Source organism: Triturus cristatus, chromosome 8 (assembly GCF_964204655.1).
Source record: "Triturus cristatus chromosome 8, aTriCri1.1, whole genome shotgun sequence".
In the NCBI taxonomy this organism is placed as follows: Eukaryota; Metazoa; Chordata; class Amphibia; order Caudata; family Salamandridae; genus Triturus; species Triturus cristatus.
This window is the reverse complement of record NC_140591.1, coordinates 1,436,071,014-1,436,215,192: the sequence shown is the minus strand read 5'-3', so window position 1 is coordinate 1,436,215,192 and position 144,179 is coordinate 1,436,071,014.

Below are 144,179 nucleotides of genomic sequence, written 5' to 3'. Positions count from 1 at the left end.
GCTCAGACGTGAGTCCCTTGCTCACTTTGCCACTGGATTCAAGCAAGCCTGGCTGAAGACGGCTGAAATGCCAGAAACCAGTCCTAGGAAGCTTGTTTCCGGTCCAGGGAAGGCATGGCTTGGCAGTTCGGGCTGGACTGTTCCCATGAGGCACAAGGTCAGACTGATTTGCATATCGCCATGTCTGAACTGGGGTGGCAGAGTGGGCTAAAGAACGGTGATGGATCAAACCCGGATCTGTTGACTGAGTGTGAGTGTTTGATTGGTTCTGATGCTCCGTCCATCACCACCCCCTTTTGTACCGCTTTGTTCGCCATAGGTTGGCAGGGTATGCTCAGACGTGAGTTCTTTGCTCACTTTGCCACTGGATTCAAGCAAGCCCGGCTGAAGACGGCTGAAATGCCAGAAACAGGTCCTAGGAAGCTTATTTCCGGTCCAGGGAAGGCATGGCTTGGCAGTTCGGGCTGGACTGTTCCCATGAGGCACAGGGTCAGACTGATTTGCATATGGCCATGTCTGAACTGGGGTGGCAGAGTGGGCTAAAGAACGGTGATGGATCAAACCCGGATCTGTTGACTGGGTGTGAGTGTTTGATTGGTTCTGATGCTCCGTCCATCACCACCCCCTTTTGTACCGCTTTGTTCGCCATAAGTTGACAGGGTATGCTCAGACGTGAGTCCCTTGCTCACTTTGCCACTGGATTCAAGCAAGCCTGGCTGAAGATGGCTGAAATGCCAGAAACCGGTCCTAGGAAGCTTGTTTCCGGTCCAGGGAAGGCATGGCTTGGCAGTTCGGGCTGGACTGTTCCCATGAGGCACAGGGTCAGACTGATTTGCATATGGCCATGTCTGAACTGGGGTGGCAGAGTGGGCTAAAGAACGGTGATGGATCAAACCCGGATATGTTGACTGGGTGTGAGTGTTGGATTGGTTCTGATGCTCCGTCCATCACAACCCCCTTTTGTACCGCTTTGTTCGCCATAAGTTGGCAGGGTATGCGCAGATGTGAGCCCCTTGCTCACGTTGCCACTGGATTCAAGCAAGCCTGGCTGAAGACGGCTGAAATGCCAGAAACCGGTCCTAGGAAGCTTGTTTCCGGTCCAGGGAAGGCATGGCTTGGCAATTCGGGCTGGACTGTTCCCATGAGGTACAGGGTCAGACTGATTTGCATATGGCCTTGTCTGAACTGGGGTGGCAGAGTGGGCTAAAGAATGGTGATGGATCAAACCCGGATCTGTTGACTGGGTGTGATTGTTTGATTGGTTCTGATGCTCCGTCCATCACCACCCCCTTTTGTACCGCTTTGTTCGCCATAAGTTGGCAGGGTATGCTCAGACGTGAGTCCCTTGCTCACTTTGCCACTGGATTCAAGCAAGCCTGGCTGAAGACGGCGGAAAATGCCAGAAACCGGTCCTAGGAAGCTTGTTTCCGGTCCAGGGAAGGCATGGCTTCGCAGTTCGGGCTGGACTGTTCCCATGAGGCACAGGGTCAGACTGATTTGCATATGGCCATGTCTGAACTGGGGTGGCAGAGTGGGCTAAAGAACGGTGATGGATCAAACCCGGGTCTGTTGACTGGGTGTGAGTGTTTGATTGGTTCTGATGCTCCGTCCATCACCACCCCCTTTTGAAGCTGAATAAAAGAGATGTAGTGCTGGGTGTTTGGTGTATGTGTACCGTTCAACAGGCAAGTACCGTATCAGTGCCACCCTGTGCAATCAACACATCGGAATCATCATGACTCGAGGATGCCAACTGAGGGAGCTATGATGTATGAGTAATTAATTAGCTAAGTATGTGTGCTCTTTACCTCAGTTGAGTTGCAATGTTGTGAACGTCTGAACAGGGTGAGGAGATGGGTAGATTCACAATTCGCACATGTTTGTATTGACAACTTCATTGAGGGGTAACGTAAGGAAGAGTGAGGTGTGCCAAACATGATATGGACTTTTCTATTTTATTTTTACATGTTTATTTGTATGGATGTAATGTGCAATAGAGGGTGCACAACTTGTTATTCAACTAACTTTTTATTCTAGTTTATTTTCTTTGACCTGGTAATGTTACTCCCTGCCTCTATTTGTTTTTGTGTAAATTCATTGCAATTTCTATGAGGACCCTTGTGTGATATGTAATTTGGAATGGATTACGTTAAACTTGGATGGCCTGTAGTCATTCCTGGGGAAGCTTCAAAGTAGCAGTGGCCGGTGCAGGTAAGCGCAGTGGGGTGATGGGGTGGGGTGGAAGGATGTAGACAGACGACAGAATAGGGCAAATTAAATAAAGAAGTAACTCAAATGAAGGATAAGCCAGTTCTTGGTTTTTTTCCTTGTTTAAACTGTGGGGTTAAGAATGCTCCATGACCTGCCTTTCACCCAGGCTCCTGTCTCCGATAGCAGTCATTGTGAAGTCGCAAGTTAATGGTACTAACTTTGTCACAAGTCTCATGTAATAAGGAAATTAGAGATAGGATTTAATAAAGGGATTACAGCCTCCCCTATATTATATACTTTGGGAGGTCTACCTGTCCAACGAGAAGGTTATATTTGCCTTGCTAATGATTTGATCACTATTTAACAAATCTGCACTAACCCTTTCCATCAAATACCAATAGAGTCATGTGAAGTTTAATGCAGATCCATCTTGAGGAAAAATTAATGGAGAGTCATAAATTAAAACATTTTCCATATAGATACCCAAAGGCTCTCAGCTACATCAAAAGATGCTGAACAGAATTGCATATGACTTTGCATGAAAGAAGAATGTTACTCTGAGGTGAGTGTTTGCCCATTGTTTAACCATTCAACAGTTTTTGAGATATTCTGCTACAAAAATGTATTAGGCAGGCTTTAGAGTATTATTACACACATTTATTTAAATAATAAGGAAGCACTATTGGATGAAGTCACTTTTTATCATGTAGCCCATTGTAGATCTAGAGAGGAAGCCATGCACTCTTATTTCTTGGGCAACACAGAAAAACTCTTTACACCCTCCATTGCAGAACTTGGGGTACCAAGTACCATGTTGGGAAAAGTAATGGAGAATATTGCATAAATGGAAAGGTTAAACATATCATATTTCCAAGGACTCTGGGTGCAGGGCCCTTAACAATAAAATAACCATAGAAATTGATTTTGCTGTGTTTTCCGATGCTATTTTAGCAAGATTTACATTACACTTTCAGTTTTGGAAATGTGATGTTGCAGCTGCACTCTGGGAATTGTATTATCTATTAAAAGTCATGTGATACTGTGGATTTAAGACATGGATGAGTATGATTCACTATCTGGCTCACCTGTGATCATGGCAGCAAACAGCAGGAGCATGTCAGGGAAAGTAAATGCTGTTACTTAGAAAATATTTTAAAACAGGTGCTTCATAGAGTTGGGCTACGATGCTTGTTTTTTTTTGTGCTGTGATATATACATCACCAGTAGGTAGTTATAGTTAGGAACTTATTTCCATAGGATGAGTGTTTTTTGTTTTGCCAATAACTTTGGCGCAGCTTGATGAATCTTCACAGAATTTTTAAAATGTATACTTTAGTGGGTCCTGTTGCTGTTGTGAAGGTTTCGGGATGATCCGTCAATCTGCGGTGGGTAAGAAAAAAGGGGGTCCCAAAATGCATTTTCCCCATGTTAATTGCCTTAGGACCTTTGAACACGACTGCAGCCTGAACCGCTGGACAAAATTACATGAAATTTGGCAGAAAGGTAGGTTTGGTTCAACAGATCACAATTAATGTGATTTGGTGTAAATCCATTTAGTGGTTTTAGAGCTATTAAAGGGCATAAAATAAAGATATCTAGGTCACGGTTTCTTGCAGAGAATTTGCGGATCCATGCTGAAATCTAATTGGCTGGCAGCACTTCAACAAGGAAGTGCTGGCAGCCATTTTGGGACTCGGAAAGGATTTAAAAAAAGAAAAGGTGCCAGGATAGGGACACTCTGAACCCCTGACCGTGATGCAGGGATTTTCCATGGCTAAACAGCATTTTTTTAAAAAAACAAATCTCTGGAGAATCCACTGCCAGATCTGTGAATTTTCCCAAGAATTAAATAAAAACATGGTCTCCCGCACTTTTACTTTATTTGGCCCCTGGGTGGGGCCCCCTCCTAGGGCTTATAGTAGCCCTGGGAACCACCACCTCCCCGGGGCTATAAAACAAATTAATATGGGGGGCCTCGTGGACCCCCTAGAGCCCCTTGGGCCACCACCAACCCGGGGCTTTAATCGAAAATTGAGCACCCACCTACCCCCAGGATATTGCAGTATTCTGTGGCTTGATGGGAGCTCCTGCTAAGCCACAGCAAACACTCTGCTTTCAGCAAGCAAGAGCTCACAAATGCCCTGGCTTGCTAAAAGCAGAGCATTTGTCTGTTTCCCTGCCCACTGTCAAGTGAGCAGGAAAACAGATAAATTGCAGGGAGCTACATGTTTAGCAGCTCCCTGTGTCTCAAATCAATGAGCCACTCACACACCCACTCACGTACTTGCACAGCCACTCAGGCAACCATTCACTTACCCATATAGCCACTCACACAGCCACTCATGTAGCCACTCACTCAGCCATACAGCTACTCACATATCTACTTATTCACCTACAAAGTCACTCACACACCAACTCACTCACCCATGCAACCTCTCAACACAGACACTCACTCACTCATACAAGCACTCAGGCACTCACTCAGACATTCACACAATCACTCACATACCCATTCATAAATCCATACAAGCACTCACACAGACACTCACTCTCCTATTTGCAAAGTGTTGGAGAAAGGGGCATGGCCTCCAAAGACGTCTCAGAAATTCCGCGTGGGACTTACTGGTGGTAACACGAGGGCTTGTTGGCCCCCAAGGGCACTCGAGAGCCAAAGGGACTTCATCCCCCAACCAGCAGTGCACCAGGAGGTGTGTTTGCAGAGTGGTGGAGAAAGGTGGCATGGACTCCGAAGTCCTCTCAGCAATCGTTGTATATGGGACTAAGTGGAGGTAATAGGAGGGCTTGTTGGCCCCCAAGGACCCTCAGCATCCAAGGTGACATCATCCCCCAACCAGCAGTGCACCAGGAGGTGCATTTCCAGAGTGCTGGAGAAAGGAGGCGCGACCCACAAAATCCTCTCAGCAATCACGCTGTGTGGGACTTACCGGAGGTCACAGGAATGCTACTAGGCCCCCAGCGACCCTTAGCATTTAAGGGGACTTCATCCTCCAACCAGCAGTGTGCCAGGAGGCATGTTTGCAGAGTGCTGGAGAAAGGGGGCATGGCCTCCAAAGACCTCTCAGCAATCCCACTGTGTGGGACTTACTGGAGGTAAGAGGAGGGCTTGTTGGTCCCCAAGGAGCCTCAGCAGCCAAGGGGACTTCATCCCCCAACCAGTAGTGAGCCAGAAGGCGCATTTTGCAGAGTGGTGGAGAAAGAGGGCGAGGCCTCCGGTGACTTGACAGTCCTTTTTTTTTTACTCCTAATTTATTTATCAGGGGAGGGGGCTGCATGGCCCACCTTACCTGGACCGGTTTCAGCCCTGGAGACCACACCCCCTGGGGCCCAATCTTTTTAAACAGAACTTATTTAAAACTTACAGAAATGTGAGCTGAGCGGTCCTCCTCCCTAGTCAATTATGACCCCGGAGACTCTGTCCCTTGGGGCCCGCTTTTATTTATATATTTTTTAAAAAGGGGAGTGGGGCCATATGGCCACCCTTCCTGGCCCAATTTTGACGATGGGGCCTGTTAGAACTGGCATCTTTGGTGTGGTTTCCCCTGACTTTTTGCCACTACCTCTTGTATTTTTTGACGCTGTGCTGGATTTAGTTTTTGCTGGTTTAGATGCTTTGGGCATTTTGCCACTGCTGATCAGTGTCAAAGTGCAAGTGCTCCCTAGGTAAATTGTAATATTTATTGGTTATCCATGATTGTTATATTTGTTTCACATGTTAGCCCCTAGTAAAGTGCACTGAGTGTGCCAGGGCTGGTGATTCAAATGCTACTAGTGGGCCTGCAGCACTGATTGTGCCAACCACAGGAGTAGCCCTAAAATGGTGTCACAGGCCTGCCACCACAGTGCCTGGGTGCAGTTGCTAACTGCCATGCTGACCTGACCAGTGTCCACACTGACCAGGCCTAACCCTTCCCTTTCTGTACATATTATACACCCCTATGGAAGGCCCTAGGTACCCCCCTGGGCAGGGTGCAGTGTATGTGAAAGTTAGAGCATGTATTGGTGTAGGTGACATGCTCTGGTAGTGAATTACAGCCATTTTCGTTTTTCACTATTGAAAGGCTATCTTGCCCATAGGCTATAATGGGGAATGCTGAGTATAATGTTTACCTGCATATCTTCCCATAGGAGCAAGATAGAAAATTAAAATCTGGTATCCCTGAACTCAGAATTTAATAACACATCTTTTAGGAAAGATGGTTTTTAAATCCTGTGTGTGGAAACAGCACTTTTAGAAAGTGGTTGTATCCTTTTCTGCCCTTTCTGTGTGCCTTGGCCTGTTTGTGAATTGACTGTCTGGTTTGTGAGTGACAGGGACAGATGTGGCTCCCAGAGGCTGAATGAGTCAGCCCAGGGCTGAATATGGAAATTCCCCTGTAGATGGGTGGGAGGAGTAGCACCTGGGCCTGAATAGGGCTGTGCCTGCCTTCCACAATGCTGGCTCCACCCCCTGCTGGGCGGCTGATGACCCTGCCCCTCTCTCGCAAAGGAAAGAAGAAACCAAGTAAACAGAGTGCTCCAGGACTGGCCAGAACTGGTTCTGACTAGGCCAAGGCCCCTCTGCCTTCAGAGGACAAAGGATTTTGGGGTATAGGTATTGGGACCCAGACTACAGAAAATTAGATCATCCTGGAATCAAGAAGGAACCTCTGCCAAGGAGAAAGCTGGAAGACTGAAGAAGAAGGACTGACCTGCTGTAAGGCTGACCTGCAGTTGCTTTGCTGTCAAGGAGAGGGGAAGGACTTTGCTGTGTGCTGTGTCCCCTGGCTTGAAGTAAGCTCCAAGGGCCTAAGTAGAGCTGGCCTCCTGTTAAGAAGTCCCAGGAACAAAAGGACTTCACCCCCAGCTTCCCCCTGAACTCTGCTGTGTGAGTTCTGCCCTTCCTAGAGTGCTTGATCCAATTGTGGGACCTCTGGAAGTGGTGCCTGCTGTTGGGAAGCTGACCAAGAGAAAAGAAGTAAAAGATCTGCAACTTTTTTACGCACCACCGGCTTAGCAAGAACATTTCCATCGCCGCGAAGATCGTCGCAGCGCGCATTACCGCTGCAGCGTCAACGCCGCGTTCTTCTTCGGAGCGCATCGCCCCCCGAGCGGGAAGATTCCCGTCGCAGCGAGTATCGTCGCAGAGCCTGCCGCCGCTGAGTGAGATCGTCGCACCGCTCGTTAGCGGGCCGCATTTCGTCGCTGCGAACATCGTCGCAGGGCCATCGAAGATCGTCACACCGCTCGTTAGCGGGTCGTATTTCATCGCTGCGAACATCGTCGCAGAAACATCGAAGATCATCGCATCGTGCCTTTGCGAGTAAATTTCTACCGGAGAAGCTACGCCTTGGAATCCATACAAGTATCACATCACTCCCCATACAGGCCGGATTCGTCGCACGCGCCCGCTGCGTGCAGCGGGGTTGTTGCATCGCCTCCCCAGGGTCTCAGGACTGACGCTGTTGCTTGTCTTTCGACGCCTGAGCGCCGCTATGAACTTTTATCGCATCACCAGGTACTGTTGGCTAAAATCGATGCTAATGTGGATTATTTTGTCGCTAAGATAAGAACTCTTTTGAAACCATATTCTTGAACTGTGTATGTTGGATTTTTGTCGTTTTGGTCTTGTGTAGTTTATATAAAAGTACTTTATTTATCTACACTGGTGTGGAGTCCATTTGTGTTGTTTTAACTGTGTTACTGTGAGTGTTGGTACAAATACTTTACACATTGCCTTTGATAAGCCTGTCTGCTCGTGCCAAGCTACCAAGGGGGTGAGCAGGGGTTATCTAAAGAGTGTATCCCCCTTACCCTGACTAGAAGTAAGGGTCCCTATTTGGACAGTGGTACCTACCTCTGCCACTAGAGACCCCCAGATCTAACAGGGCCCCATCCCCCGGGGCCTGGCCTCTCTGTTGGGGACTGCAGGGACAGCTTCAAGGCCCCCATGGTCCATGCCAGCTCCCAGCCTCCTGCAGGAGCCGGCATTGCTTTGAGACCCAGACCCAGTGTGCTGCTAAACATGCAGTCCCTGGATCTCATGAAAATGTGTTTGTTTACCTGATCTCTTGACAGTGGGCAGGGAAACAGACAAATGCTCCACTTTCAGCAGGCAAGAGCATTAGTGAGCGCTCGCTTGCTAAAAGAGGAGTGTTTGCTGTGGCTTGGTGAGAAGCTCCCGCCAAGCCATAGCAAACCGCAAGGGGCACCCCGGTAAATTGCAGGAGATGGTCCTGGTGGAGTAGCAGTCACTAGAGCCATGTATGGCTAGAGGAGGGGTAGGTGGTGGTCTCCGGGGTCTGCGACAGACCCTCCTTATTATTTTGTTATATGTGCCCCAGGGAGGTGGTGGTCCTCGGGGCTGCGGGGGCCTCATTGGCCACCAGTATTTAAAAAAAAATATTTGCCCCACTGTATTGAATTAAGACCCCTGGGAGTTGGCAGTCCACAGGGCTGCGGGGGGTCCGTGAGGCCCCCACAATCATTTGTATTAAAGCTCCAGGTAGGTGGTGGTCCCCAGTGCTACAATGAGCACTAGGGTGGTTGCCCCATGTGTCCCCCTCCTTTTCCATCCCCAATGCCCCCGGGACCTGGCCCACCCAAGAACCAAATAAAGTAAAAGTGCTGGAGACTGTGTTTTTAAAAAAAAGCTTTTTATGCATGACGGGTTCTCTGAGAGACCCCTGCACCACAGCCATGTCCCTAACAGGGCCCCTTTTCTTTTTTTAAATCTTTTTTTGTGGGACATGGGTTGTAGCTGATTCCCAAGATGGCTGCTAACACTTCCTGGTTGAAGTGTTGGCAGCCAATCAGATTTCAGCATGGATCCGCGAATTCTTAGCAAGAATCCACAGCCCTAGATATATATATATATTTGCCCCATAATAGCTCTAAAACTACTGAACCAAATTACACCAAATCTATCTAAAAACCTAAAAGAACTATTGATGGACAGAATGCAGAACAATGTCATACATTCACCTCATGACAGAGATTTGGGCCTAAATCCATTGTTTTTTTGCTCACCATGCCATTCCAGTTTGGACTCAGCCATATGCAAATCCGTCTTGACCCTGTGCCCAGATCTCTGTACTGGGGTGAATGTATGACATTGTTCTGCATTCTGTAAATCAACTGTTGTTTTTGCATTTGTCACCCCGAGTGGGACGGGTATGCTCAGACGTGAGTCCCGTGCTCTCCATGACACTGGAATCAAGCTATCCTGGCTGAAGAGGGGTGAAACCCCGAAAGCGGTCCTAGGATGCTTGGTTCCAGTCCAGGGAGGACCTGGCTTGGCAGTTCGGGCTGGACTGTTCCCATGAGGCACAGTGTCAAGACTGATTTGCATATGGCTGGGTTCAAACTGGAATGGCATGGTGAGCAAAAAAACGATGGATTTAGGCCCAGATCTCTGTACTGGGGTGAATGTATGACATTGTTCTGCATTCTGTCCATCAACTGTTGTTTTTGCATTTGTCACCCCGAGTGGGACGGGTATGCTCAGACGTGAGTCCCGTGCTCTCCATGCCACTGGAATCAAGCTATCCTGGCTGAAGAGGGGTGAAACCCCAAAACCGGTCCTAGGATGCTTGGTTCCAGTCCAGGGAGGACCTGGCTTGGCAGTTCGAGCTGGACTGTTCCCATGAGGCACAGGGTCAAGACCGATTTGCATATGGCTGGGTTCCAACTGGAATGGCATGGTGAGCAAAAAAACGATGGATTTAGGTCCAGATCACTGTACTGGGGTGAATGTATGACATTGTTCTGCATTCTGTCCATCAACTGTTGTTTTTGCATTTGTCACCCCGAGTGGGACGGGTATGCTCAGACGTGAGTCCCGTGCTCTCCATGACACTGGAATCAAGCTATCCTGGCTGAAGAGGGGTGAAACCCCGAAACCGGTCCTAGGATGCTTGGTTCCAGTCCAGGGAGGACCTGGCTTGGCAGTTCGGGCTGGACTGTTCCCATGAGGCACAGGGTCAAAACTGATTTGCATATGGCTGGGTTCAAACTGGAATGGCATGGTGAGCAAAAAAAGATGGATTTAGGCCCAGATCTCTGTACTGGGGTGAATGTATGACATTGTTCTGCATTCTGTCCATCAACTGTTGTTTTTGCATTTGTCACCCCGAGTGGGACGGGTATGCTCAGACGTGAGTCCTGTGTTCTCCATGCCACTGGAATCAAGCTATCCTGGCTGAAGAGGGGTGAAACCCCGAAACCGGTCCTAGGATGCTTGGTTCCAGTCCAGGGAGGACCTGGCTTGGCAGTTCGAGCTGGACTGTTCCCATGAGGCACAGGGTCAAGACTGATGTGCATATGGCTGGGTTCAAACTGGAATGGCATGGTGAGCAAAAAAACTATGGATTTAGGCCCAGATCTCTGTACTGGGGGGAATGTATGACATTGTTCTGCATTCTGTCCATCAACTGTTGTTTTTGCATTAAACATGCTACGCAGCCCCAACAATGAATGCGTCTAAACAATGCATTCCTTTACCATGTATGCCTTTACCACTCAATTTCATGGTAAAGACATGACTGGTAATGAGATGTGTGATAAAGATCACACCCCAACCCCCTGCCCTGAACCCTAAACCCTACCAAGACCCGAGCCCTAAACACAACCAAGACCCCCCAAGCGCTAAACACTACCCTGATCCCACTGAGCAATAAACACTACCCGAACCCCCTGATCCCTAAACACCACCCTGGCACCCCCTTGAGCCCTAAACACCACCCCGAACACCAGCCCTAAAATGGCCCCTAACCCTAAACTCGACCCTGACCCCCCAGAGCCCTAAACACTACCCGACCCCCTGAGCGCTAAACACTACCTGACCACCGGGCCCTAAAAACTACTCTGCCTGCCCAAGGCCTAAAAACTATCCGAACCCCACTTAGCCCTAAAAACTGCCAGACCCTTAAAAACTATCCCCAACCCTCTCCCCAGAACACAGCCCTACGTCCCTCACTGTGTCTACTCCTGATCCTTCCTGTTCCTGAGCCCACCCAACACAGCATCTAGACCGCGCACTGCCTTAACCATGCATATGCGTGGTTAAGGTATATGCGTGGTTATGGTATGCGTGGGTGAGCGTGTGGGGAAATGGCACGCATGGCTCTGCCCACGTTGTAAAGGCTGTTTCCCATTCAAACATATTCATATTTGAATAACCCTATTAATTTAGAAACATATAAAAATCTTAATATAAGCATTATATTTATTTTTTAAATAAAAACAATTATACCATTTATAGAAATAATAATCAATAATGAATTATCAGTGAAAATTGTTGTGTTAAATTCTTACCTAATAAACTTCCCACCCCATACCCCTACAAACCAAGCAGCCCACACCTAAAATAAAACTAAAATAAATAAGTATAGCACAATTTACATAATTGATAAGAGATTAAATAATGAATTAACAATTAATAATTAATTGTTAAATAATTATTGCTTAATTAGCTTCTCATTCTATAACCCTACAAACCCAGCCCCACACCTAAAATACAACTAAAATATATAAGTGCTAGACAATTTGAATAATAAACAATCAATTAAATAATTAATTAATAATTAGTCATTAATTGATAGTTAATTATTAATTAATTAACTTCCCACCCTCTACACCTACAGTCCTAGCAACCCATACCTACAAAATAACAATAATATAAAGGTATCACACAATTTACATATTTATTATCAATCATATAATTAATAAAAAACTATTTATTAATCAATTATTATTTGTTACTCAAGAAACTTCCCACTCTATCGGCCTACAAAGTCAAAAGCCAGCTATGCTACCATACATTAGTATTAATTAAATAAAAAATTCTAAATCACTTAAGATTGCAAACTATATTTAAAATTATTTATAACAATTACACAAACAATACTAGCACATAAAATTAATATATGAACTAAAACACATTAACATAATTAAAAACAATATTTTTTCAACTATATTACTGAAAACGATATCAAAATCAGGGATATTCTTAAAAATGATATTGCATACTTAAAAAATTCTTGACAACGATATTCTTGCATTGCAATATTTTTGTATCTCGATATATTTCCAATATTTCTGTCGCCCGATATTTATAACTTTATATTTTCTCCAAACATATCAACAGGGCCGTCCCTGGGGCAGTCCTCCTTCTGTAATGTCCTCCGGTCCAGGAGTGTACTGAAGGTGGCTGTTGAAGTCCAATATTCATACATGGCGCTAGCATTTTTGTGGGAGATACCCTATACTACCTCCCCATCTGGTCCTGGAAATTTCCTTCCTTTCCCTGTTAAGGCTCCAATAAGTCTGGGGTGAAAAATAGCTGGTGTTGGATTCCTTTGCATGAGCTGGAGGCAATCCCTTTGAAGTGCAAGTGGGGAAGGGCACACTTCCACACCCAGCCATTCTGGCAGGATGACCCTTACTGGCTACACCTAGCCTCCTCTGTGTCATTGTCTGGGAGGAATACCCAAACCCAACAACAGAGCATTCACAGTCAATTGACCCAAGGCACTGGCAGAAGGCGCATATGTTTAGGACAAGTAAATGCCTACCTTCTAAAAGTGGCATTTTCAAAATTATGACTTAAAACCCAATGTTACCGTTAAAAAGGATTTCAAATTATAATTCATATAAGTCTAAACATGACATGTCTACCAGTTCCCAATCAAAGTTAGTACTTATTAAATGTAAATAGGTAACCCAATCTAAGTCTATGATAGAATTAGGCCTTACAATAGTTAAATATTAAGTTAGGAGTTTTTCACTGGCAGGACATATAAAACTTAAACCCACATCTCCTACTTTTTAAATACAATGCACCCTGCCCTGTGGGACTTAGGGGCCTGAATTAGGGGTTTCATATATTTATTAAAAAGGAAGATTTAGGGCTGGCAAAAGGTTTATTTTGTCAGGTTGAATCAGCAGTTTAAATCTGCACTACAGGCCGCAATAGCATGGATGAGATGTATTCTAAGTTGCTACTTTAGTAGGGAGCACAATGAGCCCTGCAGGCCCACTAGTAGCATTTAATTTACAGACCTTGGGTTCCATGTAGTACCATGTACTAAGGACTTACATATAAATTAAATGTGCCAATCAGGTGTCGGCCAGTTGTACCATGTTTAAGGGAGAGAGCACAAGCACTTTAGCATTGGTTAGCAGTGGCAAAGTGCACATAGTCCTAACATCAACAAAAGCGAATTCAAAAAAATGGAGGCAAAAAGCTCAGGGTTACCTTGCAGGGAGGGCCAAGTCCAAACCCCCCCCCCCCCGTTTGTTGGCCCCCAGTGGGCCGATCTGCCTAAAGCTTTCCAGGAAGGCACTGAGCTGGATGATTTTCTTTTTAAATTGGCCTGCAGATCTATATAAGAGCACCATGGTTATTGCCAAAACAAAAACGCTTTCCCTGTGTAAACTCTGACAAAACTATACTTACACATATTGTTAAGTTAAATATTAACATTAATTTTAAATGTAGGACAAAAGAAATAAATGCTACAGCACTGTCAACCTAATTTCAAATTAATCCTTAGTGAATTTAATACACAGTTTGCAAGTATCGGATATACCTATTACGAACATTACAAAAGTTGCATAAGGGAGATAGCAGCAATGATATGACAGTATTAACTCAATGTGCATTACGTGAGGAGAGTATCAATCTCTCAGGAATATCGGTGAGTTCATTCAAGCCTGCATCAACCTTTATGCCGATGACACCACGAGATGCGGTGGATATTTTCAGTGAGCGAGTAGTGGAGGAAATTAAAGAGCTCAATAGTAAGACATAAATATCAAGAGAGACACTACCACAATGTATTATGCAAATTACAAAAAGACTTTGAAGTTATAAATAACAAATCTGATAAAGGCGGAAATGTGGTTCTTTGGCCATAAACTGAATACCTCCAGGAGGCTTACAAACATCTCAATGACCCCATATGTTATAAAAGTTTGAGCATGCAAGAAGTGAGAAAAATCAAAGGTGAACTCAAAGAAGATCTAAATAGGTGGAAGCGTGAGAGTTTGATTTCCAAGGATGAACATCAATTTCTTAACAATGAATTTCCAGTAATGCCAGTGCTCTATTTTATTCTGAAAATCCATTAAGGTATATCTCCAGTACCCTGACGACCAATTATTTTGACATAATATGTAGACTATTTTCTCGAAGAGTATGTTGTTCAGTTGCCATCATATATTATGGACAGGGGTGACTTTTTGAGAAAACTTTATAATATACCTTTGTCTGTTTGTTATATAGTAATGACTATGGACATAACCTCCCTATACACTAGCATTGATCACAGGGATGGCAGGAGAGCGGTTGGACATGATTTTAAGGAAAGAACCATTCAATTTTACAATTATAACACAATGCTAGTGCAAATGATTGATTGGTATTTGAATAATTACTTACTGTTTGGCTATGAGGTGTTCCAACAATTAAGGAGGGTTGCTATTGGTGCCTGCTTCTCCCCCAGATACACATAGCTGGTGCTCATGGAGGACTTCATGACGGATTGGGATGAACATGTGGTAATCTGGATGCGATTCATTGACAACGTTTTGTAATCTGGAAAGGGAGTAAGGATACTGCAGGTAAATTTGTGGAAGGCATTAAAAACAATGTATGGAATTTGGAACGCATGATCCATAGAATTTTTAGATGTACAAACATGTGTAGAAGGTGACAAACTAGAATCAAGATTGCATCATAAAGAGACGGCGAGTAACGCCACTCTACACTCATCCAGCTTTCACCCCAGACATCTGATTAACAGCATCCCATACGGAGAAATGCTGAGATTGCGTAAAATTTGCAGCTCGGAAGGGGATTTGGCAATATGCCAACAGGAAGCGAAAAGACGGTTTATTGAGAAAGGCTATGCAGTGAATGTGATCAATCGAGCAATGTCAAAGGCCAATGAAAAACCTAGGCACTCTATTTTGTTTCCAACATCTTATGCTTCAGACTTAACTACACATTTGTGCCCTACCAATCAGGATGAAATGATAAACATCAGGCTTACCCAATACATATAGTCAGCAAGAAAGTTCTATCAGATCTATAATCAATAGCCAGTGGACGATAATACTCACTGATTCCACTCTGGGACAGTTTCTCCCAAATAAACCGAATTCAACATTCAGGCGGGCCCCATCAATTAGAAAGACACTAGTCAAAAGCAGTCCAGAATTAATCAGGAAAACCAATTGGCTATCCTCTAAAAAAGGCTTTTTTAAATGCACTTCCTGCGGGGCATGCCGCTTTGGTGTTAGTACTTCCAACTATATGTCAGCATTTAGTTTGAAACTAGTTGATCTGAAAGGTTTTTACAATGTAGGACAGATTTTGAGGTATATGTTTTAACATGCACCTGCGGGTTCCAATATGTGGGCAGCACTAAGCTACAGGTGCATGTGAGGATTTTGCCACATTTGAGGGCAATTGTAAACTCGGACCCGGCATACCCGGTGGCATGCCACTTTAAACAAGTACATGACAACAATTTGAACTAAGTATTTTGTTATAGGCACAGCACCAGTATTGAGAAGAGGGGGAATCGAGAAAAGATGTTACTTCATTTGGAGACTCGATTTATTTTAGAACTAGATTCAAAAGTACTGAATGGTCTTAATACCAATGAAGATCTGCACAATTTTCTATGAATTCTTTCATAAGGGATATAATAATAATAACAACAATTTTTTCATCAACGTTTTTTATTAATCTTTTATGTAAACAGTATTGATCTTATGAATTATTTATGAATTTACAATCATCTTAATATTTCACAACACGTGAATTGTCTGTGATTTGTCAGCAATAATGTACTTTAAATGATAACATTAAGGCTGCATGAGGCCTTCCTTCCATTAACACTTTTTTGCACTATGCACTTTATTTAGTCAGCACTTTCAATATTAATCACTTTAGTTAGCACTTGACATTAGCGGCAACTATAGATATGAATTGAAGAAGAGCTATTTATCACTATTGTATCATTGAGTTTTATCTATCCCGGGCAATGGCACCATTCATGGAGCAAGGACTCGTAGAAAAGATACTTGCTTGGATGAAATCCGCTTGTTTAACTCACTAATAAGTTAATAAGATTGTTTTGTGTTAAACTAATGCACACCACACAATCACGCTTGCTTATGTGTTTACTAATGCAAATAACACAGACAAAGGACTAAACAGCTTTAAACAGGGAATCTTTACTGCACATGCGTCAACTGCATCTACGTAGTATGACGAAATAACGCTTGGAGCGAAATTCTTGCGCATGAGCAGAAGACACTAACATGGCGGCTTAAAGGCTCACATGCATGGCATCTGCTTTGCTGAAAAGAAAACAAGCTATTAAACTAATGCTAATGCGTGGAGAGTATTAATAAATAAAAGGGAATAGAGTAGAGATGGGTGGTATACAGTGAAACCATTTATTTATGAAATTATTATTTGTCTTTCTGAGTTTATTATTAGTGCACATTTGTGCCTTTCGTGTGTAACTGAAGCAAGCTGAGCCATGTGACTGAAATGTACAACTGCGCATGCCTACTGAAAATGAGCCCGGAATGATGACACTGAATTTGGGGAGAAGCCAAGGTCACAGAGTGTCCCAGCCTGAGAAAGAACGGTGAAAAGTTCACCGGAATGAATGTACATGTTGAAGTTTTAACATATGTTACAAATGTAATGTGAATGCGGGTGGGAAATAAAATTTCTGAATAAACATTAAGGGGATGGATCTGTGAACAATGATTAGTCTGAATAAAGTGAAATGTAAGCATGGTGTGATGATCATCCCCCCCTTGCCGGACCAAATAGATTTTGAATTTTTACGATACTGAAACTTTGGTGGGTGGAACATCCACAACGAAAGGTATAATTGAGGTAACTTTAGTTAGTTAGTTAGCACAAGCACGAGATCAAGAGCCCGAATTGCTGAATGCTGGAGAGGGGAGATGCTGTCGGTGTAGCGGGTGATGCTGATGCTGAGAGAAATGCTGTGAGATGCTAATGAAAAAGCTGAATGCAGAACTTTCTATCCTAATTTAACTGGGTTTAGATAAGAAGATCGCGAAAGAATCTCGAGGAGGAAGAGAGTGTCAGAGAGGTGTGCGGCGCAATCGTCAGTATTAGAGAGGTCAACTATCCTGTCCTGATTCCTGTCCTGAAGTCTTTGTCGCCTGAACTATCCCAGGGGACCCTAACCAGCCCTTTGGCCAGGGGGTTGGTCTTCACACCATTCTTGGTAATTATTATTTCGTGTATTTTCAGATGTTCTTTTCTCTCTGTCCTCTCCCTTTCTGAGCATAAGTCATTGCAAGTGTTCGAAGTATGTGGGTGATGATTAATTAACTGAATTTTCTCTCCTAATGAGTGAAGGTGACTGTACTGTATTTTTGAAGTGGTTCACATGCTCTAAAATTTAAATAAAGTTTTAAACCTTAAAGGAGTCTGTGGTTATTTCATTTTAATTAAAGTGTAAGTAAGTTAAATTTTATGTCATTATCACCATCAGTTAGTTCAACTAATGGTCCATCGATCAGAGGCAAGTACTTTTTGATCTGTGACGGGTTAGTAAAGGTATTTTAGACTAATCCTGAACATTTGTGAAACATATAAAAACCCAGTCCAGCGGTTTACTTGACAGTGTGAGTGTGTTTATGGGCCCAAGGTGAGTAGCTGTTGTCTATTGATGGTACGCCGCTGGATCACCATCACTAACTGTGAGGAAGAGTATAGGGACAGAATAGATATGAGGGATCAATGTGAGGATGAATTGACAAAATACAATATCATATGGGTCCCTATCACACTAAGCTGTAAATTACTTCAGTTCTGAAGCTGTTAAGTCTAGGATAATGATGGCATTGATTTGGTAAAACCAAGTATGTGAGATCAATAACAAATTGCACTTTATGATTTCATATTAATATCCACTATAATGTAAGCGATATTGTGAGAAAAATCACACAAGAATATGTAGAGCTCAATTTGGTGATTTTATGTTGGTTGAAGATTGGTTTTCTTTCAATGTAAAATATCGTAGTCTTTTTTCAGTTGCCACTACCTATTTATCTGTTAGTAATAGTCACGTGAACAGAAATATAGAAGGTTGAAAAAAATGTTGCAGTGTATATGTGATGAAGGCCACTTGTAGTGGCCGAACATGTAATGGGCATACACTGATAAAAATAAAATTGCGCCTTAGCATCTTGGAGTCTGTGCCCGCTCCGTGGTGATGGTAATTGACAAAGTTCCAGGATTGTCTCTATGATAATTATATTTTTGTGAATAGCCCAAGTTATAATGTTATTCGAAAGTGTAAGAGTAAATTACACCTATAAATTACTCACAAAGTGTAATTTACATTTATGAATAGCCTCATGAGACTTCACACCCTTTTTCAACTTATTTCTGAGTTGTTTTCCTGAAACACAAAAGTTGATAGGTGGAAGCTTGTGGATGTCTCAGTCAATGTATATAGCTTGGTCCACATTCCAGTCTGCCATTTTTATTCCCACTGTGCCGCCTGACAAGATATATGCAAATCAGACTTTAGAAGTGATTTATAGTTAGTTAGATGTGCAGGTCACTCTGTCACAAATATGAAAAAAGGCTGCCCTATTAGAAGGGCATTTTATTGTATGCTACCTGTAATAATATGGATGAGATATCCATTAGATTTGGGTTGGAGTAACCTGTCCACCAAACTCTAAATCAGGCCCTTAGTCATGTCCTATTAGGAACAATCAAGCATGAACTGTCTAGCTAAGACCTCTCTCAACAGAAATACACATAACCCCAGACCAGTTTCAGCCTTGTTTAGGCTCATCAGTGAGGTGTCACCTAAGTCCTGTGGCACAGCGAGCTTGTTAACTACAGCTGGAAATACCTGTTTCACTTAGGGCATCACACAAGCACAAAAGGTGATGGAGTGAGTGGTCGCAAAAGCAGCAATCAGTCAAGCCAAATTCTAGTACATTTAGTTATTTGGCTAAATATGCCGTGCAAGACCAAGACCAGACATGTGCAAATCAGACTTGGTCCCGTTCAAAAAGTGACATTCCAGCATGGACTACCAGATAAGGTGCCATCTAGAAGGGAACACAAGCAATCACAGACTGGTGTAAGCCTCATCAATGAAGTGCAACTTGAATCCTGCCAGTAGGAGACACCAAATTTAGCTGTCACACTGCCAACTACGCATTGTGCAAATGAGAGCTGTCATGTGGCAGATTTGGCTGCCAACACGTCTTTGATATAACCACTGTGGACAGACATAGCTAGGTTTGGCATCCAGGTTCACACTATGAGTTCCAGAGGAATTGTGCACCCCAAAAGAGATCATATGGATGTGGATATGAATGAAACTTAATTTACCTCTCATTAACGAATTGTAGGTACCAGACTGCCAACTCCTCATGGCAAAGGTTTTGGAAAAATCAACTCTGTGGGTTGTCCATAGTTCGCACTTATTTGCACTTTAAGTCTCAGAATAGTATCAGTTGGAAAATTAAAATGTGTACAATTTAATTTTCATATCTTATCGGTTACTAACTAAAATGCATGGTCTAAGAGATTATCTAATTATTTGGAGCGAATTCAGCAAATAAATGTTTGCTAACATTCTAGGTAACTGTTAGAGTCGGGGATCTCTGGTTGGCGCAAGGTTGCCCTTGTGTCAAGCAGGAACCCTCTCCTCCACGTCAGGGCGCAGGATAACCCCTCGCGAATGACCCTTGCTCACCCTCTAGGTGCGTGGCGTGAGCAGCCAAGGCGATTCCTCAGGCGTTGTTGGTTAAGCACTCACAATCGTACACACAGTAAATACATCAATCCCCCCAGAAACGGACACCAGACTTGGATATATATAAAAATACGATTCTTTATGTAAAAATAAGGTATATATATCTCAACAGACTTATCACAAGACCAATAACGTTTTCGCTAGGCCACCAGGTTATACAGCAGGCAAATGTTCTTGGTTCGTAGTTTCAAATGGATACTTTGTAGTCTCTTTACTTGTAGTTCCAGTACTCACAGAGATCGGTTCCTGCGAACGGGGAAATAAGGCGTTGCGGGCCCCGAGCCCGATACTGGAGCTTCTCTCGTGATGTGGAGAGTCGGCACAGGTCGGTGCGACTCTCAGCTTGGGAAGTGTTCTTGGGTCCTCAATCAGCAGGTGTGGGCAAGTAGGCAGGCGCGGCCCGCGACCCTTTAGCACGGCGGTGCAGGAGGGTCTCCACAGCGGGGGCGGCGCGGCCTGAGATGTCCGAGGATAGCGAAGCGGAGTCACAGGGCACAGTCAGTGCAGCTGGATGACCCGGCGTAGATCACAGTCGTCGGACGGCTTCCGGCAGGAGGGGTGATAGCGCGTTCAGCGCGCTCCAGTGGCAGGCGGTGACAGGGATGCAGGCGGCCTGGCCCGGGGACAGAGAGCGGCTCGGGACGGAGCGGGGCTCTCACGGGTTTGAGGCAGGCGAGCTTCTGGGTGTCACGGCCCTAGGGGGGGCGATGGGGGGCGCAGTCTCTTTCCAGCGGGATGCACACACGGCTCGAATTGGAGGACGAGCAAGAAGCACAGAGAACCCACTGTTCCTGGGGTTCAGTTCAGGGGGGCAAGCTCAGATCAAGCCCTTGGAGAATGTTCAAGCACAAAGTAGCAAAGTCTTTTCAGTAAGTCTCTTCCTCTCCTCTCTCAGCAAGGCAAGCAGCAGGCCAGCTCCTCCGGCGTCTTCTTCTCCTTCTAGTCGGGCAGAGGTTCTTTGTGGTAAACAGGATTCTGATTTCTTAGGAGCCAGGCCCCTACTTTTATACCATGATTCTTTTGTTCTTTAGCGCCAGGGGGCCTAGGCCTGGCTCAGTCCAGTTCTGGAGCACTTTGTTATTGTGGCTCTGCTCTTTCCTTTCAGCAGCAGGGCAGAGACATCAGCCGCCCCACAGGGGGTGGCGCCGGCTTTGTGGTGGCAGGGCACAGGTCTATTCAAGAGTCAAGGTGTACTCCTCCCACCCATCCAGGGGTAATCTCTCTACCCACCACCTGGCAGCCAACCTGTCTCTGGGGATTCCCCCACCCTGCTCCTTACTGTTGCCAGGCAGAACACATACACACAGCAGAGGCGGACTGAGATGGTCAGGTCAGTAAATACTAACTTTCTAAAAGTAGTATTTACAAACCCAGGATATTAAAATAAACTTGACTACAAGAAGTATTTTATTATTCTGAGTTCAGGCATACCAAACTTGACACTCTACCATGCTCTCTGAGTCCACTGGGGTCACAGCGTTGGCGTGATCCCAGCAGCCCATTCTGGCCTATGGAGAGCAGGTAGCCTTCAATAGTGAAGAACGGAAAGGGCTGTAATTCACTACTAAGACATGCCACACACATCAGGGCATGTCCTACCTTATGCCTACAATGCACCCTGCCCTTGGGCCTACCAGAGGGGTGGCTAATATGTAGGTAAGGGAAGGTTTAGGGACTGGCAAGTGGGGGCACTTGCGCAGTCAGCGCGACGGTCCCGGACCGCGCACAGGGTCTGCGGTGGCAGGCCCTAGACACACTTTACAAGGCCGCTTCCGTGGGTGGCGCAACCAGCGCTGCAAGCCCACCAGCAGCATTGGCATTCACAAGCCCTGGCACCCCCGGTGCACTTTACTGGGGACTGACAGTGAATCCAATAACCCAATCATGGACACCAATTACAGGTATATTTTACCTAGGGAGCACTTGCACTGCGGCACGGATTAGCCGTGGCGCAGTGCCCTGAGCGGACAACACCAGCAAAACAGTCGAGGCACACCATCAAAAAAGTGGAAGGGAAACTCACGCCAAGGTGCCAGGTCTAACACGTGTCCCCTCCAGCTGAAATGTGGGGAGAACTACCCTTGCCCAGGGGGTTCCTCGTCACTAAGGCGGAAATACCTGGACAGACCGTCAGCGTTGGCGTGATCTGTACCAGGACGGTGTTCCACCGTAAAGTCCATACCCTGTAGGGAGATGGACCACCTCAACAGCTTCGGGTTTTCACCCCTCATTTGCATTAACCATCTGAGGGGCCTGTGGTCCGTCTGAACCCGGAAGTGAGACCCAAACAAGTAGGGTCTTAGCTTCTTCAGCGCCCAGACCACAGCAAATGCTTCTCGCTCAATTGCACTCCACCTACTTTCCCGTGGAAGTAACCTCCTACTGATGAAGGCTACGGGTTGGTCCCAGCCCTCCTCAGTCATCTGTGAGAGAACAGCCCCTACACCATGCTCTGAAGCGTCTGTCTGGACTAGGAATTCCTTGGAGAAGTCAGGGGCCAAGAGCACGGGCGCCGTGCACATGGCAGTCTTCAGGGTGTCGAAAGCTTTCTGACAGGTGTCAGTCCAAATCACGTTCCTGGGCTGCTTCTTCGAAGTCAGCTCTGTCAAGGGGGCAACGATCGTTCCATAGCCCTTGACAAACCTCCTGTAGTACCCAGTGAGCCCCAGGAAGGCCCTCACTGCGGTCTGCGTCTTGGGGGGTTCCCAAGCCAGGATGGTTTCAATTTTGGGTTGCAAGGGTGCCACCTTGCCACTCCCCACTTGGTGTCCCAAGTACACCACGGAACCCTGCCCGATCTGGCACTTGCTTGCCTTGATCGTGAGGCCTGCTCGGCGCAGCGCCATCAACACTTCCCAGAGGTGGCGCAGGTGTTCAGGCCAGGTGGCACTGAACACTGCGATGTCATCCAGGTAGGCGGCACTGAACGCATCCAGCCCAACCAGTACCTGGTTGACCAACCTCTGAAAGGTGGCAGGGGCATTCTTCATTCCAAATGGCATGACTCGGAACTGGAAGTGCCCATCTGGTGTAGAGAATGCTGACCTCTCTTTGGCCCCATCGGTCAAGGCGATCTGCCAGTACCCAGACGTTAAATCAAACGTGCTGAGGAACCGGGCAGCCCCTAGCCGATCAATGAGCTCATCAGCTCTGGGGATGGGGTGCGCGTCAGTCTTCGTGACTGAATTGAGTCCTCTGTAGTCCACACAGAACCGGAGTTCAGGTGTGGCTCCCGGCGCAGCAGCCTTTGGGACCAAGACCACGGGGCTGGACCAAGGACTGCTGGAGGACTCAACCACCCCTAGCGCAAGCATTTTGGAGACCTCCTCCTTAATGCAAGCTCTGACCCTGTCAGTTACCCTGTAAGCCTTGTGCTTCACAGGTAAGCTATCTCCTGTGTCCACATCATGGACGCACCAATCTGTGACACCAGGAACCAGGGAGAATCGGTCGGAAAACTGTCCCAGCAAGTGGCGGCAGTCTTCCTGTTGTTCGGGCGTCAGGGTGGGTGAGAGGTTAACTCCATCCACTGACCCATCTTTCTCAGAGGCCACTAAGAGGTCAGGAAGAGGCTCGGTCTCCTCTTCCATTCCATCATCAGTGGCCAGCAGCATGCCCACTTCGGTCCTCTCTAAGTGGGGCTTAAGGCGGTTAACATGTAGGACCCTCAAAGGGTTCCTGGGAGTCTGCATGTCCACCAAGTAGGTGATAGGACTTTTGCGCTCCACAACCTCAAATGGACCTGTCCACTTATCCTGAAGTGCACACGGCTCCACTGGGGCCAAGACCCACACCTTTTGTCCAGGTTGAAGCTCTACCAGAGTGGCATTCCGGTCGTACCACCGCTTCATCTCCTCCTGGCTGGCTTCCAGATTTGCCTCAGCAAGTTGCCTGAAACGCCGAGTCTGGTTTCGGAAGGCCAGCATGTAACTATATACATTCTGGGGAGGTTTCCTGGGAGATTGCTCCCAGCCTTCCTTTACCAAACTCAGAGGTCCTCTTACCGGGTGACCATACAGAAGCTCAAAGGGGCTGAATCCTAGAGACTTCTGTGGCACCTCTCGGTAAGCGAAGAGCAGGCATGGCAAGAGGACGTCCCACTTACGCCTCATTGGACCGTCCAGGCCCATGATCATGCCTTTGAGGGTTCGGTTGAATCTCTCAACCAACCCATTTCCTTGGGGATGGTAAGGAGTGGTGAACTTGTACGTTACCCCACACTCCTTCCACAGGGATTTCATATATGTGGATATGAAATTGGTCCCCCTGTCGCTCACCACCTCTAGAGGGAATCCCACTCGGGAGAAAATTCCCATCAGTGCCCGTCCCACCACGGGGGCCGTCACTGTCCTCAGAGGGATGGCTTCAGGGTACCGGGTGGCATGGTCCACCAAGACCAGGATGAACCTGTTGCCCAGGGCTGTCTTGGGGTCCAGAGGCCCCACAATATCAATACCCACTCGTTGGAATGGCGTACCGACCACAGGGAAAGGTTGCAGAGGAGCCTTGTGCTTCCCTCCGCTCTTACCACTTGCCTGGCAAGTCTGACAGGTTCTGCAGTAGGAATCGGAATTCTTGTGCATTTGGGGCCAGTAAAAGTGGGTGACAAGCCTGTCATAGGTCTTGTCCATCCCCAAATGTCCTGCTAAAGGCACATCATGAGCCAGCCCCAGTAGGAAGGTTCTGAACTTCTGGGGTACCACCAGCACACGGGCTGACCCAGGTTCAGCAGCCTTAGGCTCGGAATACAGGAGGTCACTCTCCCAGTACACGTAGTGTGTTTTGGCCTGAACACCATTGGCCTGGTCTGCAGCCTGTTGCCGCATACCCACGAGAGAAGGGCATTCTTTCTGCTCCCTGCAGAATTCCTCCCTGGAGGGACCTCCTTCTTGCTGCCAATGGGTCAGCTCAGGCAGATCTCCCAGTTCGGCAATCTGTTCCCCGGTAGGCTCCAGAGTATCCCCCTCAGGGTCTACTTCCTCCTGGGCCGTGGGAACTTCGGGGGCCGGTTTCCCGCGCCTCCTGCGCCTTCTCCCTAAGGCCGGTTCCTGGACCTCTCCCTCAGGCTCCAGGACCCTCTCAACACCCCTACTGGCTGCCATGGACCGGGTGGTCACGCACGCCCAGTCGGGTAGACCCACCATCCTCAGATGCGTGGTCTTCTCCACCTTTTCCCAAGGGGAACTCTCCAGGTCGTTCCCTAGCAGACAGTCTACAGGCATGTCAGTTCTCACAGCGACTTGTAGAGTACCAGAGACCTCCCCCCACTCAAAGGGAACTTGAGCCATTGGACAACGACTCTCTACGTTGTCAGCATTGACAACCCTACAGTAGGCATTGGGTACAATCTGCTCTTGAGACACCAGGTGTTGCCTCACCGAGGTCACGCTGGCTCCTGTATCTCTAAGAGCCTCAACCTTCTTTCCGTTTATGGTCACCACCTGCCCATATTTCTTAGTGTTAGAGGGCAGGTAGGTTACAGGGACCATCTCACTGTCTCCTAGCGAGACTAGGGTCATCTGCCCGGGACCCCCACCCTCCTGGACTGCTACTTCCTCCCCAAAGTTAACACTAGCTACTTGCCGGGGGGGAGCACCAGTGGGTGCGGTCTTACCAAACAGGCGACACTTAGGATCAGAGGCAATGTGACCCGGATCACCACACTTATAACAATTGAAGGGCCCCTTTGGAACAGGTCTACCTGTCGGGGCCCCGTTCTGCTGCGGGGTTGGGGGAGGCTGAGAACCCTTCTGCTGGTTCCCTTGGGAATTACTTTGGGGGCCTTTTTGGAACCCCTTCTGTTTACCCTTGTCCCCCCCACTCTTCTGCTGGGGACCCTGCCCACCTTTGGCGGAGTCTCCCACTTGACCCTTGTGGACCCTGGTGCTGAGCCAGCGGTCCGCCTCCTCAGCAAGCTTCCTCGGGTTGGACAGCTTGCTATCAATCAGGTGCTGGCGTAGCTCAGGAAAACATTGACTGGACAAGTGCTCCCATGCAATTAAGTCAAGCAGCCCTTGATAATCATTCACTTTGCTACCCTTCACCCAACCATCCAGCGCTCTGCAGAAAAAGGTCACATATTCCACATACGTACTCTCAGGGATTTTCTTGGTCTCCCTGAACCTCTGTCGATATAGCTCAGGAGTTAACCCATACCTGCTCATTAAAGCTTCCTTCATATGGGGGTATGAGGTCTGGACTTCTAAGGGTAAATCTAACAGTGTGTCACGCCCTTCAGCAAGGAACCTTCCCCACAACCCCGCTCCCCAGTCTTTCTCAGGGACCCGGTGTGAGGACATGGCCACCTCGTAGGCCCTAAACCACTGCCCTATGTCATCCTTTCTAAAATACTCCTTTACTACATCTTTGGGGATGTACACCTTGGACTCTACCTGCACTGGTGGAGTGCTGCCACCAGAAGGAGCGGTGTCCAAACTTTTCGCCTTCAGCTCCAACTCCTTCAATCTGATATCATGATCCATTTGGCGTTGTTGTGCCTCCAGGGCCAACTTCTGCTTTTCCATTTCCATTTGTCCTGCCAACTTTGCCATCTCCATTGCATGCGCCCTGTCGGCTGCCCTGTCTGCCAGCTCCTCTGGCGACCGGACTCTGCTGGGCTCCTCAAGGTTGTCGGGTGGAACGATGTCCCCCGTATTCCGTGGGTCTCGTGACTCCCTCCAGGCTCTCAGCGCCTTGGCGTACTGGGTTCTCCTCTTGAATCCAGCATGGGGGACTCGGAATTTTACACTGTAGCCTTTCAATTGCTCCATCGTGTAGCCTTCCAGTCTCTCCCAATCCACCTCATCGATTCCAGACATCACAGAGAGTGCTCTCCCAGCGGAGTGTGAGCCAGGCATGGTTGTAGTAATGGCAGATGTCTCAACAATTAAAAACCTGTGGCTGCGTTATTTGGTCTGCTCTCACTATCTGGTGATTAATAATTCACTGTATGCAAATCACAAGTGCAAATCCGAAATCCCAACCGCTGCCAACAATGTTAGAGTCGGGGATCTCTGGTTGGCGCAAGGTTGCCCTTGTGTCAAGCAGGAACCCTCTCCTCCACGTCAGGGCGCAGGATAACCCCTCGCGAATGACCCTTGCTCACCCTCTAGGTGCGTGGCGTGAGCAGCCAAGGCGATTCCTCAGGCGTTGTTGGTTAAGCACTCACAATCGTACACACAGTAAATACATCAATCCCCCCAGAAACGGACACCAGACTTGGATATATATAAAAATACGATTCTTTATGTAAAAATAAGGTATATATATCTCAACAGACTTATCACAAGACCAATAACGTTTTCGCTAGGCCACCAGGTTATACAGCAGGCAAATGTTCTTGGTTCGTAGTTTCAAATGGATACTTTGTAGTCTCTTTACTTGTAGTTCCAGTACTCACAGAGATCGGTTCCTGCGAACGGGGAAATAAGGCGTTGCGGGCCCCGAGCCCGATACTGGAGCTTCTCTCGTGATGTGGAGAGTCGGCACAGGTCGGTGCGACTCTCAGCTTGGGAAGTGTTCTTGGGTCCTCAATCAGCAGGTGTGGGCAAGTAGGCAGGCGCGGCCCGCGACCCTTTAGCACGGCGGTGCAGGAGGGTCTCCACAGCGGGGGCGGCGCGGCCTGAGATGTCCGAGGATAGCGAAGCGGAGTCACAGGGCACAGTCAGTGCAGCTGGATGACCCGGCGTAGATCACAGTCGTCGGACGGCTTCCGGCAGGAGGGGTGATAGCGCGTTCAGCGCGCTCCAGTGGCAGGCGGTGACAGGGATGCAGGCGGCCTGGCCCGGGGACAGAGAGCGGCTCGGGACGGAGCGGGGCTCTCACGGGTTTGAGGCAGGCGAGCTTCTGGGTGTCACGGCCCTAGGGGGGGCGATGGGGGGCGCAGTCTCTTTCCAGCGGGATGCACACACGGCTCGAATTGGAGGACGAGCAAGAAGCACAGAGAACCCACTGTTCCTGGGGTTCAGTTCAGGGGGGCAAGCTCAGATCAAGCCCTTGGAGAATGTTCAAGCACAAAGTAGCAAAGTCTTTTCAGTAAGTCTCTTCCTCTCCTCTCTCAGCAAGGCAAGCAGCAGGCCAGCTCCTCCGGCGTCTTCTTCTCCTTCTAGTCGGGCAGAGGTTCTTTGTGGTAAACAGGATTCTGATTTCTTAGGAGCCAGGCCCCTACTTTTATACCATGATTCTTTTGTTCTTTAGCGCCAGGGGGCCTAGGCCTGGCTCAGTCCAGTTCTGGAGCACTTTGTTATTGTGGCTCTGCTCTTTCCTTTCAGCAGCAGGGCAGAGACATCAGCCGCCCCACAGGGGGTGGCGCCGGCTTTGTGGTGGCAGGGCACAGGTCTATTCAAGAGTCAAGGTGTACTCCTCCCACCCATCCAGGGGTAATCTCTCTACCCACCACCTGGCAGCCAACCTGTCTCTGGGGATTCCCCCACCCTGCTCCTTACTGTTGCCAGGCAGAACACATACACACAGCAGAGGCGGACTGAGATGGTCAGGTCAGTAAATACTAACTTTCTAAAAGTAGTATTTACAAACCCAGGATATTAAAATAAACTTGACTACAAGAAGTATTTTATTATTCTGAGTTCAGGCATACCAAACTTGACACTCTACCATGCTCTCTGAGTCCACTGGGGTCACAGCGTTGGCGTGATCCCAGCAGCCCATTCTGGCCTATGGAGAGCAGGTAGCCTTCAATAGTGAAGAACGGAAAGGGCTGTAATTCACTACTAAGACATGCCACACACATCAGGGCATGTCCTACCTTATGCCTACAATGCACCCTGCCCTTGGGCCTACCAGAGGGGTGGCTAATATGTAGGTAAGGGAAGGTTTAGGGACTGGCAAGTGGGGGCACTTGCGCAGTCAGCGCGACGGTCCCGGACCGCGCACAGGGTCTGCGGTGGCAGGCCCTAGACACACTTTACAAGGCCGCTTCCGTGGGTGGCGCAACCAGCGCTGCAAGCCCACCAGCAGCATTGGCATTCACAAGCCCTGGCACCCCCGGTGCACTTTACTGGGGACTGACAGTGAATCCAATAACCCAATCATGGACACCAATTACAGGTATATTTTACCTAGGGAGCACTTGCACTGCGGCACGGATTAGCCGTGGCGCAGTGCCCTGAGCGGACAACACCAGCAAAACAGTCGAGGCACACCATCAAAAAAGTGGAAGGGAAACTCACGCCAAGGTGCCAGGTCTAACAGTAACACTGTGCTGTATCAGGAAATGGATTCATGCGCCCACTTTGTTGACAGATTATCATGAGACTGTGGCTGTGGTAACTTCCATCACCCTGCACCTGCCATTACCCAGGACAATGGTTCCTCGCTGTTCAATTAGCCGCTAGGTACATTGCGATCAAAGAAGAATGCATATTGTAGGAATTGTTTTGGTACTGTTCCTGATTGCAACTTTACATATTGTTTAGCATTGTGAGGTAGCCATTTGCAGTGATTATATGGCACCACTTAAGATATGTATTCATTTGGTCATTTAAGTCAGGGAGATTGTTGTCTTCTCACCTGGCTGCTGCCTACCAAGCCTAAAGGGATCTACTCCCTCTCTGAGTTGGCCATAGAACTCAAGAAGAATTGCTTACCTTCATGCATGCATACATGTGTACTATCTATTTATGTGTAATATCTATGTACATAAGTGTGCTATCTATGTATATGTGTAGATATAAAACACAAACCTAGTTGCAAAGCAACGCAGCACTGTACAAGGAAAGAGAAGGAGCACAATTATGAAGGCGGCAGGAGTAATTTGCTAGCAGGTAAAGGAAGCTCTTTGCGGATACTGCCTCTAGAGGGGAAGCAGCAGATTTACATTTTTTGGGCCATTCAGACACCCTAAAAGACGTGTATTTCCAGTTCCTTAATGAAGAGGATGAGGTATGGCGTGGTAAAGTGCTAGACCCATGATGCCTAGCAGCAGAAGGTCTGGGTCTGTGATTGTTTGTTCCTTCTTGCTCTTCTTCAGGTCTATCAGGTAAGGGTTTATTTGTAGGATGCGTCTTCCATGAAAATAATGATCCAGTCTTGAAGGTGATGCAGGCTGGTGAAAGAAGCCAATGAAGTTTCAAAAATAGGGGCTGGTGATGGTGGGGGCGATCCTTATTCAGTCCCTCGTGATTGGTGCAGATGCGTTGAGGACTTTCTTCATTGGTGCCAGAAGTCCAACGAACGGAACAAGTACTGGGAAGCATGCACAGGCAGTGGTTCCACGTAGTCTACCTTTAGGGGGCACTATCTGACTTCATCTGAACACTGAAGCACCCAATTCAATTTAGCAAAACTTGCCAATTTACCATTTCATGTCGGTGCTGCCAATTTTAAGATGGAAACTGTTTTAAACTTCTATTTTAAGGCTCGCCGAAGAACTAGAATTGGAAATGAATAATGGCATTTTGATGCAAATCCAACCAATGCAAATGCAATTATATAAAAAGTGTAATATTATTTATCATTAAAAGCCTATCTTTGCAGAGATGTCTTGCAGACATGTAAATTCACCCTTTGATGGACTAAAAATACCCTTCTATGAAAAGGCCAAAAAGGTCAGGCTTCCTTTCTGATATAGTTAGAAAAGTAATTATACAATGCTTCAAGTACTGCCCGTTGTATGAAAAAATGTAATCACATTTCTATAGTGATGTATTATTATCTCACTTAGTCCCATTCTATTTCCATAATTGTCACATGAATGTAATTACATGGCTGTGTGTCTTTAATTACGCTCCATCTTTTAATAATACAGAATATACTCTTTTTTTATCAAATGGATATGTCTCATCACGTATTCTAAAAGAAAGTTGCTAATGATCAGATAATAAGAAGAAACGAATAAATAATGGGAGGATTTAGTTATTTTTCCTCAAACTGAATTAGTTTCACCCTCCCCTCTAAATACCTGAGACTATGCATTGTTTTAAAAGCATTGATACAAAAGGAGAGTGGCCACACCCATTACTGTCTTACTATGTTCACCGAGATTGATTTGCACTGTTAAGCAACAAATCCTTCTGATTCACTAACACAGGTTTATGAGAAGGTGTGACTTACTAGTGTTCTACTCCTGTGTTATTCATGAAATATAGGAGTGCACTAGGCACTCTCCTGGCATACTCCAACGTTTGTAAACTGGTCTCAATTACTCTATGTTGGGAGCAAATGAGTAGGTATCCTCTTCATGCAGCCTGTATTATAAATTATTTATGAAAAGCTTAATTTAGCATTTGATAAATAATTACCATCCGTGTGACTGTTTAATAACAGTTTGAATCAAACAGCCAAGACTTCCTGTGATATTGCAGTAGAAAAGACATCTGGCCGTAAAGCAGTTAGGGCCAGATGTATGAAGCATTTTTGGGGGTCACAAACAGCCAGATTCATATAATTGGGCTGTTTTCGATTGCAAAAATGCCTTTTCTCATGTACAGACCTCAAATTGCGATTCGGTAACAGGTTATCAAATTGTCATTTGGACTTGTGAACCAACACTGATTCGATATTTGGAGGGGAGGGTTTAGGGCGTCCCTTCCAAAAAACGAAATCATGGTGGTATGTATTATCGGCAGTGGTAAGCCATTCGCAAGCATGAAGGGACCCCTTCCCATTCCTCCTTTGTGAGTTTTGACCAACACATTTTTTAAGAGTAGGCCTACTCTTAAAGAATGGAACTTACACTATTCAAGAAAAGGAAAAGGAATAAAAAAATGTTTGCACACTATATTTAAAAGAAACCACAGACATTGTGGTCTGCTGACCCCAGAAGGCCACCATCCCTGTAATAGCTTCAGTTCTAATGGGTCACAATTTGCGACCTACCTCATTAATATTCATGAAGTAGATCAAATTACAGCCCACTAGGAACTAGTAATTAGCAAACCAACCTATTAGTACATAGGTCGGATCGCAAATCACCACACTTGCTGCAAAAATACTGGCTGCAAATTGTGACCAGGGATTTGAGACCAGTGCTGCGTACATCTGGCATATGAACCCACCAACTTTGTGATAGCATTATACTCAGGTGGTTTAAGTAATTGTGTAGCCATTCAAATGCGTTAAGAAAATTAAATGTGGTCTATTATATGCAATGCGCTTATACTGTATTATAAAGCTATACAAACTGATCAATTAATAACTCGCCCAAAGCAGTGCAGTAGAGCTCTTTGAAAGAGTTTCTGGCGTGCTCTTGTGTGGTGCTCTGGCACTGTAGCGGCTTCACATGCATTGCACCAATCCAGTTGGAAAGCTCATAAAATTCACATTTGTCACTTGTATGTCTTCCAAAATGTTCTACAGCTGAGGCTTCAAGTTTTCAGGCAGTGGGTGTTTACAAGGATTAGATCGGTAGCGCCCTCCCCCCCCCCCCCCCCCCTTCATTCCTGTCCTATTCAATTACCTTGCAGACAAAGGGGTCATGATTTGAATGGTGCAGCAGGTGCAGCAGGTGCAGTAGCACTGGGCCTAAAAGTTGCCAGAACTCATCTAAACACATAGTTTTGCCATATTTGACTACTGAACAGGCAGTCACAATTGCAGTTACCTTGCAGTTAAAAGGGACTTGATTTGAATGGTGTAGCAGGTGCAGTAGCCAAAAGCTCTAGGGACCCTACTAAACGCAGATTATTTACTGCTAAACAAGACAGTCACAAGTGCATTTAACTAGCAGGCAATAGGGGCATGAATTGAATGGTGCAGAAGGTGCAGTAGCACCAGGACCAAAAGGTTTAGGCACGCCTCAAAACGCCTTATATTGCTATATTTTACTACTAAACAAGCAGTCACAAGTGCAGTTACCGTGCAGACAACAGAGTCATGTTTTGAATGGTGCATCTGGCCCAAAAGTTGTCAGAACTCCAGTAAACACCTAATATTGCTATATTTTAATACTATACAGGCAGACACAACTGCAGTTATCTTGTAGTTGAAAGGGGCTTGATTTGAATGGTGTAGCAGGTGTACTGGCCCCAGGGCCAAATGCTCTAGGCACTCCGCGAAACACAGAATATTGCTAAATTTTACTACTAAACAAGCAGTCACAAGTGCAGTTATCCAACAGGCACTAGGGTCATGATTTCAATGGTGCTGAAAGTGCAGTGGCACCAAGGACAAAAGTTGTCAGAACCCTTCTAAACACCAAATATTGCTATATTTAACTACTAAATAAGCTGTAACAAGTGCAGCTACCTTGCAGGCACTAGGGTCATGATTTCAATGGTACAGCAGCTGCAGTGACACCGGGGCTCAAAGCTCTAGGAACCCTCTAAACACCAAATATTGCAATGTTTTACTATTTAACAGGCCGTCACAAGTGCAGTTACTTTACAGGCAATAGTGTAAGGATTTGAATGGTGCAGCAGGTGCAGTGACACCGGGACCGACAGTTGTCATAACTCCTCTAAACACCAAATATTGCTAAATTGTACTACTAAACAGGCAGTCACAAATGCAGTTATCTTGCTGGTACTGTGGGCATGGTTTGAATGGTGCAGCAGGTGATGTGGCACCATGCCCAAAAGTTGACAGAACTCCTCTAAACATATAACATTTCTATTAAATCAATTAATTCTATATTTTCCCTCTTTTATTTCATTTTTCAAGATTTTTCAATTACTTACCCACACTATACCACTAGTAACATCACAATAGATTGCCTTTTTGTACATAAACAAGTCCTAACACTTTAACAGACTTTCTGTAACATATTGTACAACTATGCAGCAAGCTACAACTTACAACAAAAGACAGCTTATTAATAATCACGTAGGCGAAACCTAATGTATTTACCAAGTATCATAGGAAAATAAGACACAGTACTAACTGTAGTGAAATCTATGCCAGTGAACTGATAATGTTGCACACTGCACATTCTAGCGAAATGTTCTTGCTTTTATTGCAAAGATCTAACTATGTGATTTTAACTGGCGGATTTTAAATGCTCCTCCTTTTATTGAACGTTTCTTGTATGTAACATGATGGCATTGTAAAGCTTTTAACTAATCACACAATAAACATACTTACTATTAAGACATGATGCACTTCTGCTCTCTACTAGCACTGACACAGAGAATGCTGCATAGTGCCAACGAACGCAACCTTGCACCCATGGGACAGTCAGGATTGTTTGTTTTGAGGAAGTGGTACTTTTTCACATGTCTGCAGTCTCTCAACATTTGCCATTAGTACTATTTCTGTCATACATTGTTACATTAACCTAGTGTGGTTATTGGCCTTTATTTACCCCACATTATACATGGCCACATGATGGGGGAATTATTTCATTGATTATACATATTAAGCATCAGGTGTTGTTGTGTCCCATATCTCTCTTCATAAATATTATGATTGCTCCTTTTCTTTTCATTGGATTGGATATTGCTCATATGCTCTCTCCTGGCCCCTTATCTCCTTCACTATCATTCTTCTCTGATGGAGGTTTCCTGACATTTGTGTAATGATTATGATGCGTAAAAGTTGACACGATTGTTATATTTCCTTTTTTTCCCAGCGTAATTGCTATATTGAAAATTGATATAGCTTTTCATATGTTTTGTATCACCCTAATACATATCAAAAAGCAAAGCATACCTGCTCTTGATGAGTCTGTTACATATTCAGTGTAGATTTCATTTGCAGATCAAGGGGCGCATTTCAACTTGTGCTTAATCATAGTTTTTCAAGATTTCAAGATTTCTCATGACTCATATTTTCCTGGAGATATACTTATTCAATAGATACTAAAGGAAAGAAGGTACAAATCCCACATTGTGACAAAGATAGATCCTTGATGGCTGATCTGTTGCTGTGCTCTGTTTAATCTCTAACTATGGGCCTCATTACGATGCCGGTCAGACGAGTGGCCGACCAACATCATGTCAGAAACGGGACAGTCCAACAAGTAGTCGGCGGTCCCCATTCACTAATTATGATGTAACCGCCATCACGCCGGTCAGAAAAGTGCATTTTTCCTATTGTTGCTTGTGCTGCAGGCCGCAGCTAAACTGCAGTAGGCAAAAGACACTTTTTAAACAATCTATGCACCGTGAGGCGGGCACAATGCGGTGCCTGCCACACGATGCATGCCCACCGAAGAGCCCATAGCGGACGGCCATGTGGGAGAGGGGGCTTGCTAAGGGCCCCATAAGACCCTTCCCACTAGCCTTTTTATGGAGGAAGAACCAACATGAAAAGTCTGTAGGAAATGTGCATCGTAATCCCCACGGCGATGCCTGAGCAGGGCCCGCCTCCATTTTGGGGGATTAAAATCCACCTACCGCCCTGACAGGCTGGCTCCTTGAGCCTGTTGAAGGTGGAGCAGATCCCCCCCGCAGGCATCGGTCAGACCGTCTGTACCATGATATATCTCCATCAAACTGCCCATTATTGCCAAAATATTATTCATGTCATTTCCAGAAACCCCTGCAGTACAAAAATGCTACACTTATGTTCAACATCCAAAGTTTTCTTTTTCATTCTGTATCTTATCCATCTTTTCTTTTAAACTTAAATCATTCTGTTTCTTTCATGTGAGAGATACTGTCATATATGCTTTCATCACAGTTGTTCAAGGCAAGAATACACCCTACATAACTACAAGTCTACTACAAAATCACTTCTTTAGTTAGTCATTGGCCTACTTGTTTTGGGTGTAAAATGCTTAGGTTCAATGTGATGTATTATTTATTTAGTTTTAAGTTACTCTATAGCAAGCTGTCCTGCCTATTACTGAATTCTATCAATCAGTGGGTATCTCAAAGAATTAAAAGAATCGTTCTCAAAGTGTATAAAACGGCAATGAAAGTGTCCTTGTGACTGATTTACATGGGTAACGATTTCCAGCTCTATAGGCCCAACATATAAAATCTATCAGGTTTTTTCATTGTAGCATCGCCGTACAGAACTTGAAGAACATCTTGTTGTCTGACCACAGTGGATGCGTTTGGGTATTCCATTGCAATATTTTCTGTAGTTCGACCTGAGCAGTCCCTTTGAGGCATTTTAACGCCAGGCAGGCCACTTAGTAGTAGAGATGTTTTGCTACAGGTAGGAGTTAAGTGTGTCAAGGCCTTTCCTAATCCTATCAAATGTTCTAAGCTTCATCTCCAGCCTGATTGTCATGTTCTAAACAAACATGATTAATCCCACGTGGCCCGTGGATGCTTTGGGTGATCCCCATGGCACAGTAGCTGCATTTTTGGAAACTTAAAGTAATCCCACAATGTGTTTGGTATGTTTGAGATAGGATATAACTCGTTTTAATTTCTAAAGCCAGAAAAATGGGGAACGGACCACTGACCACTGACCACATACGAGATCGAATTTATGGGGAAAAGCCCACATCACTCTCGTATTTACGCTGGTTCATTGAAAGAGATTGGAAGGTTGGAGTGTTTTGGAGGACAGGGGAGATTACAGGGGTCTCAACGCTTATGAACATAAACAATAAGGAGCACATCCATTGTGACTGTAAAATCCACCCACTTTGCAAATTCCTTCAGTCCTTCTAAATTGAAGAAATGCTCAGCAAGACCTTGGACCAATTAATAAATCTGTACAGCATCACCATGGTAAAATACTTTAGACCTCTGTTCCTGGTGTTGGTAACACATAGTGACCTTATTCATTTGTCATACAGGTGGGCAATAATGAATAGTGCAGGTGCACCCCACATTCCACATTGACTTCGGCTAACAAAAATTGGTCTAGTTTGACCCTTAGGATGCAAACGAAATGACAACCACTAGGCTGCAACAGGCCAGCATAAGACTTTATAGATCAGTAGGTCAAATATTACTTTGTGAAATGTTGCTGACAAATCCAAGAGGATGAGGAGTTAGTGATCACTTTTATCACCCTCCCCTAACACTATCTCGACCTGATACCTGAACAGTCTCAGTTACCCGATTAGTTCTCAAACCTGAGTGGTGTGAGCATAATGTCAGCTGAGATTCTAGAAACCTCTAGAGCTAGGAGACAATGATCTATTCTTAAATATTCGACAGAGCAGCATCTGACTGCTGCAGTACCGGTATTTCTTAGGTTCCCTGGATTAAAAGATGTTTTCTTCATCAGTGAAGTCAAAACTTACTCCTTTACAGTAGCTAGAATTGCTCAGTATGGAGAGAGGAGTTTCCAATCGTTGTAATGCATGCAATTGTATTTGACACCATCTCATTCACTAGCTCCATATATCGTAATCATAACAGGTCTGCTTCAGTAGTTTTCAATTTGTATCTCTTCAGCTTTCATGAAGTTAACAAGGGGAGAAAGTGCTTCGACTGAGTATTTGCAGTTATGGTTTATTTTGCTTCTCTTTGGCATGTATAACCAGTAGCCACTCACCCCTGGATCTCTAAACATGCACCCAAAAACACCAATGAGCCAAGGGAGCACATAGGGGCTCTCAGAGGTGGAATTAGAATCCTTTCAACAGTCCAATAATGAGGTTTCCCTACCTGTCATGCAACCATCATGAAACTTAAAAGTCCTTGTTGACTGTAACACACATAGACCACGCACAAATACTTTTGGCCAGAATCCATGAAATCTCATCTCAATCCTGTTAATCTCAAATCACACAATTCCTTCCACTGCTTCAGAAATTGTCCTAAAATACTAGGGGTGGGCGGAATTTGCGAAATTAACTTTCGCAAACTATCGCGAAAATGCTGAAAATCTCCGCAAACACGCCGGAAATATCGCGAAGACGCAGAAGTTTTTTTCCCGCTTGTTCGCGGTATTTTTTGCGTGATCGCGGGTCGCCAACTTACCCATGCGGTTGCTCACGGGCGCGGCCATCTTGTTTTCACTTGTCCCGCCCTCTCGCGATGCTTACTTCCTGTTCCGGGTCGCGCAATGCATGTTCGCGCCCGTTCGCGGTCGATATTTGCTGTTCGCAATCGCTTTTACTTGATCGCGTTGCTTCTTGCTTGCTCGGGAGAAAATATCGCGCGAACTTGCGCACGTGGTCGCAATGGGCGCGGCCATCTTGTTTTTCACTCTATTGCATGGTTCTGGGGCCTGATTTTGAATCCTCCCAAAATCTTTTCAATCCTTTGTTTATAGCCACTTTTTTGGGATCTTTATTACTTATTATCTCTCTAACTATTTTCCTGCCTCTATATTTTTGTTTTTTGTCTACTTTTTTTTGTTTTTTAGCTACTTTTTCTCTTTCTATTGCCTGCTATTTATTTCCTTTACTCCTTTATTTATTTTACCTTTTCTTTCCCGGCCCGTCACCAGAACCATGACCATGACTTGCGGAAGGCGGCGCCCACAAGGGGTGCAGGCACGGGCCTTATTTGGGGAGGTGGAGTTGGCTGCACTCATTTTCTTTGTGCAGCGCCACCTCCCCTCAACCCTGGCAGCAGGTGGCAGGCCTGGGACCGGGTACGGCCTGCGGGAGCGCCGGCAGCGGTGGGGGAAGGTGCGCCGGGCAGTGTCACGCTTCTCTGGTGTTCGGCGCACCCAGGAGCAGCTGACGCACCGGTGGTCCGACATCTTGGACCGTGAGCAGGACCTGCTGGACCTGCTGGGAGTGGAGGTCCCGGGGCTTGGTGAGTACCTATTTAATTATTACTACTTTATGTCTGTTCTTCTGCTCTGTGTTATATATTGCGAATATCTTTTTTTTCTTCCAACCAGCTAGAATGTTGCTGCTTACATTCCAGGTTAATTACGTTTAAAAGTCTGTGATTTTTTTGACACAGGTGCTCTTCTGCGCTACTACTAATCTTACTTGTTTGCAGCTTTGCGTTTGCGCTTGCTTAGCGTGATTCTTTACGAGTTTATTTTAGAGAATGCGACAGTGACTCTAGTCCACTCCTTACTTTGTCCTGTCACTAATAGATAGGGGCGGATTGATACTTCGGTTTAGGTACTTTGTATGAGCTTCTAATTTGTTAGTGGTATGCGTGATGCCCCCTTACTCAGTTACATGACGTGCTGGTAGTACGGCTGTCTTTATTAGAACCTTTTCTAGTTTGTTCAATGAGTGGCGGTAGGCTTAGCAGTTACTTAGCACTAGCAGATCAGCATCAATCAATCAAACCCAAATTTGGTGTATACAAAACATGTAGTCATGTTCATGTGTCCTCCATGATTTGACCATATGCATTGTTGAGGAATACAGTGGAAATGCATACGTAATGTACAATTGGCATGCCTGGAATAGGTGGGCTAGGTTGGGTGGTACGTTGTACTTAGGCTTAGTTGTAACTTGGTATTCTGGAATCAGAATGGAAGACTGGATTACTGTTGATAAATAGTAACTTAAGTAGTCGAACTGCGAATCCCCCGATATTACTTGTTGACCAGATGAGATCGGTCAATTTAGTTATTGCAATTGTTGTTTACATAAGTGTTTTTTGACCGTTGTTGAAAAATATTGTATTTGTTTGACACCATCCATCAATGTTTGTCTCTTTCTTATATCTTTTCCTGTTCATCAGCACCCAGGGGCATACCGACAGGGACTGGGCAGTCGGCGGGACACACAGAACACCACCAGGAGGACACCGCTGAGGGCTCCTCTGCTGGCCCCAGTAAGTCTTCTTGTTTTTAATAATATTTCTTATTCCATAACTTGTACTGCCCCTTATTTATCCCGAACTATTGTTTGTTTCCAAATGCTATTTTTTTTACCACCAATTATCCTTCGATCTGTACGGTTTCAAAATTCTTATCCCTGCCTCCGCTATGATGACTCTGAGTACTACTACTACTACATACTATCAGTCTGTCTGTACTGTAGTAGCTAAGGTTGTAATATAAAACTCATATTCACCAGTAGCTCGAGCTACTGAGTCCAATCCGTTGGGTCGTTGTCTTGTACTACTTTTACTCTTATAGATCTTGAGGCTTTGAAAATTCACAGCAACAGCCCTACCAGATTTATTACTATTTTGATATGATACCCTATAGGACATACTACTGTTGTAGGGATCTTGCACATACACAGACATTTGCACCAGAAAATAGGATGTTGGTGATGGTAGGTTGGACCTTCCTTGCACACCTCAATCAGAAATTCCGCACCCACCACAATTCCACTGCTTGACTATAGTACCGTCTTGTCATAACTATTAGGTCTCGGAACCCTCCCCCCAAGATACCCAACAAGTAGACAACCCAGAACATAACACACCCGACCTCTCAGTCGTGGAAGCAATTCACATGCACACCCTTACTTTAATTTGCTCACTCGTGTAAGTTAGTCCACACCAAATACCACCAAGTCTATGTAAGTTCAAAATGTTTATTTCAATTTGAGAAGGTCTGTACACTGTTTTCTTATAAATGCAGCACCAACCGGAAAATCAATAAAATTAAAACAATATACATTGTTACACTTATACAGTTGGGAATTAAATCATGATAACCACCATCCCATAGCAATTTAGTTTATATAAATTCATAAATGAAGATGTGAGTGAAGGGACCCCTCACCTTAGAAGAACCTAGTACTGGTAGTTGTTGCATCATTCAGAAGCTCTGGTTCGTAGAAGGGAATCTCGCGTCTGTAATGCGAAAAATGAAATGGTGTGCGTTAGTATATTGCAACTTGCAGTTGGAAACATTTCTCAGCCGTGCCAAAAAGTGTAGCATTTATCGATAAGCAATATGGACTAACAGTAACAGTAGTACACCAGTACTTCCTAAAAAAGTGGCTTGTTAATGTTTGTTGACCGCTTGTACGCAGCGCGTAGACTAGACAGTAGCAGTGTGAGGCAGGTCATGTGGGCTCAAAGGTGTCTTAAGCTGCAAGGTAAAGGTAACGTCACATGTGCAAAAATAAAAGACACAAAGGTAAAATGGTAGCATGGCTATGGCTAATTAAGCAAAGGCTACAATGATCATATATAACTATTAGTGTCTACTCTACTACTACCTGATTTGTACTAGTGATGTATGTTAGTAATAACTCATTTTTCAACCTTGCTACTGATCAATAGGGGGGAGGTGTATATGACGCCAAATAAATGTGTAATGTTTTCTAGGCGCACTACCGACCACCATTGCCGGGGCCAGCGAACAAGGCGACGCGGAGGGCGAGGATGCGGCAGTTGCTGTCGATACCGACGACGGAGCTGTAGGGGGAGTGGCAGCACCAGTGGCAGGGGGTGGTAAGTTAGATTCATAATCCTTAACTATTGTTGAACTTGACAGTACACTCACTGCAAGGGTGTACTGTATGTATATGTATACTGTACAGTTGTGATGACTTAGGGCCCCATTAGGATGGTGGGCGTATTGCCCCCGCCGGGCCGGCTGGAATTCACTGCTGACACCGCAGGGGCAAACCTCCCGCCATCCCTGTAGAAAATATTCAGACCCCCCACATGTCGACCAGGCGGAAAAGGGTTCAATATGCCGGTGGTGTCGCTCTGAACACACCGCCAGCCATATAATCTGCATTTTGGAATGCCTTTGCGTGGCGGCATTGCCGTCCGCCACGGAAAGGCATGCAGACATTGCAGAGTATGCTTGGGTGCCCCCATGGAGGGTACCTACCTATGCTATGGTACCCCCCCGCCTTTCAAAGCAAAACGTGACAGGCTCCGTGCGGGGCCCGTCATGTTGTGCTTGGAAAAGCAGCACAACATTTTAGCATTGCTTTCAGCAAAGCCAACCAGAATGTAAAAAAAAAAGCAGGATGCGCCCGCCACTGTGCCGGGCGCATCATCCTAATTAATTGTCCCCACGGGACTCCCACCCTTTTTAGCATGAGGATGGCAGGCGGACAAAGTCCGCCCGCTATCCGATGTCGTAAGTAAGTATGAGTTGTTGGGGACGTTTGAAGGGTGAACTTGAAGACTAGAATTCCCTTTAATTGGCATAGGAGCCGGAGTATTGATTAACCAATGGCCTCATCTATCTGATTTCAACTCAGCTTTGAAAGTTTTATGGAGAAGAGCACCTGGTGCACTGTTCAACTAAAAAGTGAAAGACGGGTGGAAGGAAGAAGGACGGGCGACATTTAAAATGTTATGTACTACTGTGCTACTCTACCATGCCACTATGTGTATAAATAATTACCGTGTCCTACTGTTTTTCTAAGAGTATATTTTACAATTTTCTTGTTTTTTTCTTTTTGATACACAGCTACTCCGAAACAAAATCGGAAGGAGTTGGCCGCCAAGGCACGGTGCCGGAAGCTGGAGGCAATCCAGCGAGAATACCGGCGGCTAGTGGTCTTAGCCGAGGAGGAGGAGGAGACTGCGGCTGCAATTGTTGAAGCCTCCTCCCGTGGCCCGGGCCCCAGCCACCGCCCTCCAGTGGTACGGCGCCACCGTCTGGCGGCTGCCCGCCGCCACCGTTCCATCTCCGGTGCCCCCCCCCACTGTGGCTGCAACTGCCGCACCCTTAGACGCCGCATCGCCCGTTTAGAGGGCGAGATGCGCCAGATGCGTGTCCTCCTGGAGTCCCGCCCCACCACTTAGTCCCTGTCATCCTGTTCTGCCCCTTTTTTAATTCTTGTTTGGGTGGGTGGGTGGGAACTTGTTTGGACGTTACGGACTTCTATGGACATTGGTTGGGGTTAGGGAGGGGGGTGGGTCAGCTTTTGTGGGTTTAGTTTATTTGTTAGGGTAAATTAAATATATTTTTCTATGTTACATGCAATGTTGTTAATGTTTTGTAGGTGGGGTAACTGTTTTACATCACACTGTTTCCTTGCTGGTGCATGGCCGCCCATAGCCTGTGTTTGATTTCAATAATTGGCTGACTGTATAAGACACAGATAGATGCGACACACCTCACTCATTGACTGGTCCTTCTAGTACTTTCAGTCTGTCCTCTAGTCTATGCATTCTTTGTACTGGTGTGTGAAAATGAAATCATTGACAACATGTCCATTATTAATTCTGCCTCCCCCAAACTAGTCTCTTACCAGTGCTTGATGTTTATGTCCAACTGTGGCACAACACTGGCTGCATGGTGAAGATGGTTTCCTTTTTCATACATGCCATGATTGGGGTGGTGGTGGTGGTAGCAGCATAGTAGTAGTAGTAGACACTGGCAGGGCGGCAGCATTTGCAAAAAAAGAGAAGGAGACAGTCAATCGCCTTTGAGAGACTGTTAGGAGTAGTTGAATGAAGTACAGTACAGAACTTACCGAGCAACAATAATATGCTCAAATATTTGACAAAAAAACAGAATGGTGGTTAGGAGGATAGCCTACTAGACAGAGTTACAAACTATAGTTGTGTCGAGTCACTTGACTAGGCCTACAGCCTAACAGTTAGTTCTGTATATGAGGAATGACAAGAAACAAATCCAATCAATGCCGGCAATTCATGCGGAGGTATATGTTCCTTTGTTAAAAAAAATAACCTCTGAAATATCCTACTCATGGGTGGCCAAGCAGAAGAAGATCATCGCTCTGCCTTGAAATTGAAGTAGTGTTGCTTTCACCACATCCGCCCCAGCAAGTGTGTGATTAAGTATTGGTGTACATTTAATTTAGTTACACCTCGACAATAAGTCACACAGCCCGGGGGAAGAGGGTTAGGGTTTGTTGAATGGATGGGAAGGGGGTTTTTGGGAAAGGTTTGACATAGAAAAACAGTATGCATACATAGACAAACAAACGACAATCATTGAAGACTACCATATCCATATGTTAAGGGAGAAAAAGGCAATGCATGCATGATGATGAGAGACTCGTATTACATACACTTCTAGTTCTTGTTCTGTTGTTCCGGCCTTAATACTTTAACAGATAGCAAATAGAAATTTTAAATATTGGTAGGGAAGAATCTTAACCTCTTAGGGTGCCCATGACGAGATGGTCTCGTCATGGGCCGCGGTTGCGCTGTGCCCATGGCGAGACTATCTCGTCATGAGTCCTGCCCGCTAATGAAACGCCCGGCACAGGGCGTGGAAAGGGCGGGGCACTCAAGGGGTTAAACACAGAGCAAACCTAATGATGATTGATAATAACAACTCCAAGAACACACTGTTGTAAAGATTGTATACAAGATATTAATCAAATTATTTAAAAGAAGATAAAAGTGGATACTGTTACTGTCTTATACTGGTCAAAAATGTGGACTGGATTTTTGCATCTCGGCATTCCTCTTCCTCCTCTCGTCCATCAATCTTGGGTGTGTCGCCTCGCCACTCGCCACTGCCCGGCTAGAAAAAAAAGGTGATTGATTGGTAAGGTAATTAATATGCATTGTAATGTTTTACAAAGTTTCGGGCAAGGCCCGGCCTGTAATTGTAGTTTGAAAACCAAAGGGGATATTGAGAAAGAAAGTTAAAACAAATGCACAAGTGATGGTGTAGTGCAACAAGAACACTTTCCGAGGTGGCATCTATGCATCATCTCTACTCTAGTCTGTTTCCAGCATTGACCTTCAACAGTAACAGGAGAGAGCAGGCCCACAGTGCTTAGCATTAACACATCCTACGTTAACACTGAAAATTCTTTTTTTTTCTCTCAAAGAGTTGGACAAACGCAAAGCACATTATCCATTCCAAACATAGCATTTTACAGTTTAAGTTAGTAAAATCAATGCACTGCAGTCATCCCACCGCTACACTCTATTCAACTTCTACACAGACATTTGGGTCTGCTGTGGTTGTTGTTGTTGACGTGTTTACCTTTTGGCTTTTCCGTTTTATGCCACTCATGAAACGTCCTCCTGAGTCCTGACTTAATCATCATCATCTCTGATACTTTTACTGACTGACTGTGAAGATCGGCCTGCAGTATAAGTAAACTTTTTATGACACAACAAGAGTAGAAATATAAATATTACTGACTTGAGTCATTCTTTATTGTGTACAGAGAGTTAGATTACTAGTACACTTTGACATCACTCTGTGCACAACAAACAAACAACGTAAACACAAAGACCAATAGCTTAGAGTCAGGTGTCCAATGCATGCCATTAATTGTCATCATTACCTGTTCCTTCTCATCTTAAGTTAACGGGCCGTCTATTTCGCCATCATCATGATGGACGGTGCTGTTGTGTCAATCATACTCATTGCGCAGATTGAGTGAGTCCCCTTCCTGTATTGAATTGAAAGCAATGGGTCACCAAGCTGCAGGAGAAGTACCAATTTCTTCTTTGCAAGAAGGGGGAAATTAGTGTGTTCTGTAGAAAGTTGATTAGTGGCAGTGCACAATTACATAAATTCATGCACAACAAACACAACAAAATCTAAATCATTCAGTCTGCGACTCTGCGTCCAATGCATGGCATCAATCATTACCTGTTCCTTCTCATCTTAAGTTAACGGGCCGTCTTTTTCGCCATCATCATGATGGACGGTGCTGTTGTGTCAATCATACTCATTGCGCAGATTGAGTGAGTCCCCTTCCTGTATTGAATTAAAAGCAATGGGTCACCAAGCTGCAGGAGAAGTACCAATTTCTTATTTGCAAGAAGGGGGAAATTAGTGTGTTCTGTAGAAAGTTGATTAGTGGCAGTGCACAATTACATAAATTCATGCACAACAAACACAACAAAATCTAAATCATTCAGTCTACGACTCTGCGTCCAATGCATGGCATCAATCATTACCTGTTCCTTCTCATCTTAAGTTAACGGGCCATCTATTTTGCCATCAGCATGATGGACGGTGCTGTTGTGTCAATCATACTCATTGCGCAGATTGAGTGAGTCCCCTTCCTGTATTGAATTAAAAGCAATGGGTCACCAAGCTGCAGGAGAAGTACCAATTTCTTATTTGCAAGAACGGGGAAATTAGTGTGTTCTGTAGAAAGTTGATTAGTGGCAGTGCACAATTACATAAATTCATGCACAACAAACACAACAAAATCTAAATCATTCAGTCTGCGACTCTGCGTCCAATGCATGGCATCAATCATTACCTGTTCCTTCTCATCTTAAGTTAATGGGCTGTCTATTTCGCCATCATCATGATGGACGGTGCTGTTGTGTCAATCATACTCATTGCGCAGATTGAGTGAGTCCCCTTCCTGGATTGAATTAAAAACAATGGGTCACCAAGGTGCAGGAGAAGTACCAATTTCTTATTTGCAAGAAGGGGGAAATTAGTGTGTTCTGTAGAAAGTTGATTAGTGGCAGTGCACAATTACATAAATTCATGCACAACAAACACAACAAAATCGAAATCATTCAGTCTGCGACTCTGCGTCCAATGCATGGCATCAATCATTACCTGTTCCATCTTATTTTCAGTTAATGGCCAGTCTCTCTCGGCTCTGAAAGGAGGATAGCTATAGTAGTCATCTGATTCATGGTCCACTTCTTTTGGAAGGACTAGGAAAGTTTGAATTTGTTGTTACCATCATCCAATCATCATTCATGAGGGAAATGGAATTGAGCAGGAGATTCAGTATGATGGAGCGGAGGAGCTGGATTCGGAGGACTGTACTTTCAAATAGCAGACACCTGAAACTTGTATATTAAATTAGAAGAGTAGAAGACGGTGGTAATGGATTTGTTGTGATTCACAAGTTTATAACCGGAACGACAGACACATAAACAAAGGGGGAAAAAAGGGAGGAAGACAGTAAGTGCGAGCCTAATTGTCAGGGAAGTATAGCTCGTCCTCAAACTCTGGGGGGTCAGCCAGTAGTAGGTAATCATCTGACACAATACTTCCGTCACCTGAGCCGCTGTCCTCATCTTCCTCCGTTGATTCATGTATTGTGTAATTCGGTGGTATGAAGTGCTGATTCATTTTGATCATTGTTAACCTCTCCACGTTTTTTGGAGATAGACTGGTCCTTCTCAATGTTACAATGGAACGAGCAGCACTGAAAACACGTTCGGAAGAGACACTTGCGACAGGGCAAGCCAGATAGCTTATCGCTAGCCTGCTGAGCTGTGGCCATTCAGAACTTTTCCTATACCAATACTGCAATGGGTTTTGATCAACGTACACCTCTGTTGGGTCGTCCAGATAGGCCTGGACCATCCGCTCAATGTTCAGGGTCGCTGCTGGTAAGCTTTTGTGCTGTTTTTTCTGTGCATCAGCACTGTGCTTACAATAGCCCATCTTTACATACCAATCCTGTAATGATAATGATTGTACTCGGCCTAATGATCCAGTTATTGTTTCTGTAGTCGATAGTGATGGTGAGTGTTGTGATTGTGAGCCAACCGCACTGCCCTCAGCCGACGAAGTTGCACTTGATTCTGCATGGCCTGCCTCAGTATCATTACTTGTTGTGGGTTGGTCTTGCAGGCTTTTAATTAGCAGCCATTCGTTTTCCAACTTACTGGCTGCTTCAGCTATACAACTTTTGTACCGGGCAACATCATTGTCGGAAAAAGCAAGGAATGTCTTCAGTAGTCCCAATTTTGCACGTGGATCCAGAATTGTGGCACAAATGTAATGTTCTTGTGACAACATTTTATTTTGTAACCTTACATTTTCAGTTAAGCGCCGGGATAAGCTCTCCACCAAGTCATGGGCTTGCCTTCTGTCCTCTACACCTTTGTATGATTCAGACACATTATTCAGTTCATACTCTAGCATTTGCAATAATGGGATAGCTTGGCCCATTGTACAGTCCTCCTTGCTGACTTCACGTGTGAAGACCTCAAAAGGAGAAAGCATCTCAGTCAGGCATTTAATTAGGCTCCATTGCTCCATGTCAAGGTTCATGCCTTTAACAGTAGCACTAGCATCCCCTCTTCTTTTCCAGACATATTCATGGAGTGACATGTGCTGTTCGTACAGACGATCAAGCATGTAATACGTTGAGTCCCAACGTGTTGCCCCCTCCTGGATGAGTGCCTTGACTGGCATCCTAAATTCACGTTGGATGATCCTCAGCTGCTTCCGAGCTTTAAAAGAATGGCTGAAATCAGTGCATATTCTTCGGCAGATGGCCAGTAAATTTCTGACTATGGGTTCTTTTTTCAGAAAGTCTTGAACTATAATGTTTATGAAGTGCGCCAAACACGGAACCCTGAAATAGGAACCAAGTTCCATGGCCTTAAGTACATTACTGCCATTGTCTGTGGCAACAAAACCAATACGAAGCCCTCTGGGCCGCAGCCATTCCAAAACCTTGGTGCGAAACTCGTGTAAAATGTTTTCAGCCGTATGAGATTTCTCCACGGCGAACATGGCTACAGTTGCATGTTTCCGAGTACCTTCAAAAATCGCAGCTGTGTCAACAACACCTCGTGCAGATAGTTTATCTTTAACCCCCACAAAAGAGATCCAGTGTGCAGTGATGCACATGTAATCTGTGGCTTGGCAACTGCTCCACATGTCTGTTGTCAGGTGGATATTGTGCACAGCACTCTGCTGCAAAGCTTGTCCAACCAATTCCAGCACATCATGATGTAGTGCCGGAACAGCAATTCTTGCGAAATAGGACCGGCTGGGAACTTTCCATTTCGGGCAGATGGCAGACACAAATTCAAGGAAACCCACCCCTTCCACAAATGAAAAAGGAAGAAGGTCCAGCGCTAACATTTTAGCCAGCTTCGCATTGTACAATCGTGCCGTTGGGTGGTTGCGTTGGAACTGCCCCTCCAACCTAAACATGCTCTCAATGGTAGGCTGGCTTACTTTCCTTAGTGGTGCTGTTTTCATTAACCCACTACGGCTCCACGACACAGATTGTCTCATTGAGGTACTCGCCGGTCGCCTTGGTGTCTCACCCAGACTCTGAGTATGGCTCTTACTGCGGTGCCACTCTGATGTTACTGAGGAGGATGTGGGCGTTACCACTGCACGACTGGGGACAGGGCTAGAAATGCCTCCCTCTTCTTCACCTGCCACCCCAATAATATCGCTCCCTGATTCATCCTGACCAACTGCAATGGGTTGAGTTTTTCTACTTTCTTTTAACTTAAGTAGGTGATCCTCCCACACGATACTGTGGTGTATTTTTAGATGACTTGCTTGTCCTCCGGTACCATAGTTTGTACCAAGCTTACCACGCCGAACACCTTGCCGACAAATTGAGCATATAGCAACGTTCTCCTCCTTGGCGCTAACAGAAAAGAAGTCCCAAACTGGGGAGGAGAACTTTCTGGCACTGCTGGATGTGCCACTTTCAACACCAGATGAACTTGAGGGGGTGCTTGAAAATATGTGACCCTGTGCACCTACACTGTGACTTTTACTACCACTACCTACTGAGATGGTTGAGCTGGATGTAGGTCCCTGCCGGGCCTTGGAAAATATGGCAGCTGGAGGTAGTGGTGGTGTAACCTGTGTTGGTGAGATCCGTGCTACATCCCGCTCAGTAGCAGCCTTTCTGGATAGGGTGAGAATGTCGGTCTCCAATCCCTTTGGGGCGGGAGTAATGTGCGTGATGACTGGCTCGTCTTCATCAACATCATCACCCCCCTCTTCTACATCTACCTCCATAACTCAAAGTTTTTCTGGGACTTTCCTTTTCAGAAGCATTGTCTTGTGGCGTATATCACTCTCAGACCGAGCTGGTGGGACCCAAGTGTCATCACGATCATCAGAAGCGGGGCTTGAAGAAGAAGATGATGGACTAAGCCTCCTTTTCCTTGCTGGTGGTCTGGAAGACAATAGATCTTCTGAAACAGTGGTTTTACTTTGCTCCACTTTGTATGCAGGAAGCTCGATTTCCTGAAATGCCCCTACGTCAGGAGCAACAACTACTATGGTGGGCTGTTGCGGTGGCTGCTGCTGTTCTTGTTGCGGCGGCTGCTGCTGTTCTTGTTGCGGCGGCTGCTTCTGTTCTTGTTGCAGCGGCTGCTGCTGTTCTTGTTGCGGCGGCTGCTGCTGTTCTTGTTCCGGCGGCTGCTGCTGTTCTTGTTGCGGCGGCTGCTGCTGTTCTTGTTGCGACGGCTGCGCACTGATCTGCTGAGTTTGCGCCTGCGTTGAACTTGATTGTGTACTACTTTGCGGTAATGACATTTCTTCAACATCGCTGCTCGTTAGTAGACTGGCTACCTCTGCGACACTAAAGCCCTTGGGCCTAGGTTGGTGGGGTTGGATCACTGTGCTGCTCCCAGCTTGGTTCCCGGACAACGCTTTGGTGCCAAAAAAAACATTGGCCGGCACACCACCAGTCGTGGTTAATGGCACTTCCTTTTTCTGTTCCTTCTTCTCACCGTTAACTTTCTTGGTACTGGACCTGGTACCTTTCTTTGGGGCCATCTTCTTCAGATGTCAGGCAGGATGCAGATGCACAACAAGTTCTGGTCACACGTGGACGTGATGCGCCGCAGGACTTCTGTCTGGCTGGCAGTACAACAGGTAGCCGGTTGATGCTGATGACACCTCCTACTCTGTCTTTTGTGCACCTAAAAGCAAATAAGACAGGAAACGAACATCAGTGAAATGTTGCATTTGTTGTTGTGGTTCAGTTACTTAGTACTGTACGAGTGCAAATAAAAGATAGTCTAGCCATTTATGACTTTTTTTTTTAACTAGAGCTATGTTATACTACTGTGTACAGCCACACACTACAATCTCAGGAAGGATAGGAAAGTTAATAATAACCACCAAAATAAAAATGTAATGAAAGTGGGGTGGACCCTATTTGCCATTAAATTATTTGAGCATCTCAGCATCCATGGAGCTGCTGCTGGCAAAGGGGGTGGATGGATGGAAGCAGTAAGCCAAATAGCCAATAGGAAAACCATGCAGGCCTATGGCAAAAGCAAGACACTAATAACTCACAGTCTAAACACCAAAAAAGGCCACCACCCACATGGACACTCACAAATCAAAAACAAGCCGGGGGCCTGGGAAACACCAGGAGCTGACAAAAGGCCTATAAAAGCCAGGTAAAGGATGCATGCTAAAGCACACTGCTCTGCCTTTTTAATGAAACAAAATGTAAATACGAACATTCACAGGCCCCAAAAAGCTCTGCAGGGTGCATGCATTGCACACCAACACACCAGTGACCAGACACATACAAAAAAAGCATGTATTTAAGACAACCAACATCAGAAAGGCCACCCCCAAAAAGCACACTTCCCCAAATCAATCCAATGCCATCCATGCCCTAAATGATGTCTAAATTCAACAGATCACACATAAAACACTTGATTAATAAAGCTGTGGCTACCTGCTCTTATCCTAGTGGATGAAAAAGCAGGCCTGTTGGCAGACAAGGCCAGGCAAGCTTGCAGGCCTAGGCTTCAAAATGGCCCCCAGCCACATGGCCAGGCCCAACAACATCACAAAGGCCACCCCCAAAAAACACACTTCCCCAACTCAATCCAATGCCATCCATGCCCTAAATGATGTCTAAATTAGGGGTGGGCGGAATTTGCGTAATCGCGTTACGCAAATCTCCGCGAAACGGTAAAAAATCTCCGCGAACACGCAGAAATTCCGCGAACACGCGGAATTGCTTGTTCGCGATACTTTTTTCCTGTTCGCGATCGCTGTTTCCGTGCTCGGGGTGAAATATCTCGCGAACGCGCATATTGAGAACGCGAACAAGCAACAAATTTCGCAAAGTCGCGAAACGCAGATTTTTGGGCAATTTCGCGTTCTCTGCGGAACGCGAAATTACCAAAATTCCGCAAATTCCGCGAACGGAACGGAATTTACCGCCCAGGCCTAGTCTAAATTCAACAGATCACACAGAAAACACTTGATCAATAAAGCTGTGGCTACCTGCTCTGATCCTAGTGGATGAAAAAGCAGGCCTGTTGGCAGACAAGGCCAGGCAAGCTTGCAGGCCTAGGCTTCAAAATGGCCACCAGCCACATGGCCAGGCCCAACAACATCACAAAGGCCACCCCCAAAAAACACACTTCCCCAACTCAATCCAATGCCATCCATGCTCTAAATGTGCTTGAAAATGAAATACATTCAAAAAACAACAAAAGGAACAGTTGCTTCATCATGCACACACACATGAGGCCATGCCCATGGCTAGCTCGGGCCTACTACTACTACCCACAAAATAAAAAAATAAAAAAAGGAATGATGATAATTAATTATCAAAAATAAATTGTAGTTACAACAACTGCAATGCCCACAATCAAACAGACACAACAACCACTTACTTGTAAAATATCATATTCCAAAAATCCTCAAATCCAATTGCAATGATGCAGCAGACAAAAAGAGTGATCTTTCCAGCTCCAAATCCAAAGGCAGAATGAGCAGGAGATGGACAAAGCACTGGGAGGAGCCTGCAGGACAGGAACAGGAAGTTGGAGATTCTCTGTCACTTCCTCCCTCTCTCCACCTTTTAAAAAAAGGACTCCTTGCACAAAAAAGGACAGCCAAATTTCAATGTAAGGAGTTGTTTTCATCCAAAATCAGCATTTGCAGAAGGTTTCATGCTGCTAGAGCTGATATTCCTCTCCAAATTGAAAATTTTACATGTTCCAGTTCTCGAGCTTCACATTACTTCCGCCGGCGTGTCGAAAATGACATGATCGCGTTCTCTTTGTCCGTGTCGCGTTGGATATGACGTGTTCGGGGTCTCTTTCTCCTGTTCGCGTTCGATTAGACGTGTTCGCGTCCTCACCCTCTCGCTCGCGATGTAGAATGACGTGTTCGAGATCTCAATCTTCTCATACTCGCGCGGTGCATGATCGCGAGAAGAAAGACGTGATCGCGCGACAAATGACGTGATCGCGCGACAAATGACGTTAATGCGGCCGCGAACTGTCGCGAGACAGCTCAAAATGGCTACCAACAATCCAACATCTCGTGGAGAACGCGACCGGGTCGGGAAAACTTGTCGGCGAACGCGGGGATTCAGGTAAGGCGATCGCGCGCATGCGAGAATGTATTTTTTTACAGCGCGAGCAAGAAACAAATTATCGCTAAGCTGCGGAATGCGGAAATTTTGACATTTTCATGCTTTCCGCGGAACGCGAAAATGCCAAATTATCGCAATTTCCGTGAACGGAACGGAATTTTGGCCCAGGTCTATAAAATACATGCTTCACAATTGTCGATCAGCCTCCAAACACAGCAATAACAGTGCAGAGGCAATCATCTTGGATAATCTAGACATAGTATTTCTAACAAAAACTTAGCTCACCCCCTCCTCTGTCTCACGATTACAGGGGGATGCGCTGCAGGCAGTAGCATCATCCCCTCCCAGCTCTCTGGTCTCCCCTTTCCGGTTTATGCCCCACCCTTAAGTTGGCTTGGGCGGCCACTGAAGACTGTTTAATGCTTCCCTGTGCCCTCAGCGCTTCCAGTTGCTGTTTTTGAATTGCCCTCTCCCCCTTGTGGGTCTGACATTGGGAGCCATTACTGTGGCCATTTTTACTGTGTGCCTTGAACCTTGACCGGGACAGCGGCATTTGTGGATACTCTTTTTGCTGGAGGAAGAAGCGACACCCTCGGAGGTATTGGTATTCCAGCAGTTCTCGGTGATTCAACATCTGGGGCAAAACCACCATGATAGGGAGCTTGCTGGAGCCCTCTTATTAAATACAGATATAGAGGCATGAGATGCCCTATAGGGTATTGGGTACCTGCAAAAGGTAGAAAAGTACTATTTATTTCTTCTCATTTTGTGGGCTCTTTTTTTATTAAGTCTGGACTGCCATTTGCTGTTGCATTTTTGCTACTTTTTAGAGAATTACACCAATATGGCAAGAATCATGAGGATATTTCCCCTTTCTCTGAAGCTGGCAATTGTGACTTTAGTGTGACCTTACTTGTGATCTTAATTGACTTTAACTGACCTCTATGGTTAGGCAATAGAGCCTCTCTCTCCTCCTATGCAACCAGTATATCTGTGACTAGGGGTGGGCGGAATTTGCGAAATTCACTTTCGAAAACTATCGCGAAAATGTTGAAAATCTCCGCAAACACGCCGGAAATATCGCGAAGACGCAGACGTTTTTTTCCCGCCTGTTCATGGTATTTTTGCGTGAACGCGGCTCGCCAACTTACCCATGCGGTTGCTCACGGGCGTGGCCATCTTGTTTTCACTTGTCCTGCCCTCCCGCGATGCTTACCTCCTGTTCCGGTTCGTGCAATGCATGCTTGCACCCGTTCGAGGTACGTATTTCCTGTTCGCGAACGCTTTTACTTGTTCGCGTTGCTTTTTGCATGCTCAGGGAGAAAATATTGCGCGAACTTGCGCACGTGGTCGCATGGGCGCGGCCAATATGTTTTTCACTCTATTGCATGGTTCTGGGGCCTGATTTTCAATCCTCCCTGCATCTTTCCAATCGTTTGTTTGAAGCCACTTTTTTAAATCTTTTTTATTTATTATTTCTCTAACTATTTTCCTGCTTCTATATTTTTGGCTTTTGTCTACTTTTTTTTTGTTTTTTAGCTACTTTTTCACTCTTTCTATTGCCTGCTATTTATTTCCTTTACTTACTTTTTTAATTTTATTACCTTTTCTTTCCCGCCCCGTCTCTCATCCCCAGAACCATGTCAAAGGGTAGGGCTCGCCGCAGCCAGAACCGCGACCGCCTTCCTTGTGGAAGGTGGTGCCCACAAGGGGTGCAGGCGCGGGCCTTATTTGGGGAGTTGGAGTTGGCTGCACTCATTTTCTTTGTGCAGCGCCACCTCCCCTCAACCCTGGCAGCAGGTGGCAGGCCTGGGTCCGGGTACGGCCTCCGGGAGCGTCGACAGCGGTGGGGGAAGGTGCGCCGGGCAGTGTTACGCTGCTCTGGGGTCCGGCGCACCCAGGCACAGTTGATGCACCGGTGGTCCGACATCCAGGACCGTGAGCAGGACCTGCTGGACCTGCTAGGAGTGGAGGTCCCTGTTAGACCTGGCACCTTGGCGTGAGTTTCCCTTCCACTTTTTGATGGTGTGCCTCGACTGTTTTGCTGGTGTTGTCCGCTCAGGGCACTGCGCCACGGCTAATCCGTGCCGCAGTGCAAGTGCTCCCTAAGTAAAGTGTACCTGTAATTGATGTCCATGATTGGTTGATTGGATTCACTGTCAGTCCCCAGTAGAGTGCACCAGGGGTGCCAGGGCTTGTGAATGCCAATGCTGCTGGTGGGCTTGCAGCGCTGGTTGCGCCACCCACGGAAGCGGCCTTGTAAAGTGTGTCTAGGGTCTGCCACCGCAGACCCTGTGCGCGGTCCCGGACCGTCGCGCTGACTGCGCAAGTGCCCCCACTTGCCAGTCCCTAAACCTTCCCTTACCTACATATTAGCCACCCCTCTGGTAGGCCCAAGGGCAGGGTGCATTGTAGGCATAAGGTAAGACATGCCCTGGTGTGTGTGGCATGTCTTAGTAGTGAATTACAGCCCTTGTCATTTTTCACTATTGAAGGCTACCTGCTCTCCATAGGCCAGAATGGGCTGCCGGGGTCACGCCAACGCTGTGACCCCAGTGGACTCAGAGAGCATGGTAGAGTGTCAAGTTTGGTATGCCTGAACTCAGAATAATAAAATACCTCTTGTAGTCAAGTTTATTTTAGTATCCTGGGTTTGTAAATACTACTTTTAGAAAGTTAGTATTTACTGACCTGACCATCTCAGTCCGCCTCTGCTGTGTGTATGTGTTCTGCCTGGCAACAGTAAGGAGCAGGGTGGGGGGATCCCCAGAGACAGGTTGGCTGCCAGGTGGTGGGTAGAGAGATTACACCTGGATGGGTGGGAGGAGTACACCTTGACTCTTGAATAGACCTGTGCTCTGCCACCACAAAGCCGGCGCCACCCCCTGTGGGGCGGCTGATGTCTCTGCCCTGCTGCTGAAAGGAAAGAGCAGAGTCACCATAACAAAGTGCTCCAGAACTGGACTGAGCCAGGCCTAGGCCCCCTGGCGCTAAAGAACAAAAGAATTGGTGTATAAAAGTAGGAGCCTGGCTCCTAAGAAATCAGAATCCTGTTTACCACAAAGAACCTCTGCCCGACTAGAAGGAGAAGAAGACGCCGGAGGAGCTGGCCTGCTGCTTGCCTTGCTGAGAGAGGAGAGGAAGAGACTTACTGAAAAGACTTTGCTACTTTGTGCTTGAACATTCTCCAAGGGCTTGATCTGAGCTTGCCCCCTGAACTGAACCCCAGGAACAGTGGGTTCTCTGTGCTCCTTGCTCGTCCTCCAATTCGAGCCGTGTGTGCATCCCGCTGGAAAAGAGACTGCGCCCCTCATCGCCCCTCCTAGGGCCGTGACACTCAGAAGCTCGCCTGCCTCCAACCCGTGAGAGCCCCGCTCCGTCCCGAGCCGCTCTCTGTCCCCGGGCCAGGCCGCCTGCATCCCTGTCACCGCCTGCTACTGGAGCGCGCTGACCGCGCTATCACCCCTCCTGCCGGAAGCCGTCCGACGACTGTGATCTACGCCGGGTCATCCAGCTGCACTGACCGTGCCCTGCGACCCCGCTTCGCTATCCCCGGACATCTCAGGCCGCGCCGCCTCCGCTGTGGAGACCCTCCTGCACCGCCGTGCTAAAGGGTCGCTGGCCGCGCCTGCCTACGTGCCCACACCTGCTGATTGAGGACCCAAGAACACTTCCCAAGCCGAGAGTCGCACCGACCTGTGCCGACTCTCCACATCACTAAGGAAGTTCCAGTATCGGGCTCGGGGCCCGCAACGCCTTATTTCCCCGTTCGCAGGAACCGATCTCTGTGAGTACTGGAACTACAAGTAAAGAGACTACGAACCATCCATTTGAAGCTACAAACAAGATCATTTGCCTGCTGTATAACCTGGTGGCCTAGCGAAAACGTTATTGGTCTTGTGATAAGTCTGTTGAGATATATATACCTTATTTTGACATAAAGAATCGTATTTTTATATATATCCAAGTCTGGTGTCCGTTTCTGGGGGGATTGATGTATTTACTGTGTGTACGATTGTAAGTGCTTAACCAACAACGCCTGAGGAATCGCCTTGGCTGCTCACGCCACGCACCTAGAGGGTGAGCAAGGGTCATTCGCGAGGGGTTATCCTGCGCCCTGACGTGGAGGAGAGGGTTCCTGCTTGACACAAGGGCAACCTTGCGCCAACCAGAGATCCCCGACTCTAACATTGTTGGCAGCGGTTGGGATTTCGGATTTGCACTTGTAATTTGCATACAGTGAATTATTAATCACCAGATAGTGAGAGCAGACCAAGTAACGCAGCCACAGGTTTTCATTTTCTGAACTTTGTTGAGACATCTGCCATTACTGCAACCATGCCTGGCTCGCACTCCGCTGGAAGAGCACTCTCTGTGATTTCTGGAATAGATGAGGTAGATTGGGAGAGACTGGAAGGCTACACGATGGAGCAATTAAAAGGCTACAGTGTAAAATTCCGAGTTCCCCATGCTGGATTCAAGAGGAGAACCCAGTACGCCAAGGCGCTAAGAGCCTGGAGGGAGTCACGAGACCCACGGAATGCGGGGGACATCGTTCCACCCGACAACCTTGAGGAGCCCAGCAGAGTCCGGTCGCCAGAGGAGCTGGCAGACAGGGCAGCAGACAGGGCGCATGCAATGGAGATGGCAAAGTTGGCAGGACAAATGGAAATGGAAAAGCAGAAGTTGGCCCTGGAGGCACAACAACGCCAAATGGATCACGATATCAGATTGAAGGAGTTGGAGCTGAAGGCGAAAAGTTTGGACACCGCTCCTTCTGGTGGCAGCACTCCACCAGCGCAGGTAGAGTCCAAGGTGTACATCCCCAAAGATGTAGTAAAGGAGTATTTCAGAAAGGATGACATAGGGCAGTGGTTTAGGGCCTACGAGGTGGCCATGTCCTCACACCGGGTCCCTGAGAAAGACTGGGGAGCGGGGTTGTGGGGAAGGTTCCTTGCTGAAGGGCGGGACACACTGTTAGATTTGCCCTTAGAAGTCCAAACCTCATACCCCCATATGAAGGAAGCTTTAATGACCAGGTATGGGTTAACTCCTGAGCTATATAGACAGAGGTTCAGGGAGACCAAGAAGATCCCTGAGAGTACGTATGTGGAATATGTGACCTTTTTCTGCAGAGCGCTGGATGGTTGGGTGAAGGGTAGCAAAGTGAATGATTATCAAGGGCTGCTGGATTTAATTGCATGGGAGCACTTGTCCAGTCAATGTTTTCCTGAGCTACGCCAGCACCTGATCGATAGCAAGCTGTCCAACCCGAGGAAGCTTGCTGAGGAGGCGGACCGCTGGCTCAGCACCAGGGTCCACAAGGGTCAAGTGGGAGACTCCGCCAAAGGTGGGCAGGGTCCCCAGCAGAAGAGTGGGGGGGACAAGGGTAAACAGAAGGGGTTCCAAAAAGGCCCCCAAAGTAATTCCCAAGGGAACCAGCAGAAGGGTTCTCAGCCTCCCCCACCCCCGCAGCAGAACGGGGCCCCGACAGGTAGACCTGTTCCAAAGGGGCCCTTCAATTGTTACAAGTGTGGTGACCCGGGTCACATTGCCTCTGATCCGAAGTGTCGCCTGTTTGGTAAGACCGCACCCACTGGTGCTCCACCCCGGCAAGTAGCTAGTGTTAACTTTGGGGAGGAAGTAGCAGTCCAGGAGGGTGGGGGTCCCGGGCAGATGACCCTAGTCTCGCTAGGAGACAGTGAGATGGTCCCTGTAACCTACCTGCCCTCTAACACTAAGAAATATGGGCAGGTGGTGACCATCAATGGAAAGAAGGTGGAGGCTCTTAGAGATACAGGAGCCAGCGTGACCTCGGTGAGGCAACACCTGGTGTCTCAAGAGCAAATTGTACCCAATACCTACTGTAGGGTTGTCAATGCTGACAACGTAGAGAGTCGTTGTCCAATGGCTCAAGTTCCCTTTGAGTGGGGGGAGGTCTCTGGTACTCTACAAATCGCTGTGAGAACTGACATGCCTGTAGACTGTCTGCTAGGGAACGACCTGGAGAGTTCCCCTTGGGAAAAGGTGGAGAAGACCACGCATCTGAGGATGGTGGGTCTACCCGACTGGGCGTGCGTGACCACCCGGTCCATGGCAGCCAGTAGTGGTGTTGAGAGGGTCCGGGAGCCTGAGGGAGAGGTCCCGGAACCGGCCTTAGGGAGAAGGCGCAGGAGGCGCGGGAAACCGGCCCCCGAAGTTCCCACGGCCCAGGAGGAAGTAGACCCTGAGGGGGATACTCTGGAGCCTACCGGGGAACAGATTGCCGAACTGGGAGATCTGCCTGAGCTGACCCACTGGCAGCAAGAAGGAGGTCCCTCCAGGGAGGAATTCTGCAGGGAGCAGAAAGAATGCCCTTCTCTCGTAGGTATGCGGCAACAGGCTGCAGACCAGGCCAATGGTGTTCAGGCCAAAACACACTACGTGTACTGGGAGAGTGACCTCCTGTATTCCGAGCCTAAGGCTGCTGAACCTGGGTCAGCCCGTGTGCTGGTGGTACCCCAGAAGTTCAGAACCTTCCTACTGGGGCTGGCTCATGATGTGCCGTTAGCAGGACATTTGGGGATGGACAAGACCTATGACAGGCTTGTCACCCACTTTTACTGGCCCCAAATGCATAAGAATTCAGATTCCTACTGCAGAACCTGTCAGACTTGCCAGGCAAGTGGTAAGAGCGGAGGGAAGCACAAGGCTCCTCTGCAACCTTTCCCTGTGGTCGGTACGCCATTCCAACGAGTGGGTATTGACATTGTGGGGCCTCTGGACCCCAAGACAGCCCTGGGCAACAGGTTCATCCTGGTCTTGGTGGACCATGCCACCCGGTACCCTGAAGCCATCCCTCTGAGGACAGTGACGGCCCCCGTGGTGGGACGGGCACTGATGGGAATTTTCTCCCGAGTGGGATTCCCTCTAGAGGTGGTGAGCGACAGGGGGACCAATTTCATATCCACATATATGAAATCCCTGTGGAAGGAGTGTGGGGTAACGTACAAGTTCACCACTCCTTACCATCCCCAAGGAAATGGGTTGGTTGAGAGATTCAACCGAACCCTCAAAGGCATGATCATGGGCCTGGACGGTCCGATGAGGCGTAAGTGGGACGTCCTCTTGCCATGCCTGCTCTTCGCTTACCGAGAGGTGCCACAGAAGTCTCTAGGATTCAGCCCCTTTGAGCTTCTGTATGGTCACCCGGTAAGAGGACCTCTGAGTTTGGTAAAGGAAGGCTGGGAGCAATCTCCCAGGAAACCTCCCCAGAATGTATATAGTTACATGCTGGCCTTCCGAAACCAGACTCGGCGTTTCAGGCAACTTGCTGAGGCAAATCTGGAAGCCAGCCAGGAGGAGATGAAGCGGTGGTACGACCGGAATGCCACTCTGGTAGAGCTTCAACCTGGACAAAAGGTGTGGGTCTTGGCCCCAGTGGAGCCGTGTGCACTTCAGGATAAGTGGACAGGTCCATTTGAGGTTGTGGAGCGCAAAAGTCCTATCACCTACTTGGTGGACATGCAGACTCCCAGGAACCCTTTAAGGGTCCTACATGTTAACCGCCTTAAGCCCCACTTAGAGAGGACCGAAGTGGGCATGCTGCTGGCCACTGATGATGGAATGGAAGAGGAGACCGAGCCTCTTCCTGACCTCTTAGTGGCCTCGGAGAAAGATGGGTCAGTGGATGGAGTTAACCTCTCACCCACCCTGACGCCCGAACAACAGGAAGACTGCCGCCACTTGCTGGGACAATTTTCCGACCGATTCTCCCTGGTTCCTGGTGTCACAGATTGGTGCGTCCATGATGTGGACACAGGAGACAGCTTACCCGTGAAGCACAAGGCTTACAGGGTAACTGACAGGGTCAGAGCTTGCATTAAGGAGGAGGTCTCCAAAATGCTTGCGCTAGGGGTGGTTGAGTCCTCCAGCAGTCCTTGGTCCAGCCCCGTGGTCTTGGTCCCAAAGGCTGCTGCGCCGGGAGCCACACCTGAACTCCGGTTCTGTGTGGACTACAGAGGACTCAATTCAGTCACGAAGACTGACGCGCACCCCATCCCCAGAGCTGATGAGCTCATTGATCGGCTGGGGGCTGCCCGGTTCCTCAGTACGTTTGATTTAACGTCTGGGTACTGGCAGATCGCCTTGACCGATGGGGCCAAAGAGAGGTCCGCATTCTCTACACCAGATGGGCACTTCCAGTTCCGAGTCATGCCATTTGGAATGAAGAATGCCCCTGCCACCTTCCAGAGGTTGGTCAACCAGGTACTGGTTGGGCTGGATGCGTTCAGTGCCGCCTACCTAGATGACATCGCAGTGTTCAGTGCCACCTGGCCTGAACACCTGCGCCACCTCTGGGAAGTGTTGATGGCGCTGCGCCGAGCAGGCCTCACGATCAAGGCAAGCAAGTGCCAGATCGGGCAGGGTTCCGTGGTGTACTTGGGACACCAAGTGGGAAGTGGCAAGGTGGCACCCTTGCAACCCAAAATTGAGACCATCCTGGCTTGGGAACCCCCCAAGACGCAGACAGCAGTGAGGGCCTTCCTGGGGCTCACTGGGTACTACAGGAGGTTTGTCAAGGGCTATGGAACGATCGTTGCCCCCTTGACAGAGCTGACTTCGAAGAAGCAGCCCAGGAACGTGATTTGGACTGACACCTGTCAGAAAGCTTTCGACACCCTGAAGACTGCCATGTGCACGGCGCCCGTGCTCTTGGCCCCTGACTTCTCCAAGGAATTCCTAGTCCAGACAGACGCTTCAGAGCATGGTGTAGGGGCTGTTCTCTCACAGATGACTGAGGAGGGCTGGGACCAACCCGTAGCCTTCATCAGTAGGAGGTTACTTCCACGGGAAAGTAGGTGGAGTGCAATTGAGCGAGAAGCATTTGCTGTGGTCTGGGCGCTGAAGAAGCTAAGACCCTACTTGTTTGGGTCTCACTTCCGGGTTCAGACGGACCACAGGCCCCTCAGATGGTTGATGCAAATGAGGGGTGAAAACCCGAAGCTGTTGAGGTGGTCCATCTCCCTACAGGGTATGGACTTTACGGTGGAACACCGTCCTGGTACAGATCACGCCAACGCTGACGGTCTGTCCAGGTATTTCCGCCTTAGTGACGAGGAACCCCCTGGGCAAGGGTAGTTCTCCCCACATTTCAGCTGGAGGGGACACGTGTTAGACCTGGCACCTTGGCGTGAGTTTCCCTTCCACTTTTTGATGGTGTGCCTCGACTGTTTTGCTGGTGTTGTCCGCTCAGGGCACTGCGCCACGGCTAATCCGTGCCGCAGTGCAAGTGCTCCCTAAGTAAAGTGTACCTGTAATTGATGTCCATGATTGGTTGATTGGATTCACTGTCAGTCCCCAGTAGAGTGCACCAGGGGTGCCAGGGCTTGTGAATGCCAATGCTGCTGGTGGGCTTGCAGCGCTGGTTGCGCCACCCACGGAAGCGGCCTTGTAAAGTGTGTCTAGGGTCTGCCACCGCAGACCCTGTGCGCGGTCCCGGACCGTCGCGCTGACTGCGCAAGTGCCCCCACTTGCCAGTCCCTAAACCTTCCCTTACCTACATATTAGCCACCCCTCTGGTAGGCCCAAGGGCAGGGTGCATTGTAGGCATAAGGTAAGACATGCCCTGGTGTGTGTGGCATGTCTTAGTAGTGAATTACAGCCCTTGTCATTTTTCACTATTGAAGGCTACCTGCTCTCCATAGGCCAGAATGGGCTGCCGGGGTCACGCCAACGCTGTGACCCCAGTGGACTCAGAGAGCATGGTAGAGTGTCAAGTTTGGTATGCCTGAACTCAGAATAATAAAATACCTCTTGTAGTCAAGTTTATTTTAGTATCCTGGGTTTGTAAATACTACTTTTAGAAAGTTAGTATTTACTGACCTGACCATCTCAGTCCGCCTCTGCTGTGTGTATGTGTTCTGCCTGGCAACAGTAAGGAGCAGGGTGGGGGGATCCCCAGAGACAGGTTGGCTGCCAGGTGGTGGGTAGAGAGATTACACCTGGATGGGTGGGAGGAGTACACCTTGACTCTTGAATAGACCTGTGCTCTGCCACCACAAAGCCGGCGCCACCCCCTGTGGGGCGGCTGATGTCTCTGCCCTGCTGCTGAAAGGAAAGAGCAGAGTCACCATAACAAAGTGCTCCAGAACTGGACTGAGCCAGGCCTAGGCCCCCTGGCGCTAAAGAACAAAAGAATTGGTGTATAAAAGTAGGAGCCTGGCTCCTAAGAAATCAGAATCCTGTTTACCACAAAGAACCTCTGCCCGACTAGAAGGAGAAGAAGACGCCGGAGGAGCTGGCCTGCTGCTTGCCTTGCTGAGAGAGGAGAGGAAGAGACTTACTGAAAAGACTTTGCTACTTTGTGCTTGAACATTCTCCAAGGGCTTGATCTGAGCTTGCCCCCTGAACTGAACCCCAGGAACAGTGGGTTCTCTGTGCTCCTTGCTCGTCCTCCAATTCGAGCCGTGTGTGCATCCCGCTGGAAAAGAGACTGCGCCCCTCATCGCCCCTCCTAGGGCCGTGACACTCAGAAGCTCGCCTGCCTCCAACCCGTGAGAGCCCCGCTCCGTCCCGAGCCGCTCTCTGTCCCCGGGCCAGGCCGCCTGCATCCCTGTCACCGCCTGCTACTGGAGCGCGCTGACCGCGCTATCACCCCTCCTGCCGGAAGCCGTCCGACGACTGTGATCTACGCCGGGTCATCCAGCTGCACTGACCGTGCCCTGCGACCCCGCTTCGCTATCCCCGGACATCTCAGGCCGCGCCGCCTCCGCTGTGGAGACCCTCCTGCACCGCCGTGCTAAAGGGTCGCTGGCCGCGCCTGCCTACGTGCCCACACCTGCTGATTGAGGACCCAAGAACACTTCCCAAGCCGAGAGTCGCACCGACCTGTGCCGACTCTCCACATCACTAAGGAAGTTCCAGTATCGGGCTCGGGGCCCGCAACGCCTTATTTCCCCGTTCGCAGGAACCGATCTCTGTGAGTACTGGAACTACAAGTAAAGAGACTACGAACCATCCATTTGAAGCTACAAACAAGATCATTTGCCTGCTGTATAACCTGGTGGCCTAGCGAAAACGTTATTGGTCTTGTGATAAGTCTGTTGAGATATATATACCTTATTTTGACATAAAGAATCGTATTTTTATATATATCCAAGTCTGGTGTCCGTTTCTGGGGGGATTGATGTATTTACTGTGTGTACGATTGTAAGTGCTTAACCAACAACGCCTGAGGAATCGCCTTGGCTGCTCACGCCACGCACCTAGAGGGTGAGCAAGGGTCATTCGCGAGGGGTTATCCTGCGCCCTGACGTGGAGGAGAGGGTTCCTGCTTGACACAAGGGCAACCTTGCGCCAACCAGAGATCCCCGACTCTAACAGTCCCAGGTCTTGGTGAGTAACTATTTAATTATTACTACTTTGTGTCTGTTCTTCTGCTCTGTGGTATCTATTGCGAATATCTTTTTTTTTCTTCCAACCAGCTGGAATGTTGCTGCTTACATTCCAGGTTAATTACGTTTAAAAGTCTTCTGTGATTGTTATGACACAGGTGCTCCTCTGCGCTACTACGAATCTTACTTATTTGCAACTTTGCATTTGCGCTCACTTAGCGTGATTCTTTAAGAGTTTATTTTAGAGAAATTAAGTTATGTAATGCTATAGTGACTCTAGTCCTTACTTTGTCCTGTCACTAAGAGATAGGGGCGGATTGATACTTAAGTTTAGGTACTTTGTATGAGTTTGTAATTTTTTAGTGGTATGCGTGATGCCCCCTCAGTTACGTCACGTGCTGCTAGTATGCCAGTCTTTATTAGAACCTTTTCTAGTTTGTTCAATGAGTGGTGGTAATTGGCTTACCACTAGTAGAACATCAGCATCAATCAATCAACCCAAAATTTGGTGTATACAAAAAATGTAGTCATGTGTCCTCCATTTGACCATATGCATTGTTGAGGACTAAAAGAAGTGGAAATGCATACTTAATGTACTATTGGCACGCCTGGAATAGGTGGGCTAGGTCGGGTGGTACGTCGTACTTAGGCTTAGTTGTAACTTAGTATTCTGGAATCAGAATGGAAGACTGTATTACTGTTGATAAATAGTAACTTAAGTAGTCGATCCGCGAATCCCCCGATACTACTTGTTGACCAGATGAGATCGGTCAATTTAGTTATTGCAATTGTTGTTTACATAAGTGTTTTTTGACCATTCTTTAAATATATTGTATTTGTTTGACACCATCCATCAATGTTTGTCTCTTTCTTATATCTGTCCTGTTCATCAGCACCCAGGGGCAGGCAGACAGGAAGTGGGCAGTCGGCGGGAGAACACCACCACCAGGAGGACACCAACGACGGCTACTCTGCTGGCCCTAGTAAGTCTTCTTGTTTTTAATAATAATTCTTATTCCATAACTTTTACTGCACCATATTTTTCACGAACTATTGTTTCAGTTTCCCAATGCTATTTTTTACCAACAATTATCCTTCGATCTGTACGGTTTCAAAAATCTTGTTATCCCTACCTCTGCTATGATGACTCTCTGTACTACTACTACTATCAGTCTGTCTGTACTGTAGTAGCTAAGCTTGCGAGTTGGCCACTCTTTATTTGAAAGGTTGTAAATAAAACTGAGATTCACCAGTAGCTCTAGCCATTGAGTCCAGTCCTTTGGGTCGTCCTCTTGTACTACTTCTAGTCTTATTGATCTTGAGTCTTTGTTAATCTTGAGGCTTTGACAATTCACACCAACAAATGCCCAACCAGATTTATTACTATTTTGATATGATAGCCTATAGGACATGCTATAACTGTTGTAGGGATTTTGCACATAAAGACCTTTGCACAAGAAAATAGGATGTTGGTGATGGTAGGTTGGACCTTCCTCACACACCTCAATCAGAAATTCAGAACCCACCACAATCCCCTGCCCGACTATAGTAGTGTCTTGTCATAACTATTAGGTCTCCGAACCCTCCTCCCAAGATACCCAACAAGCAGACAACCCAGAACATAACACACCCAACCTCTCAGTCGTGGAAGCAATGCACATGCACACCCTTCCTATAATTTGCTCACTCGTGTAAGTCCACACCAAATACCACCAAGTCTATGTAAGTTCAAAATGTTTATTTTGAATTGAGAAGCTCTGTACATTGTTCTATTATATAATGCAGCACCAACAGGAAAATCAATAACATTAAAACAATAAACATTGTTACACTTACTTACAGTTGGGAATTAAATCATGATAACTGAACAGTGGTGGAAGGCAGCACCACCATCCCCTAGGAATTTAGTTTATATAAATGTATAAATGAATGTCTCTGAGTGAAGGGACCCCTCACCTTAGAAGAACCTCGTACTGGTAGTTGTTGCATCATAAGCTCTGCAAAGCTCTGGTTCGTAGAAGGGAATCTTCCGTCTGTAATGCGAAAAATGAAATGGTGCGCGTTAGTATATTGCAACTTGCAAGCATTTCTCAGCCGTGCCAAAAAGTGTAGCATTTATGGACAAGCAATATGGACTAACAGTACACCAGTACTTCATAAAAAAGTGGCTTGTTTATGTTTTTGTTGACCGCTTGTACGCAGCGCGTAGACAGCAGCAGTGTGAGGCAGGTCATGTGGGCTCAAAGGTGTCTTATACAACAAGCTGCAATGTAACGTCACATGTGCAAAAATAAAAGACACAAAGGTAAAATGGTTGCATGGCTCGGGCTAACTAAGCAAAGGCTAGAATGACCCTAGGGACCATATATAACTATTAGTGTCTACTCTACTACTACCTGATTTGTACTAGTGATGTATGTTATATACTATTAACTCATTTTTCAATCTTGCTACTGACCAATAGGTGGAGGTGTATATGACGCCTAATAAATGTGTAATGTTTTCTAGGCGCACTACCGACCACGACAACCATTGCCGGGGCCAGCGAAGGCGACGTGTAGGGAGAGGATGCGGCAGTTGCCGATACCAACGATGGAGCGATAGGGGGAGTGCCAGCACCAGTGGCGGGCGGTGGTAAGTTAGATTCATAATCCTTAACTATTGTTGACACTACACTCACTGCAAGGGTGTACTGTATGTATACTGTACTGTTGAGACTTAGGGCCCCATTACGATGGCGGGCGGATTGCCCCCGCCGGGCCGGCGGTAGTCACCGCCGACCCCACAGGGGCAAACCTCCCGGCATCCCTGTAGAAAAGAGTCAGACCCCCCCACATGTCGACGGGGCGGAAAATGGTTCAATATGGTGGCGGTGTGTTCAGACACCGCCAGCCATATAATCTGCATTTTGGAATGCCTTTACGTGGTGGCATTGCCGGCCGCCACAGAAAGGCATGTGGAGTATGCGTGGGGGCCCCCAAGGAGGGTACCTATGCTATGGTACGTCCCTGCCTTTCAAAGCACAACGTGGCAGGCTCCGCACGGGGTCTGTCACGTTGTGCTTGGAAAAGCACAACATGTATTTTTAGCATTGCTTCCGGCACCGCCCACCAGAATGTAAAAAAAACAGGATGCGCCCGCCACTGTGGCGGGCGCATCCTAATTTTCCCCACGGGACCCCCGCCCTTTTTAGCGTGAGGATGGGGGGTGGACAAAGTCCACCCGCCATCCGATGTCCTAAGTAAGTAAGAGTTGTTGTGAACGTTTAAAGAGTGAACTAGACACCCTTTAATTGGCATAGGGGCGGGAGTATTGAGTAACCAATGGCCTCATCTATCTGATTTCAACTCCGCTTTGAAAGTTTTATGGAGAAGACTAAAAGTCAGATCAGATCACCTGGTGTTCAACTAAAAAGTGAAAGACGGGTGGAAGGAAGAAGGACGGGCGAGATTTACAATGTTATGTACTGTGCTTTATAGTGCTACCATGCCACTATGTGTATAATTAACTTGTCTTACTGTTTTTCTAAGAGTATATTTTACAATTGTCTTGTTTTTTTCTTTTTGATACACAGCTACTCCTTCCAAAGTCAATCGGAAGGAGTTGGCCGCCAAGGCACGGCGCCGGAAGCTGGAGGCAATCCAGCAGGAATATCGGCGGCTGGTGGTCTTGGCAGAGGAGGAGGAGGAGACTGCAGCAGCACTTCAAGCCTCCTCCAGTGCCCTGTGCCCCAGCCACCGGCCTCCAGCGGTACTGCGCCACCATCTGGCGGCTGACCGCCGCCACCGCAATACCATTTCTGGTGCCCCCCACTGTGGCTGCAACTGCCATGCGCTCAGACGCCACATCGCCCGTCTAGAGGAGCAGATGCGTGTCCTCCTGCAATCCCGCCCCACACCTTAGTCCCTGTCTTCTGCCCCTTTTTTAATTCTTGTTTGGGTGGGTGGGAATTGGGCGTTGGGTTTTTGGACTATTTTCTGGACTTTCTTACGGACATTGGTTGGGGTTAGGGAGGGGGGTGGGTCAGCTTTTGTGGGTTTTTAGTTTATTTTTGTTAGGGTCAATTAAATCTATTTTTCTACGTTACATGGAATGTTGTTAATGTTTTGTAGGTGGGGTTACTGTTTTACATCACACTGTTTCCTTGCTGGTGCAGGCTCGCCCATAGCCAATGTTTGATTTAAATAATTGGCTGACTGTGTAAGACACAAACAGATAGATGCGACACCCCTCACTGATTGACTTGTCCTACTAGTACTTTCAGTCTCTCCTCTAGTCTATGCATTCTTTATCTGGACTCAAAGGGGTATGTGGCATTGAATTCATTGAAAACATGTCAATTATTAATTCTGCCTCCCCCAAACTTCTCTTACCTTTGCTTGATGTTTAACTTAGGCACAGCAATGGCTGCATGGTGAATATGGTTTCCTTTTTCTAACATGCCATGATTGGGGTGGTGGTGGTAGTATAGTAGTAGTAGTAGACACTGGCAGGGCAGCAACATTTGCAAAAAAAGAAAATGAGACAGTCAGTCACCTATGAGAGACTGTTCGAGGAGTAGTAGAATGAAGTACAGTACAGAACTTACCGATCAACAATAATATGCTAAAATATTTTACAACAAATCATAATGGTGATTGGGATAGCCTACTAGACAGAGTTACAAACTATAGTTGTGTCGAGTCACTTGACTAGGCCTACAGCGTAACAGTTAGTGCTGTGTATGAGGAATGACAACAAATCCAATCAATGCTGGCAATTAATGCTGAGGTATATGCTCCTTTGTTAAATAAAATCAACTCTAAAATGTACTACTTATGGGTGGGCAAGCAGAAGAAGATCATTACTCTGCCTTGAAATTGAAGTACTGTTGCTTTCGCCACATCTGCCCCAGCAAGAATGCGATTAAGTGTTGGTGTACATTTAATTTAGTCACACCTCGACAATAAGTCACACAGCCCGGGGGAAGAGGGTTAGGGTTTGTTGAATGGATGGGAAGGGTTTTGGGGAAATGTTTGACAGTTAAAAACAGTACGCATGGACAAACAAACGACAATCTTTGAAGACTACCATATCCATATGTTAAGGGAGAAAAAGGAAATGCATGCATGATGATGATTGATAAGGAGACACGGATTACATACACTTCTTGTTCTGTTGTTCTGGCCTTAATACTTTTACAGATAGCAAATAGAAATTGTAAATATTGGTAGGGATGAATTGTAAACAGAGAGCAAACCTAATGATGATAATAACAACAACAAGAACACACTGTTGTAAAGATTGTAGACAAAAAAATTAATCAAATTATTTAAAAGAAGATGAAAGTTTATACTCTTACTGTGTTACCCTGGTCAAAAATGTGGACTGGATTTGCATCTCGGCATTCCTCTTGGTCCTCTCGTCCATCAATCTTGGGTGTCGCCACTGCCCGGCTGGAAAAAAATGTCTATTTATTGGTAAGGTAAGTGTGCATTGTAATGTTTTCCCAAGTATAGGGATAGGACCAGCCTGTAATTGTAGATAGAAAAACAAAGAGGATATTGAGAAACAAAGTGAAACAAATGCACAAGTTATGGTGTAGTGCAACAAGAACACTTTCTGAGGCGGCATGTATGCATCATCTCTACTCTAGTCTGTTTCCAGCATTGACCTTCAACAACAACAGGAGAGAGCAGGCCCACAGTGACAGGCCTGACGGCATGTTGCTTAGCACATCCTACATTTAAAGTACTTTTTTTTTTTAAAGAGTTGGACAGAGGCAAAGCACATATCCATTCCAAACATAGAATTTTACAATTTAAGTTAGTAAATCAATGCACCGCAGTCATCCCACCGCTACACTCGACTCCACTTCTACACAGACATTTGGGTCTGCTGTGGTTGCTGTTGACGTGTTTACCTTTAGGCTTTTATGCCACTCATGAAACGTCCTCCTGACTTGTTATTATTCCATCAATCATCTCCGATACTTGTACTGACTGACGGTGAAGATCGGCCTGCAGTAGAAGTAACATTTTGTTATTACACAACAAGAGTAGAAATATTATTGACTTGAGTCACTCTTTAGTGTGTACAGTAAGACTACTAGTACACTTTGACTTCACTTCGTGCACAACAAACAAACAACAAAAACACAAACACCAAACGCTCAGAGTCAGGTGTCCCATGCATGCCATTAATTGTCATTACATATTCCTTCTCATCTTAAGTTAACTGGCCGTCTTTTCGCCATCATCATCATGGACGGTGCTGTTGTCAATCATACTCAGTGCGCAGATTGAGTCCCCTTCCTGTATTCAATTAAAAGCAATGTATCAAGCTGCAGGAGAAGTACAAATTTCTTATTTGCAAGAAGGGGAAAATTCGCCTTGAGTTACGTTTAGTCCAATGCATGGCATCAATCATTACCTGTTCGATCTCATTTTCAGTTAATGGGCAGTCTCTCTCGGCTCTGAAAGGAGGATAGCTATAGTAGTCATCTGATTCATGCTCCACTTCTTTTGGCGGGACTAGGAAAGTTTTTATTTTTTCTTCTATTTTCCATCATCATTCATGAGGGCAATGGATTTAGGCGGGAGATTCAGTATGATGGAGCGGAGGAGCTGGATTTGGAGGACTGTACTGTCAAATTGCAGACACCTGAAACTTGTATATTAAATAAGAAGAGTAGCAGACGGTGTTAATGGATTTGTAGTGATTCACAAGTTTGTAACCGGAACGACAGACACACAAATAAAGGGGAAAAAAAAGGAGGAAGACAGTAAGTGCAAGCCTAATTGTCAGGGAAGTATAGCTCGTCCTCAAACTCTGGGGGTTCAGCCAGTAGTAGGTAATCATGTGACACACTACTTCCGTCACCTGAGCCGCTGTCCTCATCTTCCTCCATTGCTTCATGTATTGTGTAATTCGGTGGTATGAAGTGCTGATTCATTTTGATCATTGTTAACCTCTCCACGTTTTTGGGCGAGAGATTGGTCCTTCTCACTGTTACAATGGAACCAGCAGCACTAAAAACACGTTCAGAAGAGACACTTGCGACAGGGCAAGCCAGATAGCTTATCGCCAGCCTGCTGAGCAGTGGCCATTCAGACCTTTTCCTATACCAATACTGCAATGGGTTTTGATCAATATACACCTCTGTTGGGTCGTCCAGATAGGCCTGGACCATCCGCTCAATGTTCAGGGGTGCTGCTGGTAAGCTTTCGGGCTCTTTTCTCTGTGCATCAGCACTGTGCTTATTAATGCCTAACTGTACATACCAATCGTCTAACGATTCTACTGGGCCTAATGATCCAGTTATTGTTGTTGTTGTCGATAGTGATGGTGAGTGTTGTGATCCAAACGCACTGCCCTCAGCCGACGAAGTTGCACTTGATGCTGCATGCCCTGCTGCAGTACTTCTTGTGGGTTGATCTTGCGGGCTTTTAATTAGCAGCCGTTCGTTTTCCAACTTACTCGCTGCCTCAGCTATACAAGTTTTGTAGCGGGCAACATTAATCTCTGAAAAAGCAAAGAATGTCTTCAGTCCAAATTTTACACGTGGATCCAGAATTGTGGCACAAATGTAATGTTCTTGTAACAAAATTTTATTTTCTATCCTTGTATTTTCAGCTAAGCGGCGGACTAAGCTCCTCCAAGTCATAGGCTTCCCCTTTGTCCTCTACACCTTTGTATGATTCAGACACCTTCTTCAGCTGATGCTCTAGCATTTGCAATAATGGGATAGCTTGGCCCATTGTACAGTCCTCCTTGCTGACTTCACGTGTGAAGACCTCAAAAGGATGACGCATCTCAGTCAGGCATTTAATTAGGCTCCATTGCTCCATCAGAAGGTTCATGCCTTTAACAGTAGCATCCCCTCTTTTCCAGACATATTCATTGAGTGGCCTGTACTGCTCAAACAGACGATCAAGCATGTAATACGTTGAGTTCCAACGTGTTGTCACCTCCTGGATGAGTGCTTTGACTGGCATCCTATATTCACGTTGAATGATCATCAGCTGCTTCCGAGCTTTAAAAGAATAGCTGAAATGAGTGCATATTCTTTGGCAGATGGCCAGTAAGTTGCTGACTATGGGTTCTTTTTTCAGAAAGTCTTGAACTATAATCTTTATGCAGTGCGCCAAACACGGGACCCTGAAATAGGAACCAAGATCCATGGCCTTAAGTACATTACTGACATTGTCTGTGGCAACAAAACCAATACTAAGCCCTCTTGGGCGCAGCCATTCAAAAACCTTGCTGCGAAACTCTTGCAAAATGTTTACAGCCGTATGAGATTTCTCCATGGCGAACATGGATACAGTTTCATGTTTCCGAGTACCTTTAAAAATCGCAGCTGTGTCAACAGCACCTCGTTCAGATAGCTTATCTCTAACCCCCACAAAAGAGACCCAGTGTGCAGTGATGCACATGTAATCTGTGACTTGGCAACTGGTCCACATGTCTGTTGTCAGGTGGATATTGTGAACAGCACCCTGCTGCAAAGCTTGTCCCACCAATTTCAGCACATCATGCTGTAGTGGCGGAACAGCAATTCTTGCGAAATTGGACCGGCGGGGAACCTTCCATTTAGGGCAGATGGCTGACACAAATTCAAGGAAACCCACCCCTTCCACAAATGAAAAAGGGAGAAGGTCCAGCGCTAACATTTTAGCCAGCTTCGCATTGTACAACCGTGCCGTTGGGTGGTTGCGTTGGAACTGCCCCTCCAACCTAAGCATGCTCTCAATGGTAGGCTGGATTACTTTCCTTTGTGGTGCTGTTGTTTTCATTAACCCACTTAGGCTCAATGATGCAGTTTGTCTCATTGCGGTACTCGGTCACCTTGGTGTCTCAGCCTGACTCTGAGTATGGCTCTTACTGCGGTGCCACTCAGATGTTACTGAGGAGGATGTGGGTGGTACCACTACACTACTGGGGACAGGGCTAGAAATGCCTCCCTCTTCTTCACCTTCCACCGCAATAATATCGCCCCCTGATTCTTCCTGACCAACTTCAATGGGTTGAGTTTTTCTACTTTCTTTTAACTGAAGTAGGTGATTCTCCCACACGATAGTGTGGTGTATTCTGAGATGACTTGCTTGGCCTCCGGTACCATAGTTTGGACCAAGCTTACCCCACTGAACACCTTGTCGACAAATTAAGCATATAGCAACGTTCTCCTCCTTGGTGCTAACAGAAAAGAAGTCCCAAACCGGGGAGGAGAACTTTCTGGCACTGCTGGATGTGCCACTTTCAATACCAGATGAACTGGAGGGTGTGCTTGGAATGTGACCCTGTGCAGCTACACTGTGACTTTTACTACCACTACCTACTGAGATGGTTGAGCTGGATGTAGGTCCCTGCCGGGCCTTGGAAAATATGGCAGCTGGAGGTAGTATTGGTGTAACCCGTGTTGGTGATATCCGTGCTACATCCCGCTCAGTAGCAGCCTTTCTGGATAGGGTGAGAATGTTGGTCTCCAATCCCTTTGGGGCGGGAGTCATGTGCGTGATGACTGGCTCGTCTTCATCAACATCAACCCCCTCTTCTACATCTACCTCCATAACTCTAAGTTTTTCTGGGACCTTCCTTTTCAGAAGCATTGTCGTGTGGCGTGCATCACTCTCAGACTGAGCTGGTGGAAGCCAAGTGGCATCACGATCATCAGAAGCGGGGGTTGAAGAAGAAGATGATGGACTAAGCCTCCTTTTCCTTGCTGGTGGTCTGGAAGACAATAGATCTTCCGAAACAATGGTTTGCTCCACTTTGTCTGCAGGAAGCTCGATTTCCTGAAATGCCCCTACGTCAGGAGCAACAACTACTATGGTGGGCTCTTATTGCGGCTGCTGCTGTTCTTGTTGCGGCTGCTGCTGTTCTTCTTGCGGCTGCTGCTGTTCTTGTTGCGGCTCCACACTTATCTGCTGAGTTTCCGCCTGCGTTGATTGTGTACTACTTTGCGATAATGACATTTCAACATCGCTGCTCGTTAGTAGACTGGCTACCTCTGCGACACTAAAGGCCTTGGTCCTAGGTTGGTGAGGTTGGACCACTGGTGCTGAGGTGCTGCTCCCAGCTTGGTTCCCGGACAACGCTGCTGCAGGCGTAACTTTTTTGGTGCCAAAAAAACATTGGCCGGCACACCAGTCGTGGTTAATGGCACTTCCTTTTTCTGTTCCTTCTTCTCACCGGCAACTTTCTTGGTACTGGACCTGGTACCTTTCTTTGGGGCCATCTTCTTCAGACGTCAGGCAGGATGCAGATGCACAACAAGTTCTGGTCACACGTGGACGTGATGCGCAGCAGGACTTCTGGCTGGCTGGCAGTACAATGGGTGATGATGATGACACCTCCTCCTCTGGCAAAATGTAATGGAAGTGGGGTGGACCCTATTTGCCATTAAATTATTTGAGCATCTCATCATCCATGGAGCTGCTGCTAGGAGGTGGATGGATGGAAGCAGTAAGCCAATAGGAAAACCATGCAGGCCTATATGGCAAAAGCAGGACACTAATAACTCACAACACAAAAAAAGGCCACCAGCCACATGGACACTCACAAATCACAAACAAGCAGGGGGCCTGGGAAACACCAGGAGCTGACAAAAGGCCTATAAAAGCCAGGTAGAGGATGCATGCTAAAGCACACTGCTCTGCCTTTTTAATGCAACAAAATGCAAATACAAACATTCACAGGCCCCAAAAAGGTCTGCAGGGTGCATGCATTGCACACCAACACACACCAGACACACACAATAAAAGCATGTCTTTAAGACAACCAACATCAGAAAGCCCACCCCAAAAAAACACACTTGCCAACTCAATCCAATGCCATCCATGCCCTAAATGATGTGTAAATTCAACAGACCACACAGAAACACTTGATTAATACAGCTGTGGCTACCTGCTCAGCCTCTGAGCCTACTAGATGAAAGCAGGCCTGTTGTTGGCAGACAAGGCCAGACAAGCTTGCAGGCCTACGCTTCAAAATGGCCACCAGCCACATGGCCAGGCCCAACAACATCAGAAAGCCCACCCCAAAAAAACACACTTCCCCAACTCAATCCAGTGCCATCCATGCCCTAAATGATGTCTAAATTCAACAGGTCACACAGAAACACTTGATTAATACAGCTGTGGCTACCTGCTCTGAGCCTAATGGATGAAAGCAGGCCTGTTGTTGGCAGACAAGGCCAGACAAGCTTGCAGGCCTAGGCTTCAAAATGGCCACCAGCCACATGGCCAGGCCCAACAACATCAGAAAGCCCACCCCCCAAAAAAACACTTTCCAACTCAATCCAATGCCATCCATGCCCTAAATGATGTCTAACTTCAACAGACCACACAGAAACACTTGATTAATAAAGCTACCTGCTCTGATCCTACAGGATGAAAGCAGGCCTGATGGCAGACAAGGCCAGACAAGCTTGCAGGCCTAGGCTTCTAAATGGCCACCAGTCACAAGGCCAGGCCCAACAACAGAAAGCCCACCCCAAAAAAACACATTTCCCAACTAAATCCAATGCCATCCAGGCCCTAAATGATGCTTGAAAATGAAATACATTAAAAAAACACCAAAGGAACAGTTGCTTCATCATGCACACACCCATGAGGCCATGACTAGCTTGGGCCTACTACTGACTACTACTACCCACAACATTTTTAAAACAAGCATTTGCAATGCAATAGGTCTCGCATTTGTGAGAGTTTGAGCTATTGGCATTGAAAATGACAATGCCTTTTATGTATGTGTTTTAAAACTTGCAAGCTGTGCGTAAACACGCACTTTTCTACATAGTCGTTGCTTAGGAGAAGCAAGGCTGGCAGTAACTGCGCCTCTTTTACTGCCAGACTTGCTTGTCATAAGCAAGGACTACAAGTACAAAGTGCTTATTTACGCACCGCTTTCAGGTTTTCAAAGCACATAAATAAAAGGTATTGTCATTTACAATGCCAGTAGCTCAAACTCTCGCAAAGGCGAGACCTATTGCATTGCAAATGTCCTTCTTTTAATTCATAACCAAGGCCTTCTACTAATGGGAATCGATGACAAGAAGCAGACACAGAAGCTGAGCTCCAAAATAGTTAATTGTGCAGCAGTTCAGTAGGCTAATGCACATGCTACACAGCCTGCACAATACCAGACACTAAAATAATGAAGTAACATAGGATACACAAAAACAATATGGAGCCTCTAAGATCATGATGATCTTGCCCAATCTACCTTGTTTGGAGACAAGATGACTTAGTTCTGAGAGTTTCTTGTCCTTAAAACCGGTGCTCCAGAGCTCTTGTTAGAAAGGAGTAGTCAAGACTCTAAGGCGATTGAGAGCATCCAGGTTGGACCATTTCTAAAAGATTTTGGAATTCAGGATTGGTAGAAGATTGCTGGCGTTGGCAGAACCTATCATGAGCATCTTAGTGCTGAAACGAGATCTCTTGGACGCAGAAAAGAACATTGCTCTTTGACTAGCCTCCCTTTTGATGGCAAATACAATAGATTTTGCAATCAGTTTAATTCAGCAGGAATGTCTTTTCTGTGCGCATCAGGAACAGACTAACAATATAGCTTCTGAGACTGTTTTGCAGACGCTCTTTCTCAGAGCTGAGGGCCTAGTTGTACGCACTTGTAGATCAGTGGTGTGACGCAAATTACCACCACACCCCCACCCTCCCAGCAGAATGGGAGGAGAGTGTCCTGAGTCTCCTAGATATTCATTGGCCTCCCGCTGCATAGGGGACTACCTGGAGGGCTAGGGGAACCAATGCTCCGCAGGGGCTGCAGGGGTGTGAGTTACGCCCCTGTCTTACATATGAAGTTGACATACTGAGAGCGTATAAACCTTCGCGTTGGCTTAAATTATTAAAGGGGAAATGGGTGGGTGTTATTAGGAATAAAAATGTATCCTGTCTACCAAAGAGATCTGCTATGCTAAAGTAATCGGCCAGGATCCCTGTGTCCAAATCCAACGTGTTATGCTATCCTGATGAGTTGCACACGGTTTGTTTCCAGTCATGGCACTGTTGAATATCTAATGCAGCATTCGTGCTTCACAGTATAAAAATATGGCATGTTTGTGTTTGAATTGTGAATTCCCTAGTTCAAAATAATTACACTGTTCCATTCCTAGATTACACAGTTGAGGCGCGTTCAACAGTCTCCATTCCCGCTTGAGAAATTGTGCATAGGGTGTATGCCCGACGAATATTTTACATTTTTTAGGTTCAAGTGAAAACAGTGAACGCAAATTGTAATGGGGGGGGGCACTGTCACTGAATAAATGCTCCTGCTGGGATGAGGCGCACCTCTTCCAAAACGTGCCTGGCACGAGTGCTGCACCCATCCACTCTCGTTGGCACGTTCGTGGTAAGTGTGAGTGAAGTGCAGAAGCCGTGAAAGCTACCAGCGTGCAGGTCTCTCGAAGCCTTCATGTTCGACGCCTCGCGCCCGTCCCCAAGCTTAGATCCGTTTATGATAAGCTTGCAACGATTTTCCAAGCATACAAGCAAGATAACAAACATAAAAACAACTACACCCGTCTTGTGGCGAATGTGGGAGAGGCAGGACGTGTGACTTTCTTGTGGCCGGTAGAGTGCTGATCGGCTATTCCCTTACATCCTGAGGGTGTTCGAGCCTCTCTCGAGGACAGCTCACCACAGATGTATGGTGCATGGTTTGAAAAAAGTCACTGCCCTTAGTGACGACTTTCTTCGCGTTGTTTTGCTCCAGTATTTAAAATTCACTCATAGGCTTTACTTCACTTCTCACTGCTTCACATTGGCATCGTTAACTTCTTTTCACAATGAGCGCATTGACGTGGCTGCACCGCCCGTGCTTCGGTTTCTCAGAATGTGAACTCTGTGCACCAAGGCAGGTTCTTTCCCCCCCTAATTAAAGTCCTGTCCCGGGCACCCGCTTGGTTCTTACCTTATACCTGGGAAGTACGAGCACGCGCCTGATACTTACATTATATCTGGTAAGTAAAGCCTGGGTCGGGCACACGATGTATTGTTACTTTATGCCTGAGAATAAAGTAGTGACTTTGGCATGCGCCGGGTCATTTTCTTATACCTGGGAAGCAAAGTCCAGGCTGGAGCACGAGCTGCATTCTTACATTATAGTAATGCTAGTAATGTAATGTCGTAGCTCGAGTACGCTCTGGAATCATGTTACTTTATAGGTGAGAAGTAAAGTACAGGCTCGCGCACGCGCTGGGTTCTTATCTTATACCTGGCAAGTCTCAGCTTGGGTACGCTCTCAATGCTCACAGTATCCCCGCGCGATATTTACATTCATTGAACGCCCACGCTGACACAGCAATGAACAAGTAAAGAAAACAAATGTTTAGCTGCTGCAGAAACGTTTTCTTTGCCTTTCTCGCTGAGCACGGTGGCTGGCAAAGCCAAACAGTGGCTGAATCATTCCTGTCTGACTTGAAATTCATTCAATGGAGTTGAAAGGTTGTGGAAGAGTCGAACGTTATGGAAAGTGAGGGAAAGCTGTTTAGGAGCTATGACGTTTCAGTTCTTCAAGGATCTACTATGGAATATCGAAAGTAACAACATCCCGGTAGACGAATATTGAATACAGGATATAACAAGAGGCACTGAAGCTGACGAGGAGGGAGTGGGAGGGGGGAGTGGGGGCGGGCGAAGTGGTGCGGGCCGCAGTTGTAAAAGGCAGGGAGAGGGTGAGATTGAGGAAGGGAAAGATAGGGATCAAAGGAAACAAGCATTTGCAATGCAATAGGTCTCGCATTTACGTGAGTTTGAGCTATTGACATTGCAAATGACAATGCCTTATATTTTTGTTTCCGTTTAAAAAAAAAAAAAGCATTGTTATTTACAATGCCAATAATTTAAACTCACGTAAATGCGAGACCTATTGCATTGCACATGCTTGTTTTTCCTTCTCCAGAAGAGTCCTTAAATATACGTTTTCGTTTGCGGGCCTGTTCCAATATATTCAGTCATTGTGTGAACTGTATTTCTTTGTTTGAAATTTGAGAAGCCGGGTTCGTGTTGAATTTCTGCTGACACGCTAAGTCTTTGATTAAAACAATTTGCAGGCTTACTTTGTGCTTTTCTAAAAGTATCTTTTATGTATTTAGTTTGTGCCCTGTTTTTGACAAAAATTTAACAGTTTTTGCTCAGTTTTTGGGGGTTTTAAGTTCAAGAGAGCGCAGCGCACTTTGTCATGAAACCACTGTGAACTCCCTAGCCAGTTTATATGTCTTTATTATGGTGTGTTTCTACTAAGTAAAAAAATCGAAATAAATGGTCTGACCTGTTGCATTGCAAATGCTGGTTGTTACTTTGTCCTGGCACTCCAAGAATGTTTCTTTTTGATACTAACGGCTTCCCTCACAATGCTTTGTGGGTGACTCGTGCTTCCCGCACTCTGCAGATAATTACTGTGCAAGTTTCGGGCTCTGCAGAAGGCACAGTGATTAGTGCTGCCTTGAAAGTATCCAGAGGCGCCAGAAGCAGACCTGCTGGCTGAAACCCTCTTGGTTACTTAAAGAGTCTGTTTAATGTTTGCATCATTTCGTCTTTCAGCCTGTTAATTCGTAAATGTATGAAGACAAGAAGGGAGGTAAAATTCTTCTTGTTTCTAATACTACGGCCGGCTCTACCCCTCCCCCTCCTGCAATGTACAGCCCATGGCTTACAAGAGAAACAGAAAGAATCTTACCTTCCCCCTCCCTGTCTTCATGCATTTACAAATTAACAGGCTGGCGGAAGAAATGTTTCAAAAATGAAACAGACTTGCTGAGTAACCAAGAGGGTCTTAGCCAGCAGGTCTGCTTCTGACACCTCTGGAAAAAATTAACAGGACGGGGCTACTTTCAGCTGCATGATATCTCACAGAACAAGCAGGAAGGGGGTGGCAAATGGTGTTCACGGGCGCTTTGATGTCCTCAGTGGGCGCGTGGCTCACTGAAAACATCAAAGCGCCCGCGAAATGTAAGTGATCGCAATCGCGATCACACTTCAAGCGCGGCCGTGTGGCAGGCGAAAGTGAAAGTAGTTTTGGAAGTGCAAACAGTGGCTTTTCAGGCCTCCAAATGGTGCGCGCGCCCGGCCGGCGCACATGCACTGTACTTGGAGGCCTGAAAAGCCACTGTTTGCACTTCCAAAACTCGCTTATTATAAGTCTCGCCAGAGCAGCGCTAAAGCGCTGTCTCAGGCGAGACCTAAAAACAAGGGGGTGGCAAATGGTGTGCACTTTGATGTCCTCAGTGGCCGCGTGGCTCACTGAGGACATCAAAGCAAGTGATCAGGCAGTGCTTTTCAGGCTGCCAAATGGTGCGCGCGCCCAGGGCACATGCACTGTATTTGGAGGCCTGAAAAGCCACTGTTTGCACTTCCAAAACTCGCTTACTATAAGTCTCGCCAGAGCAGCGCTAAAGCGCTGTCTCAGACGAGACCTAAAAAGGAATGATAGTTACCAAAAATAAATTGTAGTTAACAACAACTGCAATGCCCCCAATCAAACAGACACAACAACCACTTACTTGTAAAATATCCAATTAAAAAATCCTCAAATCCAATTGCAATGATGCAGCAGACAAAAAGAGTGATCTTTCCAGCTCAAAATCCAAAGGCAGAATGAGCAGGAGATGGACAAAGCACTGGGAGGAGCCTGCTGGACAGGAACAGGAAGTTGGAGATTCTGTGGCACTTCCTCCCTCTCCCCACCTTTTTAAAAAAGGACTCCTTGCACAAAAAAGGAGAGCCAAATGTCAATCTGAGGAGTTGTTTTCATCCAAATCATCAATTGCAGAAGGTTTCATGCTGCTAGAGCTGATATTCTTCTCCAAATTGAAAATTTTACATGTTTGAGTTCTCGAGCTTCACATTACTTCCGCCGGATGTCGATGGCTTGATTGCGTTCTCTCGCTCCCTGTCGCATTGGTTATGACGTGTTCGTGGTCTCTTTTTCCTTTTCGCGTTCGATATGACGTGCCCGCATCCTCAAGCTCTCGCTCGCGGTGGAGAAGGACGAGTTCGAGATCTCAATCTTCTCATACGCTTGCGGTGCATGATCGCGAGAAGAAAGACGTGATCGCGCGACAAATGACGTGATCGCGTGACAAATGATGTTAATGTGGGCGCAAACTGTCGCGAGAAAGCGCAAATGGCTACCAACAATCCAACATCTCGTGGAGAACGCGACCGGATCGGGAAAACTTGTCCGCGATCGCGGGGTTTCAGGTAAGGTGATCCACGCACGCGAGAATGTATTTTTTTACAACGCGAGCAAGAAAAAAATTACCGGTAAGATGCGGATTGCGGAAATTTTGACATTTTCGCGCTTTCCGCGTAACGCAAAAAAGCCAAATTATTGCAATTTCCATGAGCGGAACGGAATTTTGGCCCAGGCCTATCTGTGACCCCAGCGAATATGGTGTCCTAAGATAATGTCGGCCAAACTTACCAAAACGTTGAAGGCATCAAATACGCCAATGAAAAGAAAAGTGACCTAATGAGCCAAACAAAAGTGAGCTAATGAGCTTTCGGAGAACTTCAGATGGGAATAGCTGCTGCATTGGGGTGCGCATTTCTGTGGAAGAAGACAGGGGAATACCTGTCAATGTGTTGAGCAGTACAATCATCTTTGGCATTGGGGCAATTGGAGCATGTGACAATGTGGGAAATGAGTCAGGTACAGAGTTCCAGAGCACTTGCACTAAAGCTGACTAAATCCCCCAATAATGTGCTCTATAAGATTCTGCAGTGTTTTTCCTAAAAAAAAAATGGATCTCTATAGGTGTTATTCAGTTCCCTACATTAATGCTGCCACACGCCTGTCGGATTTAGGTTGGGGTCCCAGGGAAAAGATGGAGCAAAATATAGTTTTGAAATGAGGGGCAGTGGGTTTTATGAGGGAAAGATAGTCTTTCACCACCTAAAGACACCAGCCTTTTAAACATTGCCGATGAAGCCAGGGAGCTCTTGTTGAACCAGACCTATGGCTCAATAAAAGAACATCAAGCAGGGATGTGGGCTGAAAGCAGAAGGGCCCGGCTGGTGACAAATAAGCTACAAGGCATCTTAAAGAAAGCAGCAAAATCTTGTACTAAGATCAGAGAAAAGCTAAATGCCATTGAAGAGAGAACTACAACAGTTGATGTATTGTCATCATGTCTAACCTATGTATAGCTACTGTTAACATTTGTGGCCTGAAAGAAGGGGATAAAAGAAGGAGAGTAGCCTAAGATCTGAAACCCTGAAGTCTGATATTTATTGCCTTTAAGAAACTCATATCGACAGGGTTAGTACAAATCTCCTGGAAACCTTAGGCTTAAATTTAATAATGTGTACTACCCAGGAAATGAGGAATAGGGGTGTTTCTGTCCTCGCTAGAAGCAAGACTTGTGTTTTTGGTCATAGCTCTGCAGGCAAACATGGCAGGTGGGCAATTACAGAAACCGGTACCAAACTGGATCCTTCCCCTTCTGCTCATTATATGGCCCAATTTTGGATGACCCGGGTATTTTCGATTTTATTTCAGTAGAGTTGAAGCTGTGACCCACATCTTATGTGCTCTGTGATGATTTGAATTTCAACGCTTCCAGTAGGACTTCTGGAGATACAAGAGCATCTATGCCTGGCGTAAACTTTGGGTATTTAGAGCCCTCAAGAGTCTTGAGAGACAGGTAGGTCTTGTCGATATCCAGACCAAACTAAAAGCTTCAGATCCCTGCTATACTTACTATTCGGCTCCCCATGGCTCTCTAGCTTGGCTTGATTACTTTTATGTAACACAAGACTTAATAAAGGGATGCCAAATAGAGTTATTTCCTTGATTGATGTCTGATCATAACCCTTGAACCACTGAATTCACTCTGGAAGGGTTTACAAGGATTGCTCGGAGTTGATCGTTTGAGAGAGGTCTCCTACCCAACCCATATAGAACATATAAATGAATGGATTCCAGTGTTTCTTAACTTAAATAGAGGAAGCGCCTCAACTGAGGTAGTCTGGGATGCCTTTAAAGCAGGAGTTAGAGGAGAAACTCCCTGGTTTAGCCTGAATCACAAGAAGCAGAAGCAGAGTCAATCACTCATTTGAGAATTATACCAACAACTTATCAAAGCCGTAGATCAGCTGGTTGTGGCAGTAACCACTGGGATAGACCCCTCTTTTGCTAAACATCAGATAGCTATAGCCAAGTCAGGACTTAATGAAATAAAAGCCAAAAAGACGTCAGAAAAATGTCTTGCCAGGAGACAGGAATGTTATGAATATAATGAACAAGTGGGGCACATCCTTGCAATTCGGACCCTGCAAAAAGTGGTGGCAGCCAGTATTAGTGTAATAAAAACTGATCAGTGGGACGACTTAGTTTCGGATCCCCAAGATATACAGGAAGTCTTTCATGGGTATTATGGCAAGTTATATCAAGCCCAGTCCCCAACAGCGGAAGAAATCTTGGAGCAAATTATGAATCTGGTGGTTTCAGATTATGTTAAGCATGAAGACCGGGATTTTTGGGGTGCTGATTTTTCATCAGATGAAATACAGGTAGCACTCAAGGACTCCCCTCTGGGAAAGCTGTGGGGACCAACAAAATTCCAATGGAATTTTATAAATACATTGTTGTGTTACTATCATCTGATATGCATGAGCTCTTTCTCCAATTGGAGAAAGGTAAAAACCCATGTGACTCATGGTCTACTGCGAATGTTATCGTCTTTTTAAAGAAAGAAAAGATTCCATATGGTTCGGGCTCTTACAGGCCAATGACGCTAATAAATAGCTATGAAAAACTATAAATGCAAAAATACTGGCTATCCAGTTAGGCCGTATCATTTCTGAATTGGTATCTACAAAACAGCATGGTTTTATCCCTGGAAAGGGAGCCTCCAACCATATTTATCATGTGATTATGCCCCTTGATGCTACAGAGGTAGCGAACAAGCCTATGGAAGTGGCCTGTTGGATGCTGAAAAAGCATTTGACAGGTTTGCCTGGGACTATCTTTGGAAACACATGGGCGCATTCAGTCTGGGTGGGCCTTTTATCAAGGAAGTCTAGACAATATACCACAGACCTGTGGCCCGGCTGCAAATTATGGGGTAGGGCAATCTGGGACAGTCCATATTGAGAGGGGAACCAGGCAAGATTGTCTTTGTTCCCCACTTCTTTTTGCACTCGATATTGACCCTTTTGTCCGCATGCTTGAAGCTAATCCAGCCAATCCGCCAGTTAGGTGACAAGGATGGTAGACAAAGATCTTAGCCTACGCAGATAATTTAGCAGCGGTAAGGGCAAATCCGGATGCGGTGCTCCGCATAATTGAGGAGGAGGAGGCGGCTATGTTTGGCAAGCTAGCGGGCTACTCACTGAACGGTAACAAAACCCAACTGGTGGTGACCTGCCAAATTGTAAACCATGTTTGAGCATGCGGTTTAGTTAGGGGTCATAATTAACACAAAACTTGATCAGATAGTTGAGACGAATGTTGCGCCGATCATTGGCAAAGTTAAAAGAGATTTTTCAATTTGCAACTTTCGATTGTGGGTCAGTGTATCATTGTTTAAATGCTTTTCCTGCCAAATGTTCTGTAACTGTTACTCACAATACCACTGGAGTTTGAAAGCTCCTGGTTTAAACTAATGGATGCCATGATCTACAGATTTAGCTGATCTTATCGTACAAATAAGGAGGGCGAACAGGCATCTGTCCCTCCCCAGGGAGAGATGGGTGGGGCCCTTCCTAACCTCAAGCTGTATCAACAAGCCACCACCTTTCATTACATGCACTCACTGGTAGAAAGCAACTTTGAGGGCCAAGGATCCGGAGAGTATATAGCCTTTATTGGTATTTAGACAAAATATCAAGTAGAAAATGTCGACCTACACAAATATCGAGTTGTAAATATCATGACACAGAAATATCGACAGCAAGAACATTGTAGTCAAGAATACCAAATTTAAAGTAAGAAAGATCGTTCTCAAAAATATAGAAGTCATTAATATCATATGCGAAAATATAGTTGTTTAAAATAATGATTTTTTAATTGGTGTAATGTATTTTAGTATATATTTTAAATGTATGTGATGTATTGTTTTTGTATAAGTATTGATTATATTTTTTAATATATCTGTAATATTTTTAGTAGTTATCAATTTTATTTTAATTAACTTTTGCATTTTTTAGTTCTGTAGCAGGTTGTGTGTTTAGAGAGGAATAGAGTGGGAAGTAATTTAATTATAATAAATGAATGATTATTTTTAATTTATTTAATAGAGATTTTATAGTGTTAATTGTGTTTTGATTTTTTTTTTTACATTTTGGGGCCGATTCCAATCCTTGAAAAAGTCTGTATGAATCGTTGCACGGAGCGTTTTCTCCGTACGACTCTTACCCGGTAAACTTTCCGTACAACCTAGGAAGTACGATTCGTACAGAAAGCCTATTTCCGTACGAATCGTACAAAAGACGGTATGGGTAAAAAAAAACAATTAATCGGATCCGGAACAGCCTGTACGCGACGTCCGGACGTATTTAAGCAGCGGTTTCCGGCCCAGCAAGTACGATTCGTCCCTACGGCACTCCGTGTGGCTCTTTTCTTACGGGAGCCAAAAACAGCCGTAAAAGCAGAGTCCTACAAACGGAGCCCCGGTACGCGACGTACATGCCATGAACCCCATCGTACGTGTCATCCCGGTCCTCTTAGCCTACGACCTGGTGCACCGAAACCGATGCACACGCCGCAGAAGGTGAGAACAACACCCAGGGGCCAGGTTGGGGGTGAGGGGCAGGAAACATACCCCATCCCCAAAGCCAAACCTATAATATGGAGCCCATACATTACACCAGGGTCTGGTCACTTGGGGGTGCATGTCCAGCAACCCCTGCGTACCGCAACAATGGAAGTGGACGTGTACGGTGCGTTTCCCATGTACAGGTACTGCACCAGTACAATAGTGACACGGGGTGTACACACGCAATGAATGCGGGAGTACGGTGCGTTTCACACGTACCCCTACGGCACCAGTACAATAGTGATACAGGGCGTACACACGCAATGAATGCGGGGGTACGGTGCGTTTCACAGGTACCCCTACGGCACCAGTACAATAGTGATACAGGGCGTACACACGCAATGAATGCAGGGGTATGGTGCGTTTCACACGTACCCCTACAGCACCAGTACAATAGTGATACGGGGCGTACACACGCAATGAATGCGGGGGTACAGTGCGTTTCACACGTACCCCTACGGCACCAGTGCAATAGTGATACGGGGCGTACACACGCAATGAATGCGGGGGTACGGTGCGTTTCACACGTACCCCTACGGCACCAGTACAATAGTGATACAGGGCGTACACACGCTATGAATGTGTGGGTACGGTGCGTTTCACACGTACCCCTACAGCACCAGTACAATAATGATACAGGGCATACACACGCAATGAATGCGGGGGTATGGTGCGTTTCACACGTACCCGTACGGCACCAGTACAATAGTGATACGGGGCGTACACACGCAATGAATGCGGGGGTATGGTGCGTTTCACACGTACCCGTACGGCACCAGTACAATAGTGATACGGGGCGTACACACACAATGAATGCGGGGGTATGGTGCATTTCACACGTACCTGTACGGCACCAGTACAGTAGTGATACGGGGCGTACACACGCAATGAATGCGTGGGTACGGTGCGTATCACATGTACCCGTATGGCACCAGTACAATAGTGATATGGGGCGTACACACGCAATGAATATGTGGGTACGGTGCGTTTCACACGTACCCGTATGGCACCAGTACAATAGTGATATGGGGCGTACACACGCAATGAATGCAGGGGTACGGTGCGTTTCACACGCTTACAATGGTGATACGAGGTGTACACACGCCAGGAATGGAGGGCTATGAGTCGCACAAGGATGTCCATCAAGTACTTGTCATTGCAAAGTTTCATGTGCAGGCCCTAGGTGTGTCAGCCAGTGATATTGCACAGGTCATCTCATCTAGTTGCACAATTGATGTGTGATGACCTGTGTACACATGTCATGTGTGATGGGGCACTATGTGGCACACATCACCTTGACACGTGCCACATGTGTGTCCGTAGTCCAACTGTGTCATACACAGCAGCAGTGGGATGGCACAGTCATCACCACCCGCACCTGTCTCCTGATGCCAGGGACAGGGACACTCTATCGACTGACATGTCACGATCAGCGTGCCCCTATGTGACTATGTCAGGTGTGTGTCATGTGTTCCCATGAGCTTGCTGTTAGTGTTCCGTCAACTGCATCTGCTGTTGGTGCATCCAACATGGGTCTGTGTGGAGATGGGCATGGCACAAATCTACGCACACCATGCCACATGTGGATTCCCACGGCTGTAGGGTCTGTGTGCATCGGACATCATATTTTCCCAGGCATACATGTCTGTGTCATCTCAATGGCTGTGTTTTTTTGTTGTCACGTGTACCCCTTCATCCCAATGTGTTTGATATGTACATTTGACATTCCATGTGACCTGTGCGTGTGCCTTGCAGTCAGCTGTCTGGATGAGATGACATCCTTCCAATGCAGCTATGTGGATGTGTGTCACTCCGGTGATATCTCTGGCTGTTCACTCAGACTTGCCCCCAGCTCATTTCAGGGCATGTCATGTAGACTTGACAATCAACAGGTGTATCTGGCTTTTCGTAGGAGTGCCAGCAAGCTGGAATATGTGTCCTGGATGTATTGCACACACCAGAATCCATAGCTACCTGATGTTTAGCAGCAGTTTAGCATGTGCTATGTTCATTGACATTGATGTTGGCAGACTCTCAATCTTCATTATTCCTAACATAACAATGTCCTGCAGGGCACCGCCTGTCCCAAGACCAATTCCAGACTTGGCTGCCATGAGGGAACATGCCTGCAACCGACGTTACAGATTCACTCGTCAGTTGATTGAGGACTTGACTAACAAGCTGGCACCACACCTCCAACCGCGACACTGGTATCCTATTGCGCTGACCCCCAAGATGAAGGTGATGGCAGCCCTACATTTTTTTGCCACAGGTACGTTTCAATTGACCATAGCTGATGTTGGTGGGATGTCACAGACAATGTTCAGCCGTGTCCTGCGTGATGTTTTGGCAGCCATGTTGGAGCACCTTGATGAATTCATCAAATTTCCTACTCCTGAGGAGTTGACAGATGTCAAGGGTGATTTCTATGCCCTGGGAGGGAAGCCCCATGTCATTGGGTCCATTGATGGGACACATGTGGCTTTGGTGCCACCACAGGCACAGGAGCAAGCCTATCGCAGCCAAAAACATTACCACTCAATAAATGCCCTTGTGGTGTGTCTTGCTAACATGCTGATTTCCCATGTCTGTGCACGTTTTCCAGGATCAGCACACGATGCCTACATCATGAGGCATAGCAGGGTGCCACAAATGATGCTGCGGATGCACAACGAACAAGCATGTCTTGTTGGTGGGTATACTCTGTTTGTCCTGTGTGTTGCGGTATCTTTGGCTCTTACGGCATCTCCTGACCCACTTATTTACATAATGTTTCCATGTAGGGGACTCTGAATATCCCAACATGCCATGGCTACTGACACCTCTCCACAACCCAAGAACAGCTGCAGATCACCGGTACAACAATGCACACGGGCAGACCAGGCGAGTGATTGAGAGGACGTTTGGCCTCCTGAAGTGCCGATTCCGGTGCCTTGACAAGACAGGCGGGTCCCTCCCATATGCACCGGAGAAGGTCTGCAAAATCTTCATCGTGTGCTGCATGCTGCACAACATGGCAGTTGAGAAGGCAGTGCCACTCATCCTGGATCCGGATGAGCAGGAACATCAACCCGTGGAGGATCAAGGGCTTGGTCACGAGGCAAGTGATGAGGAGGAGGAGGATGATATCCCGAGTCAGCTCATACGCAACTTCTTCTCATAATGGTGAGTCACTGGGTATGAGTGTGCAAGCTTGTAGCATTGAGTGGCATGTGTTGCAATGTGTGTGTCCAGCTGACTGAATGCAAAGTGACTTTGATGTGTGTTCTGATGTGTCACTCGAGTGATGATGTCATGCCACACAGTTTTGCGGAGAGACTTTATTTGAAATTTGCATGTGTCCAACATTGTTCATGTTTCGTAACTGACCATGTGTGCGGCGAGAATTGTTTTAGGTGACTTCTTGTGTGTCTCTCATTCCCAGGTTTTTGTGCCTGTTGTCTGCTCGTGTCATCTTTGTCCTCCTGCTATTCCTCATGAGGATTGCAACGTGTGCTAAATCAGCGTTCCATGCGCAGACATGTGGAAATGTCAGTTTGGGCAAGGATTGCAGCAAGGCTTTTTGGTGGTGGTACGGGTTGGGAATGTGTGGGGACTGCTTCTGTGCATGTTGTGGTACCATGCATACATGTCTTCTCACCATGGAGCATATAACATGTAGCATCACTCCCATGACATGATAGTCACCCTTCTTGACAGTCATCTGTAGTGGAGTGTGGAGTCTGATGAAGGCATCAATGTGTGTAAACCTTGCCTCTGAAACATTGCGGATGCTACGGGTGGACATAGTGTGGTACATCACAACAACAAGCTCTATGGGGAATTGCAGCCTCTCCGTGTGCAGCAGGATGTGTTTGGCTCATCCCCTTAACTTGTGTGCCAATTCATTGGGATTTACAACATCTGTGTTGTGAAGGGGGGTCCAGCGTATGTCCCACATGTTATGTCAACTGACCTGTGAGTCTGTTCATATGGATGCATTTCCCTTTGTGTGAGTTTGTGTAATAAAGGTGTTCACCACAATCCAAAGTGACTCATCTCTGTTACTGCAGATCTCTTGCCAGTTTGCATGCGTCATCTATGGCATAATTGTCAAAGATTGAGCTTATGAGTGTATGTGTACTTTGGCAACATGCATGCAGTTCTTCATGGCTAATAATCTCTATTGTGCATGAAGTACCTGGTTGTGTATGTATTTGTGCAGGTTGCTCCCAACAACGGGACGTCAATGCCTGCTGACGGTGTGTCTCCTGTGAGCAGCTCTGCATTTTGTTGCCTGATCCTGTGGCCGTCATTTTTGGTGATTGTTCATCCATTTTCTCGGAGTGACCCATGAGTAACCTGACACTCCTTCCTTTACATACACCTGTTGCACTGTGCCTTTCTGACCTCCTTGTCTTTGTCTGCTACTTTTTGCCTAGTTTCTCACTTCTTCCGCCTGCTGCTGCCTCACCTGCGGCACCACCCAACCGAGTGCCCTGATTCAGCAACCCACACGCCTCCAAAATGCTCCTCCCATCCCCCTCCACCCATTCTTAATGCAGCCAGCAGCTTGTCTGTGCCACTGTTGTGCCAATGCCGTGCCAAAGGCAGGACCGTCAGCACCTGCAACGTGCACAGTGCACGACCCTCTGGTCCTTGCATGACCCACGTCACACAACAGGATCATGCTGCAGCCACCCTCCAAGCAATTTCCACCAGACAATCAACCGCCTGCTATCAGGCAACCCCTAAGCGCACACACGACACCTTCGCATGCTGAGTGTGCAACTCCAACTGCCTACACAGCGCTGCCCTGCCTACCAGACCCTGTCAGAACAACCAGGTCATGTGCCTCCTACTCCACACCCGCTCCGTCCACCAGCACGCCATTGGACTCTGTTACCTCCTCAACACAACAGCCCCACACATCACCTTCTTGACAGTAACCTGGATAAAAGCATCCTCAGCACATAACTTCTTCATTGCCATTTCAGACAGATACAAGATCACCCGCAGGGACGGCACCAACAATCCCGGAGAATGAATTGCAATTTATTCCCAAGTACACCCTCAGAGTCACAAATCCGGTTTCGCACCAACCCCCTGGCAACCCTCAGAGTAACACTCATCTACAGATCTCCAGGCCTACATCCACAATTCCGCTAAGCCATCAACACGTACATCTGCACGCATGCCCTCACCTCCACAGGCTACATGTGGCTGGGGGCCAGTAACTTCTTGCTGGAGGAGAACCACACCACCATCCATCATTGGTCCATCAACATTTGCATCCATGTCTCCAACAAGCAACACACTGCCCCACACCCCGCTACTGATCCCCCAAAGATGCTTGATGTAAGTCACCACAGACAATCTTTGTGAGACACTCGAACCAACACCACCACCACACCCTGCAACCTCACACACTGGATCAGCAACTGATCCAACAATCTTGCCACATTGACGGACTTTCCTGTGAAGCACATCAACAGTTAAGTCACCTGGGACAAGGCAGACCTACTGGACTCATACAGATCTAGCCGGACTCTTGTGCAAACCTTGCAACACAAAGAACCATCAGTTGCCTTACAGCCCTGGAAAACGCCACACACAGCCATCACAATATCATCAGCAAGGACAAGTGGAGATCCTTCAGATAGGGCCGAGGCAACAAAACACATGACATCAAGGAGCTCATCAGCATTGTGAGTGAACTGACAGCAGCTCTCCATCCAAAAGACACCCCACCCTTGAAAGCGGATCAAATCCCTTGCAACTTTCTACCACTGCAAGCTCATGGACATACACGACAGCCTTGGCACACAGAGGCAGACAGCACTATTATCCGCGGGACAAACCCCCCTCAGGTTCTGGACTTCCGTCAGCAGCAAATACACCACCTGGCTCATGTGCACCATCCACTCTGGCTCTCCATCAGGCCCCTTCCCACATAACATCTCAACCACATCATTCCCCATCCTTGAAGCCCACGTCCAGCACGTCATGAATGTCTCCTTTGAGTTTGCCACATTCCATGGGAGCTGGAGGCATGCAGAGACCCAGGCCCTTCTTAAACAATGGACGGCAGTACCGCAGGATCTCCGAGAACATCACCCTGCTTCCCTACCCAGCAAATGACATCAAGAAGACACTCAATGAGCAACTGACAAACTTCCTCCACGCAAACAGCTCCAGGCAACCGGCACCAGATCATCTTCCACAGTAATCACACCACTGCAACCGTCATCATTGCCACCACCAACAACAACTTTGCCCTACTCAACAATGGTGAGATCACCACCCTTGACCTCTCAACGGCATTCTACACCATGTGCTACCACACTGTCAGCTCACACATCTCCAACACTGGTATCCAGAGGAGGGCCCAGGATTAAATCAACAAGTAGCTCACCAGCAAGGCCCAGGGAGTCGGCCTCCACCCTTCAGCATGTAGTACACTGGGGTCATCTGGCCCATGCCCCAGGGCTCATCTCTCAGTGTGACGATCTTCAATGTCTCCATGACCCCCCTCTCCACCATCACATGCGCACACAACCTCATCATCATCTCGTATGCCATTGACACCCAGCTGCTCCTCACCCTCACCAAAGACCCAGCCATTGCCAGATCCAACCTTCAAGAAGGCATGAGATCCGTTGACAAATGGCTGAACATCAGCCACCTGAGGCTGGACTTGGACAGGACTGAGGTCATCATCTGAGGATTTTCCCCTTACGGCTGGGTCAACTCCTTGTGTCCCACCGGCCTGGGCACCGCACAAGCACCCAGTGGCCACGCACGCAAGCTGGTGTTCATCATGGACTCATCGCTCACAATTACCATGCAACTCAACACCATCTGTACCTCATGCTGCAACACCCTCCGCATGCTGCAAATGATACACAGATAGATCCACTCCAAGGCAAGACAGACCGTCCCCCAGGTCCACGACAACAGCCGGGTCAACTACAGCACCGCCCTCTACGGAGGAACAACAGCAAAAGTGCAGGAGAACTTGTCCACATCCAGCGTGCATCCGCACACCTCATCTTCAACATCCCCCGCCCCAGCCACATCACCGTCCACCTGAGATAGCTACAATGGCTCACTGTCTGCTGCAGGATCACCTTCATACTCCTCAACCACACTCAGGAGGCAGTCCACAACCCCAGACCCCAAACCGACCTTGGACGTCTGTCATCCAACACCCCGCTGACCCAACTCCGTGCAGCCAACCTTGCCCTGGCCACCATTCATCACATCCACAGAACAACTGCATGCAGGAGATAGTTCTCCCACCTCGCCAAACAGGCCTGGGACTCCCTCCCAGTGCACCTCCACATGACCCATGACCTCTACGCCTTCATGATACTCTTCCAAATTGGTCTGTCCGAGCAGTATTGCAAGCCCCCCCTCAGCAGCTTGAGGCCATCACGGGTGAGTATTGGGCTCCATGTCTGTATTTGATGATACATTGTGACCCATGTGTGTCCTCGACCGGACTCAGATCCCAGTGTATGGATGGCTGGAGTTAGTTCCACACTCAGGCATACTTTGACATATCCGCACACGTATGTTGTGGACTCATGCTAAATGACTGCAACATAAAATTTCAATTATTCTTTTTTGTATTATAGGTCTGGGGCGTGATTTGTGCAAAGAAAAAGGTGCAATACAGGGACCATAGAATCCAAAGTTCACAGGGGGAGATGTGATCCTTGGCATTTGAAGTCAGCAGAGTCCAGACCACAGTGTTTGGCATCATTGGTCAGACTGTGACCTGCAAGTCCATGTAGCAGATAATGTCAGTCAATGAGATGATGCTGTTGCACATGAAGGCCAGGTGCCAGGCCAGGTGACCTGGGAGATGTGGATAGGCCGCTGCCTCTCACGGTCTTTTTTGTGGGCGACCCACCTTCCTCGGGGGACCCTCAGAGGCAGGCTTTGATGATGCTTGGGACGCTCCGCCGGACGAATCCTCCTCCTCCTCCCTCCCTGTGGCTGGTGGTGGTCTTCGCCTGGTGGCACAGGGAGGGTTGGCCATGTTGTCGGCGATCCGACGGAGTGAATGGCTTATGTCCCTTTGCACCGCCAGGAGCTCAACCAGTCTTGCCTCCATCCGTCCTTGGTGTTCTTGTTGACTGGCTTGTTGCTCGGCCTGCTGGTTCTTCATCTCTGTGATGGTCCCCTTTATCTCTGTGAGGGTCACCACTACCTGGCTGAACTCCCTGGTGTCACGCCGGTATGCGTCCATGATGTTGTGTATGTGTGACATACCGGTCCCTTCAGCTGGCTGGTCAGGTTCTCGCCTCCGCCTGCCTACAGTCCCACCACCCCTGCCCACACGAGCCTGGGCTGCCTTTGTGGGCACATCGGGTCTACGGGACCCCTGAGGGATGGCAGTGGCGGTGTTGTCTGCCTCCTCCTGGGTGCCCGGCGCACCTTGTCCCTCCTGGTCAGACTGGCTCCATTGTTCACTGCGGGCAGAGCTCCTGGTTGTCTCCTGGGATGTGGCAGGAATGGGGGTGGTGGTTGGCACAGATGTTCCTGAACCAGGTGCTGCAGGGGCTTGGACACCAGAGGGTCCAGGTTGGTCGGGGTCATCTGTGGAGTGTTGAGAGGCTTCGCTGCTGGTGGGATCAGGTTCCTCCCCAGCCTGGTACTGTGATTATTCACCCCCATTGTTGGAGGGAGATTCCTCACGTTGCCCTGTGTGTGAGAGACAGACAATGTTAATGCTGTTTCATGCAACATCCATGTTTCATACACATTCTAGTTGGCACTGTTCCTCTAGGTAGTTGTATGTGCCTAGCATTCTCCTCAATGTTCACTTGTGGATGGGTATGTTGCAGGGGACAGATTGATATGTGCACCTGAGTCTTTGACATGTAGATTTTTGGCTTTGATGCTTCTTCGGCTATGTATTGGTCTTGTTGTGTTACATGTCCATTGTGACAGTGGGTAAATCCATTGCCTGTCCCAGGGGTGTCTGCTTGTGTAAGGGGTATGTGTGACAGGGCCTGCTGGTGGGTGTAGTGTGATTTGGCACTGGGGCTCCCAGGTGATGTAGCTGTCCCCCCATGGAGCATGCTGCCATGACAGTGAGTGTGAGTTCCTGTTCTAGATCTCTGACCTTGTTGTCTTGGTGTTTGTGTTTGCACTGGTCACAGGAGGGCCTTGTGCTGCCTACACCAGGGCCAAGTGTCAGCTATCTTGTCAGTACTTTCCTAGTCCCTGTGCATTGCGCATGGTGCATGGGTATGTACCTGGGCCATATGGGATTAGGTCAATTGTGTCTGATTTGGAGTTCAACAATGCGTTTTGTGACACTCACCCTCCCAGCATACCGGACATCCATTCTTGGGTTAGTGATTCGTGTAGCATAGGACATAGCATGGCCTTGCTTTCTCAATGGGACATACACATGTTAGTGGCATTAGCGTTGTTTTTGACTGTGGTTCTGGCCGGTGAGGGCTTGGGGGTAGTTGCGTGCATTTTGTGTAGTTTTGGTGTGGATGCCATTACCCCCATGTTACATAAGTTGTTTGTGTACTCGCCATGCTCTGGAAGTCCTTGAAGTCCATGTACTCCCAACGGCGGAAGCAGGGCCATCACCTTTTCCTCCCAGGGATGGAAATGTACTGGTCTGCGGGGCCCACCACCTCCAGTGATGTTGCTCTGGGCGTAGTCATCATTCATTTTTCGCTTGACTGACCTCCGCAGATCGTACCACCTGGCTTGGCATTCAGTCCTGGTCCTTCTGATGGGTGCTACAGCATTCACCCTATCGAAGATCCTCTGCCACAGGCGTGATTTTTCGCCTATGCTGGTCTGTCTGACCAATGTTCCAAACAGCTGTGGCTCGACTCTGATGACTTCATTGACAAGGATCTCCAGCTCCTCCCTTATGAACTTTGGGTTCTTGTCTGTGGGCATGTTGTGGGGTGAGGGTGTGTATGGTTGTGGGTGTGGGTGTGTGGGTCTGAATGTGAAGGTGTGGGTCGGAATGTGAAGAGGGGGTATGTGTGAAGGAGGTTGTGTGAAGGTGTATATGTTAAGGTGGATGGGTGCAGTTGTTGGTGTGTGCTCTCTAGCTGCAGTGAGTCTGTTGCAAAGGCTCATGGTTTGTGTGGGTGGGCCCTTTTTATTGGTCCATTTGTGGGTGGGCCTCAGTTTGAATTTTAGGTGGGTGTGTTATAAGGGGTGGTTGTGAGTTTGCCCCTCTGTTTGCCTGTTTGGATGTACCCAGGTCAGTCATTTCCATGTTTTGTGCACTGTAGACGTGTTGTGTGGTGTTGTGCAAGTCGAATAGACCCTCCTTGTGCTGTTTTACAGTGTCCGTGATTCAGTACGACTCGTTTAGTTGTATTTGCTTCTGTTTTTTTGTGAGTCCGACTCGGTCATACGCAACGTTCACCGCGGGGTATGAGTCGTACTCTGACACGTTCCCAGGGGTGCGAGTCGTACAGGGGTACGAGTCGTACAGGCATACAACCCCATGCGTTGTGTATGTACGGTGCGTACCCCAACATTGTGTATGTACGGTGCGTGCATACAATACGCGATGTTGTTGTAAGGTGTATATGTACGCGATGTTGAGGTACGCACCGTACATACACGATGTTGTAAATTGCATACATACGCGATGTTGGGGTACGCACCGTATATACGCGATGTTGTTGTAAGGTGCGTACATACGCGATGTTGGGGTACGCACCGTACATACGCGATGTTGTTGTAAGGTGCGTACATACGCGAGGTTGTTGTAAGGTGTGTACATATGCATGGGGGGGCTTGTACGACTCGTACCCCTGTACGACTCGCACCCCAGGAACAACTTTTCCCGGGATACGAGTCGTACAAAGTTCGCGCCGTAGCGGGTAAAGTCATTCCCCGTGTATGGGACGTTTTCCGTACAATTCGTAAATCGGAAAGCCGGTCCAGATCGTACTTGTACGGTCGGACTGTATTTTTACGATTCGTACGGAAAAGTGTCCGGGTCCATCTCGTACAACTTTTCCTGATCCGATTCATACGGATCGGGCCGATCCGTATGTATTTTTCCCATACGAAACGTACTTCACGGGTGGGACGATAATTGTACGATTCGTAAGGAAAAAATTACGGATACGAGTCGTACGGAAAAAAAAAATACAGGATCGGAATCGACCCCTTTATGTGTGGGTTGTGGAGTTTATTGGGGTATAAGGTGGGAAGTAATTTATTTTTAATTAATTATGAAATGGTTGTTAATCAATGTTAATTAATTAATTAGTAATCAAGTATGGTAAACCATTAAAAATAATTAGGCGCCTGATGTGGGGTTTATAGGGGTAAAGGGTGGAAAGTAATTATTTTTATTTAAGAAATAATTAGTTGATAATAATAAATAAATGATAATTAATTTTGTTAATTGTTTAATTATATTTTCAGGGTGTGGGTTTTGGCTTTATAAAGTTAAATGGGGGAAGTTATTTATTTTTAATTAATAATTAGTTGTTAATTAATATTAATTAATTAATTGAAAATTAAATATGGACATTTTGTAATTAATTTTAGGTGCTGTTTGTGGGGTTTATAGGGGTAAATGGTGAGAAGTAATTTATTTTTAGTTAATTAATAATTAGTTGATAATTAATATTAATTAATTGATAATTAATTAGGTTAATTGTTTAATTTGTTTTTGTGGGGATTTTTGTTTTATAGGGGTAAAGGGTGGGGAGTAAATGAATTTACTTACTTTATAATTAGTTGTTAAATACTATTAGTTTTGTAATTGACAAACAATTGTAATTGTGTAATACATTTTTTTTACTGTTTAATTTTGGGTGTGGGTTGTGGAGATTATAGGGGTTAAGGGTGGGAAGTTAATTAATTTTATGTGTTTCAATTGCTCTTTTTAAAAAAAATAGTTTTATTCATTGCATGATGTCAAATATACAAATATCAGTATTCATCATAGCATACCAAGTTTAACATTTTACAATGTAAAAAAATAAATAAACGGAATAAAAGAGAAGACGAGACGAAAACAAGAAAACAATAAGTTGCAGATTGAAATCATCATCATGCAACATATATATACATATATATATATACACACACGTGTATATATATACATATATATATATATATATATATATATATATTTATACATCTATATATATATATATATATATATATATATATATATATATATATATATATATATATACATACCCTTTTTCTTCCCACCCATTACCTCTCACTACCTCCCCCCACCCGCCATGCAGGGGTTGTGCAGCTTCCCTTATCGTCTAAGAAGAATCCTCTATCTTTCAAACCATTTTGTCATTGGCTCCCAGATTTTTTGCCCTTTCATCCAAGCCTGTGTTCCTCTTTTCTCGTAAATAGCTTTCTCAAAGTTGTAATTAGCCGTCATGCGAGACAGCCACAGATAAAAAGTTGGGGGGAGGGATTCAGCCAGGCTGAAGCCAGACATAATCGTAGTGTTGCCATTCCAATAAACAGCAATTTTTCACCTGGTTTCCCTTGTTGATCCGAATCCACCCCTAATCCAATCAAAGATGGGGAAAGGACTATATAATTCCCAAGCAGTTCCCTAAAAAAAGATGAAATCTCTTGCTTTAAATTATTTAAGCCACTGCATGTAGCAAACATATGGTTTAAGTCCGCTTGATAGAATGAGCATCTAGGGCATAGAGTCCCTCTCCCTGTCCCCCATTTTGCTATTTTCTTTGGGGTGTAGTAAAGTGAGAAGCAAGTTTTGTAGTACTGGGCCTGAAGTCGGGCCGGGATTAAAATGTTTTGCGCCAAATTTAATGAGTGATTAAATAATTCTTCTGAGATTCCTATTTCTTCTTTCCACTTTTTTGCACGATCTTCTAAGTCATCTGGCATTAGTTCATTGAAGAGTTTATACATAACTCTAATAGGTGGTGGTTCAATCTTTCTCATATTATCAATAATATAATTATTACCAAAACCAATTGAGACTCCGCATTTTTTACTTTAAAAATCCCGTATTTGTAGATATCTAAAAAAATGCCTCCTATCTAAATCATACTTTTCCCTCAAATTTTCAAACGAGACAATGCCTGTTATTGTATAGAAATCCCCAAATTTGGTTAGGCCTTTTTCCTGCCAATTTTTAATTTTAGTGTCTCTAAAAATTTCCGGCAAGTTATGATTATTACCAATTGGTGTATAGTAATCTAATTGGCCTAATCCAAGCTTTTTACGTATTGATTTCAAAACCTTACATCCACCAACCAATGTCTTAAAACTGACTTTCTTATAATGACAATCACGCCCATCCCCATGTCTTTTCGCCCATTAAAAGATAAATCGGTGTTGGTATATCCTCTAGTGTTTTTTCTCTTGGTTTTTCCCCAATAAGAGTTAAATTGCTCAAAAGAGTAATAACCCAATAATATAATCTTATGTTTGGAAGCGCAAGTCCTCCCCTTTCTTTTGGCAAAGTTAAATATTTATAGGCCCTTCTTGGTTTATCATATGCCCAGATAAAGTGTGAAAACGGATCCTCAATTTTCTTCAAACAATTATTGCTAAGTTCTAATGGAATTGTTCTTAAATAATATAAACATTTGGGGGGAAAAGCATTTTAATTATACTGCATCTTAATATAATTGACAAATGTAGATTATGCAACCTGTTTAATTCAACTTTAGTTTTAGTTATCAAAGGGTTAATATTCTCTTCAACAATATCTTCTATATTTGTCATAATATTCACTCCAAGATATGTGGCCTTATCAACCTGCCTATCGTCATTATTCATAGTTATGTTTTTACATAAAATTTGTGTTTTAGAGCTATTGAGTGAATATCCGGAATATTGACCAAATCTCGCCACCTCTGTCTCAATCTCGCTCATAGTTATTTCAGGGTTGGCAGTCAGTACAGCTATATCATCGGCATGAGCCAATATTTTAGTTTCCCAACCCTGAAAGATTATAGGGCTAATGTTTGGATTAGCCTCTAGTTGTTGTAAAAAAGGGTTTATATATAAGGCAAACATCTTAAATCTTAAATGAGTCTGTCAGCTCCCTATTTCTATAAACTTTTGCTGTAGGTTGGAAGTAAAGCATCTTGAATGCTTGTATAAGTTTTGGACCAATTTCTGCCTTTGCCAGGGTCTCCCATAAAAAAGGCCAAAAGACCCTGTCAAAGGCCTTTTCAGGATCCAGCAAAATTAGCGCAGTCGGATCCTTTGTAATGTTAGCGGCATCAAAGAGTGATATAGCCCTTCTAATGTGGTCTGTTGTACCACGGCCTGGGATAAAGCTATGTTGTTTTGGTGAAACAGTTTTATGAATCAAACGAGCAGCTAAGATTTTTGAGTAAATCTTACTATCAGCATTGATTAAGGTAATCAGGCGATACGAAGCAGGTTCTAGAGCTGGTTTGCTCTTTTTAAGAAAAACAATTATTTTTGCTTGTGTCAATGATTCGGGAGGCCTCCCCCCATTATATACATGCTCGATTAACTGTTGCATACCTCCCTTTAATTCAGTTGAAATTTCTTGTAAAATTCCATTGGGATTTTATCTAGGCCAGTGGCTTTGCCACATGGAAGACTATTGATGCATAATCAAATATCGATCCACTGGGGGCCTCTTCCATTTGCATCTGTTCATCCTGTGATAGTCGTGCAGGGGGAAATTGATCTAAATAAGCCTTGATATCTTTCAAGTTGTCAAGGTTAGTCTCGTAATACAATTCCTGATAATATCGATAGAATACCCTACGTATCCCTTCTGGGTCAGTGATTTTACCTTGTGGGGTATCATTTATACCTGCAATTGAGTTCTGTGTAGCTTTCTGTCTTGCCTTGATAGCTAAGTGATGGCCAACCTGTTCACTGCACTCGTAAGCTTTCTGTCTCCATGCGGTTAGAGTTTCTGCTGCGTTTTGCACTATTATCTCCATAAGGGATGATTTAGCTGCCATTATTTTTGCAAGTGAGTCTGAAAGGTCTCCCCCACTTTGAATTACTGTTATCAGTTCTTCTTCTGCCCTTGCCAGACATCTTTGTTTATCATTTAATAGTTGGCGTTTCTCATTATTCTTGGATAATGAGAACCTAAATGTTTCTCCTCGTATTGTAGCTTTGAGTGCGTCCCACACTATTTCTATCCCTGTGCTTTCCAGATTCTCTCTAAGGAATTGAGGGATCCACAATTTCATATGTGTGCAGTAATTGTTGCTCATAAGCAAGTATCCTTCAAAACTCCAGTTAGTCATTCTTCTACTTCCCGGCCCTTTCCCTTTAAATTCGACTACTAGAGGATTATTGTCTGATATTATACGAGGGATTTTTTCTATTGAGCAAAGTGTAGAATACAGTGTGATGCAAATATATAGTCTAACCTCACATGTTTATTATGTGGGCAGGAAAAGTGTGTATAGCTCGGGTCCTGGGGGTAATGTGTATGCCAAACATCCGTGAGTGCTTGTTCGTGACATAATAACTTCAAAGCTCTCAGTAACTTCGATTTTCTACCTTTATAAATCCATGTTTTATTAGTATTAACATTCATGCTAGCAGGTAGGTTTATATTGAAATCTCCACATATAAGCAGTGGTAGAGGCCAAGTAGCTAACTCATTATTCAATTGGTCAAAAATTACCGGGTCATCCATGATACTTCCATAAATTGTAGCTAAAGTGAATGAAGTAAATATATCTCCATTCCTTCTGCAACATTCTGTGATGACCCACCTCCCATTACAATCAGCAAGTGTATGTGGAAATTGTATCATATGATTAGCTGAGAGTATCGCTACCTCACGTGTCCGTGTATTTTCTGTCGTAGCCCCTGCTACTTTATATCCCAATTGGTCTAATAGATGAATCTGCGCCCTTTCAAAATGCGTTTCCTGCATACATACAATATCAGCTTTAAGTAGGGGAAGCGCTACCGCAGTATTTCGCCATTTCTTAACGTCATTAAGGCCACAAATATTAATTGTTGCTATTCTTAATTTACTCATTATATGGTTGTATGTTTGTTAGGCTTCTCTGGTTAAAATCATAAAAATGAGAAGAACACAGAAGAAAAACAAACAAAGAAAACAGACGCAAAAGAAAAGTTAACGCAGAATTTGCCAACCCCTGCCCCCACCCTATCTTCTCTCCTCTGAAACCACCATCCACCCTCCTCCCCCCACCTTTCCTTGAGGCAACCTGGTTCCGTAAGAGCCAGGGTGTAGACATCTGAGCAATCGGACCCTATACACCCCCCGCCACCCCAAGCACCACACCCAGTTCAATTTTAGTGATAAGCCAGCCTTGTTATAAATCCATTTCCTGATTAGAGTAAAAAAATAAAAAGTTTTCTTTACATCCTCTTAGCCGTTAGTTTGAAGTCCTTTAAACTTTAGCTTTACTTTTTGCCCCTTCAGTGTCAGTAATCTCTTGTAAGTACACTTGCGCCTGTATTTCAGACACAAAGCTTCGCGTGGCCCCTCTATATATAACCTTCAGCCGAGCAGGATTTTGAAGGTATACTGTTGCCCCTAGCTGTTGTAAGGGCACAAAAAGTTGTTTTAGTCTCCATCTACGCTCAACAGCAGTATGGGCAAAATCTGGCCTTGTAAAGAATGTGGTGCCATTAAAAGATCTCTTGTTGGTAGGTCTTGCAAGATCATAAAGTTGCTGGCGAAGAAGAAAGTTACCAAAATTTAGTAACATGGCACGTGGATATTGTGTTGTCGATACAGGGTGTTTAGACGGTGTCCATGGGTACCGGTGAGCACGTTGTACCTCTTTGTCCCAGTCCCACGATTGTAAATCTGGAAATGCACCTTTAAGGAGTGTGACCATGAAGGCCCTAGGATCATTTCCTTCTAATCCCTCTGGGATCCCCAAAAAGCGGAGGTTGTTCCGTCTGAGTCTATTTTCTTGCTCTTCGACCTTATTCATCAAATCCTTAACAATGCCTTCATGTTCTTCCCCCTGTGCTTTTAAGATCGAGACATCTTTCTCAAGGTTTTCAGTTCGAATTTCGGCTGAAGTCATTCTATCTACAATCTCAACACAAGTTTTGCCTACTTTTCTTATTGTTCCTTGCAACTTTTGTGTGGCAAGGCGTGATCTTCCATTATCCTGTTTGACTTCCACGTGAAAGTTCTTAATTGAGTTGAGCACTTCGTAGAGAGTAGGCTCGATCTTCTTGTCTGAACTTCCTGGTTGCTCATCATCCTTACTTGCGCTCTTGCCTCCCGTTGCTTCGTTGCCGTTGTCATTGCTGTAATCTTGAAGCCTCCTTGAGTTTCTACTGGATTTTTTCATCAATTTTTTTTGAGTCACAGTTTTTGGTCGAGTTCCTGAGTCCGATTTACTGCACTGGCTGCTCTCCCCATCACGCCTCAAATCTTCACTGGATAGGAAGGTGCCAGTATCAGAGATTTCTGAGACTTCTAGAATACCATTTGGCTCTACCATGTTAACCAAGTTATTTGATAGAGTATACCCAGGGACATTTAAGTTTTGGTGGGTCAATCACCAAGCATTCCGAATCTATTACTGATCCAGTAGTTGCTTCAGTTACTGGCTTATTCATAGGTGGTCTAAGATCAATATCGCCCATAGAGGGTACTAATACTGACGATTCTATATCTTCATTAGCGGTTTGATCAGTCAGATCCGTCAGAGTAGGGTCAGTGCCAGCACCATGTGATTGCGTGCCCCCATCTCTTGTACTAAATATATTCGAGATTAATGGTTGTGCATTCAGGGCTCTAGTGCTTTTAGATAGTGTCTTTTTACTCTGTTTGGCGGTGCGATCACTCCCCTCACCAAGCAAGTTAAGACCTTCCCCTTGTTCCCCTTCCTTGAGTTTAGCCCCTCATGTTTCAGGTCTTTTCTCAACTACGGAGTCAGGAATAATTTGTGTATCTTGATTTGTAGCAGTAAACTCCTCTTCTTGGCAGCAGCAGCGGCAGCTTTAGCAGCTTTAACAGCGCGTCCCGACATCCTTACTTGTTTGCTTCCATGAGCCTGGAAACAATGTATCTTTTGCCTGCCACGTCTCGTTTGGTTGAGTCTGTAAGTGAAAACCTAAATCAGCTTCCTCAGCTTCCCGGCTCCAGCGGCGGCGGTAGTGATTGACAGAAGATTGTTGATTGCCGATGCAGAACCCCTCGCTGGGACTAGGGCTGATGTACGCGAGTGCAGGGCAGCACCAGTTGCAGATGCTAGATCCAGCGCAGTCGATCCTTCGGAAGAATCACTCCTCCCGCTGTGAAGCCCACTGTAAAACCCGCTGTGAATCCCGCTCCGGCGGACAACTACTACCGCGATCAACAGGTACATTATTCGTCCCATCCAGACATTTATTTAGCGACAGTGCTTAATTCCATAGCCAGAATCGGTAGAGGCGGCAGAAGGCGGTGGTGGTGCTGAGTGATGCGGCCGCTACGCATACGCCATCTTGCTTCCCCAATTTGCTTTTTAATGAATAATATTTCTTTAATTGCTAGTTATATTAATTATGGAAGTACATTTTTTTTAAATTTAGATATGGGTTGTAAATTGTGTGGTGCTATAGGGTAGAAAGTAAATAAACTAAATTTATGAAATAATTAATGTTTTTGGTCATAAATAATTTCTAAATAAATATAATTTGTTTGAAATTTTTATTTTATTTTATTTAATATAATATTTGTTGGTATTTTTGATATGTATTTAACATTGTAATATGTTTTTATTTTTTAATATTAAATATATTTGTATTAAAATTTTTAACATATTTATTAATTTTATATTTATTTTGTTTAAAAAAAAAAGTTGTTGACAATTTGTTTGTTTTTAATTTTGAACTGACTGGAGTGGGAACAGTAAATTTTACCCGTCGGCAATCCAACACTTTGCCTACTGTTGAACTGACTGGACTGGAAATAAAAATTATATCGCTCCGATATCCAAAACTTTCCCTACTGTTGCACTCATTGGAGTGGGGATGGTACATTTTATCCCTCTGCTATCCAACACTTTCCCTACTGTTGCACTCACTAGAGTGGGAATAGCCGTTTTTACCCTTCTGCTATCCAACACTTTCCCTACTGTTGCAATGACTGGACTGGGAATAGTAAATTATATCCCTCCAATATCCAAACCTTTCCCTACTGTTGCACTCATTGGAATAGTCATTTTTACCCCTCCGCTTTCCAACACTTTACCTATTGTTGCACTGACTGGAGAGGGAATAGTACATTTTATCCGTCTGATATCCAACATTTTCCCTACTGTTGCACTCACTGGAGTGGAAATAGTAATTTTTCCCCTCCTCTATCCAACACTTTCCCTACTGTTGCACTCACTGGAGTTGGAATAGCAATTTCTACCCCTACGCTATCCACAGTTTCCCTACTCTTGTGCTTACTGTAGTGTGAAATTTAAGTTTAAAGATTTTTAAATAGTTTAATGTTTTCATTTATAATAGAATTGTTTTAAGAGATTTGTCGTTATTGGTATATGTATATATATATTTATTTGTTAAATTTTTATGTAATTTTAAAATTATAATTAATAGTTTATTGTTTTAAGATATATATATATATAAATTATTATATATATTTGTGTTTAACTTTTTGAAATTAATGGCCCAATTCCAATGTCGTTAGGAAGGCTTCCAGACAGGTTCGGGAACGAGCGAATCCGATTAGGAGCCTACGTTTCCGACTGAATCGCCCCCCGTTCCGAACGCCCAAGTACGATGCAAAGATTTGGTCTTCGTCGATCGAATCGTTTCCGAACCCGATCCTGTCCATCCGGCTCATTTGCAGCCGCATCGTGCAATAGAGTCGGATTCCGAACGAGAAAGTACGATGCACGATTTGGACAGCCGTATTGACTCGGTCTCAGCGAGACGAAACGGTTGTGGTAATCGGACTTCGGGGGGCCGTGGCAGGCCCTCCTTCACCCGGGACCCTCCGAATCGGTCGCGAGGGGTGCCCATGGGTCCTCCTGATCCAAGCATGCACAGTGTGGCTGTCACTATGGGGTGCCCGCCACAGGGTGTACACTTTTCCCCAACCACCCCTTTTTGTTATGGTAGCCTGTGTACGCCACCAGTATACAGGTTCCTAGATAGTTTAATGTGAGCCCGAGCGAACCGAGTCCTTCAGAATACGGATGCATTGTACTCGTTCGGTCAGACTCTCACAGCGCGATTCGCTAGGAAAGCCCCCCGGATCCGAGTCGTACAGAAGGCTTTCCTAGCGAGATCGGAATCGGGCCCTACATTTATTTGTTATATTTCTTAAAATGTATATTAAGTCTAATTTATTTTTTTTAAATTAATTTTATTATTTAATACATTTAATTTGTATTATTTTATTTTATACGTATATAAAAAACGATATTTTGCACAACTGTATTTATGACATTGATATTTTTTCTCGATATTTTTGTACTCACCATTATAAATATAGGATGTCGATATTTTTGACATCGATTTAGACAAGGTAAAACTTGAGCCCACCTCCCTGTTTGGCTTTCACTGAGGCACGTACACGACTTTGGTACTGATTCTGCTGCCATCATTAGCGTTTATACACCCTTGACCTACCTAATTTGGAAGCCCTGGGAATGGACTCACTCTGATCACCCATTCCAATGAATCCTTATCTGAACGGGTCTCAGTACATTTATTAGGAACACAGTAAACAAGACACGCTATGACCATGCACAGCACTTAAAGTTGGATGGGTGACTCTGATGTATCACCCTCATGCTCATCATATTTACGTTTGCCCTGAAGAAGTCCAATGTTTTGGACGAGACACGTTGCCTCTTTTCTGCTGTACAGAGTCCTTATGTGTGAATATGACTGAATAAAAAGAAGATTTGAACACATCTTTGAAAACTGCTCTGAATTGTTTGGTTACACTAATATTTTGAATAGATTTATTGTGTGGTGCACCTATTAACCATGTCTGAATTTGTATAGTCTTGTCAGGACCGCACCTTTGCAGTGGGTGCTTGAATTGTGGACACACTCTAAAGAAGGGTTTTTAGTGGTCAGGGAAATTTCTAGGCGCTCTGCTTAATAGACGCAGAAGTCTGAAAGGATATGAGATCAGTATGGTGCAACTTGGCGAGAGGAGAAGCCCTATAACCCCCCCAATTGAGTGTGGGTAAAACCCTCACAATACGACATTAATCACTGACCTAGGCACACATAAGGGCCGATTCGGGTCGGATGGGCACCGAACGTGATTCGGCTGGAAAAACTACAAGCCGTATGCATGTTTTCCGGCCGACTTGTACAGCTGTACGAGCGAGCAAGTACGATGCGAGCTACATGAAATCGTTTCCGGGTCTGAACCGCTCCGTACATCTCGGTCATAAGCTAAAACCGTGGCGTGCAATGGATACGATTCACGACCGAGCCAGTACAATGCACGCGTCGGACAGCCTGTGCGGGCCGGAGTGTCCGGCTCGCAAATTGTCCGGGTGGTTGCCTTTGGGGGTCCGCGTCGGACCCCCTGTCACCCACAGCCCTATGACTCGGACACAGGGGGAGACCCATGGGTCTCCCCAACACAGGCATGTATGGTGCGGATGGCACCAATGCGTACCCACTGTATGGGGCGCACTTGTCCGCGACGTACCCATTCAGTCAATGGGAGCCCATGTACGCATCTTACGGCCGGCTCCCATTCACTTCTATGGGAGTCCGATCGAACCGAGTCCGGCAGCATACGGCCGCATTGTACTCGCTCAGTCGGACTGCAGGACTTCGGCTCGGTCGGAAAACACTCCGGATCCGGCTCGGTCGGAGTGCTTTCCGACCCGGATCGGAATCGGCCCCATAATAGTAAGTAAGCAGTATGTCAGTATAAACATGAACTACAATATAAAAGCCAACAGATGAGAAAATTATCTTCTGAAGCGTCGAGAAATATTCAGTCCTTTAATTTTCATTTGAGAGCCAAAGACCAGAAGAAAACCAGCTGACACGTGTTTCGTCGCATGTGGAACAATATTTCCGCGACTTCCTCAGGTCTGTATGAAGAAGATTAATATTTTGGTCTTCGCTCAGCCGGTGATAATTCCAACCTGGCTGGGCAAAAAACAATCAGGTGAGCTTCGGTCGTCCTAGGGAGTCGGACGTGCGGTAAATGAGAACATCCGGCACATATTGACTTTAGATTCGAATGGTATACCAATATTATTGAGGTCACGAACATATATACTGTCAGTGTAGACGGGCGGGGTAAAAGTAGTCAGTGTTGCTTGGCGCCGTGGGGGATTTTTGAAAGGAGGAATGGATAATTCCTCGGACGTGGGTGATCTCAAGGCGAGTATGCCAGGGGACCCATAACCAGGAACACAGTGGTCCATCGGGAGCGTCCCCTGGCATACCCGCCTTGAGATCACCCACGTACAAGGAATTATCAGTTCCTCCTTTCAAAACCCCGCCACGGCGCCAGGCAACACTGACTACTTTTACCCCGCTCGTCTACACTGACAGTATATATGTTCGTGACCTCAATAATATCGGTATACCATTCAAATCTAAAGTCAATACGTGCCGGATGTTCTCATTTACCGCACGGAGCACCGTAGCTAGAGGCAGCACAAGCAGATTACGAAGTAGTAACGGAATGAACTTAACATTCTAGAGCCTGCCGGTGACTCCATGAGGCGTATTGACCAAGCGCTTAAGGTACAGATACTATTGATCTGACCTCTCATAATTGAGAGTGGTGAGTTCACCATTCTGTGCAGAACAAAATAGTTTCTACACACACAATCTGGTCCTGACGAAAGCCCCAAGACTGTACAGAGGGCTGAAACATGTTGACCAATGACCAATCAGAAGTGCGTACGATAAGTTACTCATTCTAAACGCACGACCTCACTTTTTAACTTCCCAATCACTGCCTCCGAATAAATTATTGAGGTTGAAAGTGACTTAGGGATTTTATCATTTCTTTCACTTCACCACGAGCACATATTCACTCTTATCTCTGACCACTACTGTTAGTACCAAAAAGGTCTTCCTCCAGGTGGAGGTCAGCATTTTACAAGAAAATGACCCTATGATGATGCTGAAACAGTACACTAATGGCGGAAAATGAAAATATACCGCCCTCGACCTGTGTAGATGTATGAGGGTCTTTTTATGACGGAAACAACCGACAAGACCTTGGTAACACAGGACAAGTGGTCCATTCTATTTTGATTCATAATCTAACGTTTGGAAGCCGGATGGACCTCAGCTTCTTTTTCCCTCTATCTGATTATAACTCATTTACCGCACGTCTGACTCCCTAGGACTCCCTATCTGTTGGCTTTTATATTGTAGTTCATGTTTATACTGACATACTGCTTACTTACTATTATGTGTGCTTAGGTCAGCGATTAGGGTGCTTGAATTGTGTTCACAATGCCAGGTACATGGTGCTTATTTTCTTTTTGACACATTGGGGATAACAGGATAGGTGCGATCTCTCCCTTGGGTTCCACTGTCGTGATTAGGTTTGAATTTTGACATCGTTATTTATACCTCGAAATTGTGGTATGGGGATATTTTAGGTGCCAATATTCTGTCAGTGAACCCCATTTATTTATGAGCTTTTAACTGGGGAGGAGGCTTAGAGTTCTTTGTTAAAAATGGTCAAACCCAGTTATTATTAAAAAAGTGCGGTTTGAGGTGCTAATTGCAGCTTTTAAGAACTGGGATGACTGACGGAGAAAGGCTAGGCTGGGCAGGCTCAACTAGTATACACACACACAGAGGAATAGGCATATTCCATGATCCCTGTTTGCTAAGGTGGGAGAGGCATGGGCTCTTGAAATTGGGGGATTTTTTCAAGGACCACATCTGTCTTCAGATTTGACATCAGTCCTAGGGATTTCTTCAAATACTTGCAAGTATGTGATTTTTTGCAAAGGAAAGCTGGCGGCATTGCTGGTTTTTCCATGACACCTATGCTAGATTTGTTATTAGGTAATGATGACTGCATGATTAGCCATCTCTATCCAAGCTTGGGCTCCGACATCCCAGACAATTTGGAGAAACACACTATTAACTGAGACTTGACTCTGAGGTTCTCAGTTTTTACGAGTCATTGGAACTAAGCCGCACTTTACTAACTCTTCGGGTCTGCAGGCTCAGCAATACAAAACAGTATTCGACTTATACTTTACTCCAACAAGGAGAGACAAATTGGAGGGGGAGGTACGGAGGCTATACACTGTCCTCAGTGTTAAGCTTTAGAAGCAGATTTGATGCACATGTTTTGTACATGCCCTCGACTAGATGTTTTCAGATCAGAGGTTTCCAAATTTCTGGGGAAAATCCTTGGCACCAGTCTCGGTCTGATCCCACAAACTGTGGGCCTCATTTACAATATTTTGACGCCCGGCATCGCAGCCAGCCTTCCTGCTGCACTGTGGTGCATCAAAATAAAAGGGCAGAAATGTGCCGTATCTGCAAGATATGGTGCATTCCTGTCCATCTCCCCACGGCTGGCGCACAAACAACAGATGTGTGCCAACGCAGGCACCCTTGCGCCATGGTGCAAGGGTGCCTACGTTGAGCGGATGATTGTTTTTGTGCAGGAAGGCAACCTTCCGGCACAAAAACAATCATTGATAGCATTTCTCTTGCCAGTCCTATGCCTCCCGTGGGAACCATAGGATTTTGACGCATTTCTATTTTTACAAGACATTGTAAATCTTGGAATGTGTCAGCTTCCATGGATGCTGCATGGGCACACCCACAGCAGCACCCATGGAATGCCTCTTTCTCGCAGATGCATGCGTGAAAGGGGCCCATATTCACAAGGCCAAGAAAAGTCATGCTGGGTGACTTTACGTGGCCTTGTAAAAATGGGCAAGACCTTTGCAACACATTGCATCTAAAAACGTGACACAGTGATGGTACAATTGACATGTAAATGAGGCCCTATGCTTCACAGGATACGGGAGGCAGGCATGGACAGAGTTGATGACTCTTTAATTAATGCGGCCATGGCAGTATGTCGCATGTGTATCGCTTCAGCTTGGCTGGACCCACAGTCCTCCTCATTTCAGCAATTGTAAGGGTGGTTTGTGTCTATCTTTAACTTGGTATCTGAACTTTATGAGCACAAAGGAAGAAAGGCCAGGCAGAAGGGGAAGAAAATCTGGGGGCTCCTGTCAGACTTGGTTCATGCTCGCCAGCTGGCCTCAGGTTCCTCTGTAGCATGATTTGCTATTGAGACTAAACGTATGCACGATTTATGCACTTTGTGGGTTTTGTGCATGCATGAGTTTAGCACTTTTTGGTAAGATGAACTGGTTATTGGCTATTTTACATAGGTGGGCTGCTTTCATCTTTTGAAGAGATATATATATTTTTTTCTTTGGGATCACAGTGATGCATTTACATGTTGTGGTATGCAGCCCCAAATTGTCAAGCTATGTATTAGTTATGTGGGCTCTTATTGCCTTTACATTTACTATGATGTGAATTCAGCTCATATGTTCTATGTCATTTTTGTTTATCTAATTTTTAGTCTTATGATGTACTTTTGATGAATTGTTGAGTATGATTCAATCCCTGCTGGGAGTGCACTCTCTCTCTCTGTTTGTTTTCTTTATTGAAGAAGTAAAATGCTAAAAGCTTTGATAAAAAAAAATTAAAAAAGAAATTAACAAGAGAGAATATTTTGCTGCAATGCTCTTACAACTTCCTAGTTTCAAAATGAAAGACAATTGATATTAGTCTAGTATCGAGGTGTCAACATTCGGTCAAAAACCTGATTGAGACCCGAGATCCAAAGTGACCAGGTGCATGGAAATGGTTGCTTGCATCATGCAGAGGGATAGGGATTGATACCTGTCAAAAAAGCTATTAGTAAGTGGGGAAAAAATGAAGGATTTACATTGGCAAGGAAGAGTGGTATGAAGTTAATTAATTCAACTTTACAGTTTTGAGAGGAGCCAATTTGTGTAGAATGCAGTTGTATGTGAAACGGCTGCTCTATAGAACCCACAATTTCTCTGCTATATTAATTCAACACTGTCAGTCTGTTGTTTTAGATGTGAATAGAGCGAAGTAGTAAACTGGCCCAAAGTCATTTGCCAATGTGCAGCTATACAAGACTTTTGGAAAGCAACATTTCTGTACTTGGAGCAAGTGTGGAAAATACAGCTGGTACCCAGTGATTAATTAGTGTTGATATGTTATGATCCCACCTTGACATTAACTCCCAGACATCAAATGCTGCTCTACGTCTTGATAATGGTGGCAAGACCATTGGGGTATATTTACAAGAATTGAGGCTAAGCAGTTTTGATGTTGGCTACCGGCACTTTTTTTACCGCTGTCATCGCCCAAATCAACGCCATTTTTGCAACGTATTTACAATACATCATTACATGGAGTTAGCATCAGCTAACGGCTAGGAAAATTGCTGCTAACTCTAACATCACAGCAATAAAAATCTTGACATTAGCATGAAAAAAGTGGCGTCCGGCCAATAAGCAGCACGAAAATGTACGTTAGTTAGCCATACGTCACATTTTTGCATCTCGCGGGAAAAAAACACAAAAATATGCCGCAAACTAAAGGAAAAAAAAAAAACCTGAATGCAGAATGGAACAGCATGGACCTAGTTCAGCATCAGAAAACAACCCCACCAACCCCAAAACAGCCAGGATGACCAGCTAGAGTCCCAACGGAAGAGGAAGAGGAAAACCAGATTCAGCCAGGAGAAAAATGAGATCCTGATTGCAGAGGTGATGGAGCATCAACACCAGCTCTTCGTCAGCTCCAAGGTGTCATTGGGGACCAATAATACCATTTGACAGTCCATTGTCAGCAAAGTGAACTCTGTAGCAGAAGTCAAGAGGACAGTGACAGACTGCAAAAAGTGCTGGCATGGTGCCAAGCACAATACTAAGCAGATACTGGCCATCAATCGACAGGCAGCACTGCACTGGGAGTCCAGCGCCACAGGAGGAGCTTGATGCCTTGGAGGAACAGGTGCCAGCAGTTATCAGTGAGGAGTCGGTGGTTGGAGTAGAGGGACAGGACAATGCTGACTAAGACCAATTACATGAGCAACAGGGTAAGAAACAACCAGGGACATGGAGGGATGTGTAATGTTTTGCCCATCCATGTACCTATGTCTCAGTGCCCAACCACACTGTGTGCTGATAAAATGCTAGCTACATAGGTACTCTGGGGTACATTCACATGTCTCTTGAGCTGCTGGTATCATTTACAAATACATTGAAAGTCACATAACAGTGATGTAAGGGCCTAGTAATTAAGCACACATGCATACATACAATGACAACTGGGCAGTAATGTATCTTCTAACTCTGGGACATATTTACAATTAAAGTGACAGAGCACGCCGTTAGCCTTCTTGGCTTAACGCAGTGCTCTGCCACTTTTGAAATGCAGGGCAGCACCATATGTACAACAATATGGCTCAGTCTTGTGTTTCAAACTGTGCTGGTGCCAAATTTAGCTGCCTAGTGCCAACGCAGGTCTGCTTGCACCATTGTGCAAGGGTGCCTGCATTGTGGTGAATGATAAATTTGTGTGCAGGAAGAGACACCTACCTGCACATAAATAATCATTCATGCTGTTTAGCTGTCTCAATATGCGCTACACAATGCAGCACACATACAAACAACAAAAACGAGGACAAGTTTAGCATTTTGCCTTGTTGCACAATGTCAATACCCTTTTATTACTGCACTTACTGTTGGCCTAGTCACATCTTTTTCCAATCCTTGGTAATACGGAGCAGCATTAAAATCATTGACTGTTGTGGTGGAAAGTCCACTGCAACACCCATTGCCTACCTCTCTCCCGCTAAGTATAGCGTGACAGTGTGGCTCATGCAAAAGGCAGTGAAAAGCCACATCAAGTGGGTCAACACTGCCTTGTAAATATGGCGAAGTACGTTTTGCCACAGTAAAGTAAAAGATTGTTATGTTCCTGTGGCGATAGGGGCTTCTAAATATGCCACAAACAATAGTAATTGCTTAACTGCTGCTTCAATGTGTGCAGCTAAATGCAGCACAATTAACAACATCAAAAATTGTTGGATATAACTTTTTGAAGTTGACTTCCCCTTGTAGTTTACATGAAATTCTGCCCATCTTTTTCAAGCACATACCATAATTATTAAAAATGACATACTGGAGGTGCACGTTGAATTCAAAATTTGCCCAAGTGTTCTGCAGTTTAAAGTATTGTGTTCTGCCCCAGCATTGTAGGAATGGGTTTATTAAAATATTAACATGCCTGTTCTAGATGCAATGCTCATTGAAACACACATTCACTGTTCCTTTCATGGTAAGTGAAGGGCGAGAAGGGGCCTCATTCACAATGTTGCACTAATGAACGTTATTCTGCTACACGCTGCCTTGCTATTTTTCCTCAAAATCCTTTTATCAACATGAAAGTTGCTTAAAGCGATGTTTTGTTGGCAGTATGAAATTGCCTTCATGGTCCTGGGTTTTGTGGTCAATGACACACATTGACATGCATGGATCATGGGCTTTAGGTAAAGTCAACTGTGGCAGGGCGAAAATGCATAGCTATTGATTTGTGTAAACATTCTTCCCAAAACAAATGCATGGAAGGACCATGTACACTAAAGTATGTATCATCCATGTGCGCAACACTGGGATGTTCAAAAAAGCTCTGCTGTGCAACAATGCACCCATCCCTGAAGCCTTCCTCAAAGTCCTCAGTCCTCATGGTTGCATTTTGTCATCATTGTTACTGCAGTGGAAAACTCAAGGGGAGGGCATGCACATTTTTACTCTGGCACAGTCCTTTGTATGTGGACACATGCTGGCTTGCACAGTTTAAGTTGTTGCTGCACCATGTCCATTCAAAAACTGGTCTGAGGAGTATATGTTGTGATATCACACCATCAACCCAAGAAACGATGATGACACTGTTGATGAAGAACTCACAACCATCGACCATGACACACTGCAAGAGCTGCCCTACTCCATAGGCAGCCCATCTGCAGACACAGGGAGATCCAGCAGCATTGTGGCATCTCCACATGCCCTGCCAAACATCCAGCAGGCACCACCTACCACCAGAGCCACAAACCTGGACTTTGAGTACCTGCAGATACAATTTCAACAAAGGATGCACTGGTTGTAATAGGGACATACTACTAAGCACCACATTGTTGCTCATATACAACAGTCACCCAACTCTCAATTCTTTCAAGCACTACATAGTCGAATGTGTCTCCACAGCTACACATCCAGGATTCATGCTGTATACGCATGTGAGTACTTGTATGTAACAAGGTAGCTAGTTGTGTAACACAATATTTCATATTTTTGCACATTGGAAGCAAGACCGGGAACAATGGTGGAAAGTGTTGTTGGGCACATCACAATGTACAAACCTTGTATTTTCCTAATCCAGCCAGTTGTAGGTCTGAGTTAGACCACTCATCCAACATTGTCAAGTACACTAGATCCCATCTTGAGTCTGAGACTGGCTCATTGTAAGAATAATTGTCACAGACAAGTTTAGCTGCAATGCTCTGATCCTCAGTGACTGCTACATCATGCCAATGTGTACACGGATTTCCTGTCTGGTCATACACATCACCAAAATCCCTTTAACATATTGTTGCTTGTATGTACACTGTGAAACACAGATGGAGAGGCTGAAGTAACATACACAATTTCCACATATGGACACGGTGAAAGTGATACAGGAACTTCACAAGATTCACATACACCCAGGGTCACAACAGCCAACACCATGTGTATTATTTTGTTTCTAGCCATACAGCATGTACTAATGCTGCTATGTACAAATGCTACGATACTAAGAAGGCATATTCCCTTACGAGATGAAAAAGAAATTGCAGTTGACTTCAAAGCACTACGCTCATTGCAGGTACTGCAACAAATACACACAGTATTAAGGTCTGTGGAAGCACCATCAGGTCACAGCATCAATTGCCAAGTTGAAGGATGGACACAATGGGTGCCATAGTATTGTACATTAGTATACAAAAATGTATGGGGACATCCTTTGAGAAGACTGGTGTAGGGCGGTGTCATGGAAATGTAGGTGACAATCAGCTCCAACATGTAGAAAATGCATAAAAGCAAGGAATCTGCTATATAAAGGGCCACCACTGCATTTTTCAAAGACAACAGTGCCATCTTCTGCCCAGCACCAACGCAGGCACCCTTGCACAATGGTGCAAGAGTGCCTGCATTGTCGCTAGGCAGCTAATTTTGCACCAGCGCAGGGCAAAACGCAGAGCTGAGCCGTATTTTTGTAAGTACAGTGCATGCCTGAATTTCAGAAGTAGCGAAGGGCCGTGTTAAGACAAGAAGGCTAACTCTGTGCTCCATCACTTCATTGTAAATGTGCCCCAACATCTTCTCATGGCAATGTATCATCGTGGGAGAGGAGATATCCATGTCATGCACACCCAGAGTGGGATCAACAACATACCGGTCCAGTCATCACAAACACTCATTTTTGGAAAGCAACATACATGGACTAAGGAACTCACCAGTGGCATGGGGGTCCCTAAAGGCATCAACGTCCCCTTGGGTGAATAATGGATGTCCAGCTGGAACACAAAAAATAGGAGTATTAATCAGTCATGAAGTGATACATGTGTTATGTTCAGTATTGAATTCATCTACATACAAAATGCTAAATATTTCAAAGATATGTCGGTCAATGTTGCCTAGATGAAGGGATGTGAATTGACTGACTGACACACAGCACATGTTCAATGCAGGATTGTGGCGTATGAGGCAATCTTACAACTATAGGTGGTTATCTTGTGACTACAAATTGAGAGCGGCACTCACATCAAACCATGCTTAACCACCTATTAACAGCTGAGTGTCAGAAAACACCAAGCCTACATCACTTGTATTTCAGAGACTGCAAGGTCTTATATTTTTTAATCTCACAAGCTCATCAGACTCTGAGGGGTTTATTTACAAGCCTCTTGGGCTGCCGGTGCATCACTTCTAACATGGAAAAATTTGATTTACCGGCGGCGCAAGGGGTTTGTAAATAAACTCCGAGTCTTCAATCTACCATTGAATTACCATACTTGGATTTCTGTTAACAATTTCAAAATACCAACGGTGAAAGTGGTTTGGTGTGTGCACTGCTGGTGATGCTTCATGTAATAATTTAAAAAGTGACGCAGTTAAAAATAGGGTGGCTTGTGCAACCTTGTTAATATGGTCCTTACCACTGCAGTGCACTACAGTAAAAGGGCAGGCAATACATTCTTTTGTGAGAATAGAAACACAATAGCCATATTTTGTGACCCAGAACCTGATGAACAAGTCAATGCCTAAACCAGTTCTAACAACTCCAAGTAGGAGGTGTTAGGATGAACCTGCAAGTTCAAACGTTCACTAATCAACAGTTCAAGTGCTCAACATATGCATATTCAAATCTGCAACATACAAATTAGCATGATCTTGCATTATGCTCGACTTTTTATGCAGGAAGGTGTACTTTACTGCACATTACAAGTCATCACTACACGATGAAGAGCAAAATCTATGTGTGTGACATGTAGCAGCACACATATAAGTTAAATGCAACTTTACATTTTGTTTATGTGCAGGAAAAGACACCTACCTGCTCATTAACAAACATTCTCTGCAACACAGCACAATGGGGCGAGAGTGCCAGCGTTGATGCTACTCAGGCTTATTTTGCACAAACGCTATGTGAGCATCGTGTTTCGTAGATTACATTTTGACAATGAATACAGTTGTTTCTATGGAACACAGTGTGAAAGCAGACAACATTTGTCATTTACTTACCACCTTGCGTGCCAACAATTATCCCCAGGTTCTCTAATAAGTCACCCTCTAGGCCAACGCAATCCTGCCATCTATGTTTCAGCTGATGGACAGTCCTGTCCTCTCCAAAGATACGCTGCATGTGGTGGATATGCGTTTCGACCTCAATTTCCTGTCCTTAACATCATACTCCACTGCAGAATCGGTTCCCCACTCTCAACCATTCTCGGGAGGTAAAATTTGATTAGCCACAGGAAAGCACCAAATGCTTCCTCTGACAGCCTCACATCCCTACGCTCACCCAACATCTTCCGCAACACAACTAAACCCACTAATAAAACTGAAACCCAATTAAATTAACAGGAACTATAAATATACAATTAATGTACCATGTAGACAAGCACCCAACAAAACAAGATAAAAAACTGAGAAAAACACAAAATAATAGCGACACAGGACTAGACAGGGACAGTAAGGGACAGCAGACTAGACACCAAAAGTACTCTTTCACAACACAGATTCACCAGAATCCTCAAAACACGTCCACACAGCTCAGAATACACTAACAGTGGGATTAAAAGTGAAAGTGAAAGTGTGCAGGAAACAGAATGCTTACTGACATCACTTCCTGTGTGTTTGTGGCCCGCTTTGTGAGTTTGCATGGAATATTTTCCCCGCGAAAGGTCCAGCAGGAATTTTCCATTGTCAACGTAGGTACTTTGCAAGTGTTTTGCATGGCGGGAATGGGAAAATTAATGCTTACGCGAATGGGGCAAAACATTTGCAGCTAAGTGGTAGTTGATCTGCAAATGTACTATATTTCATGCCTAGTTACACTCTATGGCTATTGCATGTAACCTGTTTTGTGAATGTGACTTGCTTTTATCTGATGTGTTTTGATGCAAGGAAATATAGACTGTTAACATGCACACCTTCTCACATTAATGCAGCGCCATATTTAACATTGTTTGATAAGCAATGCATACATTAGTCGGAGTCATACTGGTTTGCATTGGTTTTAGGTGTGTCTGTGTATGAGGCAGTTACATACCCTATTGCAGTAAGGTGTGTACCACTGTCACGGGATTGAGACACTATCTCGTACAACAAGCATTCACTTCTTGTGAAGAAGATTTTAATGAATGCTGTTAGGTTTTAAATTCCCCTTCCCAACATTATCATCCGTCTAAGCTATATTTGGTTAGCATTATGTGGGTAAAATATATTATGTGGCTAAATAGATGCTATATGTGTATACGTTTTGTAACCCACTGAGTTGTCCTGTGTAACATGCAAGCTTCCGTTAGCCTGTGGAACTCCATTTTGTATTTCGTAACCCATATTAGACTGCCGGGATGTACTCACACTAGGCCTCAGTTTTCAGAATTGCTTGCCTCAGCAGAGCGCCGTATTTCATTATTATTTCCTCCTGTGTTCAAGGTTGCTACCCGATTTACTAACGAACAATTATTTTTCTTTCGCATACCATTCTCAATGTGTAACTCTGCTTCCACATTAGGAGACGCTGAGACTCGGCACAGTGGCCTTGGATTGTTGATAAAATGTACCCATCTGACAGGTGTTAGCTCATCTCTGTGCCTCTTTGTTCATGTCCGGCTCAGGCCGGTAATTTTCCTCTAGAGACGTGGCCGAAATCTCCAAATGGTTTATCATGTGTTAGCAAATGTTGGGGGGTCAGTCCCCTCGCCATACATCTTAGGGTGAAGGTCTGACCGGGCTCCTCGGCAGAGTACATACCTGAATAAATGAAAGTTTTAATTCTCTACTGTCTGACCGACTCTTCAATTTGGAAGGCATAGCAGGTGGTCATAAGAATCCGCGTGACCCTAGAATGCCCCGTCCTTCAATGCATACAATGCAAATTTTGTCAACGGAATCTCATTGTAGTATTTGTTTATGTGGAGTAAATTGCATGACCACTTACACAGGTGTATGTAAAGGAACTCAACATGGCTTTATGCCAACATGTCCATTTTATCCTTGCCAAACCAGTCCACTACAATAACTGGGTGTGATATTGGTGTGGATTTGGACAGTTAGGCACAACTTGCAGAACCTTTGATGCTTGTCTAGAATGATACATCTGGGGCTCTGTCAACTTTGACTACTCTGTCAATGGAACATTAGACAGCCAAGAACAGTTGGCATGTAATGAATACCTGTGATTTACATATCATTCCATGATTGCTGCATTATGCAGCACACATGGATGAGGCAATTCTAATTTCAGAAAAATCATCTGCTGGAAGGTGTCCTTTCCTCCAAAAAGACATTCAAACATACAGCCCATTCACCCTTTGTAGGTGGCACACATGTGCCTGCACAGGGATTGCACTGATGGTTTGATACCACTACAAGGGCATGCACATGGAAGCCCACCATATCTTTTTTCACATATGCCTCATCCCTGTGTGTTAAGGCAAGACAAAGCGCTGTGTGATTGAATGTTGCACAACACCTGCCTGAGACCTCATAGTCTACCCCTAAGAAATATTAATTAAAAAATGATATATCAATGTGTGCAGCAACATGCATTAACCATTTTCTTAGCATACTGAAAGGTGAATGCTATGTATTTTTCGTTGAATCACCCTTCTTAAGCCTAATTTTCAGAGCAAGTACATATTTGGGCATAGTCTCAGATGACTACATCTGCTTCTGCATCATGAGGCAAAGATTGCTGCAGCGTAAGAGCCACTGCAACACCCTTGGCATCCCCCTTTCATGCTACATGGAGCATGTGCCTAACATTGATTGCAACATTCAGTCACGTTATGCTGCTTAACCCCACTTTGAAAATCTGGAGAGTGTGAGTTTGAGATCAAAACCTTACAAAAAATGACGTTCTGTTTGCGGGATGCACTGGTAAATGTGGTCCTAAGTGGTTTCAACACATGATATACCTGTCCATTTACATGTGCTAGGATTTAGATTTGTGTCTTGTACGCCGTAGCAATTTTTGCTTATGTCCCACTATTTCTTCAGAGGCAATATGTGCATGAATGTGTGAGTAGATGGTGGGATTTGATGATGTGACACACATGGTAAATGGGGGTGTGTGTTCATGAGTGTTGTGTACATTCCTGGAGACATATATTAGTATGTAACATGACCATTTCCTGCAAGATGGATGCTCTTATTTGTGTTCGACTATGCTTGCAAATAGAGTGACATGTTGACATGTGTCATGGTATCAAATACCTAGATTACATGCATTATCCGATCAACATTTAAAATGTTGGTGTGGTATTACATAGGTAGGTGATGCCACTTCATTGTGTTACCATATATTTTGTGGTAAATCTTGAACAAATTCATTAGACTTTGAGGCTGTGATTAGTTGTACGTTACTTGCATGTATTGGACATGCTTGTTGGTATCTCTGACGCACTTTACTCATTTGAATGGCATAATTTTGTTGCTGTTTGTAGACACACAGTAAGTGTGATGGGATGAGGATAGTGCCAGTTGTCAAAATTACTTGCCATGCCACACTCATTGTGGTGGACATAGGACAGCCACACATTGTTGTCATTGCATTGCCATTCATATTTGGCCTACGTACACAATAGTGAACGCTGATGCTTTCTCAGTTGTCCCATGGCAAACCTACGTGCCAGTGTTTGTGCTGCACATTTTATAGCAATGTAAGGTCAGTACAGTGTTGAAAGATAAGTCATACACAGTGTTTATAATGCAAAACAGTTACAAGTTTATCATTACAGTGGCACATGTGTGAGGTATAGTGGTAGTATCACCTGCAAGGCCAGACAATATGTGTGGGTCTTACCTGGTGTTTTCCGCAGAAGAGAGATGCAAGAACCGATGCTAGGACCCAACTTCCCACACCCACCAAAGCCAGCTCAATATGGTCAAAGCTAGCAATGGTGTGATGGGGGCAAAGGGGTAAAAAAAACAAGGAGAGTGAAAAGGAGATGTATCACAGGCGGACGTCTTTCTCAGTGTTTGGATGGAGCAGGTGATCTGTACTTCCTGAAAAGAGAATGAAACACAAGAATTAATCTATACTACTCTAGGGAAGTGTATCTATTCATACGTATTCCCCTGTAAGTATGTCTACCTGTTTGTAGTCCCTCTTCCTCTCGTCGTAAGGTATAGAAAGGCAGAAAACTGAAAGGACAGTCTTGTCGTAACTGGAAAAAGGTGAACAAAAGAAGAAGCATAGAGGTTTTAAACCAAATGGTCTAATTAAACATGTCTTTAGATATGTAATAATAAGTAGTGTAACCAATCTCAATATGTGTCTCGTCACTATTCAGTAAAGCCAAAAAAAGCTCAAAACCAGTATAAACCAGGAAAAAAACAAAAAACATATTCTCCCATACTGGATACAAAATCCACACGGAAAGGTGCTGGGCTGTATGATATAATTAATTAGCACCATCTACATCAGGATACTAATTCTATGTATTCTAGGATAAATTAGCACCTTGTAACATCAGGCTGCTAATAATATATACTTTGTTCTATTTTATTTTTACAGCCAGGAAGAAGTTCCAGAAAATATAGCAGAATGTTCAATTACCATGGAAGGTGTACTTCAGATACGTTTTTCATAAGTGCATCATCAAATAATACATAAACATTGTTACCATCACAGAACACTAAACAAGAGATTTTCCATGTAGAAAGGAGCAAGCACTGTCAAGGAGCAACTCGAGGAAACTGCAGCGCTGCCCAGGGAGCCGACAATGATCCGAAAAGGGAAAGGGTATCGAGATGAAGGACCGGAAGCAACAAACTTGAAAACCTGATGTGATATTATGCTGGCGCATCCGACATCAGAGCAGGATTCAGGTAAGTGCATACAAAAGGCGGAGAATGACAAACACTGAATGCGAAGCGCGTTTGTGAGTTCTCTGGGCCTTAATATACGGGCTTGGCTCTGCCCCTCGCACATGTGCAAGGGAGAGTGGAGCATGCCTGGCAGTACACCCCCCCAAAGAACCCCCCTACAGGCTTGGGTCTATCAGGGTAACGTCTGTGGAACAACCTGCACAACCGAGGGGCATGGACATGACCAGCAGGTTCCCAGGTACGATACTCTTGCCCATGCCCCTTCCAATGGATCAAATATTGTAGACTGCGTCTGACTCTGCGAGAGTCCACAGTAGCTTCCACCTTGTATTCAGGTTCCTCATCCACAATGATTGAGGGGTTCAGACAGCTATGTCCCGTTCCTGCCACTATTGGTTTCAATAAAGAGATGTTAAAGATTAAGGTGCCGATTCCGATCTGTTAAAAATATTCCCCGTACAAATCGTATCTGGATTTTTTACGTACGAATCGTACAAGTCCCGTACAAATTGGCAAGTACGATTCGTATGTAAAAAAATCCATACGAATCGCATTGGGAAAATTCCCCGACACGTCCTCGGGTCGGAAAAAGTGTCCGACACGTCCCCGGACAGTTTTACGTACGAATCGGTAAACTGAAGTCCGAGCGCGCAAGTACGATCCGTCCCGTCCGTCCGAATGCACAACCGTATGGGAAAAACACCGTACGGAGCGAACTCCCATAGCAACCATGGAGACGTCCAAACATGTGCCCGCATACGTGCCGAACAACCCCCCAGGCCCCCCCAAGTACGCACCGTACCCCCAGCCCCCCCATGTACGCACCGTACCCCAGCACCCATATGTGCACGCGCCGTACCCCACCTCCGTACCACAGCCCGTACCTGTACGCACTGCATGTACGGAGCGTACCCCCACCTTGTGTAGGTACGGAGCGTACCCCCACCCCTGTATGTACGGAGCGTACCCCCACCCCGTATGTACGGTGCGTACCCCCACCCCCGTATGTACGGTGCGTACCCCCACCCCCGTATGTACGGAGCATACCCTCACCCCCATATGTCAAAGCGTACCCCCAACCCCGTATGTACGGTGCGTACCCCCACCCCTGTATGTACGGTGCGTACACCCACCCCCGTATGTACGGTGCATACCCCCACCCCCGTATGTACGCGCTGGGGGTACGCACCGTAAATGCGGGGGTACGCTCCGTACATATGAGGTGGGGGTACGCACCGTACATGCGGTGCGTACAGGTATGGGGCTGTGGTACGGAGGTGGGGTACGGCGCCTACACGTATGAGTGCTGGGGTACGGTGCGTACATGGGGGTGCCGGGGGTATGGTGCGGACGTGTAGGGATGGGGGTACGGTGCGTACCGGGCCCCCTTTTCGTCGTGCATCGTGGCGTACTTAGCTTTTAAGGCACTTTTTGGGTCCCGTAAAAATATTGCAGTGCGAAGTGCTGTGGGTACGAATTGTACTTGCTGATCCGTAAAACGCTGCCTGACTCCGTGCGAATGTCGCGTCCGCGGTGTCCCGGATCCGAATTGTGGGTATTTTTATGCCGGTCGATGTTTTTTACGAATCGTACGGAAATGGTGTTTCCGTACGAATCGTACTTGCATGTTTGTAAGGTATTTTTTCCGGGTACGAGTCGGATGGAGAAAACGCTCCGTCCGACGATTCGTACCCGGTTTTTCCAGGATCGGAATCGGCCCCTACGTGTATTTTTAAGGTATCCGGCATGTTTAATTTCATAGCAACAGGGTTGACTACCTTAGAATTAGTGTAAGGTCCAATAAAACAAGGCTTATATTTTCTTGTTCCTTTTACTGCTATGTGTTATGTGGATAACCAAACCTTATCTCCTAGTGCATACTCAGGAGAGGGTCGGCGATTGGCATCTGCAGTATCTTTGTACCTGCTCTTAGCTTTGTCTAAGTTTTGTTGAGAATTTATGTGTGTTTCGTGAAGATGATTCATGCATTCTAATGCAGTAGGAGTAGAGGCTGAACTAGGAGAGGATGTGGGTAAAAAACAAGGGTGAAAACCAAAGTTACAGAAAAAAGGAGAATAACCTATTGAATAGTGTTCCCCATTATTGTATGCAATTTCAGCTGCCCAAAGAAATGTATACCATTCATCAGAAGAATGAAGCAATGGACATCTTAGGTATTGTTCCAAACACTACTCCTCTGTTCGCCCATCAGTTTGAGGATAATGTGCAGAAGAGAGCCTCATATCTATTTGAATAAAGAACCCAACCCTTTTCAGAACTTGGATATGAACTGGGGTCCCTGGTCTGATACAATAATGGCTAGGAGACCATGAGCTCTCAGTATGTGTTGAAGAACTACTGTAGCTAGTTCTTTAGAGGCAGGCAAATTCTTAAAGGGATGAAATGTGACATTTTTGTCAACATGTCCAAAACAACCAAAACGACAGTGTGTCCCTGAATGGTTTGTGGAAGTTCAAAAATGAAATCCATTGAAATGGAATGCCATGGTGCAGGAGGTGTGGGTGTAGGAGTCAACAAGACCACAGGGACTTGGTGGGAGCTTTTGCTTTGAGCTCATACATGACACTATTGAATATACAAGTGCGTATCTTGAACCATATTAGGCCACCAGAAGGATCTTCTGAGTAATTCAGTCATTTTTTTTTATAGCGTGAGTGTCCAGATGACAAGTGTGAATCACCCCAATCAACTGCTTGCAGTTGTAGGGTTTTGGTAGGAAGTACCAAACCTCCTTGAACATACAGAAGATCCCCCAGTTTTACACCCATGTGTGTTTTTCACTAAGTTCTCCATCTCTTGGTCGGTTTTTGCTTGTAGCACATCTTTCAAAAAGGTCTCCTCTGAATATATGGTTCCTATGATAAGGAGATGCTCTTGATTCGTAGAGGCTTCTGTTTCCTCATAGCCATAACGGGATAAGGCATACACCTTTCCATGTTTTCTGCCTGCCTGGAATTGAATTACTAAAGTACTGTGCCCAGCGCAACTGTCGCATAGAAGGGGCTCTAGCTGTTTTTATGAATTGCAGATTCCTATGGTCAGTGATCACTTTTAGTTTATGTAGGGCACCTAACAAGTAATGAAGCCATTCCTCAAAAGTGCTTTGATGGCCAGCAATTATGCAAATAGTAAGCTACAGGGTGTAACTGACCCATCTTATTTTCTCTTTGAGACAGTATTTCCCCAATGGTCACTTGTGACGCATCCGCTTCAATAGTAAACGGTTGAGAGGGATCAGGATGTTTTAGGATTGGTGCTAAAACAAATGCCTTTATAAGTTCTGTGAATGCTTGTTCAATAGCAGGAGTCCAAAAAAAGAAACCCCCATTTTTAATAGCCCTGTTATAGGAGATGCCAGAGTTGCAAAATAATTTATGAAACACCTGTAGAAGTTAGCGAATCCTATGAAATTCTGTACTCCTTTCACTGTGGTAGAGGAAGGCCTGTTTGTGATAGCTGAAATCTTTTCAGGATCCATTGTCACTCCATCAGGGGACAACACAAATCCTAGAGAGGTCACTTTAGTGGTGTGAAATTCACTTTTATCCAATTTGACATATAGGTTATTTTCTCGTAAGCATTTTAGTACAGCTGTAACATGGCCTATATGTTCTGTTGTAGTAGCAGAATATATTAGAATGTCATCTATGTATGCTATGGAACTAACATACAGTACATCTCTCGAGACTTCATTAATAAAAATAAATTACTGGAAGGCGGCAGGGGCATTACAAAGACCAAAGGGCATTACTAGGTACTCGTACAACCTGAACTCTGCACGAAAAGCCGTCTTCCATTCATTGCCCTCTTGTACTCTTACTAAATGGTAGGCTCCTCTTAACTCCAATTTGGTGAAGATGGTGGCATCTTTCACTTAATCTAATAGTGATTGAATGAGTGGGAATGGATATCTGTTATTGATTGTGATATAGTTAAGGGCACAATAGTCAATGCAATATCGAAGACCTCCCTTCGGTTTAGGGACGAAGAAAAGAGGTGAAGAAGCAGGGGATCTAGAGGGGCGAATAAACCCAATCTTTAGCATGTCCTCCAAATATTCTTTTAGATAAATATTCTCCTTTTCCGTGAGTACATAGATCCGACTGCATGGAATCTTAGCCCCTGTGATCAGATTGATATGACAGTTGTAGGGGAAATGAGGTGGAAGTACTAAGGCCTTTTCTTTGTCAAAAACCTCTCTCATGGCGCTATGGCATGAGGTCAATTTAGGTGAAATGGTTTCTGGTGTAAGCTTTATGTCCAGTGATTATGTTAATCTTTTATGGCAGTCGTCATTGCAATAATCAGAAGAGAAAACTAAGGAGTGATCTCTCCAATTAATATCTGGATCATGTTGCATTAACCAGGGAATTCCCAAAATTACCTGAAATTGAGGAGAATTAATCAAATCAAATTTGACTTCCTCTGTATGTTTATCAAATATGCAGAGCTCGGCAGTAGTGTGCATGACGGGACCTAGTTTTATGGTACTCCTGTCAATGGTTTTTACTTCTCCTGTTACGAGTTAGTTAATATGGGAATGGCATAGGCTTAACCCAATGAATGATTATAAAGACTCCTGTTGCCCCAGAATCTATCATGATCTGGATGTCTACAGATTGTTTTCCCCAGAGATACTGTGTTTGAACCATAAAATACAAAGAGGAGGGGAGGCTGTATTTGGGGCAACAAATGGGAGATTCTAAGACCTGAACTACCTGGGGAGCCTGTCTCCTTAGTCCTCTGGTTTACTAATTTCCGGACCCCGTCCTTTTCTTTGGCTTAACCAGGTAGTCCCGCAGGTAATATCCCAATTTGCCACAATATAGACAAAGGGGCACATGCATCAAGGTAGGCTTTTGTGATTCCGTAATTGCAATTATTAAGGAATCACAATTATAAAATCCCAAAAGCCTATTCATGGAGGAATCGCAAAAAAAATAGAGATTCCTACACATTCCTTAATTGCGAGTCGCAAGTTGCGAGTCGCAATTAAGGAATGGCTTCCCATTCAATCCTATGGACCTACAGGCCCATAGAAATGAATGGGAAGTGCATGCACAATTTGCAAGTACCCAATAGGGACTCGCAAATTGCGCATGCAATTTCAAGGGTGCAAGGGTGCCAAAAGGACACCCTGTTGCACCCCTGAAATTGTAATGTGAACACATGTTGCGCACACACATGCCCCAAGGGCATGTGTGTGCGTAACCAGGAACCAATTTTTTGCAAATTACCGTCAAGTTTCATTTGACGGTAATTTGCGTCCCCTAATAGCGAAATCACTATTTTCCATGGCATCATGCATTGCATTTGAGGAATCGCAATTTGCGATTCCTTAAATGCAATCGCAATTTAAGTAATCGCAAATTTTGCGATTCCTTAAATTGCGATTTTTGCATTTTGGATGATGCATCCCAAATGCAAAAATACCGGTCACAAAGGGGCAGATTCTGAGAATCTGCCTGTTTGAGACCGGTTTCTCTTTTGATGCATGTGGCCCATAGTTTTTTATCTCTACATCACTGTCTCTCTTTGTCAGTCAAAGGGCCTTGAATGCTATCTGTCTGCATAGGCTCAGAGTCTTCTGTAACTAATTCAGGTTTATTTTCTCAAATCACAAACAATTTGGGCTCAGCACGTCTCTTTTCCTGTTTTCTTTCATGTAATCTGTGGTCCAATTAGAGCACTAACTCAATGCGAGCACTTCATGACTCAGGAGGATCCACAACTTGAGCCAATACATCTTTTAATTAATCTCTCAGCCCTTTATAAAAAAGAGCACTGCGTTTACCTTCAGGGCATCCGGCTTCAGCCACAAACCAGAGATGTAGGTCATCAAATCTCTCATCCCTTGCTTTGAATTCAATAGTTCTGTATCTACGGATTGCATGAAGGAATGCCTGTAGAATAATCAACACAATTTCTCCTTGAACTCAGCGTAATTATATAACAGAAGATCAATGCGTTTAACTAAGGAATAGACCCAGTAGCCGTGTCCCCCCTAGATAGGACAATACAAAAGCTACCTTTGCCTGTTTAGTTAGGGAAACAGGATGCCTTACACATAAAATGCAATTTGCACTGATTAATGAAGGTAGTGAATGTCGCTGAATCACGTAGAAATATTTCAGGTGGAGCTAACGGTATAGAGGCAGGATTAGTTATATGATACACTGGAGGAACAGTACTAGAAGAGGAGAGAAGGGACGAAAATATATTACCATGAGCTCCTGTCTCAGCATCTGTAGAGGATGTTTGAACTGAAAAATGCTGTAAAGCATCTACCCTAAGTGAGAGGGCTTAGGTCTCTTTCTGCAAGTTGCCTATCATATGGGCTACAACGGTTAACGTGATTTGACGCTCTTCCATCTTGCCCGGCGGAAAGCAAACATGGGCTGTGCATTCTGTGGATCTCACCTAGTGTTTCCTTCAGAAGCGAGATGCAAGAACCGATGCTAAGACCAAACTTTCCACAGCAACCAAAGGCATCTCAATATGGTAAAAGCTAGCAATGGTCTAATGGGGGAAAGGGGTAAACAAAACCTGGAAAGTAAAAAAGGAGATGTATCACAGGCAGACGTCTCTCTCAGCGTTTGGATGGAGGAGGTGATCTGTACTTCCGGAGCAGAAAATGAAGCACAAGAATTATGGTATACTACTCTAGGGTAGTGTATCTAAACATATGCATGCCCCTGTAAGTATGTCTACCTGTTTGTAGTCCTCTTCCTCTCGTAGTGGAGTATAGGCAGAAAACAGAAAAGATAGTCTTGTCGTAACTGGAAAAAGGTAAACAAAAGAAGAAGCATAGAGGTGTTTAACCAAATGTTCTGATTAAACATGTAATTAGATTATGTAATAATAAGTAGTGTAACCAACCTCAATATGTGTTTCGGCACTATTCAGTAAAGCCCAAAAAAGCTCACATCCAATATAAATCAGCAAAAAAAAAAAAATATTCTCCCATACTGGATAAAAAATACACAAAAAAGATGCTGGGCTATACGATGTAATTAATTAGTACCTTGTACATTAATAATTTGCATTCTAGGATAAATTAGCGCCTCGTAACGTCAGGCTACTAGTAACATATACTTTGTTCTATTTTATTGTTACAGCCAGGAAGAAGTTCCAGAAAATTGAACAGAACGTCCAATCACTGTGGAAGGTGTACTCCAGATACGTTTTTCATAAGTGCATCATCAAATAATACATAAACATTGTTACCATCTTTCAAGTAATGTAGATTCTTTAGAAAATATCTGCTGTTTCTATCATTAGTCACAGGATGCTAAATGTGAGGTAATCCATGAAGAAAGGAGCAAGCACTGTCAAGAAACAACTCAAGGAAACTGCAGCGCCGCCCAGGGAGCCGACAATGGCCCAGAAAGGGAAGGGTACTGAGACGAAGGACCATAAGCAATGAACTTGGAAACCTGACGTGGGATTACGCCGGCACGTCCGACATCAGAGCAGGATTCAGGTAAGTGCAAACAAAAGGCAGGGAATAACAACCAGTGAATGCAAACACGTTCCTGAGTTCTCTGGCACTTAATATATGGGCTAGACTCCGCCCCTCGCACATGTGCGAAGAAGATCGGAGCACACCCGACAATATGTGTATGATTGTTGTAAGATGCAGTCCCTACACTGTATTAATTCATCAGCTACTCTGGCTTCCTTATCCTTTAAATCTTCAGCCTCCCCACCTTCAAGTTGATCCTGCTCACCATTGTCATGTATCTTTGTGACTTTAGTCAGCAAACATATTTCCAGTGTGACACAGTACACAAAGATTGTTCGAAAAAACTTTGGAATAGATTTGAGCAGTCTGGCCCCAGCTACATAGATGCACCATATGCAGATTGTCTTGACTCCTAAACTCTTCAGACGATGGACCTGATGGTGCCCAAGGCACAACAGAACAAGCACATTGTTTTTCACAATGATGGCCCATCTGCATTCTGCAGTTCCGATGCACGAAACCTTTTAGTATTCCAGGTCATGGTTTAGTTAGTGTCATATACTCTGCTAGGTGATCGCTCTGTGTGACACTATTAGTTGAACTACTTCAGTTTTTTTGATTGTTAACCTTCCAATTTCAAAAATCAAGCATACAAGATATTGGTCAAGTGATTGTTTATTATAATACATCATAAGGTGAAAGTATTGGTGCAAAGCTATCCGTGAAAACAAAATTTGAAGTGAGATAATGTGAAAAAATTGTTGATTTTTGCATAACTCCTCAAACGTGCTGTTGCAGAAGTAGAAGTTTGGCTCTGATCCATATCCTCCTCCACCTCATCATCAGGATTTTGCATCTCTTTTATGTCATCAGGCAGGTGTGTATTATTCCTGGCACTAATGTTGTGGAGTGTGCAACATACAAGCATTGTTTTGCATACCAAGGCCGGGGTATACAGGAGCCTTCCACCTGAAATTTCCAGGCATCGATACCTGGATTTTAGCACTCCAAATGTCCTTTCAACTATGGCCCCAGTGTGGCCCAGTGCCATGCTGTAGTCCCTCTGTGCCTGTGTGTGTGTTATTTTAACTGGTATCATCACCCATTGCATGAGTACACAGCCTTGGTCAGCTGAAACAGAAATTGGAGAAAAGGTACATAAGTCTCTTATCATTATGTGTTCGAGAACTACATTATTTGACTTTGTGTCCAGTGTACAACATTCTACATTCACCTTGCATACGATGTGGTACATGCAATTAAACTGTATCTATGCCATTATCTTGCCAATTGTTAACAGCATACACATTACTACACTGCTATTGTAATGTTTCTCTGTGATACCTTCATAGTGATATAGTCAGTCAAGTGCAAATTACTTTTAGGATGTGACTCTTCAAAAATGTTAATTTGTAGTTAATGATTTATGAGACACTTGTCTCACCTGGCTGACTTTTTTGGATGTATGGGTCCCTTTAAAAAAATGTGCCACTTATCATCCTTATTATCACATGACACATGGCAGTAGCTTTAGGATTCACTTCCATTTGGGACAAAATATAGTTACACTCTTGTTCTGGATGTACAAGTTTCAATGTGTCTAGCATGGACATGAAAGTGGATGTATTTGACCATGTGAGTTTTTATCTACACATGTTGGTGTGCACTGGCCATTTTTGGGACACCATACATTATTTACTATATGTGTATGGAGGCTACACAGAAAGATTGGACAAGTAGACTGAATACCCTGCAAGGCCACCCACCTTGGTGCCAGAATATGCAATATCGTTTACACTATTTGTTGTTCATTCATTCTGTGTTTGTGCTGGCACCGGTACTATTTTTTATGCGGTAAAATCTATCGAGAATAACTCAGTAAAATGAGAGGCAGAATCCGTGGTATTAGAGGGTTTAAAAAGGCTTTATTCCTATACAAAGGAACACAATTCGAATTATGGGCCTTCTATTCCATCACCACGAAAGTTCAGGAAGGAAGGAACATATATTATTGACAGATAAGCAGTTTTATAGAAAATACATTACAATAAAACAGATGCAAGAGGCGTAACAGCTGATAAGAGGTGCATACGTAGCTAATAGAGGGCGTAATTTAATAAACGTCATCATACATGATGTAATATGTGGGTGGATCCATAAGAGAATCCTGCAATGTCAGCAGAAATAGTTGGCAGAGATGCGCGCGCAGCCGCATGACGTGTGATTGACGTGCAACTAGAGGGTGAAAGGGACTTGACATTTAGCTCTACATGTGGAGACAGAAGTCTGGGGTTATGTCAACCTAATCCCAAATCATATCTAATATCCTATGTTTAAAGAACAGTGTTATCCAAAAAGAGAGGTCTCTTAGGATAGAATCTTATTCTATACTGACTATACTGACTGTTAGTGCGTGTACAAGCGTCTAAGTGTCTACACTAGATGCGAGGGAGTAGGAATATTCCATGGTAACGGGGCTATGAATTACTTGCATGAGGGCAGCGAGGCCTGGCCCTTTGCACGGTAGCTGGGGGAATGTTTACCTAAACTACTAGACAGGAATGCATCGGATGAGGAGCGAAGGAGATAATCTCGAAGGTGAAATACAGTTTTTGGCAGGCGACAGGCTGGATCAGGCTCCGTTAGCCGCGCAGGGAGTAAGACAAAGTTCATGGTCACAGATGCGGGCTCAGACTGGAGCTTTCAGAGGCAGAAGGCAGAAAAGGCTTGAAGACAGAATTCGGGCCTACTCGCCTGAATCTGTAAAATGTGGAAAGTGAACCATATAAAGTCGGTGGCCTTTCATACTTAGGAATGGAATATCTGACCCATTCATGGCGGATCTGAAAGAGGACATGTTGACGGTGGACGCACATATATTTGCGTCTTCAAAAAGTGGAATAGGAGGGAACATACATGTACTTATAGCATGTACATGGAGCCGTTGGGGTCTACGATAGGGGACATAACTGATCACAAAATTCATATTTCCTCACCAGCAGTGCTGATTACCATTGTGACACACACGATATGCCCTTGGAGACGTTGTTTTTAGTTTTGTTAGGAGATGTGTTGTGTGTATGAGGGAGCACCTTGCTGTACAGTCTGGTCCCTTGGATGAGAGCTAGGGTGAATATGTTTCTCACAATTATTTGCTTGTTGCGTACATGGTATGTGAAATGTTTCTTTGATTTGTAATGCTAAGCAGCATTGTTGACCTCGACTATTGAAGTACTATAGTTTGTGATTCATTTGCTTACTCATAGAAGTGTGTAATGTCATCTCTTCTCTTACCTATGGGTAAGACTTATGGGACACAGAGTTCACAACGGGAATGGTTTGCTTTCTCATTGTCTAGTTGTAGCTGATCAATATGAAGTGTGGTTACATGAATGTCCTGGACAATATCTGGATGTGCACATGGTTCTTCATGTTGTTTGGTCTGCCACTGTACATTGGTGATTGTGTAGAAGGCTGAGCTAACCTGAATGCTGAGCAACGTGTTGGTATGTGCTTTACTTTGACATACACAACATCCATGTTGTTCTGGGTCAAAATAATTAATAAACAATGTATTTGCCTGACTTAGCAGCGACCATTGCTCCATTGTGGACGTGTAATCTTGTTGTCTGGATCTGACATTAGGTTATGTAGTACATATGTCACAAACCTTGCAAAGTAAGTAGAGTTACTCCCTCTTACAATATGTGAGACAGGTTACAGGTACTAATCATGAGGTAGATGAGGATGACCCCTATGTTTCTGTATCCTCAGTTGAGATTCTATAGGGTGGCACACCACTTGCACACATTGAATGTTTACGGTGAGGTTGTGTTTTCCAATTATTTTGAGTGTTGAGGGGTATCAAATTGTCCATGGAAGACAATGCTGCCATTTGCAAATTGTGTAAAGTCTTTTGTAGTGGGCTGCCCTGATGCTTACCTATTGGTATTTGCAATGTTCTGTATAATTTCTTGATATAACCAGGTAGTAGAAAAATGGCCATGTCCTCCACCGTAGCATCAAGAAAGATAACAGTTCCTCATTCCATGAGACTGGTTCCTGTGGCCCACAATGTCTTATTGCATGTCAACATGTCTAACAGCAGGGCATGGAGTAGCACACACTATACGGGATTGTGCATGAGAGATTGGGACAGATGTGTTTTACATCCCATTATTAAGTGTCATCTGTGTTTTGAATGTCATTGTAAGGCAAACATAGAAAATTAACGACAGTGGAAGCATTTAGTATTAGGCTACGATTGTGCAACAAAGGGAATTGCATATGTGACCCAAAAACTGAAATTATGAACATTTGATGTATCAATGTTTGCTAGTTACAAAAACATACTGACATCAGGGCAGAATGATAGCAGACTGAATGAGTGGAGAAGGAAAGGCAATTGAAGCAGGATAGGACTTAAGTACTCATGCATCATATGCCATGGTTTACTAAAAGGAGTCTGAGGGATGGAAAGACTCAAGCTTGGAAAATGTTTTAGGTAATACTCACCTTAGTACAAATATAAGTTTATGTGATTACAAATGGAGTTAGACTAAGTAAGTTGGAAAGCTGGCAATTCAGATTGAACGTTGAACTAAGTGATGGATGGAAGGGCAAGGGAATAAAAGAAGTCAAAGTAAAATTGGATAAATGGAAGGAAAACAAAAGGCAATGTAAGATGGTAAGCAGGGTAATGGAAGGGCCCGGAGGGAGATTATCCGACACGGCACGCCGAAGTTGAGCCGATTAATAAATTGGGAAGCAACTAAAGAAAATAGGAACATAAACAATGAGAAGGGCAAAAAGCTAGAAGGTAAACGATCTGTTGAGGGAATGGAGCAAAGTGAGGTATGAATTGAAAAAGTGGATGAGGCACATGGAAATCTGGGACTTAAATCAAATATTGGAAAGACACCCTGAGTTAGATTAGGTAAGGTATGAAGTAGGAAAATATCACTGGCAAATGTGCAGTTTTGCACATTACTTAACCCTTTCCATGCGTCGGACGGCACCTCGACGTCTCGGTGGGCGTGTGCGTTGGACGGCCATGGGCTGTCCGAATCATGCACGTGTGGAATTCGCCTGCACCGCGGGATAATACCACGCGCGTTCAAGGGGTTAAATTGTACAGCTGCAGTAACCATCATTGTCAAGCATTGGACTAAGGGGAGCTAAAACCACAGGCACTTGAATGGTAAGTGTTGAAATTAATGACTTTTGGGGGATATTTATTCCTTAAGTGACATACTGGCTGGTAATTCCATTTCCTGCCTACTCCCTTGGTGTGACCTGTTAAGTATATGTTGTACTTTTAAAATTATATGTTTGTGGATTGAAGTTGGCACAGAAACAATATATGTACTATGCAATGTCCTACATGAGCAAATTGACATTGTTGACCTACATGATTGAGTGCCTTAAGGTGCGTGGTGTGTTAGAGTTGTACTTGCCACCAAGCAGCCCATTTCCATAGATGCCATTCTGGAACCGCTAGTTGATGACACATTGATGGAAGATAAATGAATCATAGACACTGCCAGGGTACTTGGCCCTACAAGATGGTCAACTATTGCCTGCACATTCATGGAGTATGTGTGATTCCTGTTTCTGTAAATATGCAGGAGACACAAGTTGCACATGGGTGCAGTCCATTGCCCCCAACACATGTGGAAAACCAGCAATGCCATAAAAGCCTTGCTTGTTGTTGAGTTGTTTTTGCACAGTGTTGGGGAAGTGGAGGTACTGCTGTGTCAAGCAGATGATGGCATCTAGGACAGTGGGTAGGAACCTGGAGAAGGATGCCTGGTAGACTCCACCCACTCTGGCAGTGGTTGGTTGAAAAGTCCCTGAAGCCAGCATGTGTAGTACAGCAAGTACCTTTGTCTGTGGAGGGATGTTTGTGCAGCGCTGGAATGTGGGCTGCAGCCTTGATACAATCTGGTTGAAGAGGCTGACAATGGCCTCTCTTTTTAGCCTATAATGGGCTATGACCTCCTCTGCCAAGAGGTGTATGAGGGTGATCCGCTGGCGGTAGATTTTCTGCCCTCTGGCACTGCCTCTGTGGTGGTGGTCTTCTTGGTGCTCTGAGATGCAGTAGCAGAAGCTCCATGGCGTCTTTGAAGTTGCCCAAGATGAACTGGAATTGTATTTCTAATATACAAGTGTGTTAACCTAATTTTTAAGACCAAGTAATTTCTGAGATTAAAAAACTGCAGCTAATGGGACTTAGAAGTAGTTTTTCTTTTTTTGCGACGTACAAGGAAATCCTTGTAAATGTAGCGTAGTGTGTTTTGTGGGAGTTTTATACTGGAATGCCTACCTGCATTTCATTTTCGGTAAGTCACGCTAAAAGAAGTTGCGCTGATGGAGCGGGTAAAATGTTTTCTTTTTATATACCCAATCCATTTATATATGTTTGTATTAAAATGACTAATGAATAATCATAATAATTAATGAAGTGTAGATTTCAAAACTAATCAACCTTATTAACCAAGAGAATATACGTGGGATTGCTTTGCATGGCTAAAAGATAATATGTAAACTAAGTCTGTATGCATATTAATAGGATAAACGTTGCTGATGTTATGTTATCGTGAATTCTGGTAAATAAACAAGTAATAATGGCTCTGGACGTGGCATATGGCTAGATAAATGCACACACATATGGGTATTAGCAAGGGAAATAACACTGTTTAACCATTTCAACGTATTAATGACGTTTTTGTGTTTCTTTGCTTAAGTTAACCATATGGGCCTGCTATAAAATGGCCGCCGACTGAATCAGACCTTACGAAGTAAAATTAATGAAGGGAATGGAGAAACCTCAGCAGCTGCGACCTGCCGGTGAACTGTCATCGATGTGCCCATCAAGGCTGCACCAGGCGAGAAGCCAACCCTTCAATACAAATTGTTGCAACCTAAACCATGAATTGCCAGCGTTCCCATACATTCGTTTTGGAACTTTTAGCCTGTGGGAACGACATCGAATGTTTCCTGATGAACTAAGATGTACTTTGATTGACCAATGAAAAGCTCTGGAAAAGAAGTTTGTAACATTTGAATGTAAATTTTTAGTATAAATAATAGTAGACTAGAGAGGGTCGTTCTGAACGCACACCACCATATCCAGTATCCTGATGTTATGCTGACGGAGAGGACGGTGACGCTGCATGATAGAACAGAACTTTGACGATTTGACTGAGGACCAGATTCTGACTTAGAAAACGACAAATAGCCAGAATAGGTAAATATGACAAAAGATGAAATTTACTAATTAGATTTAACCCACAATTTAGATAAAGAAAGATTAAATTGATGTATGTGTTGTGTTGTTCTTTCATTGAAATGTATTACTGATTGAGTCAGAGAATTAAGGAGTCATTAAGCTAAATTCAACTAAATGATTCATCGAACAGGTTTGTGCTCTCCTTGATGGGAGGAGGGGGAGAAAGGGGATTCTCCTGTTAAGGTGATGTTAGCGAGTTCCCATCAAGGGGAAAGCAGTGTAGTTCGGAACCCGAAGTGTCTTATTCCCCTTTTTCTTGAATAAAAATATACGGATAGATTGATTAGAATGAATGTTGGTGTTATGGGCCCCACCAGCGTGTGATGTGTATGTGTGTGTGTGACTGAGAAATCACTCTGTCCATGGTAGAAAGGGGAGATTGAGGAACCCGAACTGCAGCAGTTTTTCTGGTAGCTAGAGATGGTTTTTATTGTTTTGGTTTAATGATTTGGCATGTATATAGCTTATCGATTATTGATTGGTATTGATATATGTACTAACACTATATGTTAAAGTCGTATTGAGTTTTATGTTGTCTGTACGGCTTCTGGGATGTAGGAAGTCGGGAATTGGTAACAGTTCCATAGCAGAGCAGTGGTAAGCGCTGCTCTCGGGAAAGACGGGATTGTGGTTGCCCGTAGGTACACGGGAAAAACATGTGACAACTGAAGTTGCACGGCGCATTGTCTGGGTTCGATTCGGTAGCATCGCTGAGTGTTACCATTAGTGATATTTTCTGTGTGAGAGAAGTGTGAATGATAGCAAAGGGTTACCTGTGAAATTTTGGTCTTAGGTACCAGGAAACCAATTGGCATACCGATAACGCTTATCACTAAAAGGGTAGCAGGTGTTCTCTGAGCTTGTTAGAAGGTCAAAGTAGAGGTAAGTGCTGCTTTGTTAACATGTGTCATAATTCTGTAGTAGGACAGACTGTTCGCTGTTCTCGGAAAAGACAGAATTCTGTCTGAAAGTACTACATCTTCCGTGTGAAAGTGCGTAAATGAAATAGCATTCGGTTTAATTGTGAAACTCTGGTCTTATTTCTCAGGAGCATTAAGTTTCCAAGTATGTGTCTTAATTCTGGAGAAACAGTTAATTGATGCTTGGTAGAAGGGTGAAGTAGAGGGATGTGCTACTTTGCCAACGGACGTAACGATTCTGTAGTAGGGCAGAGGTAAGCGCTGCTCTCGGGAAAAACAGGATTCTCGTGGGAAAGGTCTATTGCTATTCTGTGGTTAGCGGAGCAGACAATGGAGATGTTTATATGTTGTAACTAACAGTATTGTAAAATTGAAACAAAGTCTACCGAGTAGTTTTGTAAAGGAGGGGTAGACTGAAGACAGGAGTCAGGAGCAGGAGCTGCTGCAGCGACTGCTGACGTCAGGAAGACCGCGCTGGGATTGGACAGCTAGTCAGAAGCGTAAAACGCCTTGGTTTGGTACGTTGGTGTGAAGCCTCGCTAGGATTGGAGAAATACAGGGTGACGTAGACGCTCCAGGATTGGTGCGTTAGTGTGAGTCGCGCTGGGATTTGAGGATTGTGACAGTGACGTAGCGCGCCAGGATTGGTGCATTAGTGAGAGTCGCGTTGCTATTGGGCTAAAAAAACGTACAGTTGAAGACAAGACTAAAGGGTTCACGAGAGAGAGGAAGATGTATTATCATTCACCCGAGAAAAAGAAAAAATCCTTGTTTAGTAAAATAAAAGGATGGTTTGTGAAAGACAGTGGGCCCGATTCACAGAACTAACTTAAGACAAAATCCTAAACTTACTACCATTTTGGTATTCACAGAAGGCACTTACTCATTTTGGTATTCACAGAAGGCACTTACTCATTTCGGTATTCACAGAAGTTAAGAGTCCTTACTTTAGGACTCCTAAATGCCTTCTGTGAATACCGAAAGTCTTAAAACTTGTATTTTTCTCAGTTTAGTAGTAGTATAATTAGGACTCCTAACTTTAGGACTCCTAAATGCCTTCTGTGAATACCGAAAGTCTTAAAATTAGGATTTTTCTCAATTTAGCAGTCCTAAGTTTAGGACTCCTAAGTTTAGGACTCCTAAATGCCTTCTGTGAATACCGAAAGTCTTAAAATTAGGATTTTTCTCAGTTTAGTAGTAGTATATTTAGGACTCCTAACTTTAGGACTCCTAAATGCCTTCTGTGAATACCGAAAGTCTTAAAATTAGGATTTTTCTCAATTTAGTAGTCCTAAATTTAGACTTAGGACTACTAAATTGAGAAAAATCCTAATTTTAAGACTTTTGGTATTCACAGAAGGCATTTAGGAGTCCTAAAGTTAGGTGTCCTAACTATACTACTCCTAAACTGAGAAAAATCCTAATTTTAAGACTTTCGGTATTCACAGAAGGCATTTAGGAGTCCTAAAGTTAGGACTCCTAACTTCTGTGAATACCGAAATGAGTAAGTGCCTTCTGTGAATACCAAAATGAGTAAGTGCCTTCTGTGAATACCAAAATGGTAGTAAGTTTAGGATTTTGTCTTAAGTTAGTTCTGTGAATCGGGCCCAAAGAGATTTTGACTAGGGAAGGACAGTTACTTCCTCCGACGAAAACACCCGCATCCTTCATGGTTGTGAAATATGGATACCATACTTGCATTTGGTTAGACAATTGGGCGAAGTATACAAAGGAAGACAGAGTTTTAGCGTTTCCAGAAAATGGTTCCTTTAATTTGGCAATTTTAAGGAATTTACGGGAGAGGATGATGAGCTTAGATCCGCGGCCTAGACCTACGCAGTTCGAGGCTTTGACTGAGTGGGAAGACGAAATGCATGAGCGAGAAAAACAGAAATGGCAGTAGATATAGATATATGTTCGGACGGCCAAATGATCACGAAACTCATTGTGATCGAATGAGAGGGTAGCGAGATGCAAGTATGACTGAAGGATTGTTTCCCGTAAGAACTGCAGGGGAAAGTGAAGGAAGGAAATGTATAGAGAAAAGGCATATCGTAGAACCTAGAAGGTATGGAGCAAATGAATCAGAGGATGATGTCCTAGATGATATGTTTTACAAAAACCCACCTCCGTACAGACAGGAATCAGAGACGCTGACCTCAGGTACTCCAGTGAGGGAAACCCTGCGAATCATTAAGACAGAGGTTACGACTCCAGAGGTAAAGAGAAGGAATTCTCTTAGGGAAAGAGAGTTGGAAAATAAGGTTGAGAGTGAAAATTTGAGGGAATTAGCAAAAACCACGTTAGAACTGACAGAGAAAATAAGAGAATTGACTAAAAATCTAGAAGCAGTTACAGTCCCTGTAACCATAGGTGCAGTTATGCCCATTTTTGAGAAGCAGAAAGAAAGTGAGAATGGTCTGATAGTTCCGTATGTGAGCAATAGACAAGCGGAACAACCCTTAATGAGAGCAAGGGTGGATCCTTGGAGACACACCATGAGTGAAGGTGAACTACATTTGTCAAATAAACCCATTTTATAATCCTGATACTGTAGAAAGAAGCAGAATGGTAGGGGGACCAATATTAGAACCACAGAGAATGACAGAACCAGGGAATGGAGAAACATCAGTAGGTATAACTACAGACGAATTGAGCGAATGGCTGAAGGGCTTGCAAGGTAAAGAGAAAGAATCCCAAACCATTGATGTGGCAAAATTACGCATGGTGTTAGAAGAATTAATAGTAGGGACAATCCCCACAGAAAAGCTGAAAAATTACCAGGATGAGGAGCTGTTATTCTTATGTAAGAGTGTCACTTGGAGAGCAAAGAATTTACATGACAGCCTAGAAGAAAATAGCAAGTGAAATGGGAATTGACATGGACATGGTAAAAGCTTTACAGAAGCCTTACGGAGTGGATTTCACGGATAAGGATATTGAAAATCTAAACACTGCAGGACGAATAGGGCAGATTAAGGACATAATCACATTGTTAAGGAAATGGGGAGATGTGGACAAATGGAAAAGCAGGTGGTATAGAAAGCGGGATGATACCTCAGACAGAACTTTCCCAGCATTTCCTGTGAGAGAAAAGGAAAAGGTAGTGACGGAGTTTCCTATGAGAGAGATTCCAGGAGGGGGATATGTGCATGTCCCATGGACAAGACAGGACATTTTGTCATTTACAAATGACTTCCCTCGATTGCGAGAAAAGCCCGTCGAGTGGTACAGACAGGTAGACAGATTTGTTAAGTTGTCAAAGGTACTGTGGATTGATCTAAATAGCTTATTTGATATAATAGTGCCAGCAGACTTATGGGCAGAATGCAAAATAGTCATAGATTGGCCAGCTAAAGAATACCCGAGAGATCCCAAAACAGGAGCACCAGACCCCGAGGTAATGAAGAAATATGAACAAGTTATGGTATTTTTGAAAAACAAAGTGCCTCCCAAAGAAACAGATTGGGTTAAAATAGATCGAACACATCAGGAAGTGAAAGAATCAGTTCATGCTTACTATGAAAGGCTAATACTAGCTTTCAAACAGTTTAGTGGAGATGAAAATCTGGGAGAAAAGGATCTAAGTCATTTTGTGTACAGATTTGTGTGTGGTTTACGTACCGAAATTAGTGAAATGATCAAGCAGCACACTGTAGATAGGCAAAGCAAAAAAATTGATGAACTTCTGAGACATGCCAAATACTTTAGTGATGAGATTGAGGCAAAGCAGCTAAAACTAAAAGAAAAGGCAATGTGGGCTCAAGTGAAAGTCGCAGAAAGACAGGAAGCTCAGCTGGTCGAACAAGCCAATAACCCAGGAATCAAACCGAGATTTGGCCCAGGGAAGGGCAAGGGTAATATAGAAGAAGCCAAAAAGAAGTTTCCATGCCACAATTGCGGAAGGTTAGGGCATTGGAAATCCGAGTGTAAATTTCCACCAAGTACTAATAATGAAAATCCATCATTGAATCCACAGGGGCAGTGTGAGGTGAGTGGCCCACCGCAGCAACAGCAGAAGGCTGTTAATCCACAGAATCAGGTGCCAAAACCGCCATTACCGCAAAGCAGAAATACCCAGAAATATAGCAAAGAAGTGGGATTCTACAATGAAGAACAGGTAAACAAACCGCAACGCGCGAGCGCTGTTTCACAATATTGGCTGCGAAATGACGAAAGTGAGTCAGAGGAGAATTATTGACGGTGCCGAAGAGAGGAAGAAGAGTGCGTACTTGGAGCAACTCTAGAAATAGATCAGACAGGACCATTTGTGGATGGAAAAGTTAATGATGAAAACATTACTTTTCTAGTAGACACTGGAGCTACTCGATCTACTGTCAGGTCAGCAGATGTGAAGAATCTTCCTCTCTCGGATGAAACAATCCAAGTAGTTGGTGTGTCAAACACCCAGATTAGGACCTACCTTACCGAACCGTTAGAGGTTAAAATAGGGAAATTCACAGACATGCACCGATTTGTGGTGTGCGATACCAGTCCTGTGAATTTGTTAGGAAGGGACCTTTTGTGCAAAATGAATTGCACTATATTCTGTACTCCAGATGGAATAGCATTTGAGACACCAGATGAGGATGTACTGTATAAAATGACAATAGCTAATCAAGAAAATGGAATTGCAGGAACTTATGCAGTATTTAACCCAGATGAATTACCCAAAGAATTGAAGCAGTCAGTGAAGGCAGGAGTCTGGGATTTTACTGGAGAAGATGTAGGCCTTATGAGAAATATAGATCCAGTAAAACTTACACTAAAAGAATGAGTAATTTATCCAAACATTCCACAATATAAACTGACACCTGAAATGATTGAAGGAGTGACACCTCTAATTGAGAAAATGATTCAACAAGGAGTGTTGAGGGAAATAATGAGCAGTCCATGTAACTCACCTATAATGGGACTGAAAAAGCCCAATGGGAAGTTCAGGATTGTGCAGGATTTGAGAAAGATTAACAAAATCGTTGTGTCATGTTGTCCCATTGTTCCAAATCCATCAGTGATTTTGTATCAGATTCCCCATGATGCAGAATGGTACACAGTAATTGATTTGTGTCATGCTTTCTTTTCCATTCCGCTAAAGAAATCTCTGGAAAGTCTAACCATGCCTGAAAATTCAGTTCTCGTTCAGTATATTGATGACCTACTGGTGGCGTCAAAAACACGCGAAGCTTGTGAAACGGACACGATAGCTTTGCTGAATCATTTGGCAGATGGAGGACTAAAAGTATCTCTGACAAAATTACAATTCTGTAAAAAAGAAGTACAATATTTAGGACATAACATTGAGAAAGGGCTGAGAAAAGTAACCATAAACAGAATCAGAATTATTAGAGGAATGAGAGCCCCAATGACTCAAAGAGAAGTGAGAATATTCCTAGGGATGGTTGGCCACTGTCATCAGTGGATAAGTAACTTTTCCCTGATTGCCAAACCATTGGTAAAATTGACGAAAAGTGAGGTTAAAGACCCTCTTGAATTGAACAAAGAAGAATTGGCAGCATTTAGACAATTAAAGCCCCAGCTCTGGGAATGCCAGACTATGAGAAAGAATTTGAATTGTACTGCAGTGAGAGAAATGGATGTGCACTCTCAGTGTTAACACAGAAACATGGAAGATTGAGAAGACCAGTTGCATATGTTTCGTTAATGTTAGATCCAGTGGTGGTAGGTTTGCCAGGATGTCTGAAAGCAGTAGCTGCTACATGCCGAAGCCTAGAGCAGAGTGAAGGCATCGTGATGGGATATCCAGTAAGAGTGTTTGTACCTCATAATGTGGTGATCCTTTTAACAAGGAGCCGAACACAGTTCAGGTCACATAGTCGGCTGACTAAGTATGAGAAGGTCATTCTAGGTGCAACCAATGTGAGTCTGGAAAGATGTGTGAATGTGAATCCAGCTACACTATTGCCAGATGCAGAGAGAGTGGAGGTAAGAGA